This window comes from Mastigoproctus giganteus, chromosome 11 (assembly GCF_048544385.1).
Source record: "Mastigoproctus giganteus isolate SK-2022 chromosome 11, ASM4854438v1, whole genome shotgun sequence".
Lineage (NCBI taxonomy): Eukaryota > Metazoa > Arthropoda > Arachnida > Uropygi > Thelyphonidae > Mastigoproctus > Mastigoproctus giganteus.
In genome coordinates this window covers 9,327,542-9,459,244 of record NC_143585.1, presented here as the reverse complement: position 1 = coordinate 9,459,244, position 131,703 = coordinate 9,327,542, and the positions used below count along the sequence as shown (strand labels likewise).

General features: G+C 40.2%; 1 protein-coding gene across 2 annotated transcripts; it reads left to right on the top strand.

The window, feature by feature from the left end:
* The first annotated feature begins 38,538 nt into the window (after nt 1-38,538).
* Nucleotides 38,539-119,255, top strand: LOC150077693 (clavesin-2-like). 2 transcript variants are annotated; one of them, XM_090384642.1, is made up of 6 exons: nt 38,539-38,667; nt 55,901-56,146; nt 62,631-62,867; nt 71,994-72,190; nt 87,794-87,904; nt 116,828-119,255. In XM_090384642.1, exons 2-6 carry the CDS (start codon nt 56,008-56,010, stop codon nt 116,972-116,974), a joined length of 831 nt encoding a protein of 276 aa, XP_090240768.1. In that variant the 5' UTR covers nt 38,539-38,667; nt 55,901-56,007; the 3' UTR covers nt 116,975-119,255. The 2 variants fall into 2 exon arrangements, with proteins under 2 accessions (XP_090240768.1, XP_090240769.1); XM_090384643.1 differs by lacking the exon at nt 62,631-62,867 and having other exon boundaries at nt 38,541-38,667.
* Nucleotides 119,256-131,703: the final 12,448 nt, after the last annotated feature.

Here is a 131,703-nt window from a genome sequence, read left to right as displayed (position 1 = left end):
GGTAGATGCTTAAGAGTCTCGCTTCCTTATATCTCGAAGTCAGGGATGCATTCCAGGGAAGGCCCAAAATTGAACGAACACATCGATTGACGATTGAATTGATTCTCCTAAGGTTATGTTGACTGGTCGTACCCCATGAGATGATTCCATATGTGACGTGAGGCTGTATTAAGGAAAGGAATACTAGTCTGAGAAGGGAAGGAGGTACCCAGGCAGAGGCTCGGGCGAGTATTCCTGCTAGTGACGAAGTCTTCTTTCGTAAGGTGATCATTTGTTTATCCCAACTCAGCTTGTCATCTAGCCAGATTCCTAGAAACTTGGTATCATTCACCCTTTCCAGTTGTTTTCCTTTGTATGTTATTTCGAAATCAATATTTAATGGTTTATTTTTCGTCCTAAACACCATATATTTGGATTTTTCTGGGTTTAGTATCAGCTGATTCTTTTGAAGCCAACTATGCATTTCAGAGAGCAGGGCAGAGATCTTGCATTGAAGTTGGTTAGGGTCTTTATCAGTGATTAGAATAGAGATGTCATCGGCATACGCTACTAGGTGGGAAGATGGAAGATGAGAGAGAAATTCATTAATGTAAAGAACAAATAGGATAGGTCCGAGAAGTGAGCCTTGAGGTACTCCCCTGGAGAAATAAGAAATGTCTGAAAAGGACTGGTTTGTTTTGACGACAAATGGCCTATCAGTAAGGTAGTCTTCAATGAGAAGGTTAATTTTTCCTCTCAAGCCAAGATTGTTGAGCTTGTTGAGTAGGATATTGTGATTTATGCAGTCAAAAGCTTTTGATAGGTCTAGAAACAGTGCTATTGCATAGTGACCCTTTTCAAGACAGTCCGTGATCCTAGAGCAGAAGTCAACAATTGCCAGGTCAGTTGATCTTTTTGAACGATAAGCGTACTGTTGTTGATGGATAAGCTGATTGACTTCCAGGAAGCCCATGAGTCTGCCGTGAAGAATTTTTTCGAATAATTTTGCAAAAACTGAGAGAAGAGCTATTGGACGAAACTTGGTGATAGAGTTACAATTTTTTCCCTTAGGAACAGGAACAATGACTGCTTTTTTGAATTGAGACGGGAATTTACCAGATTGAAAGGAAAGATTGTAAATATACTTCAGTGGTGTTAGAATTGAGTTAAGGACCTTTTTCAGCAGAGCAGGAGATATTTCATCAAAGCCAGGGGCTCCCTTTTCTTTTAGTTGATGTCCTGCTTCTAAAATATCTTGATCTGAGAGCAGAGCGAGGAAAAAAGAGCTCCTCATTGAGTGCTTGACAGATTCACTCGTTGCATTATCTCTAGAGTCAATTTCGTCTTTAAAAAGGTTATTCACACTTGAGATGAAGTGATTACGGAAGGCTGCGGCTTTTTCCTGGTCATCCGAAATGAGTACCTCGTTCTCAACTACATCTCCAACGTAGCTCTGTGATTTCGTTTTCCTTCCAGGTAGTAGCTTGTCCAAGACTGTCCACTTTTCCTTGCTTGTGATGACGCCTTTAAGTTGGGAACTATAATAATTCCTTTTCTCCGACCTAATAGTGTCGGTGACTTTGTTTCTGTACGTTGTGTATTTGTTTTTATCCGCCTCCTTTCCTGTTTCTCTAGCAATTCTTGCAAGTTTGTCCCTTTTCTTTAGCATGTTACAAATTTTGTTTGACATAAATGGGCATAATTTCCGTCTTGGCCTAGTGGTCTTTTTAATCCCTGGGATCCTGATGTATGACGCGCATTTTTCGTAACTATTTAGGATATGCTCAAAGAAGAAGTTCGTCGCAATTTCAGGATCATCTGTGCTAATCACCCCATCCCACGAAGACTGCTGGAGATCATAACAGAGCTGATTGAGAGAGCCTGGAGTCACAGATCTGTAATTGTGCATGATCTCTTCCACAATTTCTTCATTTTCAATTACCATTAAGATGGGACGATGATCAGAAATGGTTGCATCCAGTACTGCGTAGGTTAGTGAGCATTCCCCAATTGCGAAGTCAAGAAGGGAATTGTGGGACTCTCCCATTCTAGTCGGGATAATTCCGTCAGTCAGAAGAGAAAAACCATTGGAAGAAATGACATCTAGGAGGTCTTGCACTTGAGAGGAAGAGCTTTGAAGTATGTTAATATTAAAGTCTCCCATCAGCAGAAGACTAAGGGATTTGCTTGTGAAGTGAGATAGAATATTGTCAAGAGTTACAAAGAAACTGTTGACTGAAGCTGAGGGAGGTCGATATAGACACCCAATCACCAGAGAAGCAATGCGGATAAAAGTGATTTCACAAGCTTGATCAGGCAGATTTGTGATAGGAAAGGCAGAGCATCGCAGATGATTGTGAACGTAAATAGCAACTCCACCCCCTTTAGAATCACATCTGCAGCTGTGAAAGAGAGCATAGTCTTGAAATCGGACTGAAACTTCAGGAGAGAACCAGGTCTCAGTAAAAACCATCAGGTCTGGATGGAGATTCCACGATGTCAGTTGAGCGAGGATTTCATCATTATGTTTTACAAGACTGCGTGCGTTCATATAGAATACAGTAATTGCATCTTTTGATGCTGTAGTAAGGCATAAGTTATTTGGTTTAATTGTTGGCAAGTGACATGGCAGAAAGGTATTTTCACAAGAGTTAGAGTCATTCAAATTCTGGTAGGATGAAGAGATTGATGAATCATTTATCGAAGTCCTTTCCAGTTGAGATTCCAGAATATCTGAAAAATGCTCGAATTGTCAATCCCGTTGACTAGTTTCGATAGCTGAGTCACTGGCTGATGACCCAGTACGAGCAAGAGGGGGGGGTCCATAGAAAGGCCGAATGATGGCTCCCTCAGGCCAGCAGTGATCCTTTAGTAATAGATCAAAATCCGTTTGTTGACACTGAATATAGAAAGAGCTGTACGAATCGTGTTTGGAATTCATTTTTATTACATTTACTTCTATCTGCAGTTGAGTTCGGATATGCTGCTGTACTTCTGTACCGCCCAGTTGGGGTTCGAGTCGCGAGACGAAAATACCCTTGGTTGAACTTTTAGTTCTAGGGACTGCTCTGATTGATGAGTTGGTAGCTGTTCCCACAACAGCAGGGATGTGTCGATGTCTTCCTGTCTGATTAGAGGCAGATTGATTCCGTTGTCCTTTGATGTGATCTGCCTGCTTCCTGGAGAAAATGACATCTTCTAGGAGTGGATTGACAGATCTATTGAGATATTTACACGCTTTCTGAGATTGACTAGTAACTGGAGCATATACTGGAGGATGTGGAGGTTGCCTTACAATAGATGCATAAGTGGCTTCTGCTATAGGAGTCGGTTGAAATGTGGGATTTTCTATAGATTTCGCCAAGTTTCTTGTAGGACTGACGGATCTACTGGAGTTTTGAATAAGATTTGTTAAATCCAAAATTTTTTGTAGTAAGCTATAATTTATTTCGCGAAGTTGGGCGTTTTCTGACCTCATTTTTTTAGTTTCGTCAAGAAGAGAGGCCATCAAGGATTTTTGAGTGTCCAGGATTTGAAAAATCATTTTCGTGGTCATCTCATTTGGCTTTTCAACTTGTGAGACTTCGTGGTTAAGAAGGTGAGAGAAGGAGCAACTTGTCTGCTCTGATACCACGTCATGAGGTATGTCCTCAGATGGCCCACTATGTTGAGTGCCATTTGACAATGAGGTGAAACTCTGAGATTCACCGTCGGAAAAACTTAAAAGATCCGTTGGGGTTGATCCTGAGTTATTTTCATTTTTCGTCTGTTTTTTCTTCGTCTGCCTGTAATTTATGCAACAGGGACCTTTCCACGAGTCGATAGCTGCCTGCGACATCTTTTTCCAGTTTACGGTTGACAAATCTATGCATTTTATACAGTACACAAGACCGCATTCCGCATTGCATTGGAGGAAGTCTTTGCATTTCTTTTTACACATATGGCAAATAATTTGCACTTGCGGAGCCATTGTAATTAACAGTGTGAAAACAATAAATTTCTTTTTTTATATTAAGATGAAAATTTAATGTGAAAGTTAAAATGAAAAATTAAATGCAAAATATACAATATGCAATATTCGAAACAATATTATTTCTATTTGAACTAATTTTACAGTAAACTAATTAGAGAATTAGTTGAAATACTTTAGAATTCTTTAAAATACATTCAAAGATTTAAGTGCGATTCCTGAGATAAGCTTAGAACAGTCCTAATTTGAACTACACGTAGTACTCAAGGTCACACCACTACAGATTAATCAGTAGTCTTTTGAAAGGCGGCAGTGCAATTTCTTATTTTTCTTCTTACGTAGTTTAGGTGCGGTTTGAAGGATAAGCGGGTATCCAAGATGACGCCCAAGTATTTGAGCTCTGTGCTGAGCCTTATTGTTCTAGTTCCAATTTTAATTTGGGGTGGTCTGTGGATGTTCAGTGTTCCCTTTAAGAGTATGGAGTTGGTCTTCGTCGGTGAGATTTGTAGTAAATGGTGTGTGGCCCAGTCTTGGAGAATTTGCACAGCGCGGTTTGCTAGTATTTCCAGTTGTGCCCTGGAATTAGCTTCTATTGTTAAGATGAGGTCGTCCGGGAAGGCTTGTGAGCGGACCCCTTCCAGATCCTTGTTTAGAAACTGGTCCATCAGGATGTTCCACATTGTTGGTCCAAGTACTGACCCCTGTGGGCACCCTCTATATATTTTTCTTTCTATTTCTTTGTAGGGAGCTTTTATCTTGATTGCTCTGTCGGTGAGATAGCTTTTAAGCACATTGAAGAGGTTGCCAGGAACCCCTGCCTCCCGGAGCCGACCCAGGACGCTCGGCCACCATAGGGTGTCGAACGCCCCGGCAAAATCAATTGAGATAGCTAGCACGTATTTTTTCTCAGATTCTTGTGCTTGGGCAATTAGGCTTTGGAGTGCATCTACTGTGGATCGACCTGGTTTGAATCCGTACTGGTTTGGTGAAGCTCTATTGGAGTAAAGTATTTTTTTTGTAGTTTACTGGCGGTTTCCAGGGTGTCCCCTATGTCCGCCGTTCGTTAAGCTTAATTGTGTGCCAGCAGAATCGTTTTTTTTGGTTCATCTAATTAAAATTTAAGTTTAAAGTTAAGTTTAAAGTTGAAGTTTAGATCAAATCGTTTGAATGTGTTTTAGTTAATTTAAGTTAATGTTTAGTGTTTAGTTTTAGGTTAGGGTTAAGTTAAGTTTGAGTAAAGTTTAAGTTCTGTTGTGTGTTTAAGTTGAGTGTTAGTTAATTTAGTGGGCAAGTTTGGGTTTGAGTTAAGTAATTATGAAGCTGGTTTTGACATTAGTGTAGGTTCGGTTTAGGTTTAAATTTAAGTTATAGATGAGTTTAAGTTTAGGTTGTAGTTTAGGTTTAACTTTAAGCTTAGATTTGAGTTACTGTTTAATTAAAGTTATAAGTTTAATTTATGGTTGATGTTTCCTAATTTAATTTAGTTTTAAGTTAAGCTGAAGTTAAGTCGGGTTTGAGGTAGAGTTAGGTTTAATTTAATTTTAGTTTAAGTTTAGGTTGAATGTAAGATTTAAGATTTGAGTGTGATTTATAATTATAGTAAGTATTTAGTGAGTGATAAGTACGCGAGCCTTTACGGAATTTAAGTTATCTATCGCGGTTACTATTTATAATTGTCATTAGTGTGTGTAATGTGTTGTGTATGTTGTTTGTGGCTGGCATCTGGCATTTAGCAGCAGGGGGCCGCGGAGAACTAGTCCCGACCCCCCGCTCCCGTACCGCGCCACGAGGAGGCAGCCAGATTCTCTTTTTTTTTTTTTTTTTTTTTTTTTTTTCCTCCTTTCTCCCTTCCTTTAACATGGTTATAAGCTTAGTATTACGTGGTAAGCCATCCCACACTTGCAGGGCCCAATCCTGACCTAGTGTGAGGGATATCTAGGTATGTCACTTAGTCATTACGTGTTTATGGACCGTCCAAATGTAGTAGATCCCACACTTGCAGGGCCCAATCCTGACCTAGTGAGGAAGATACTAGTGTTGACACATGATTTGGACTGTTCAATTGTGATGGATCCACTCTCGCAGGGCTCAATCCTGACCTAGTGCGGTGCCTCATGGTGAGTGAAAGTCTGTATTTACATGGTTTAATATCCATTTTGGCAAAGGCCCTGGCATTTTCGAGCCCATGCTGGTCTGGTGAGTTGATGGTAGTTTAGGGCACATATTGAAGACACATATTGATGACACTTAAGCGTGAGTATTGCCCAGAGTGGCATGTCCATTTGTGGTGGACCACCACGTGGTTCCAGTTTAATGACGCACATCACAGTGTGGATTGAGTCCCAGTTCGTCCAGTCCAACCAGTCAGTTCTGATTGTTCCCTTGTATCGCCTGTCTTCTTTTGAAAACGCGCTCCGCGAAAGTCGATACCTGTTTATAGTGTTCCTCAGTAGCAACCAACCGTGGAAAGTCACTTGTATCAAAGACGTTGGTTTCGAGTTGAAGGGGAAGCCTGTAATCCGTGTAGTAGGGACACTCCAGGATGATATGTTGGACCGTTTCCAGGCCCCCACACTTACAGCACGGGGTAGCTGATAATCCCAGTGCGTTTAGCCTCGAGTTCAGGCTGCCATGACCACTAAGGAGGAATGTTAGGTAGAGTCCCGGATTAAACCACGATCTTATTTGTTTGGTTATTTCCGCCGCTTGAGGCAGGAATAGATGTGTTGTCCGCCCCTTGCTGTCATTGGTCCAGCTCTCTTGCCAGTCTATGACGTATAGTTCCCGTAGTCTCTCGTTGTCTTTTTTAATTGTGAGGTTTCTATCTATTTGGTATCTTTCAAAAATAGATATGATGTTCCTACTTCGGCAATATTGGAGATAGGTATTTATGACCTCAAATTTAATTGGGAGCTTTCCGCTAATTATCTGTAGTGCTGATGTTGATATAGTGCGGCACGCTTTGGTGGATGCCAGAAGGAAGAATCTTTGGGCTTGAGTGATTATTTTGTTAACAGTATGTTTTTGTATACTGCCTGCCCATGCACCTGCAGCGTAAGTTATGATTGGAAGCAGAATGCAGTTGTAGTAAAGCAACAAGGTGCGTGGTTTGATATCCCACGAGGTTCTGGTAATTCGAATTAATTTTCCTGTTACTGTCTTAACTTTCTGGAGTATATATTTTGCATGGGGTATGTATTGCTTTTTACTGTCAATCATCACTCCAAGGTATTTAAGTGTAGGGACCATTTTTAGGGTTTGGCTTCCAATCTTTATGTTTGGTGGTCGTTTTATATCCAGTTTTCCTTTCAACAGGATCTGTTTGGTTTTGTCTGAGGAGATTTCTAGTTTATGTGTGGTAGTCCAGGCAGTCAGGTCTTCGAGGATTTCTTGAGCGGCGCTTTCCAAGGATAACCTTGAATTCCCTTGTAGTAGAATAATGAGGTCATCTGCAAATGCAATCTTTGCTGCCGTGTTGTGTTGGCGCGTAAGCCACCCATCAAGGACCACGTTCCAGCAGAGTGGGCCAAGAACAGATCCCTGTGGGCAGCCCCGCGTAACTGGCCTGGTGACATGGCATTCTCCAGAGAAGACCACTAGGCTGCGATCATTGAAATAGTCCGCTAGGAGTCGATAGATGGGGATTGACACTTCGGCCTCTCGGAACCTCTCAAGGACACTCTGCCACCAGATGGTGTCAAAGGCCCCTTTGAAGTCAACCGAGAGACCAAGGACATACTTTGATTCTGTGTTTGCAATGGCGTTTTGCAGTGCTACAATGGCATCCACGGCTGATCTGCCCTGGGTAAACCCAAATTGGGATTCAGAAGAAAGATGTTTCCTGTTGTAATAGGCTCTCAGTCTCTGGGCCAGGAGTTTTTCCAGGGTTTTCCCCAGCACTGGGAGAAGAGCTATTGGCCGGTAGGAGGTGGGTAGGTTTGATGATTTCTCCGGGTTTTTAACTAGAAGTTTTAAGTTGGCGTTCTTCCAGGGTTTCGGAAAGATGCCGTGGGTCAGGCAGGAGTTAAAGAGATTTATGAGTAAAGTTGGACACTGTGACCAAATTCTCTTGACTGTGGCCACTTCCATGAGATCCAAGCCTGGGCATTTGCCATTTTTCATTGTTGAAATTGCGTTTTCAATTTCATCCGCAGTGAAGATCTCCTCCTCTGAGGGCGCAAGATATGTTAGGTGAGCCATGCGCATTTTAGTTTGTGTTGAACTTTCGGGCCACATTATGTCTTGGCGGATCAGTTCATCCAAGATGGTATCTATGGATTCATTCCAGGTAAGGCTCTCAGTCTCGCCTGTGGTCATGATGGACTGAAACACCTCCCCAGGATGGACCTTCTCCGTAATCAGCTTATAGACTAGTCCCCACGGATCATTGGTAGTTGATTTTTTGACCAAACGGCCCCACGCGTTTTGTTTCTCATGATAAATGGTGTTGAAATACTGTCGACGAAGTTGTTTATATTCTTCATAGAGTGCATGGATGGCATCCGGGGGTCTACCCTGTCTTTTGGCTTTTTGGAGGACTTTCCTGGCTTTTTTCAGTGTTGCCCTCTGTTTAGTCAGGGTTGTTGTCCACCAGGGGACGTAGTTTGGTTTCCTTATGCATTTTTTTAAGCTACCGTCACTGATTTCCGTTATTTTTTCCGTGATGATTTGGAGGAGTTGGTCAGTGGGAAGGTTGGAAATGGATGTTAGATATTCTGGGGAGAATGTTTCCTTCAGAAGTCTGTCAAATCTGTCCCAGTGTCCCTTCTTCGTTTGATATCTTGCGAAATTATACATTTTCCGTCCTGGGTGATTGTTTGGTTCAGAAGTCAGGTGGAATGTTATGACCATATGGTCACTAGCTGACCAAGATGGACGCACCTTCCACTCTCTGACTTTATGTCTTAGTGGGGGGCCCACTATTCTATTGGAGTAAGTGCAATACCAATGGATGCATGCGTGGTCCTTTGCCTCCACTCCCTGGCGGGAGGGGGAGTTCATCCCTGGTGTCCTTCCCCCTCGCCACTCCTCTTTTTCACACTGGTGGGGCATGGGCCTGCTCCACTTACTTGGGGTCATCTTCCCTATGGACCCCGTATCTCTGTCTTTTCCCCCCAGTCTTCAGTCTCCCTCCCCTTCTGTAACTTACAACTAGTGTCTGAATCAACTCCAAATTGTTTAAGCCCTACATCCAAAAACTTAACAACATCAAATCGCCAAACTAGTACTCCCTTTGTTTTGGCTGACCCCTATCTATAGCGGTTTTTTTTTTTTTAGGTCCTTGCCCCTGAAATCTCAGGAAATTAGGTGGCAGGACCTGCCAGAGTAAATAACTAAGTAGTGTACCTGGTCTGCCTCCACGGGGCCGACTGGGGCAACGTTGGGTCCCATTAGGGCTCAGCGGCTAAATGACCAGATGAACAACGGTACACGACACTACACAAATACAAAATCCATATACTTTTAAATCTCTGGCATTGACAGTGTTCTGTTTCACACCGTCAATGTATAGCACGCGGAGATGGGGGGAACCCCTGGTGCCGTTTGACACTAAACGCACTCTACTACCAATGGATGCAATTATTTCCACAGGCTGCCCAACCTGCAGAATAAAAAATTAAAAAATAATAATAATAAATAAAATAAAATAAAAATAAATAAATTAATGAAAAAAAACACTAGTGTTAAAACATCTCTACACAACGATACACATCTTTTTTTTTTTTCAACACAACTCCAGTTTTAATTATACGCATGACATTAATTGTCAAAATATGAGTTGCAAAAGTCTTCCCTTAGCTTCAAAGGAGGAACATCAGAACACCAAAGTGCATCAAAGTACAAACAAAGATTAGATTAAAATTTGCAAAAAAGAAACTGGAAGGGCAAACCCAAACCCTGAAGACTTCTTACTTTTATCCATTAATACATTTCAAATCGACCGATTAAACTTCTAAAACCAGCCATATCCTTAATAGTCCCACAGGCGGTACACTATACACTGCTATATCCATTCAGATGGAAGAAGCTTACTTCCATGAACCATTATTATTATTATTATTATTATTATTATTATTATTATTATTATTTAACAGATTTTGTTAATCCAGAATTTATAAATAAATTTAAAATTCAATAAGTGCGTCGGCTCCAAATATCCCTGCTAAAAACAGACACAAAACCCATCAATTTATGATCTAAAGGGTCTAGGATTAAAGTGTTTTATCAAACTTTCTTCACTGAATTTCTCTAGTTCCTAAAGTTCACGCTTGAGGGCATAATTAAAATATTTAGAAAACTCTGACTATGCTTATAGACAAATAAATTAGGCCACAAAGTTTGCCCAACACAGGACAAAAGAAAATATGTCTTTAGCAGAAACATCTCCAAGTAGAGCCAGCACAACAGCCAGGCCTAGATGTTATCATTAATCACTATACAAATACAGAGTTAGAGCTGACAATAAATATTTTAAAATTGAGAAAAATTTATATAATTTTTATATAATTATAAAATAACACCGTATAATTCAACACATATTAACTGTATCTTACAAAGGTTTAAAATCATCAAATTCAGCGAGTAAATGCTGGTGAAAGGCAGTGACAATATATATATATATATATACTCGGCCACAAAAACCGGTAAACATTGCTTCATTTCAGGTCACCTTAGGTGAGTTTGTGTGTCAGGTACTAATACCCACAAAAGTGGGTATTAGTACCTGACACACAAACTTCTTAAACACCTTCAGAAAATCTCTGCAAAGCTTCAAAGTGGTTGGCATTCTCAACAATAACAAAAGCATTGTCTTCATTGACACTAGGGAAGGAAGTAAATAAATCAGCCCTTTTTTCGTGATAGGCTGGACAATAAAACAGCACGTGCAGCCAATCTTCTCTATCTCCACAGAAGCAGAAAGGACTGGCCACCAATCCAAAGTTGAAAAGTTTTTCATTTAGGGACCCATGACCAGTTATAATGAAGGAGGTAGTCATTGAAGGATAGAACCAGCCATACTCTTCTTGTCTTGTGCAAACATAGCATTTCCAATAAACTTCTTTGTAGTTTTTCCAGTCTCACTTTCCAGCCATCTGGTCTGCCAAATCTCATTGAACTTCGCTCAAATATTTAAAATTTCTTTCTTCAGGTCCATAACAGGATTACTCTCAATGTCCATAGTTTTCGTAGATACTCCTTTCTTGAAATGATAGAACATACTTTTGTATGCTATATATAAATCTAGTGGAATCATCCCCGAGATTACATGTAGCGCATTCGTCGAAGCAGTGCGACAGCAACGATGTGGGGCTAATAGCATTGCTCATTGCAAGGACAGCAGCTTGGCTCTAAATTTAACATGGGTAACCTTCATAAAGCACACTCCGGCCGCATAGGTCACAATAGGCAGAAATATAGCCTTAGCCAGGGTTTTTGGCTTTAAACCCCAATCAGATCTTATTAGTTTTATTACATTCGCCGTAAAACGTTTAATCTTATCTGCCAATTTTTTCACATGTGGTAAAAATGATAGCTTATCATCAATGGTTATTCCCAAGTATTTATTTTCTGCTACATACGGAATCTGAATGTTGTTATTTTAACAGTTGTAGATCGACGGTAGTCCAAGTGGTAGTTAAAAACCATCAATTTTGTTTTTTTCAGATATTTTTAGTTTATTTTCTCTTGACCAATACTTCCTTACCCTTTTGTTCCAATATTATTCTGGATCTTCCTGAAATGCAGATGGCCAGGGTCATTTGCGTATGCAAGCTTAAGACAATTTGTATTTTCCTTAATCATCCACTGGTCTAGAATAGCATTCCAGAGGACAGGCCCAAGCATAGAGTCCTGTGGGCATCGCCTGGAAATGAACCTGGAATAAACAGGGTGGTGAGAGACAATCTTGATCTGTCTTTCGCTGAAGTAGGATCTTAACACCTGGAATAGAAATCTGTTACATTTTGCAAGCCTAAGGGACCTGAGGCGCTCTCCCACCAGAGTGAGTCCAAGGCGCCCTCAAAGTCAACAAAGATAGCCATTTCGTATTTAGCAGTAGATGTCTTGCAATGATTGACAAGGCATTATTAGCGTCTTCAACAATAGAACCCTTTTTGAAACCGTATTGTTGAGGTGAAATCATATTATTTTCCATCAGGATATCCATTATCCTTGGAGCCAACAATCTTTCATATAACTTACCTAAATTACTGAGGAGTGAAATCGGTCGATAAGCCCGATTTAGGTTTCACAGGTTTATGAAGAATCTTGAGTAGAGCTATCTTCCAGAAACCTGGAAAGATGCCTGCCAACAAACATTTGTTAAATAAATTCAGAACTTCTGGGTACAAAAGGTGAAAATTTTTGGTGGCCGCATTCTCAACAAGATCTAATCCAGGGCATTTGTTTCTATTTATTTTGGATATAGCCTGGTCCAACTCCTTATTACTAACCAATTCCAGCTCCTCTGGTCCTAAATAGTCACGGTTGTCACAACGAATCTTAAATTGCATTGGAGAATCATGTTTAGGCAAATCTTCTGAGAAAAACTTACCAGCGATTACACGGACAGTCGAAAACCAATCATGAGTATCCATTGCATGGATATAAAAACGGCATAAACACTACTTAATATTCTTTTAGGTAAAAAAAATCGAAACCTTTATTCAATACCTATTAGGACCACTTTCGCCAATATAAGGAAATTGTAAGACCACACTTAGAATACTGTGTTCAAGTATGGAGACCTCATCTGAAAAAAGGCATCGAGTTTCTTGAGAAGGTTCAAAGACGAGCAACTATGTGGGCTACTGAACTTGGCAACCAAGCACCTTAGAGGTGACCTATTTGAGGTTTATAAGGCTCTGAGAAAGGTTAGAAAAATGAATGAAGGCAGAATTCTCCCGGTTCTAAACAATTCTCTTCGTGGCTGAGTTAGTCAGTCTCCAGTGTAGATAGCAAGATTTTTTCCCGCAGAAATTGAGATTTTTTCGTCCTGCAAACAGACAAATCGACCACAGACACAACACACATGGGTATATGTAAGAAATTACCAGGTGACACTAATATAATAGTTTGGTTTTGTTCTAAATAATTCCAGAACTAAGGGTCAGTCATAAATTGAAATTACAGGGGTCGAACTTGAAATTAGATTGTAGGAAGTTTTCTTTTAGCAAGCGAGTTGTTGAGAGCTGGCAAAAGTTGCCCTCGCAGATAGTTGAGGCTGTCAGTTTGAATAAATCCAGAAGAAAGCTAGATACTTACCTGTGTGAGGAGGGAAGCATATAAATTTAGGTTTTCATGTCTACTTGTTGTTTTTTTTTTTGCCAGCGCAGCTAAAGCCTGTGACTTCCTTATAATACATGGCCAATACTATTACTATTATAACCTTATTATCCGTACAGAATATTCTTCAATGAATCAGCAGCTTGCGCAAACTCCAAATATTGTAAAATACCCCACCTGCACTCTGTCAGGCACGCAAACTGCCCTGTATATATAAAATTTAAGGGAATATCCCAAGATAGAACCAATTATGGATAGACGGTCCACCCAATCACCAACACAGAAGAAGCTGAATTTCTTGCAGATTAATGCACAAAGTGCCACAGCGGTGGTTGAAACCCATGTTTAGTCTCTAGAGCAAAGTTTCTGGCACCCCCTTCCCCTCATACTTCTTCTTCAACCCATGCACGGTACTAAGTACTATCGGTTTTGATACTTTTCGTGTTTGGGGTTTTCATAAAAAAAAAAATTAAATTAAAAACAGAGGAAGAGAATAATGACATGATTATGTTCCAGGAGCCTTATGCCTAAAAGGGGTAAGGTCACAGGTTATCCAGCTTCATACAAAATCATTCAAGGTACTACAGATGCACCACGGGCCGCAATCCTAGTCAGTAACACTGAAATCTCTTTAGCTAAAGTAGCTCCACTTTGTACATCCCTTAGTGCCTGTGCTCAAGTTGTTACTGCCATGGGATCCTTACATCTGCTCTCACTCTATAGCAGATCTGGTGAAGACATCTCAATTGCGATCATCATAATACAAACAGCACTTGATCTTCTCCCAGGGGGTAAGCTACTCATAGCCATGGACGGGAATTGTCGCTCCCACTTGTGGCATAGCCAAACGCCTGATCGTACGGCCACCCGAAATGGGGAGGAACTTAAAAACTTCATCCTTGCCTCCATTTTATTTATTTTTATTTATTAACACACAACTGTATATACATTCTCAAGTTATCTTAATCAATTTACATACAATATTAATCAATTTATATACAATATTTATATACAGATTTATATACATGCTCTTATATATACTGTAGTCTTTCTGTACATTGATTGTGTGTGTCCTGATATGAAGGGTGGCTCCTAGACACAAGCCCATCTCCACCTTTTACTCCTGAGAAAGCTCAGAACGTCTGCAAGACAGGCCTGAAAAAAAAAAAAAAAAAGAGCATTATGTCATCCTTGCCTCCAGACTAAAAGTACTCAACCAGCCTGGAAATCTCCCCACATACAGTAGCACCCTCTGGGAAAGTACCATCGACATCATCCTGACAACGCCGACTATTTCTGGAAAGTTCAGCAAGTGGAAGGTTAATGAAGCATGGACCACTTCTGATCACAGAGCGATCACCTATTCTCTTGGCCGCTATGTGGATCGCGTTTCCCCAATACCAAGAGATGTAGTGCGATTCTGCACAAAGAAAGCTGACTGGCCACGTTTTCAAGCCGAACTTGTAAGAAGACTTCATGAAAACTCTTCACAACTGAATCACATCACCTCTAAGGACTGTGCAGTTTCCCTCTCCAAGATCATCAAAGAGGCCTGTGCTATGGCAATCCCCAAGAGAAGGCCCTTCAAAAATGCAGTCGCTTTGTTGAATGCTGAACTGCAAGACATGAGAAAGAGAGTCCACCAAGCTCGTAAAACTTTTCAGAGAGCCCGTGCTCACCTCCCACCCTCAGAGGTCGAAGCTGCAAAAGACACTTACCGATTATTTAGGAACAGTTAACTGTTCCTTAATAACCGCATAGGCTGTGCGGTTCAAAGCTTATGATGAGAACTGTTCCCTGATTACAAGTCATCGGTAGGATTTGGCTTTAACAAACCTCTTGAAGTCAGCATCACTATTTTGAACGTTTTGGAAAATCTCCGTGGGCAGAAACCTGCCAGCTTTCCTTAGCCCTCCACGTCTCAGAACGAAGAGATGGGATGGCTCTTAAGAATTGCGGGGAATTCTTCATTGACACAGTTGCCAGAAACCAGGCGTGTTTTTTTCTTCCGCTGTCATTTTTATCGTTGCGAGTAAGCGTAGGACGAAGATTTGCTCTCCACCCTTTATAAGGTTTAGTAGTGCCGTTATTTATGCAGTGTGTTAGCGACGGAAGTTTATGCTTGAACAGGATCCAATTAAGCTGCCGGTACTCTTCAGAACAGATAGTTTTCAGCGTGGTTTTCGTCGCCGACGTCGGATTTGAGCCCCATAAGTGATTACGGGATCAACAAACCGGTATATGTGTGTTGTTCTTATACTCGGTTATATGAAGCAGGTGTTGCTTGGAAAGCCATCTGGATCTGTAAACCTTGTTGTGAATAGACAACATGATCACATTTTTATTTATTTTTATTTATTTATTTTTATTTATTTTTATTTATTTTATTTTATTTTATTTTATTTATTTTTTTAAATTTTATTTATTTATTATTTTTTTTTTTTTTAGGTCCTAGCCACTGAAATCTCAGGAAATTAGGTGGCAGGACTTGCCAGAGTGAACTATATTCAAGTGGATACCTGGTCTGCCTCCACGGGGCGAAAGTGGGGCAACGTCGGGCCTCAGTAGAGGTCTGGCGGCTAAATGACCAGATGAACAACGGTAAATAAGGTATAAGGTATGTTAGTGTCTAACGGCTCCTGGGATTTCTCCCATCTCCGCGGGTGTACATTGTATCGGGGCCAGAGATTTGAAGTGTGTGGGGGTCATGTGCTGTATATTGTGTTGTGCCCTTTGTTCCTCCGGTCTATTAGCCGCCGAGCCCCTAGTGGGACCCGACGTTACCACACCATGCCACGGGGAGGCTGACCGGGTGTACCACTGTAGCTAGAGTACTCTGGCGGGTCCTGCCACCTACTTTCCTGGGATTTCAGTGGCTAGGACCAGATTTGAGAATGAGATGATCGCTGTTTCTTGAGCAACGGTTGTAATTTTAACAGAGCGTAGGGTTGTTCGCTGATAACTTGTTCTAGGGCCAAATAGGTCGGGCAATAATTTTGATGTTTTTAGATTTAGACCTGTGGGGAATGCGTGTGTGTGTATATATAAATATATGTATATACACACACACACACGCACACATATATATATATATATATATATATATATATATATATATATAAACTAAATAAAAATAAAAAAAAAAAACGTTGTGCAAGAGAAAAGTAAGGGAGGAAGGCAGAAGACTGGAGGGTAGGAAACAGAAGAAAGGGGCCAATAGGGAAGATGGCCCCTGATGACAGTGTGGCATGCCCAGTGCCTCACCAGAGAGAGGAGTGAAAAAAAATCATTCTGTAAGAGAAAAATAGGCGGGGGAGTAAAAGAACGGATGGCAGGAAACAGAAGAAAGAAGCCGAAAAAAAAAAAATAAATAAAAAAATAAAAAAATAAAATAAAAAATGAGAGAGAGATATACTCCGCAAGTTCAGGATGAACAACGGTACAAGGCATCACACATATACAAAGTCCATACACTTTTAAATCTCTGGCTTTTCCAGTAAACTGGTTCACATACAATGTAACCTACGCGGAGATGGGGGAAACCCCTGGTGCCGCTTGACCCTAAACACACTTTACACTTATTAGATTCTGTACACTGATGACGATAGAGTCGGATGCGGTATTTGGTTGTTTGTCTCGCATATCCGATAGAGGAGCTTCTGATCATCAACAGATAGCTAATAAATTCTATTTGCTGGTACAGGAATGAATGGATTGCAGCAGTAAAGATGGACCCAGGTAGAACTCCGTCTTTGTTGAATACCTACGTTAACTGTCCGTGTGAAAGATTTTTTATTCACGGCCAGGTGGAGAATCCTAGTCATTAGAGTCAGTCAACTATTGTACAAGGCTATGAGGTATGTTTGGGTTCTAGCGGTATCTGGGGTTTCTCCCATCTCCGCCTGTATTCGTTGTGGCATTGTGGCATAGTATTTAGGGTTAGGCGCCACCTGTGGTTTCCCACATCTGCGCCGTATGTACTTTGTGATGGAATGCAGTACTACTGCATAAGCCAGAAAAAAAGTGTAGTGTCTGGTTTATGCACTATTATTATTATTATTATTATTATTATTATTATTATTATTAGTTATATGGTGCAAGGAAGCCTGAGGCTTATGCTGCACCAGCCAAAAAAAAAAAAAATCTCACATTAGCCTGAGAGAGAGAGAGAGAGAGAGAGAGAGAGAGAGAGATAGAGAGAGAGAGAGAGAGAGAGAGAGAGAGAGAGAGAGAGAGAGAGAGAGAGAGAAGGGAATCACCACGAAGGAGAACAATGGTGATATCCAGCTCAGGGCCCTGGGTTTGCCAAGCCCATACTCACCTGGGGATTTTTGTGTTATGTTCTGTTGTTGTGTCTCTGGCTACTTGACTGTATGGTTCATAGTGTAACCCTACGTTGCCCGCCACCACCACTGGGAGGTGAGCCAGGCTGCCTTGATACTATGGCTGATCTTCGCCAGGGTCGCCTGAGCTTTCTGGATGGAGACAAAAAAAAAAAAAAAAAGGGAAGAGAGTGGTGAAGATAGTAGAAGTGGTGAATCAAAGTAGGCAAAAGGAGGAGGATGAGGAAAGAAGGCATCCTCTAGCGGAAAGAAGAGGTGGGAAAGGAGAAGTAGGAATCACCCCTGGTCTGGGAGCCCACCGAAGGCCAGGGAAAGGAAGACAGCTTGCAGAACAAAAACGTTCTGCAAAGTTGGGTAGGTACAGCGGGAAGTGTCTGAGTTTGATTTATATCAGTTCAGTGCCGTCATTCCAACGCGGAAGATGTCCAGTTAGGTGTTCATTCAGTTCTGCAAGTGGCCGGTGATGAGAGAAGAACACACGCACGAGGAGAGATCATAGCGGGTTCAGGAACGTCTTGTGTGGATGTCTATGTTGTGGGATCAGACGTGGAGAGATGATACCAACGCCTTTTGAAGACTGCTGAGGCATACCTGCTAAAAGCTAAAAACGCTTCTTTTGATTTTAACAGGTTGCTTTCCAGACTGAGTGTGTTTAAATTTATATCCAATAACAGTTGATATTGCGTAGGTCCAGATATATTTTACACGAGTACATTACGTGGTGCCAGTCCTCCAGTTCTCCACAAACACAATGGGCATTGTTTACAAGCCCAAAGTCCTGAAGTCGCTTTTTAAATGGCCATGTCCTGTCAGAAGAAAGGCAGCGTGTAAATTAGGAAAGAACCAGCCAAGTCTTTGTTTGTTGAGGTAGAAGACACGAGGTAGAAATAGCTTGGTAGTACTGCCTTTGGTGGAATCCCAACGTATTTGCCAGAGGGAAACAAGTTCCTGCCAAGTACGCCGGATTTATTGTTTCCGATCTGCATCGACAATAGTTTTTATACCCAAGAATTCGGTTTCTTTGTTCTTTCTGATGCCATTTGAAAGCGCTGTGAAGGCCACTTGGAGGTCAAGGGGGATACAACCTGTTAATACTTGTAATGCTGCTGTTAAGGTCGTTCTACAAGCCCGAGTCTTTTTTAATAATATCAAATGTTGTATCTGCAGAATAAAGTTCCTAGTGCTGATGATGGACAAACGATGAAACCATACGGCAGGGTCGTTTGTTACGAACGGTACAAAAACAGCTGAATAAAGAAAGTAGAGTGTAGGTCCCTTAAGACCCCAGTCTTTGCGGTTGAAGCGAGCAAACATATTGATATAATTTTTGGCCTTCTCTTTCATGGACTTTATATGTGGCATGAAAGTTCTGCGATCATCTAGAGTGACGCCTAAATATTTGAATGAACGTTGATTTTAGAGTGCATGTCCTGTCCTTTATAACGAATGGTTGTAGTCTGTTGATGTCAAGACGGCCTTTGAGAAGCAGGGTTGTGCTTTTATCTGTAGAGATTTCTAGCTTATTCTCTTCAGCCCAAATCGACAGGGCATTTAAGACTGTGTTGGCTCTGGTCTCAATAGCTGCACGAGTAGCACCCTCAACAACGATAACCAGGTCATCTGCATATGAGAGCTGTGTGGTGTGGGGGAAGTCCTGCAGGAGCCATTCATCCAGAATCATATTCCAAACAGCCTGTTTCGTTGTAAAGTGTAAACTGTATCTAGGGTCAAACGGCACCAGGGGTTTCCCCATCTCCTCGTAGTTTACTTTGTGTGGTGATACAGTTCACCGTAAAGGCCAGAGATTTAAAAGTGTATGGATCTTGAAATGTGTGGGGTCATCATGTACCGTTGTTCTTCTGGCCATTTAGCCGCCAGGCCCCTACTGAGGCCCGACGTTGCCCCACTTTCGCCCCGTGGATGCAGACCAGGTATCTAGTAATTTGCATTTACTCCGGCAGGTCCTGCCACATATTTTCCTGAGATTTCAATGGCAAGAACCTAAAAAAAAAAAATAATAATAATAATAATAATATAAAATAAATAAATAGAAAAAAAATATAAAAATAAATAAAAATAAAATAAAATAATTTTTGCACGTTATATGTTGATCACATACATATTTTCCGGTTTGAAGGGGTTGCGTTTGAGAATTTAGTGGCCGAGGAGAGGGCGAAATAATTTTAAAAAGCTAGAATTTTGGTGTGGGTCTTGCGCTGGCATACAGATAGAGAGGGGAGCAGACTGAAGTCTGAGGGGGCAATAGTTTGGAAAGACTGGGGTCAATAGAGTAGACAACCCCAGCATGTGCCAGTGGGGCATGCCTATGCCCCACCAGAGAGAAAGATGTGGGATGGCAGGGGGCAGGCAACAAGAAGGCTGCGCCTCCCCCTCTTCCAGGGGAGGGAGGAAAGTGTGCCCGGCAAGAGAGCCGGCACAGGTCGCCGTATGGCCTGGCGGCTGTATGTCTGCTTGAGTCAGGTCTTTGGTTGGGTCCTAGTTGTCCAATCCGGGTGTAGGTTCCTGTCTGTGGTTGTCACTTGGCAGCAGGACAGGTGCCTTAGTCAGATCCGTAGGTGTGGGTATTTAGTCCAGTTTATGGTTACTTATGTCTCTGTCTGGAATCATGGTCATTAGTTGTTGGATCCTGGGTCCATTTGTTGGATCCGAGTTTGTCGAGTCCGGGTGTAGGATCCTGTCCATAGTTGTCACTTAGCACCAGGACAGGTTCATTAGTCAGGTCTGTGGTTGCGGGTCTTTGGTCCAGTATGTGATAACTTCAGTTTATGCTGTTTCTTCCTGGGATGCAATCCCTTTGTGGATTGTCTTGATGGTGACTGTCCGTGCACCTTATATGGTTGTTTGCAAAGTCATATATTGTGGGCCTGAGAATTGCTATTGTGGCTGTGAGGGCGGAAGAGTATGCCTTCTGTCAAAGAGATCTTGTGCAAAGTTTGCTAGTGCTTTGTAGCTGTGCTCCTCCTCCAGTAAGCGTTCCTCTTGATTCTCTGATACATAATATAATTCTGTAATTAGTCGGCATCGAAGGTATTCATAAAGCTTGTAGTGGTACATTAAATGCTCCCACGTTTCCCCTAAGCCCCAATGACAGAGGGAACTGTTGCTCAGTCCAAAGGTGATCAGTTTGAATCTGATGGCGCCGTGGCCAGCAATCCTGGAGAGAGCCAGCTTGGGTATTTTGGGTATACGGCCGAGACAGTTGGGAGAAATTTTCGCGTTATATGCCCTTTTGTTGAGTTTTGCCACTGTGTTTGCCAGGTTTGCTGGAGATGTACAGTTAGTCTTCTTTTCTCTATTTTCGGTTCGCTGGCTACATTTAATGTGAAATTTAGGCAGGTATCCGGTATGCCTCTGGAAAGGCTGTAGAGGAGTCCACTGCGTATCATTTCCAGGTCCAAGGGGAGGGTACCCATGAGTACCTGAATCGCGTGTGTACTCACTGTGATGCAAGCTCGTGTGATAGTCAGCAAGATATACCTCTGTATGGTTTCTAGTTTTCTTTTATTAGTTGCAGTGGTTGCTTTCTTGTACCAGACCCCCGAGGCATAGAGGATGACTGGCAGGAACACAGTTTTGTGAAAAAGAGCAAGAGTTTTCTTCTTTATGCTCCAGTCCTTGCGGGTGATTCTTGCAAATAGTGACGAGTAATTTCTGATTTTATTTCTGAAATAGTTAAGGGGGGGGGGGATGAAGGATAGGTTTCTATCAAGGACAACCCCGAGAAATTTCATTTCTGTGGTCAGCTTGACGGTGTTTCCTTGTACTTTTATTTGTGGGGGGACTTGTTCGTTGTATCGGACAAGCCAGAGATTTAAAAAGTGTGTGGGATTTGTACTGTGTAGTGTGTTGTGCCTCTTGTTCTTCCGGCCTGTTAGCCGACGATCCCCAGATGGGACCCGACGTTACCATACCTCGCCAACGGGGAGGCCAGCCGGGTGTTACCAGTATTTTGTATAGTACTCTGGGCGGTCCTATCACCTACTTTTCTGAGATTTCAGTAGCTAGGACCTGATAAAAAAAAAAAAAAAAAAAAAACTAGTTCCCGGTTTCTTCAAAATGCGGTTGTTGATTTTAGCAGTGCGGAGGGTTATTCGCTAAAAAACTTGCGTGAATCTAAAGGCCTAATCGGTCGAGCAATAATTTTGGTGTATTTAAATTTGGGCCTGTGTAAGGAGAAAGTAGTGGGTGGGGAGGCAGAATACGGGGAGGTGGAAAGTAGAAGGAGGAGGCCGAAAGGGAAGATGGCCTCCATAGGGCAGCAGGGCATTTCCTGCCAAAGGGAAGAGTGGAGCGGCAGGAGACAGCATGGCCATCACTCCCTTGGGGAGGGGGGAAGAAAACAGGCTGAGACAAGGGTATCCAGCCTAGTTCGCATATGTACGAAGCTAACTCACTTGGTGCTCGTGCGATCACCGAATTTAAGCAGCATTAGGCCGGTTAGTAATTGGATCGGTAACCACATGGGAATACACCGCGTAGTTGAGTTTTATATGCAGCGCTCTGGGCTGCCAAACAGAAGTTAATCCGCATCAGAAACCCAGTTCTTCTTAAAAAGTATGTCTTTAAATGTATACTTCCATCTCACCGTATGCTTCACAGCTTCTTTCCTCTGCCCCACCGAGCAACTTGAAAGTTCTCAGTATTGAATTCTGGCTCTTGAAATGGCTGAACAGGATCTCGAATCACCCTTTTACTATTTCTAGAGCCATCCTGCTTTTCAATCTTAGTATTCCTTCCTGGAAACAGGCAATTAACAGAAAAAATATTTTCACATTAGCCAACTGCTCGTGTTAATTCGCGTTAATTCTGCTCGTGTTAAGATCGTGTTAATTCCAATTAATGCTTTCACATTACGGTACTAATCTGATCGGATTTGATGGATTCTTTCGACACGAAAATGTAATTATCCACCGCACAAAAATTGTATCTGAATTGTAAGGGTGTCATTCCCAAGATTCACAATCTACAGTGTCTGAACAATTCTGCAGATTTAAATCAAATTTGACAATGTCTGGGATATGTTTTTTTTTTAATAAACCAGATGATTATTATTTGTAACAGCCTGTTAGAGTAAAATACTATGGGTGAGAATATTCTTGACCGCATCATTACTCACGAACAGGATGACATCACAGAGCTTAAAATAGGAACAATTGGTAGGTACTGACGAAGGAGCCGTTACTTCGAAGATGAAGAAAGATGTTTCAGTAGTTAGAGGTAATGGCACGGGTCTTAATTTCAGAAGAGGGGAACTTTTAGATTCAGTGCGTTTCTTTTAGCGTTTAAAGCATGATATGGCATCTATTACAGCAGAAAAAGATGACACCAGCTAGTTACAGAGTGACGAAATGTATCGAAACCTACAACAGCTAAGTTGATCTGTGCTAGTACCATATATAAGGCTGAAGCCAAGGCTGTGTGTAGAAAGCATTGGCTACAGCAGCAAAGAATGGGAACAAGAACTTTTTCCTTTTTTGGTGAATACAACCAAAAAAGAAGCCAATCAGCTCGGACAATTCTGTGTTGGGTGTAGGAAAGTGTTAGATAACCGAGGTGACGTGGCTGATGAACAGAATGAGTACTTGACTTCGGTTTTTACTGACGAAAGACCCTTCGTGCTGAGAGGAGGCTGTAGGAGTGAGGCTGAGCTATATGAAATTAGTGATCTTGAAATGGCAAATGGTTGTTTACTATAAAATCTTTCGAGTATAAAGGCAAGTAAGGCTCCTGGAGTTCATGACATACATCCAATAATTTTGAGAAAGGCCTCCATAAAATGTACTGAACCATTGTGGATAACTATGAGGGCATCTTTCGACTCGGGAGAAAAATTATGAGGCCGTCTTCGGACTAGAGAAGTGCCACCATATCGCCAATACATAAGGGCGATTCTAAGAGGGGAAGTCGATAACTACACTGACTTGAGTGGTAAGGAACTCTAAGAAGCAATAATAAATGCAATCCAGAAACTTTAGATAGAAATGGCATTCTGCAGAAGACGCGACATGTTTTTTCAAGGGAAATCATGCTTAATTAACTAGTACTGTAAGCTATTTTGACACAGTTATGCATTAGTTGGATATATGAATAATTTCGACATAGTTTATTTGAATTTTAACAAAGTATTTCACTCATTCCTTCCTGAGAGGTAACTGTTTAAGCTGGTATATGTTGAGATTACTGAAAAGATTCTAAGATGGATTGAAGGATAGCTACAGGGAAGAAGGCCGATGGCTATGATTAGTGGATGTTCTTCCGATTGGTGTACCCTCAGAATTTAGATCTCCTTTAGATCGGTTGTTGGACAATTGTGTTTTCTGATTTTCAAAGAAGACATCAAAGAAGTGATAGAAGGAGTGATTTCAAAATTTGCAGGCGACTTAAAGATTCGTAACGTCGTTAATAATCAGTACCATGCAGCTGCCTTGCAAGATAAATTGCACAGGCTTTGAGAATAATCAGAAAATTTGGAGCTGTTTTAATGCAGCGAGGTATTACATTTGGGAAACAGCAACACTAAAATAAATTATATTCTTGGAGGGATTGAATTAAACAATTAAGCACAGTAGAGGAAGAAGGAGAGCTCGGAGTTATAATACAGGCAGATGTGAGGTTTTCTGAGCCGTGTAAACAGCAGCCCGGAAAGCCCGCTGTGTCCTATCGAGGATTTATCCAACATTATCCTGTAGAGATAGGGAGGTCATAATCCCGCTCTATGAGGCAATTGTTAGACCTCATTTGGAATATTGTGTTCAAGTATGGAGATCTCATCTGAAAAACGACATTGTGATTCTTGAAAGGGACCAAAGAGGAGTAATTCGCATGATAAGATCGGCAAAAGGGCAAAGTCTCCGACTATGTGGGCTACAGAGCTCGGCAACCATGCACCTCAAAGAGAACCCGATTGCGGTTTATAAAGCTCTCAGAGGATTTGTAAAATGAAGGAATGTGGAATTTTAACATTTACAAAGAATTTCAGAAATAGGGGACATATATTCAAATTACAGAGGAAGACGTTTAGACTATATTGTAGGAAGTTTTCTTTTAGCCAGCGAACCGTTCATTGCTGGAACAAATTGCTTGCCCAGGTGGTTGAGGCAGACAGTCGAAGAAATCGAAAGGTCCATCGGATAGTAACCGCTTGAGGAGACTCCAGCATAATTTTAATTTGGTTATCTATTTTTGTTTCTTATTTTGGTCGGTGCATCCAAAGCCTGTGGGTTCCTTGCACTATTTCGCTAATACTAATACATGTTTGGAAGAGCTGATGGACTTCTCAGTTTTCTAACGATCACAGTGAACAGTTGACACATATCGCAATGGAAGAATATTAAAATCTGTATGTAGACTAGCAGAAAAGTTTGCTCTACTGAAATATTAACTAATCTGTGCGATTATCACTCGACTGTTTAGCTTTATAGTTTAACAGCCATCAGCTATCTGAAAGCCATCAGCTATCTGCAATAATTGAAAGTGCTCCACCAACAGTCTGGTTTAGTGTTTCAAAAGGTGTTCCTTAAGGCTCGCCCTTAAAAGTCACTTTTATTTATTATTTACATTGATGATCTGACAACTGTATTAAACGTTGAAAAAGTTGCCTACTTTTTGACTGACAGTAAGGAACTCCAGCTGTGTATTCATTCGCTCTCACTCTCGTGCGTTGCACAGTTGGTAGAATCGCCATCATCCCAACACCGGGTAGAAAAGACTGGAGTTCGAGTCCTGTCGACGAAGTAAGGAATTTTTAAGGGCCTTTTTCACAAACTGGCTGAATTACCCGGTCTCAGACGAGGGTAGCGTGGTTTTTTATCCCGGAAATTGGGGTTTAGTCCGAAAAGAGAAAATTGAACACAGAATATTCCCAATTTACAGATATTGTACGAGGAGCAATATGGCTTTAGTCGCTGATGCTCGTAAAACCCTCTAACAATAACAACAACAGATTCGCTCTCACTCTGGCTCAATAAAAATAACTCCGATGATTTTTGGAGGTATACTGTATGGGGTAGAGTTGTGGGGCTCGGCCACAGACACAACAATCAAACCATTGACCGCCGCGGAATACTGGCTCTTGAAGTGGGCTACCTAGAAGTGTCATCTCCCACCACAACTTCACACAACACCGATGGCTAAAGCACTGAATTTAACCAGATTAGCAGCCTTAATGAACGAAAGAAAACTAATCCTCACCATAAAAATGATCGCTGGAAGAATCTCAGCGCCCAACATTTGGGACACCGTGTGCTGGAGAATCCCTGAACCAGCACTCCGCTCCACTCCCAAGCTTCTTGCTCTTCCGACGAGGTTACATTTTAAAGATCGGTTCCTCCCTTATCAGAAGCTCCATTTAGCTCAGTCCTTGGACGACGACATGTGCAAAATCGTCGATGACAAAAAGTACAGACGGAGCATCCTGGATCTGCACGTGTGTTCCACAACCATCAGCTGATGTGAGATCACTCCGGCTCGGAAAGAATTTCAGGGAAACTTGAACTCTAGAAAACTGTCACGTGTTATTTTAATTTATTTTATTATTTTAATCTGATGTATTATTGTTATTATATTTTATTTTTAACTAAATTCAATCTGCTATTTATTTATCCTGTTATGTATTTATTACATTTCCGGCGAGATGATATCTCTGCCGTTTGTTAACCCCTGGCTTAGTGCCGTGAAGGTTGGTTGGTTTTTATTTTTTAGGAGCATTAGCAACTAAGGCCATATTGCTCCGGGATATGCGGTGGTCATTCCCTGACCTTTCCGCATCCTCCGTATTTGGTGGTGACGGGCTCGAACCCCGGTCTAATCAAGAAGCGTGTGCTGCGCACTGCTGCTCCTTCAAACCTGGCTACGGAGGCGCCTGCCGTGAAGGGTTTTTAAAGGTAGGGTACCTGCGTGTACTTAGGAACCTTACAATAAAGATCATATTTCTTTATTTATTTATAACTTGTTTCTGAATCCATTGAAATGTCGCTTCCGCTCGAATCGTATCTTCAGTGTTCGATCTTCAGTGTTCACTAATGGAATGATATTGGAATTTATTGTAAATACTGACAGTTTCAAGAAGTTAAGCGTCTAATTCCGATATGCCCTTCGCCCTTTTGTCATATCGATTTCATTATACCTCAATTTTCCAAATTTCTCGGTTTATTTAAGAGTTCTTCATCAACTTTTAAGAGTGACAAAGTCAATTATTGTGTACAAGCAGTATACTCTCTGTAATCGATTAAACCAGGAGTACTGTTCTCACAGACATGAACGAATTCAAATCAATTTAATTAAATTCGTAAGCATTCCAAATCGGCTTCCCTTTCACTGTCGAACCACAAATCATTTGTTTCGTCTGTTTCAGTGTCGCCCCCATCCTTCCAAACAACTCCATGGGACTATCTCTCTATAATATCATACACTGTTATTGTTTCTCCATATCTTATCAAGCAAATATCTTTTACCCTATCCACCTCTTCATTTCTCCTTGTAAAACTAATTTTTCACTGCCTGTCCCTCGTTCTCAAACGTGTCAGTCCTCTGTTCCGTTTCCTTGCGTAATTAAATTATCACCATATTGATTACATATTTAATCCATATATGTACACTGAGTGGAAATAAATCATGGGATACGTACTTAGTAACGGGTAAGCCCACCTTCCGCCTGGATAAGGGAAGTCACACGGCGAGGCCTTGAGTCCACAAAGCGTCCCACTGGTATTTCCATCTATCCATCCACGCTTGCTGCACCACTGTCCATAATTCTGTCGCATTCCTGGATGGAGGATCCAAAGCTCGACCGAACTTTTCCACAGCATCCTGAAGATGCTCCATTGGGTTTAAGTCCACCGAACGGGAAGGCCATTCCTTGGCGGTAAAATCTGCGGAATGCTCTTCGAATCAAATTCCAATCACTACGGCTCTATGGGGAGGCGCATTGTCCTTCTGGAATAGTTCTCTGCCCTGTGGGTGCAGGATGACAATAAAGGGATGCAGATGCTCTGCAAGGCTGGACACGTAACCTTGACCATTCAGAGATGCGTCTAGACGTACCACAGGTCCCAACGTATGCAAGTTAAACATACCCCAGACCATGGGTATGTTTAATGGTGGATGGGATCTATCCAGTTATTTTAAAGGAGGCGGCAAAGCAACTAAGCAAACCCTTAGCCATAATTATGAGAGCATCCTTGGACTCAGGGGAGGTTCCCACGGACTGGAGATGTGCAAATGTGTCCCCAATTCACAAAGGTGGATCGAAGGGTGACACGAGTAATTACAGACCAGTTAGTTTAACTTCTGTTCAGGGTAAAATAATGGAGTCACTGGTTAAAGATGCATTGCAGGATCATCTAGACAAGACTGCAGCGATAACTCAAACACAGCATGGGTTTGTTAAGGGAAAGTCTTGTCTGACAAATTTGATTGGTTATTATGATGTGGTCACAAAGGAACTGGATGCAAAAAATAATTTTGATATCATATACTTGGATTTCAGGAAAGCTTTTGACACTGTTGCGCATGGAAGACTACTGTACAAATTGGAGCAGAATGGTATTAAGGGTAAGTTGCTACAATGGATAAAAGGATGGTTAAGTGGGAGAAGACAGAGGGTGGTAATCAATGGGTGCTGCTCTTCGTGGACTAATGTTATTAGTGGAGTCCCACAGGGTTCGGTGTTGGGTCCACTGTTGTTTTGTGTATTTATCAATGATATTGATGAAGGTATATCAGGCTTAATGTCGAAGTTTGCAGATGACACAAAGGTTGGCAGGGTTGTTAATGACAGTAATGGCAGTGTGCTACTGCAACAGGATCTAGATAATTTGGGCAGATGGGCTAAGAAGTGGCAACTGAAGTTCAACCTTGACAAATGCAAAGTACTGCATATGGGTAGAAATAACCCCAGAGAAACGTACCAACTGTGTGGTACTACACTTAAGGTGGTAGAAAATGAAAAAGACCTGGGAGTAATTGTGCAGTCAGATATGAAGTTTTCTGAGCAGTGCAGACAGGCTGCTAGGGCGGGTCATGGGGTTTTGTCAATGATATATAGGAATTTTGCTAGCAGGGAAAAGGAGGTGATTGTCCCTCTGTATAAGGCAATGGTCAGGCCACGCCTTGAGTACTGCGTACAGGTCTGGAGGCCTCATTTTAGGAAGGATGTAGATTTGCTTGAGCGTGTACAGAGAAGAGCAACACGATTGGTGAGGGGAATGAAGGGATTCTCTTACCAAGAGAGGCTTAAGTTCTGCAAATTGCAGTGGCTGGAGACTAGGCACCTGCGCGGTGATCTGATTGAGGTCTATAAGGCCTTGAATGGGTTGAGCACGCTGAATTCTGATGGGATCCTTCCACTTGTTCAGATTACCAACCTACGGGGACATAAGTTCAAATTAAGAAAGGACAGATGTAGAATAGATGTGCGGAAATTTACCTTTAGCCAGCGGGTGGTTAATTGCTGGAACAAACTTCCATCTGTCGTTGTAGAAGTTGATAGGTTAAATAAATTTAAGGAGGAACTGGACAGGCATTTGGAGGGAATGGTGTGATTTTTTTTTTTTTTTTTTTTTTTGGCTGATGCCGCATAAGCTCCTACACTTGCTTTCTTGCATCATGTGCCACTACTACTACTACTACTACTACTACTACTACTACATTACCGACCTTCCACCTGCCCGAGCAGTTCTTTGTTAACATGACAGGTGCATAGCTTTGCTTCGTGTGGTTTCCGCCGGATACACACCCTATCATCCGCTCAAAATAACTGGAAATGGGACTCATCGGATCATGAGACGGGACTCCAATCATCCAAGGTCCAGTGCTGAAGTTCTTTCGCCCAGTTGAGGCATAGAATCCTGTCTTGTGGTATTAGCTATGAGACAGCGAGTGGAGAGACTCTGTTAGAGATGAATCATTAATTAACCTAACTGCCCTCTTCTGAATGGAATCAAGAAGCCTGAGAGAGGTTTTCGGTGCACCGCCCCAGATGTGGGAACAATATTCCATGGCAGGGCGGATTTGGGATTTATGCAGAGTGAGCAGCTGTTTCGAAGAAAAGAAGCGCCGAGAGCGAAAGAGAAAACCCGGTTTTTTAGATGCAGAGGAAGTAATATTTCTAATGTGCTTGTGCCAAGAGAGATAAGAAGTCAGGGTAATCCCCAAAAGCGACATCATTTTGCCTGGAAATCGGAGTGTCACTAAAGCTAAGCATAGGAGCAGAAGAATCCTTTTTGCGAGATATAAGGCATGACTGAGTTTTAGAAGGGAGACATTGAATGGGGCGTGTTGGGAATGGTGGGAGTTGTTTTACCAAGATCATTATTATATGAGTTGGAAGAAAAATGGGATGCTAGCAGGTCAGCTTTATCCTTGGCTGAAGTGACAACAGAACCATTTGGTTTGGAAATACGTGGGAGCAGAGATGGGCAAAAGTTGCGGCCAATAGCTTTGGCAAGAGTCCAAAATGCTCGGCTACCATTAGGGCAAGAAGCAAGTTTTCTACTCTTAGCCTGTTCAAACTCTAGTTTGGACTGCTTAATAACTGCTTCACAATTGTTGCGAGCTTTGGTGTAGGAAGAAAATGAAACTGAAGAATTAGAAACAAGCCAATTACGATATGCAACATTCTTCGCTTGAACAGCCTTAGCACATTTATTGGAAAACCAAGGTTTAGATAAAGGACGAGATTTATAGTGGAGTGTGGGATAAAGAATTCCATTCCTGCAAGAATAATTTCACTGACATGATCTGAGCAAACGTTGACATCAGAAGTTTTGAAACAGTAATTCGACCAAGAAAAAGAAGAAAAGAAATCTCGCAGGTCATCCCATTTTGCATTCTTGTAATACCAAACAACACGAGGTTGGGAATAGCCATGAGATAAAGGCCCCATTAGAGAAGAGACAATCACCAATTGTGATCTGAAGTGCCTAAAGAACTTCTCACTTCGACCGTGTACTTAGAAGGGTTGTTTGTGAGAAAAAGATCAAGCGTGTTGGCTGTATGATTAGGATGGTCCAGTATTCTTCTAGATAAATGAACAAGCTGTGCAAGTGTACCGTTGTTCTTCTGGCCATTTAGCCTCTGGGACCCTGGTGAGTCTCAACGTTGCCCACACTAAGCCCCATGGATGCAGACCAGGTTCACCAGTAATTTGTTTGTTTTTCTCTGACAGACATTGCCACCTAATTTCCTGAGGTTTCAGTGGCTAGGACTTATTTGTAACAAATAAAAAAATTAATAAAAAAATATTGGGAAGATAACGCTAGAATTGGAAAAGCCTGGTGAACGCGGTTTAATTTAGTCAAATTTAAATTTGGACATGTGGGACGTGTGCTAGTGTACAGACAGAGTAGGGGAGAGAGACTGAAGGCTGAGGAGAAAAATCAGAAGTATGGAGACGGAAGAGAAGACGACCCCAATGATTTCCAGCGGGGCGTTCCCATGCCCCACCAGGAGAAAGTGGAGAGGTGGCAGGGTAGCCACTCCTCCGCTTCACTCACCAGGATAGGGAAAGAAAGTGGGTGAGGCTAGGTGCCCCACCCAGAACGCCAACTGGAGAGGTGGCAGCTTAGCTGCATTCAAAATCTTGGTTGGAGATTGTCCGTTTCGGTGATTTCCTTGTTTTATCGTGGAAAGAAGATGAGTCTGCAGTCTTGATTTCAGCCGGCAAAGTGGTTTCACAAGGTGTCCAAACTGGGCTGCCAATTAACAAGGTGGCAGTATAGTTGTTGTCTGATTGGAGAGTCAATTTCTGTGTTTGTCTTGTCTTATCGTGATAAGAGGAAGATGGGACATCAGTTTTGGCTTCAACCAGCACAGTCAGTTATATGCAGTTTTGGTCCTGATGGGAGAGTGTCCAGTTTAGTTTTTTTTTTACATCAGATCTTTGTAGAGGAAGCGAAGAGTCTGTTCAGTTTTGTGATCAGATTTTTTTTTTTTTTTTTTTTGATAACAGGATAGTGGTTGTTTCTTTTTCAGTTTTTCCAGTGTTGCTGTTCAGGCTGAGATTCAGTGCAGGGTTCGTAGTGATGAGGTTGTTCTGTTCATGCTAAGTGTTTACCAAGTTTCTTCGTTGTCGTTGGGTTCTGGGCCTTGTGAACAAGTCTTGGGCAAATGTTGTGAATGGTTTATAGTTCTGTTCGTCATCAAGTAGGAAGTGTTCCTGATTCCTGGGATTGTACTGGAGCTGAGTGATGAGAAGGGCTCAGAGATCTACGTACAGATGGCAGTCGAACATCAGGTGGCCCCAGGTTTCTTGGGAGCCACATGAACATAGGGAGTTGTTTTCGATGCTTAGCATGGTGAGGTTGCTGCAGATGGCACCATGTCCAGTTATAAGATAGGTAGTTTGTAGTCCTGGGGAAATACTCTGTCGATGCACCGTTTAAATGTTCGAGTTATTTCTCCTTTGATGGAGGTTGTCCACCTTTCCTGCCAAATTTGTTCTAAGTAGATCAGAAGTCTTCTTTTCTCGCTGGGTCTGTTGCTTAATGGATCTGTTGTATGGTCGATATAGGTAGCGGGTTTGTCCCTACTGAGTTGGTAGAGCATTCCAACACTAGTGACCTCCAGGTCAAGAGGTAGCACCCCATCCAGTACCTGCAGTGCGTGGGTGCTAACCGTGTTAGTATTAGTAACGGCCTCATGGTGCAAGAAAGCCTATGGCTTACGCTGCACCAGCCAAAAAAAAAAAAAAAAAAAAAAAATCCCAACAAAACAATGATAAAAACAAAAAATAAATAAATAAATAAAATAAATAACTAAATAATAATAATTAATAAATAAATAATAATAATTAATAAATAAATAAAAATAAAATAAAATATAAATAAAAAGGAAATTAAACCTATCATCCTATGCGCTTCCCTTATCCGAAAGTACTGTCCAGATGACCTTTGAATTTCCCCAAACTGTCGGCCTCTACCACCGATGAAGGCAACTTATTCCAGTAATTTATAACTCGCTGGCTAAAATAAAACTTCCTGCAGTCCAATCTAAACATTTCCCCAGGTAACTTGAATTTATGTCCCCAAGTTCTAGCATCATTTATATTCTTGAAAATTTTGTCCTCATTCATTTTACTGATGCCTCTCAGAGCCTTAAACACCTCAGTCAAATCTCCTCTAAGGTGTCTAGTTTCCAAACTCTGCGACCCACATATTTGAGATCTTTCTTCATAAGGACGCGATTTTGCCGATCTCACCAGGCGAGTTACCCTTCTTTGCACCCTGTCAAGAAGCTCGATGTCTTTCTTTAGGTGCGGTCTCCATACTTGAACACAGTATTCCAAGTGTGGTCTAACATAAGCCTTATATAACGGGATTATCACGTCCCTACCTCTACTTGCAAAAGTTCGATAGATCATCGATAGGACACCATGGGCCTTCCTTGGAACCTGTTTACAATGCTTAGAGAATTTCATGTCTGACCGTATCGTAACACCCAAGTTCCTTTCTTCCAGTACTGGGTTTAGTTGAACTCCACCAAGTGAATAAGTTTTTTTGGGATTACTGTTTCCCAGGTGTAATACCTTACACTTTGTAGGATTAAAGCATAGCTTCCATTTTTCTGACCATTCCTGAAGTCTATCTAGGTCTCTCTGAAGAAGCTCAGCTTGACAGTGATCATTAACTACTCTACCAATTTTAACATCATCTGCAAATTTAGACATCACGCCCTCTATCCCTTCATCAATGTCGTTTATGAAAATTAAAAACAACAGTGGTCCTAATACTGATCCTTGGGGAACCCCACTTCTTACATCAACCCAATCTGAGGAATAGCCATTTATCACAACCCTCTGCCTCCTGCCCTGAAGCCATCCTTCTATCCATCTAAGGATTTTCCCAGTGATTCCAACCTGTTCCAGCTTATAAAGCAACCGCTGATGTGGGACTGAGTCAAAAGCTTTGCTGAAATCTAAATAAACAATGTCGAAATTATTCCCTAAATCCAGCTCGTGAGTGACCCTTTCGAAATAGCGAACCAGATTTCTTAAACATGATTTTCCCTTTACAAAACCATGCTGAGTATCCTTGAGAATTTCAATTCGATCCAAATGATCCTGAATTCCACCCTTGATAATTGTCTCCATGATTTTCCCTACTACTGAAGTCAGACTGACAGGTTGATAATTTCCAACTTCACTTTCAGTGCCACCCTTATGTATGGGAGATACATTTGCACTTTTCCAATCCAAGGGAATCTCCCTAGAGTCTAGTGATGCTCGCATAATTAGCCTCAATGGTTCAATGCATTCGCATGCCGCCTCTCTTAAGATTAAAGGGTATATTCCATCAACTCCAGGAGCCTTACTGGTCTGTAGGGTCGAAAGTTTTTTCATTAAATAATCTTGCGAAATTTCAGTATCATTAATTACATATTTTTTAACTTCGCTCCCACAATTTCCCATTGCCACAAAGATCTATAGGCACTATGCCATTGACAATTACACAGGGGCACCTGTCCCCTGTGACTTTTTAAACCCACTCTTTCCTATACTTCGCCCAATTAGGGTGGATTTATTCTCCACTGTCAACCCACCCAAATTCATTCCCCCTCAAATCCTCTATTCTTCTATGCCCCCCTCTCTCTCTCCCTTTTTTTTTTTTTTTTTTTAATCTATTACTTTTTTACTTATTTTTATTCATTTATTTTTATTTTATATAATTTTTTTTTATTATTATATATATATATATTTTTTTTTTGGTCTCCGTCAGGAAGCTCAGGCAACCCTGGCGGAGGCCAGCCAGAGTATAATGGGCAGCCTGGCTCACTTGCCAGTGGTGGTGGCGGGCAACGTGTGGTTCAATTAGGGGCCTTGCGGCTAAGCAGCCAGAGACAGAACAACAGACCACAGCACAACTCTGTCACAAACCAGACACCACACTTTTTCTGGCTTTTACAGAGATTCTGTAAATTCTTCACAGAGTACTATGGTGCAGATGTGGGAAACTAGGCGCCATCCACAAAACACTATACCACAAAAGACTTTTCATTTGTAAATATCGATGCAAAATAACTGTTGAGTTCATCTGCAACGGCAGCTGGTGTATTTATTACTATCCCATTTCCCTTACGTAAAGGTCCGATCTGGTTTGTCCTGCCCTTCTTGGCATTTATATATGTGAAGAATTCTTTATCCCCCCTTCTTTGCTCTGTTTGCTAGTGATTTCTCATAAACTGCCTTTGCCTGTCGAACCTTTTCTGTGGCTCTATTACACATCACCTTTTAGCTGTTATAGGCTTCAGTACTTTTTATTGCTCTGTAACCTTTCCATGCCACCTTTTTCTGCTCAAGTAATGCGGCAACTTCACTATTCATCCAACTTGAAACCCTCCTCGTGGAGTATTTTTTTAATGGTATATACGCATTCAAGGCATCTGTGATTAATGTTTGACAAGCGTACCACAGTTCAAATGTATTCATTTTCTGCACGATATCTACCCAGTTAACAGAGGCCATGTAGTACCTTAAGGCATCGTAATTTCCTTTTCTGAAATTAAAACCCATTCCTTTGCCTTTTACTTCTGCTACCTCTCTCGTCATCATCCACCGTAGAACTCCATGATCACTTTCTGCTACTCGTTCCTCTACTGTCAGCCCTGTTATGTCATCTGATTCATGTGTGATGATGAGGTCTAGGATATTCTTTTCTCTAGTACTTTCCCTGACATGTTGATACAAATAACAGTCATCTAGTTGATTTAAAAATTTTGTTCCCTATGTCGAGTTTCCTTCCCATTTACTCCAATCAATTAGAGGCAAATTGCAATCACCCATAACAAGACATTGACGCTTACTTGCCCATTCCATTTGCATGTAGAGGCTTCACAATCACCTGGTCTGTAGATTACTGCTACTAGCATTATACCTTTGTTTCCAGCTATCTCACACCATATAGATTCTATACTAGCATATGAAACATCTGAATCCGGGAAAGCTATCGTCGCACTCAGGCTGCTTCTGATAAGAAGCATTACCCCATCACCCCTTCTATCTACCCTATCCTTCCTAAATACATTATGCAAGCCGTACTTGAACTCATCATCCCCAATTCCCGAGTGGCACCACGTCTCTGTAAGCCCTATTATGTCCGCGTTACTTGTTTTAACCAGCAGTTCGAATTCGCCCATTTTATTGACGACACTTCTAACGTTACTGTATAAACAATTAAGATCTACTCTTCTTGTATATTTAACAACCCTAACACAACCCTTGATATTAGCTACCCGCTCAAGTGAAACCTTTCTGCCCCCAGAACATCTTGATAATACGTCCAGTTTGGGTAACAGATAAGAACTCTTAAGGTACGTGGAAGAGTTACATTGACCAATATTATCAGATAAACGTGTCAGTGTTACCCACATCCCCCCTAACTAGCAGTTTCTCTGAACCTTTAAGGTATCCTCAATAATACTGGCAAAAACCTTTGCACCACCTTTGTTTAAGTGTATCCCGTCTCTACAAAACAAATTCCTTCTACCTACAAGTGTGGGCCATGCTGATAGAAATTTACCCCCTAAAGCCTTGCAGATTCCTTCAAGTCTTGAGTTAATCCACAAGGCTCTTAACATATAATCCGTCCTATCGTGTCTCGGCAGAATTGCAGACACATAGACATTATGGCCTAGCTCGCGACATTTACTCTGCATGGTCCTGTATTTTTCCAACAAATCGTCAGATCGTGTACGTTTAATATCATTTGTCCCCACATGAATAATAATATTTTCTTTACCCCCTTCAAAATCTGACAATCTGTTGGTGACATCATCAATAGTTGCTCCCGGCAGACATACCCTGGTTCTACTCCACCTGTCCTTATAACAAAAAATATTCCCCGTTTCCCTGACAATGGAGTCTCCTAATAAAACAATGTCCTTTTTAACCAGAGTAGTTTGCACTTGGTTTTTCTGTTTTGAGACTCGAATCGCGTGTGCATCACTTGGTAGATTGCTGGAGTTTTGAGTCCCTGACGAGCTCCCAGATGCATTATTTTCGAGGGCAAGCACTCGTTTTTTCAGGGACTCAAATTGTTCCATCAGTGCACCAAATTGTAATTTAAGATCGGTGCACTCCTTACATCGATCATAAAGAAAAGAATCCCCAGATGAGGTAGGATTAGTCACCAGGTCGACCCTGGAAAACATACCACAGGTTCCACAACGGATTAAATCATGACTCCCCGTAAATCGCCATCTGCTATTTCCGTGTGAGTCACGATACCCTGTGACGTTTTAAGGCAGATCTCGTAACTACCATTATATAATTAAATAAATATCAATGAAAGTAACTTTAAAAAATTCTATCTATAATATTATTAAAATCAAACAGTTACAGGAAAACCTATAACAAAATAATCCAACAATATCAAAATAAATCAAATATTTAAAAGCACTATCCAAAGGTAAACCACTTAACTGAGGAGCCCTGTCTAAGCGCCTCCGCTCACCTCGAATGCCAGCGTATTATGCCCAACGTGTTACACGCCCTGGGCATGTAAAGAAGAATTGGCCTGTGAATGAACTCCAATTTTCTCTTATCAACTACGGTGGTGGCCTTGTCAAGTCACGCCAAGAAGCGTAATTGATTGCGGGAATGAATATGGCTTTATAGAAGAGAGCCAGTGTGCGTTTTTTCAACCCCCAGTCTCGGAGGATCACCCTGGCCACCATTGCCATGTAGGTCCTGATCTTTCTTTGTACAGTATATAGTTCAAGTGTGAGAGGAAGGATAGGTTCTTATCTATTATTATTCGTAGGTGTTTTAGTTCAGTGACAAGTTTGACTGTAATGGCATGGATCTTGATCTGTTGTGGTCGTTGGCTCCAGAGAGCCTTTTAGCAAGATGCATTGAGATTTTGTGGGTGATATTGTGAGGTGGTGGAGTTGTAGTCCATAAGGGTGGTGAGGACGCGACTTCCACAGGTTTCAAGCTGAGCCCTAGAGTCAGCGGCCAATATTAGTGACAGATCATCTGCTTAGGCCTGAGTGCGGAACACCCCAAGGTCCATACCGAGGAGCTCATCCAGGACATAGGCCCAGAGCAGTGGGCCAAGAACTGAGCCCTGGGGAAACCTCGGTAGATTTTCCTCTTCACTTGGCAATAACATGCTTGGACTACTACACTTCTGTTTGTTAGGTAGTTTTTTTATGCAGTTACCCGCGATAGAGTGGCCCATCGTCGGGTACCCATTCTCATCCCTTTCACAAAGTCGGTTAACTCACGACGTTTATGCATACTGACATCGAATTGCCGTCAACGTGAATGCATTGTGCTATACCACCAAGCGATTGGTTCGTCCACTATCGAAGGGAGGACACGTCGCGTTACCAAGGGTATCGGGTATTCGGGTATCTCATGAATTCTGTCCTTTCAGTGTATAAGAAATTACATTTATACCTGTTTATTTATTTATAATTTCGTATATATTTTGATATAAAGTTTCTGTAATGTGTACTGCTCTATTATGCTCAGCTTTCTATCCGCAGTTTAAGGTCTGCATGCGATGTGTGAGAAATATGTAAATAAATAATTAAGATGCAGCTGTCGACACTATTGATTTATTACAATTTAAACCACTACAACTGACGTCAACAATTTACAAAACTTCAATGATTTTGAGTATGCTAAATTTTCTGTAAAAAAAATTAACAACGTCATAGATATAAAGATATGAGTAGGGGAAAAACCATGAAGTTTGATATATATAGATAGATAGATAGATAGATAGATATTTACCAGGAATATTACGAAATAATAACATTCAACCTTCATTAAGGCGGCCACTTCTCTGTAATGAGGATGGCGTGATTTTCCCAAGAGAAGGAAAACGAAATTCCAGAGAGTATTGAACAAAAAACATGTTTCTGTGAAGCTGCGAAACAGGTTTTATATTTGTAATTCAGATGGAGGAAAAGGGTATAACGGGCAACGATAATGGATTAAAAGATTTGTTTTGCTTTTCTCTGAACTATTTTCAGAGAATTTGACAGAGAAATCATGCGCCTGGAAGTACTACATTTCTGAAGTCAGTACAGGGATTTGAGCTGAGAAGACCTCAAACAAGTTACAAGGTAAGATCGAAATTTTGATATGAAATAGGAAAAATTCCTTTTTTTCGGAGCTCATACATGATATTCCTCTTTGAGTATAATCAATATTGGTTTTTGTTTATGTTATTATTTTATTAATATAACATCCAAAACAGGGCGAACCAGGCGATTAACATTCAATGCTTAGCAAACCAATAACCTTAACAATATCAAACAAAACCAATAACAAACAGTAACAAACCAATCTGTATAACAGTATTAAATCTAAAAGGAGCGTTTTAAACATTAAATATAAATTTTAATACTAAATTATGCGATAAAATATAAATGCAGTATATGTTCAATAAAATTCAAGAATTCTTGAATTTTATTGATTATATATACAGTGGTGGTGACGTTTCAAATGAGCGGAAAGATAAGCTAGGGAAACAAGACTAAATAACTTCATGGGGTGTGTCAGGGTAGTTAACTAAAGAATATTTAATCTTAATTGTGTCAGCAGCGCTGACAAATGGTCGAACTCGAACTTCTGGTTAGGACAACTAACGCTAACATAACAGGGATAACAGAATTGTGGTGCCACCAGGAAATTGGAAATGACTACTTCTATTATAGTATACAGGGTTATTCAAAACGATGTCCGGGGTTTCAAACAATTCCTTTTATATACCTCATAAATGTTCAATATGAGAGCCTTTAGTGAAATCGCCCAAAATCGCATATTCTGCTTATTCACTTTCCCTGACGAATGGAAGGTCGATTCATCAGAAAAAATCACTCTGTCCGAAAGTGGCGTTGCACAACGGTCACAGATTTACTTACATGAAACTCCAACACAGTAAAAGCTTTCTCATTACATTCCGAAGCCATTCGCAACAGAGCAGAACTGGCGTCACAGGCAAACGAACCACTGCACGGCGGTATGCGTCCAACGCCATCTGGTGGTTAGCCGTGCAGCATACCGAACATCGCGAGAGTGGGAACGAAACTTGAGATATTATGGACTCTTTCGAGATGGCTACAAATGATTGTGACACATGCGCTTTCCCAAAAAAAAAATTCTGAAACCCTGGACTTCATTTTGAATAACCCTGTATATAATATATTTAGGGAAGATAGGGAATATAAAAGGTTGTTATATTGTTGTAAGATTTGAGGCGCATCACCAAATTAGGACATATTGCGCCGTATATGATATATATATATATCTGTAAATCGAGTGTGTTTTTTGATCAATTTGCTGTTTGCTGGGTTAAAAAACAAAAAACAGCGTTTTGTCGCAAAGAAAAAATATAATATTTTTCCCTCGCCTACGAGCGAGTGATTCAACCGCGTTGTGAAAAAGGCCCATAACAATTCCAAGCCCATTGGTAAAATTCGAACCCATTTCTTTTCCACCCGGTGTGGGAAGTATGGAAAGCTAAAAGTGGTAGTGGATCATGCTTACCAAAAGCAGTCTGAGCACAAAAAGAGCTTTAGCTGAGTCAGAGCAGAATTTGTGTAATGTTAGTTGGGAGAAAAGGTACAATGACAGTGGGAGTTCTCCGACATTCCCCATACGCAGATAGAACTAGTGAGCAAGTGTGAATGTCTTATTTTGGGGGCTTCAATCTTACCCTAATTAATTGGAATAAGTGGGAGGGAAATTCGCCATGCGAAACAAAAGTTTTAATGAACTAGATGAATATTATTGCTATCAACATATTAAAGAAAATACTAGGGGTAAGAATATTCTTTTACTTATAATTACTGCAACATCACAAGGCTTACAACAGTTATTGGCAGTAAGTGATCACACAATCGTTATTTGGAAGATGAAAAAGACGTTGTAGTAGTTAAAGATAAAGGCGGGTATTAATTTCAAAACAGGTGACTATGACAGTTTAAGGAGCTATGTGGCATGTAGACATGTATTGTATCTTATGTAAGGCGGCTCCCAAACGCTAGTTCAACTCCACCGTGGTATCTGGATATTATAAAAACTTTGCAAAAACTTTATAAAAACAAAGGGTGCCGTTGAGGGTTTAAATGTGATCCAAAGATCATCATTTTAGTCTTAGACGAACTTATTGTCAATTTATTATCCACTGTCCATTGAAATCAATTTTGTAAGACATCATTGGCATTATTTTCGATAGCAGATCTAGATGAACCATGAATTAAGATAGTAAGATCGTCGGCATAAGCGATGATTTTAGTACTACTGAAACAACTGGAAATCCTGTAATACCATATTCCATATAAGAGGCTCTAAGATAGACCCCTGGGGAGACCCTCGTGAAACTTCTCTAGATGCCTCCTGAAATTTACATTTCACTAAAATGTGACGATTATTGAAATAGCTTGTGAACAGGTGGTATAGTTGCTGAGGGCATCCAGCTGATCGTAACCGTTCGAGAGCACTCTGACACCATAGAGAGTCAAAAGCGCCATCGAAATCAACAAAGGTAGCTAACGTGTACTTTGATGTTGAACTCTCAATGCTGCGAGCAAATTCAACAAGTGCATCCTCACAGGACTTCCCTACACAAAACCCGTATTGATTAGAGGACACCATATTTTTCGACTGAAGAAGATCAGTAACACACAGAGTCATTAGACGCTCTACCAACTTCCCAAGATTTGGCAAAAGTGCAATAGGCCTATAAAATCTAGGATTTAATGCTGGTTTATCTGGTTTTTTAATCAGTTTTAAAAGCGCAATTTTCCAGATATCAGGAAAGAGACCTTCTTGGAAACATTTGTTAAAAAGTAAAACCAGTACTTGTGGACGCAATTTTAAAAATCGCAAAATAAATGTATTTTCAACCAGGGCTATCCCTGGACATTTCTTAATATTAATCTTTTTAGCAACAGATGCTAACTCATCAATGGTAAATTCTTCTGTCTGAATATTGTGTATATATATTGTATATATTGGTGGTATAAAGCGAATTCGCATCTCGAATATTTGAATATACAACAGAATCAGTAGTTAGATCATCCACCGGGAATAGTCTGTCAAAAATAACATTAACTGTATTCATCCAATCAGTAGTCTCCAGGAAACCTTCCTTCACAGTGCCGTATACATCTAAAGAGTGAATCTTATTAGGAGCTATCTTATAAATAAGACCCCAAAGATTGTCATTACCAGCACTGTGAACAAACTCCTTCCATGTTTCCCGCTTAAGTGTGGCAATAGCCTTTACATAATGTTGTTTGAGTGAAATATATTGAGAGTAAAAATAAGCTACTTCATCAGAATGCCAATCCTTACGTCGATGCTGATATTTTCGACGGGCTTGATGTACCTTTTTCCTTAAAGAAGACAATTCTGAGGTCGACCAGCAACAGGTCTTTAAACTAATCTTTTTTTTGTTGGCCGATTTGTATGAGGCCTTAAGTAATGACTGGCATAATAAGGCAGCAATTCCAGCAGCTATAAAAGAGTGAAGAGACGAAAATTCATTTTCAGGGAAATCTGCAGAAATGGAGGAGTCAAATAATTCCCACTTTATGTGATTTTTGGAAAATCTGACTAAAGCTGGATGTAGTAAAAATTGATCTCCAGGTTTAGAAAAATCAGTAACAACAAAAAATAGAACCCGATGATCACTTGTTGTCCAATCAGTAATCACCACCCAATCACGAACAACTGCTTTAAAATGAAAATTAGTTAATGTCACATCAATATTTGATTCTCCAGGACAGCTGGAAAAGGTTGTTACCACTTGAGGTAGGTTTTTTACATTTAAGCTCTTATTAATAATAAATTCCTCCAATATAAGACCACGACAATCACTTCAATTACTGAACCAGAGTGGAGAGTTAGCATTTACGTCAGAAGTTATTAAGACATTCTGTGGACCCAAGAAATTTAAAGTTGTTTCTAGATAATTCGAGGATAAATTAAAATCTTCTGAGGGAGGACAATATAGAGAAATTAAATAAAAATTCAAATTCAAATATGTAACAAAAATACAAGTAACCGTTCTATTGCATAAACCATTGATATACCATAGTGATATCAAGCTGATTATTTAACACCACAATACATGTTTTAAGTTCCTCAGAGACCGGTTGAATTATACGGGCAGTGAGTCGAAATCCCGTTACCTTTGGAGTATATCAAGGTTGCACTTTAACAGTATAAGGGTCTTGAATTGCAATAATATCAATAACATTTTACTCAGCTGACACTCGAATTTCGTCTGATACTGCTCTAGAACGCTGACCGCTAATTTGCATAATCCTAATACCAGCAAGCAAAGACGCAGGATAATCAGCAAGAACAGCATTAGCTCCAATAACAGTTCCATCTCCGGGAATAAAACTTGTATTGGTATTATTATAACTATTATTCATTGGCGGTCTTTAATCGTGCCGTCTGTAATGCCCGTAATACTCGGGACATGTGCTGTCCCTTACCGAGTGCTGATGTTCCTTCCTACGTCTCTTACAGTTGATACAGCTAGGTGGCTCTTCCTTAAATGGACACTCATTAAATACATGCCCACTTCGAGCACAATGTCCACAAGACGGGGACTCATGCGAACAATATTGGGTAGTATGTCCATACCCAAGACACAGATAACATTTGGTGACTATCGTATAAGGACGGTGCTTATGAGAACTCCAAGTCAAAAACAACCTGTCCAGTGAGGACATATATTTATAAATTTTAGGTGAAAAGCTAACCACTCAATCAACTAGCGATGACGACCTGGCCTGAGTAGTAAAACGAAAAACTGTTTGTTGCTTCACTTCTTCCAATGTGAAACCGTAATCTATCAAGTTCTTGTTATAAAGATTATCCACAATTTCGTCCTTTGAAAGATCCCGTGGGATATCATAAATTATGACTGATGGATTACCTTTACGAGGAACACCAGTGATCACTCCAGCTTCGGAAAACGCCGCCGTAGAAGTCAAACAGTCGCAATCAGATTTCGTAGCTGTTTCCACAACCGCTCCTCGATTACGAACAAGTCGCAAAGATTTCACTTGTACATTCTTCAAATCATTTTTAAGAGTTGTAGTAACTACATTTTTCATATCAGAACTTGTTTTCAAGTCACTAGTATCTGAAGCTCTAATTATTAGAACATTATTAGATGATTTTATAACATCACTAGAAGAAACACCCTTCTCAATAGTACCCCTCACAGTATTATCATAGGTACGTACAGGCTCTTGTGTATGAAACCTATCAGTCAGAACTCATCTGTATCTACATCTGACTTTGGTATGTTCTTCCCTTCATCCTGTCCAATGTGTTTACCAGTGACCACAGATGAAGTTTGTAACACTGTTTGTAGCAATTGGGCTCTTTTATCAATTTCCTCATTAATCGCTTTTAATCTCTCATTTTCTATCAATAGTGCAGTTGTTACAGTCTCCAAATTACACCATTTGTCCATAATGATGTCCCCATTTTTTTTAGTCACCTTATTAGCCTCTCCGAAAAGAAAACTTGCGATATCTTTTCGCATTTTAGAAATGACCGCATGTACAGAGGATGCGTCTAGAATATTATCGCACTCATCAGTTATTGTACTCGCATAATTTTCACAATCATTAGTCATTGTACTTGAATCATTAGTCAAAATAGGGGTGGGAATAAACCCAATCCTCTCCACTTTAATTAACTCACCACCTGTGCTCTGCTCTCGTATTAACTGAGCCGCGGGCATTAACTGCTCGTGACCAATACTTTTAGAATATACAAACTCACCTAACCTTCGTATATCGCCACGAGATTGAGGAATTTTAGGTGGGAGTAGGGGTGAAGTATCCTCTCTGTGGGGGTTGTTCTTTCCAATTGTGGGGGGTTGTGGGTATTATTGTTTTTCTGGTTGCCCTAATTTTCTTTATATTTTAATTATTGTAATTTATCCCCTTTTTTATATGTATATCCCCGTAGTCCAATCCTCCCACTTAGCATCTGACTTGTTTGTTCTCAGAAGATTACCAGACCCAAAGGGGACCCCAATTATTTTAGGTATTTTTCTACCGGATTGGCTGAGTTTCGGAATGACAGACTCCAACACTGAATGTAAAATAAAACAATGTTTATTAACATATCATACAGAAATTAGCAATGGTATTTGGTCAAACTATATTTGGCTGGTGACTTGTTAATTCATTAACCTTTATATGTGTAAATATCTTGTTCAAACTCAATTGTTTCATCATCAGATATCCTATTCTAATACACATTATTATTCATTATGACATGGTGTCTCTTCATGTTCTTTACAGGGACTTCAATAGGTCGTGTCATACACTTTACATAGATTCTTCCCACTCTTCTCCTGAACAGTCTGTATAATAAACCAACAACTACCTGCCAATGAACTGGCTCACAAAAACCTTCAGAGTTTGTGTCTCAATTTGTAAGAAAATTGCATTTATTCAATCAGACACCCTTTCTGCAATCAGGTCAACAGGAAATATTAATCAATTCAATTTAACATTACCCTTCAGAACAGTTAATCCTCTATACCTTTATATATAACTTATTAATTAGCCCCTACTCAAATCAGAAATACTCTCCACAAATCAACTCATAATAAATCGAAATTTCAACCTTCAATTTCATACATATTATAAAAACCTTTCCCAACTTTAAACAATTCTCAGTTATCTATTATACCCTCTCCTTCCAGCAAGCATTTATATGAGGAGCTTCACTCCAAATTATAGGCTACGTCCGTCTTAAATACATTACACTTTTATTCATATATTCATTACTTAAATCTCCCTCTTTAACTATATATACACATATTTCTCCTAAAGTCCTCTCCTTAATAAACTAAGTACACCTATTTCGGTAAACTCTCTAGCACTTACGTGTTTGGCCTGGAACTTTCCTCTCTGCTCGGCTTCCTTTCATATCGGTCATTCAGGTACTGGAATGCGGGGGCGCTCATTTGGGGATCTCGGTGATTATGGTGTTTCCCTACCGGGTACTGCACGGCTGGAATCAATCAGTGTCGCATACTCTTTACCGGTCAGCATTTCTTCTTCCGTGGATAGAGGGGTTTTCGAGTAGGTCAATGGTTCGAACACTCATTCGACTGGCTTTGCCTATATAATTCTCAGGGTGTGATTCTTCCTTCTTCCTCACTACGGCTTCCATGTTTACAGGTGAACATTCCTACGGGCTGTCGGGATATGCAGAATTTCTATCACTGCTTCCATCTATCTCAGGTCTGCAGCTATCACCCAAATTAGACTACTGCTCTGCTTAGTATCGTTCTCCAACTCCTTCAATTCATTCTCCAGACCGCTCCGTGAACTTCTTCAGCCTCCTCCGAAAACTTCTTCCGAATGCCACGAAAACTTTTTTAGAATCCCCCGAAAACCTTTTTTGAATCTCCCACTCAAAATTCCCTCTATTTTCTTCCTGGCCAATAGGAGATCTGCACATCCTTTTTCCTGTGTTCTCATTTGTCTCCTCTCCTCTTCCGTGGGCGGGTCTTCTTTAGTCTTTGTGTCCCAACTTCCGTGGACCTCGAACATACGAGAACAATCCAGAAAGAGAAGCGGAAGTTCAGGTCAACTGAGAAGCGTCACAGCTCCTCCCGTGACCTCACGCGCGCACACCTGGTGACGTCGCCTACCTCTAATAGCGTTTCACCGTGAAATCTTTAAGAGAGCCAGCTTAAGCACTCTTGGCCCTTACTATGGTGCATCTGCTTCTGTCTTAATGGGGATTTGTCATGGTATATTACTTTCACTGACTCGTCAAAGAACTTCCATACAAACAAGCTACAACTAAACGGGGAGTGACTGGAAGGTATTTTTGAATTTCAGTGCTTCTTAACCCATGTTGTTTTTACCAGAAAACCACTATTCGTATTACAGTTAAATTCTCATAATATTTAACAAATTTTATTAATTAATGTAAGGACGGGTCCTTACACTCCCTCCCCGCTGGATCTGTCTAAAGGTCGTTTACCATTAGGATTTATATCTTCCATAATTCTTTAATAACAAAAACTCACAAAGAGATTAATATTAGTAGTATTAAATAAGCAACTTCCAAATATATTAGTAATAACAACTACAGTATTTCAATAATTCCAACTTCTAAATCCTGCGTTCTTGAACTGTTCCTTTGAGGTTCAAAGCAGCAATATTATTTGCACTTACAGTAACTTTCTTGATCTATCAGCAAAAAAAATAAGAAACCTCATTTACGTTTACAGCCAAAACTACGGATCCGCCGACAACGATCGTTACCACATGGCAGCCATATTGGCTCTGCCGATGTGGTAAACCACACTCTCTTAACCAAATAGCTATATCACAAAAGCTAAGCAATATTTCACCTTGAAACTATTAATAACACCTAAAGAAACTCATCGACAGTCAAATCACCCAAAATTACAATCCGTTTAATCGCAATAAACCGAAGATGTCTAGAGATAAAGTAATTTTTTGAACCATTGAGGTGAATTATGAAGGTATCAATGAAGTCGAGAGAGATTCCTTTGGATTGAAGAAGTGCTAATGAATCGCCAATAATAAATGCAGTTCTAATAGTGAAGCGTTTAACAACAGATCAGTTAGACCGACCTCAGAAAATAGAGAAATTCATAAAAGCAATTTTTAAGACTGCAATCCAGAGATATTTAGATAGAAATGACATTCTGTAGGACAGGCAACGTAGTTTTGTCAAGGGAAAACCATGTTTAACTAAGTGGTAAGCTATTTTGACACGGTTACTCAGGACCTGAATATAAAGAACAATCGAGTTTATTTGCATTGTACAAGGCATTTGACTTATTCCCTCATGAGAGAAGACTGTATAAGCTGGAACAAGTAGGGATTATTCGAAAGTTTCTACGAGCGATTGTAGGGTATCTGCAGGGCAAAAGACAAAGGGTCGTATTCTTGAGATTAGCTTTACAAGTGGGGTCCCGTAAAGATCGGTTCTTCGACCACGTTTATTTCTGATTTTCATAAACGAATCAACGAAGGGATTAAGTGTGTGATGTCGAAGTTTGCAGACAGCGTAAAGATTGGGAGAGTCGTTAATGATTAGTGCCAAGTAAATACTTCTTCATGATAACTTGAAAAGGCTTTAAGAACAGTTCGTAAACCTGACAGCTATGATATAATGCCTTAAAATGCAAGGTCTTAGATTTGTGAATAACAACTCCAAAATAACTTATTCACTTGGTAGGGTTGAATTTAAAACAGTAGAGGTAGAAAGGGATCTAGAGCAGTGTAACAAGCGATCAGGCATTAGTGGTGTCCTAACTTATCGCGCAATATCTTGTAGAGATATTGAAGTCATAACCCCACTGTATGAGGCAATTGCAAGTCTTTATTTGGATTTCTGCATTCAAGCACGGAGCTCTATCTGAAAAACCAACCCCTGCGCTTCTTGAAGGGGCACCTTAGAAGAAACCTGAGCGGGGTTTATAAGGCTTCGAGAGGGGGAGGGTGTTAATAAATTGAATGAAGGCGAAATTTTCGTTGTTTTAAGGAATTCTCGAACTAGGTGCCATAAATTCAAATTACTGGAAAAGATGTTTAGTATATGGTTTTCTTTTAGCCAGCGAATGGTTGCCCCCACAGGTAGTTGAGGCTAACAGTTTGAAGAAATTCATAGGTCAACTGGATAGTTACCAATGTAATGAGGGAAGAGATAATCTGTTTTGAATTTTCTTTTTTTATTTTGTCTGGTGCAGCAAAGCCTGTCGTTTCCTTGCACTGTAATGCTAATACTAATAATAATATCACCTTAAAATTATGGAATGTTACGTGTATACTGTACTTGCAATAAAAGTTTGGAACAGTCGATTCCCACGTCTCTCAAAACCACTAAATGCACTGTAAATTTGGCGGTCTTTCCAAATCCAGTCTTTTCACATAAAATGTTCAATTATGTTCCCAACAAAAAATGTTCCGATAGCTTTCCCCCTTTGCTTTAACAGCCTAGCTGACACTTGACCTCTTTAGAACCATACTTTTTAAAAAATGAAAGTTGAGACTACCTACACGATAAATAAAATCCATTACTAGGACACGAAAGGAATACTCGAGGTGGCGTTGGGTGGTTTCGTATGTTCGTTCTTGCCGCTATCGCCCTCGTTGTCTGCTGTTAAAAGTTCTTTTTTAAATTTAATTTTACATATTTAATCGTTGAAAATTTGTATTACTTCTTTTTGTGGCTCACCGAAGCTATGGCCTTGGGCAAGTTGATCCAATGTTTCTCTTTTCTCTTAACTATTTACATAAATTGAATACATTTTATTTTAAAGTTAATTGTGAAGGCGCCATCTGTAGTTCGTGCAATGTTCAAGCATAGGGTTATCTTATCTCTGGCGCAGTATTCTGCAGTGAAGAATGCACGTATGCTAAATTATGAGGTCCTGACGTCGCAATTGCAGACGTTTCAACTCTTCTGCTTTCCCTCACCCGCCTCATTATGTGGTGGACAATGCATCTGCTGACGAAAAAATCAACGCGCCGTATGCTCTTTCTCTTCTTTTTACATCTAAAATAAATGAAACCGCTTATTCTTTTTCTCAAGATTAGTTATTCGATAGTTCTACGGATTCTGAGAATGAAATTGAAAAGCTGTTCCTGCATAAATTACTATACAATAAATTACTCAATTTCATTAGACTCTGTTCTAATAGAAGTGTACTTCAGAAACTATCGTGTTAAAAGCGAGCATCAAATGAATCTCAACATATCGTCTGAATTCAAACCTGGATAAGCTATCGCACGATGGCTCCCGACATAACAAATCGATCAACGATATCGAAACTACCGTACGATCAATGCAAATCGACCTTAATAACTTCAAGTGTCAATTCACTCAACTTTATAATATGGCCCTTGGCCTTCTAAATGTTGCATACAAACTGACAAAATGTCAAGTAAGTTAATTGTAAGATCTTTCAAGTTAACCCGTTAATGATCAGCTGAAAGAGAACGCACACTGACAAAAGCAGCATGTCTCACTCTGCTGTTTAAGCTTCAATTTTACCAGGAACCGGCATTCCTCAATCCGTTTGTCAAGAATCTGGCACTCTTATCCAGTGACAAAATAACTTTCCTATTAATTATTTCTTTATTTATTTATCAGTCTAGTACAGGATTTTCACTGCAGGACAGCAGGTTTGCTAGAAGGGTGTATACATTCAGAATCACGGTCGAACGCATGCAGTGAACGTAGTTTTAACTTAGATATTGGAACTGCTCAATTTCTTTCCCAAGATATTGAAATATATGAGAATGTTTGCACTTCCGTCCACTGCTGACCGTCTGACCATTTAACAACCGTTTGTCTTGTGGATATTGTCAACAACCCAAACTTTTCTGCGAAAGAATAAGGGAGCGGTGTTCATCAAAAATGGCCTGCTGCAACTTTGCTTTTAATCGGAATTGATGGTCAGTCGCACCCAACCAACGATAATTAAATTGTACATGACTTGTACAAAACTTAACGGTCAATTCAGAAAATAATGTTATACTCTGACGTGTCTAATCATTGCGATTTTTTTAAAAACATTTCATTCGGAAACTCCACCCTTAACTATGGTTCTTCACTTTTAATGATCCCTCAAGCTTACCATTTCCCTTATTCAATGCTATTCAAGAGTATAGCGGTTCTTCCACAAATAACAATACGAATAAAGCTTTTTCGTGTTGTTATTTGTGGAGTTGACTGCACAGTGAAAACAGATTAGATTTACGTAAGATTTGAGCCTTCTTTAAAAAAAATTACAATTGTCTGCCATACCTGCAAATAAGAAATTCTGATTAAACCAACGTGCCATGTTTAATCAGTTTAAGGAAATTGGCAGTGTACACATTAAGAAATCTCCAGGTTGATCACCAATGTCTGAAGAGAATATGGAGCGCTTGAGACAGTCTTGGTTACGTAGTCCGAAGAAATCCATCGCTCGTCGTAGTCTGGAGCTTGGCATTCCAAAGACCACCATTCAGGATGTGCTTCATAAACGACTGAGACTGCATGCATACAAGATTAAACTCAAACACGAAATCAAACCTGAAGACGGTCCCAGACGTACTGAATTTGCTAGTGCCATGTTAAATGAGATTGAGTGGCTGCACACACTCACGGCGCATCCAAGGTCATTGTTGAGGGTGTCAAATAAAACTTAGTTACCACATTGTTTGCTGCTACGATCGCAGCAATCGATCAAATATTTCCGAAGATAATTAAATGGGAAATAACGGACACCTTTTTTGATGACCCTGTATAGAGAGTGATATAGCGAACAAGCACTAAGTGAACTGCACTATAGCCAGAGACAGCTGTAGTAGTTTATTTTTTTTGCGTCAGCCAAAAATAAATAAATAAAATAATAATAATTCAGATAAAATAAAAATATTTATTCTGTTTCCTTTCCCGTAATGTAATCATCCAATTATGCTCTAAGCTTAGACTCACTGCTTCCACTACGTTGGGAGGATATTTATTCCAATGTGTGACGACTCATAGGTGAACATCATGAAATCCAATCTTCTGTCGTCACTGAAACTTCATATATTCGTCCCTTCTTTCCCGTCTCACCCAGAGGGTGATCAACCCTTCCTCATTCATTCAGTTAACCTCTTCATTGCCTCATACTGCTCAATTAGATCTATCCTTATATCTGTGGTTGTCAAACTTTGCAGTTCACATTTAAGTCATTCTTTATATATGCATCGCTCTGCTGTTCTCACCAATCTGGTCACCCTTCCATGTCTTTTTTGGTTCGATCACCGAACCTCAATACAATATTTCAAATGTGGTCTCGCCTTCGCCTTGTAAAGCTGGAAGATGACGACCTTCTCCGTACTAGCAAAGGTCCTAGAAATCCTGAACACAACGCCGAGTGCCTTCATATCCTGTTTACACTGCATGGAAAATTTCATGTCGTGTCGAATCATAACACCTGAGATTTTTTTCCTTCTTGAAGCAAATTTAGCTTCTATCCTCTTAATTTATACGCGACTCCAGAATTTCTGTTCTCCAAATACATAACCTTACTTTTGAATGCATTAAAGCTGATATTTTTGGGAACAAATGTACAACCGATGAGAGTTGTTTTGAAGCAACACGGTCCGGCTCGAATTGTTAACCCCCCTTCCACCTTCAGATCATCAGCAAACGTTGAGGGCTGATCTTGGATACCAACATCAATATTATTTACGAAAATCAGAAACAGAATCTAGAATCTAGAAAAACTTGCCACTGGCCAGGCATGGGAATGCTCTTGAGGGCCTTGAGGCCACTCTTCGGGCCTTTAACCTTACACGGTTAGTGACGCAACCAACTAGAGCGTGTCAAGCGCTGGACCTAATCTTCCACAACTTAAAAGATATCAAACTCCTACCTGGCAACTTTCGATTCCAATCTGATCACTCGCCAATTGCATGTAAACTATCCTTACAGAGCATTTCCCTTGGGCTACCTGACGAGTACTCTGCTGAATTGCCTAGGATAGCTTTCTATACCAAATATCTGAAGCCAGAGATCATTCTCCAATGCTTGATTGGGTTTGACTGGGAGCGTCTCTATTCTGAGCCATTGGAGGATGCCATTATGCTCTTGTCGGAACAAATGAAGTAAATTGCACTACATGGTGCAGCCAGAATCACCAGGAGTGGAAACAGGTCGCATCGAGGTTTCAATAAGGAAACTAAGATGGCTTTCATCAAGAAGCAGAAGGCCTACCGGAAATGGCAGAAAACTCAACTTCCCTCAAACCATTCCATCTTTAAGAAAGAAAGAGCTTGCTTCTTGAAAAAGAAAAGGCTGGTCCTTAACCAAGCTGTTCTCAATAGGTTGAAGAGTGGTAGAAGGATCCTTTCGAATCATCATCATCTAGCCATTGACAAAAAGCTTGTCCAGGAATGGGCACAGTTCAGCTTACAGCAGGCAGATTTTCCTGACTCTGATTCCTTTCTCTCGCAGGAGGACTGGTTACCTAGGGCACACTTGTCTGAAATAGAAATAACTAGAGAGACCCTAATTGATGTCATCAATAAACTACCCAACAAAGCCACTGTAGGTCCGGATGGTTTCTCACTCTTTATTATCAAAATTTGCAGCCCATATATAGTCGACCTTCTCCTTTACCTTTTCAGACAAATCCTGCAATCTGGAATAGTTCCTTCAATTTGGAAAACTTACCATGTTAAGTCCATTCCAAAGATCAAGAAACCCAAATCTCCTAAAGACCTGAGACCAATATCCATCAGCTGTTCTTTACTCAAAATTTTCGAAAAAGTAATTCAGCCAACAATTGCCCAGCATTGCTTTGCACACAGGCCCGAGTACCTCCATACAGTTCTACAAAAGAGATCGACAACTACCAATCTTCTTGATACCCTCTTCAGAATTCAGCACACCCTTAACAACAAATCACAGATTGATATCATATTCCTCGACATAAAATCGGCTTATGACAGAATACACCTCCCAGCTCTTTTTACCATTCTGAAACACTACTTCGGCCTGGCGGAAACCTTACTTCAAATTTTGAAGTCTATTTTACTTCCTAGACATCTGTCTGTGACCCACAATGACTTTCAAGTAACTATTGACGTCTCAAGAGGCATTCCACAAGGAAGTGTACTGTCAGCTATCCTGTTTGCAGCAGTTTTGGAGCCTTTCCTTGCTCAGAATCCGAACTTTGTTTCTTATGCCGACGATCTGAAGTTCTACGTGAGCTCAGATCATAATCATCAGATTCATGATATCAACCAACAATCTTCTAGGCAGATATTGAGCTTGGAAAGTTATCTTGCCACAATAGGACTGCATCTGAGCCCTTCCAAATCAGCACAACTGACGATAACCAAGAAGAAAGCCAAAAATGATATATCCAAATCTTTGTGAATGGGGAACCGGTGCAAAAGGTGACCTCTCATACTGATCTTGGCCTCACCTGGGACGTTGGGCTCACATTTCAGCCTCATTTTGCCAGGATGAGGCAGAAGACGTACGCTGCTCTTTGGGCAGTGCGTCAAGAGCTCGTTGGTGTGCATCAGCCAGCGCTGCTTGTTCGGCACATCCTGAGGTGTATTACGCCGATTCCTCTCTATGCTTCAGAAATTTGGTCATCTGCCCCTGCCTCATACCTTCAGAAGTATCTCAGTTTAGAGTACTGGTTGCTTAGATGGATGAACAGGGTGGTAGGCCACTCCCTAACTATCTCCAGATCTATCCTACAAGCAAATCTAGGCACCACTCCCTGGAGACATATCATCATGACAAAAAATGTTCTCATGCTTGCTCGGCTTATAACGAGGCGAATTGATGCTCCATCAGTATCCACATTAATCTCTGGCCCGAACAGGGCAAGAGGGAAGCACCCCGACTCCTGTCTCCCTCTACGTCTTACGCTGTCAAGCATTGATTCCCTGAGGAACATGTTTCCAGCCAATTGTCTTCGGATCTTCAATAAATTTAGGATCCACCCTGATAGGTTCTGTGAAGACAAGCCCTACAGGAAGGAAATCCTCAAGAACTGTTACCAGATTATGAACCTATAATACTCACCTGCTCCTAGACAAATCTTTTTTTTTTTTTTTTTTTAACTTGTCTCTTTGTATATGACAAAGACTTTCTGTCTTCATGTAATCATGTATATTACTGTATATTTTGTACATTATTGTCTATTTAATCCTGTAAAAGTCTCGGGTCGAGCACGAATGTACCCTTGTTTATTGTACATTGTGTTCCTCGCACCTTAGTCTGTATTCACACCCTTCTGGCACAGAGCCGTCCCGGGGTTTCTTGGGAAATAAACTGATTTTAATAATAATAATAATAAATTCAGCACTTCTCCTTTGCTACATTTTATTATTGATTAAATGTGATTCATATGTTTCTTTACTGTAGTTGCTATTATAATCTTAAAATGTGTTTATTGGCCACACAGAGATGGCTATTCTATTAAGTACACTCGCAGTTTCATCAAATGGAATCTCCCTTCAATAACAACCAAGCGCATAACTCATCTAAACATCTCACGGATGGGATATTGCAATGACAACTGAACCGGGCTACTCCTATCAAAGAAAAACAAGAAGAAATAATTACAGTATAGTCAGAAGGATAATATACTTGTCTGATCTGACGAAGCCGGGTTCCTGTTTTTTCACACGCTAATGGGACGAACAGAAAATGTCAAAATCAAAACCAGCATGAATCATTGGAACCATCCTGGCAACATTCAAAAAATCAGAATTGTGGTAGCGCCGTAAATGTTTTCGTGGTGCGTATTGTATCCTTTGATACCAGTGCATCAAGATTTGGATGCCACGGATTACCTGGAAATTGTTTCTGACCAGGCAAATCCGCAATAGCTGCAAGTGTATTTATATGCGAATGAATTCGTCCAGTGGAACTATGAGCGACATCACAAGGCCGTAACTTGTACACACCAGGTTCCAGGAATATGAGACTGAAATCGGCCTATTAGAGTGACCTCCCCATGCAGTAGAACTCTCTGTGCAATTTGCCTAGGGGACAAGGTGGAATGACCCTTCCAAGTAGAAATCGCAAACATTCAATTTACAGTAGGATGCGATTGAGTCAACATGGACCAGAATCCCTGTAGTATGCTTCTGACACCATTTTGAGTCCGTGCTAAGAAGAATCCAGGCTGTTCTGAGGATTAAAATGGAATCTACTCGCTATTCGGTATGTGCACCTAATAAAATAGGCACTGAGTCTGTGTATAGGTCAGTTAGATGTTGGTGACACTGTATTTTATGAATTAAACAGTAATTCTAATTACAGGTACTCGCTTCCATAAGCAACAAGTTCAAATCCTGTATTAATTAATATAACTTATCAATTCAGAGCTTAATTTATGAGCTGACTAATTGAACAAACTCAAATTAAAATCTAAAAGCAATGCATTAGTATTCTCAATTGCGTTGCAAGTAGAATTTTTATTCTCTGTTTCATCAAAAAAGCTAGTAGTAGATAAGCTATCTCTATAAATTGCAAATGTCAAATTGTTATCATAACGACATAATCTTATGCAATGCTGTCATAAAATCTGATTTCAATTCCAATACCCAGTGAAGAAAAATTCCAACTATATACATTAATTATTCCCAAATTGCTTTGATTATATCAAGTCTTTTAATTATTGAAAACCACAAGTTACAGAAATAAATCTCCACTACAACCTCAATTAATACGATGCAGTGAATAAATTGTCTGATACATACTTTCAATGTAATATTTTAATTACTTGCAAATAATTTATTTTCGCAGGGCAATACGCTTTGGCATTCGAACTGAATACAGTTACATTACCGGTGACCTTTATCTTTGTCTTTCGGCTTCTCCAGAAGTCCCTCGAAGGAAAGTGCGTTAAGAAGATGGCTACAGATATTTCGTATAGGAGTCACGATGATCACGTTCTCATTGAAGCAGATTTTGAGAAAGCGGCAAAGGAACTGAATGAGAGCCCCGAGACAAGAGATATATACATTGAGCAACTCAAAGAAATGTTATTGGGTAAGTTTACATTCGTATAAAACAGTTACACATTTTACTATCTATAAAACAGTGCATGTGCAAAAACAATTCATATGCAGATAAATAAGCATCCTCTAAATAATCAATGCGAACTAGACATACAGATAAACATAATTTCTCCGGATTGAACACTGCTTGTCCAATACTACTTAAATAATTGACAAAGATTTAAATTCTACGTTGAATTCAGCACATAGAACCAGTAATGCAAGAATGAAACACCTATATAGATACGCAGTTTGCACACTTAAAAATTAAGATTTATATTAAATGGATAATAAAGGGGAAGGGAAAGTTGAAGAAGGCATAAACAGGGGACAGTAACACAATACCATAAATGTTGACGGCTGCAAAGTTTTCCAACCACTTACTCCAGAATAATAAGCAAATTGAACTATGCAAATTCAAAATATGCTAGTAGATCGGGAAGCCAGGAAAAAGAAAACCAATGCCATAATTACATCAACAAAAAAGAAGGTGAATATGGGAAACAAAATTTATATTAAGGGTGTTGTGTAATTGAATTTATAGTGAAATATCACTATAAAAGGGAAATAAGTCCTACCATAATAATCTAAAAATACTACGAAGGAAAAAAAAATCCGTATGGACGATACTCTCATCTTTGAACAGCTGTGCCTCAAGGGCTTGAGTGATGTCGTCCATAGTGGGCAGAATCTGTTTAACGGACAGTGGCAGCGGTTTCCTGCAAAACCGCACTTGAGGATTCTGTGAAGATGCAAGAGTCTGCAAAGTCAGATGAACGTGATTTCGGTACCGTGAGTCATGTGCTGGTCTGTCCTTTGTGATGTTCAACTGGCTACTTAGTTACCGGGAGGCACAACCACCAAGGAAGGCACCTCCCAGCATCTGTCCACAGCACAAAGTGCCGGGCCAGGTCAGTCGGAGAGACATCTGACGGAGCCTCCACTCCAGCAGAGCAAGGAGGGAGAGAGCTCAAGAAAAGAAATGAGGATGGAAGAGAGTTTGATGTAAAGGGAAAGGAAAGGAGGGAACATACAGGATGGTGGCCCCAACGCAAGCTTGGGTGTGAAACCACTTGTGAGTAGAAAACCCTATAGAACAGCTGATAGGTAAAAGTGAGGAACAGTAGGGTAGTTAGACAGCTTTAAAAAAAGGGGAGAATAGCCAATTTCAATCCAGAATCTTACCCCAGAAAGGGGCTAGCAAAAGCGAATCAAAAACCCAGTAATTCCACACTGAGAAAATTCAGCGTCAGCAGTCATATCCAGGGTACAGGCCTAGTAGGTGAGTTTATTGAAAAACACTGACAGCAGCAGCTAGCAGCGATCTTCTCCTCTTGAATAGAAATGAAATAATAACTTTCCTGTGGCCCTAAAAAATAGATTTTGTTTTTTGTCCTTATACCTTATCATCTGGACCTGTATAGTATCTTTCTTGTAGGACGGCACCTCCTGAACGTCAGTTCAACTCCGCCTTAGTACACTGTGTTGAATACAGAACTCTGTAAAAGGCCAGAACAGTGTCAAGTTATATTTGTGCAACACGTGTGTTGTTAATTGTTTCTGGCAACTTTGTTACCAGGAAGCAATCACCTGAAAAGCCTGCCCAGGGTTCGTCTACACTACGTGGAGGTGCGCCACAACCGTACATATACTGTGGCGGACCTCGACTAACTCATACTGAATGCCCAAAACGGGCATTCAGTATGAGATCATTCAAAGAGAGAGGAATAAAAAAATAATAATAATAAAAGTAACATCCCTCGTCCACTGCTGGAATTCAAGACTGTCATAATCGCGTACCTTGGAAGCCGAAACTCAGGCACCAGAAAAATCCCGCAAAGGATAATACAAGTCCGTGCAGACTTGTATTCTCTTTTCCAGTGCAGCCGGTAAAGTCCAATCAAGTAGTGCAGTCAGGTGCATCTTATGGTTAATCATTCCAGTTAAGGCCACATTGGAATCAGTTATTCTGGAAAAAAAGAAATATCTAGCAAGTATTCTATCTAGATACGTCTTGTCAGTTAAGTAGATCCATTTTATAATTTTAATAACAGTGATAGAAACGCAGAAAACTCAAGTAATAGTTTTAGTAGAATCCAAAAGCCTAAATCAAGTATCAACGTGTAGTTTTTCCATGGTTAGGATATATTTCCAAATCAGTGGGAATTTTGCATTTTAGGACATGAAAAATATGTTTTTAAACACTTACAAGAAGCTTGTGGGAAAGTTAACACGCATATAAAGTATTGGTCGAAAGTTTAAGAGATATCTCTAGATGGCGTATGTGTATTTTCCATAGATCCGAGAATTGAAAAAGAAGCAGGGAGTGGAGCACCCAACAATGTTTCCTTTTTTAAATACTTCTAGTGCAAATTTTTGGAATGCCTGAAAGGATTCTTCGTATTCCACGAGAATAGTGTCATTTCCTTCAGCAAAATGATTATGATAAGATTGCAATTGTTGATCGTTGGTCATTGTAGTTGGAGTAATGATAAATTACGCGAGCCCAACTTTCCTCAGAACCGCAAGAATACCGATGTCAATTGACAAGTCCGAATTTAAATAATTTTGAATTTGGGGATCCGTGAGCAGTGATTAAGAATGAAGAGAAAAGACCGGGCCGAAACCATTTATTAATATCCCTTCCACTGGCAAAGTAACATCTGGTTTTATGCTACATGTCCAGTGTGGCTTATATCCCATCTGGTTGGCCAAATGTTTATCAAATTTTCACATATCCCAAGTTTCTCTTCTTGACGTCTGAATCTAAATTACAGGTTATGCCAAGAATTTCTGTTGTGATTCTGTGTTTTATTCGATAGCAGAGACCTTTTTACACGAGGTGATGTCCGTTGGAAGTACGCCTGCCAAGACCTGCAGTGCAGCAGAGGACACTGTCATGTAGGCCCGAATCATGGAAAGGAGCGTGGATCTTGAAGTGTGATCAGTTTAGCTTTAAATTTGATGTTTATTGTCCTGTGAAACCACATACCAGAGGAGTACGTGGCCTCTGGGAGAAAATCAGCCCTGTAATAGAGGGAAACAGTTTTTCTATTTAATCCCAATTCGGTCTTCACACACGGAAGATACAGCTTTGCAGCCAGCAGAGTTTTTATTCTGAAATTGACATTGTCATTGGCCAGTTTGATTACAAAATTGCAGCCTCCTCATTGGCTCACGGTCATTTAAAACAGCCATTAAGATTTAAAAATGGATTGATTTGGTTGTATGCTTTCAATTGCATTCTTACCGCATTGTTTCTACTGCTGATTATTCTCTGTCATGGTAATTTGCAATAAAGTCTCAAGACTATTTCGATTCAAGTGATGAGAGTGAACTTGTATGCATTCGTGAAGAGGTAGATTTTTAATTTTGATTCGTTTTGAAGATTACAGGCCTCCGCTCCAGTAAGTTCCAGCGTTCTTCAGGCTTCCAGTATGACAGGAACGAATCGTTGTTCGCAGCTGCAACAATCCTATTTCAGCATCATCATCAGTATCCAGACTATCAGGTAATGAGTCATCGGAGTGGCATGAATGGATAAATTTAACCGGAACAAACAAGGCCAGGCTTGCTGGTGAAGGGTTAAATGCTTGCAACGTTCTACTGAGTTAGAATTTAAAAAAGGGGCGATTTAAAAATAAAATAAATTGCATTGGTAGATAATTTTGGTATGTGTTTAGTTGTAATTCAACCCGTTTACCGATGAAAGGAATTTGTAGTAGAACAAAAAATAAATAAATAAATAGAAATAATGGAATACGGGATAAATTATCGCGATGTGATAAAATTAACTACAATTTCCTTTAATCACAAGCTGACATAAATCTGTTGCGGCCCTTAACCAAACCATGCAGTTTCCTACCTCCCTTCCCCCAGCTAAACGTCAGTATCATTTTAAGTCGGTGAAATTTCAAAGGTCACTTCAGGTTACAGTTTTGAACTATACCACCAATCAGGAAGTTTAATTTTCGAAAAAGATCAAGTCGGCAACACGTCTTTTTATCGCTACTGAACTTTTTGGGTTGCACGCTTTGTTTGCGCATTTCGAATCAGAATTTCATTTGGTTTTGTGTGTGGGCTCGATGTCAGTTTAAAAATACGATTTTAATGTCGGAAAGGAGTTTCGTTCCAATCAGAGGTATCTATGCAGGGCACTCGAGGTTTAACCCTTAAAAGCGAAAAATTCAGATGCAGATTTATCGTCGAACGATGGAAGGGTTAAGGTTGACACCAATTTAACCGCAGGCATATCAGAATTTGAACTTTTGGTGGAACTTTTCTTTCAAATTTTGGAATTCGAAAAAACAAAATGTGCCACTCGATGCTTGGTAGTATTAAAGAAGATACTGTGTTATCACGTGAACAGTGGTATTTATGTGGTCCTGAATTTTTAGTAAAGTGAAGGATGACGTGTGAAGATTCAGTGTTTATCTCGTTTTGGTATTTTCCATGTGACAATTTCAGTTTTCATTCTGCTCTTAACATGTGAATAAGTTCATTTCCATTCAACAAATTGAAAAGGACAAATCTTGCAATGTAGGCGAATCATCGCAATGTGATGTTCATGTGGTTTGAAAGCAAGGAACATCGATTGTATTTTTGCAAATTTCCCTTCAGCTAACTGAAAAGGACAAAATGTGTGCGTTCAACTTTACAATGTGAGTAAACTTGAAAATAATTTTGTATGCTTCCTGCCAACAATAAATTATACTTTGGTAAAATTTAACAGTGTCTGCGGTTCCTTATTTTCCAGGATTAGTACTTTCCATAAAATTAACTTTAGAGATAGTTAAAATTAACTTGGAAATTCTCCTTTTAAGTAATTTGGAAAGCAATTCTTATTTGCAGGTTAAATGTATAGACTTGAAATTCTCATTTTAAGTGGTTAGTTTCGTGTTGGTGATTAAATATAAACTTAAAATATTTTTGGTGCTAAACAACAAAAACAAATTTAGACGGCGAACATACAACATTAAACTTTACAAGCATTCAAATTTCAGCAAATCAGTTTACACTTGATTATCATTGAGAATAATACCAGGTTAAACATTTTAGGTTCAATCTCGTTGGGCATTTTTCTCAGAAGTTTTCAAATACTGCCAACAGATGGTGCCACCAATGTGCACGTTAATTAATTTTTTGTAAATTCTACGTTTATTGAGAATAAAGTCAATTTCTTTTTTGTTGCGAAAGTTAAACATTCAATGGAGTCCTCTTCTGAAATGACTGTTCACAATTTCATCAAAAGTAGAGGCATTCACTGCCTTCCTCCACTTCAGCTCCGAAAGTAGATTCCGAACAGGCTAAGAGTAGAAAACTTGCTTGTTGTCTAAATGGTAGTCGAGAATTTTGGTCTATAGTATAATCTGGATCCGTAGTATAATCTCTGCATGCAGTCGGATCCATTCCTGATGATGATACGGAAGGCTCTGCAATAAAACTAACCATTATTATTCACTATTCCAGCAATCTACCTCTATTAGTCTATGTTCCTATACGTGCGCAGGTTAAATCGAGTTGCTATTTCCCAGCATACCACGGAGTTATGAAGGTTCAACTACGTGCTGTACCCCGGGCTTAGCTGAAAAGAACACGAGGCGCCTGAGTCTAAATTGGATGTTCGAGTACCCACATTCTTCTGTCTATGATTTCGGGCATTCAGCAGAACACGCACCAATAAGTCTTCTCTCGTGATTTTTTTGTGCAGATGATTTCTGATGGATGATTGGGTTGACAATCATGTTCCTGTTAGTGCTGAAAAGCATCCGATTATCTGTGTAGCGGTCAAGCGTCGACGAGAGAGAGGGAGAGAGAGAGAGAGAGGGGTCCTTCCTAGGCGTTGTTCATGGTTTACAGCCGTAATCGAACAATCTGGAATAGCTTGGAACTGATTCCAAAACTTTCTCGTGACACACCAAGCCATACCACACTTAGTGTTGTGACTGTACCGCATCCAGTCTTTCCAAGAACTCTCCAGGCTGTTGCCTCGAGCAACTCCGTCTGAGATGATATTTTTAGATACTGGCGTGTTCGGTTTTGCAGCTTATTTCAGAAAAAGATATAACTATACTAGTTGTCCAATGAGCCTGTGAGATGGTCAAGTATGCAATGATACTTGCAATTCAATCACACGCCTGAATTTGCATTTTTGTCCTGTTTTTGTTGAATAAAAGGAATTTAAATATGAATATCCTTCCGTGTACTTATGCTGTGATTGCAGTTACAATAGAAATCGATATCATAGATTGGTCGCTAGATAGTACAGTGATCATCTAATTGTGTAGACCTGCGTATCTATTTATTTTTATTTATTTATTTTTTGTTACAATAGAGATAGCTACACTTGTAATCTGTACACGCTTGATATGGTGTGAACTAAGATTTCCCTGTGTTCATTAACTGGAAAATACTAGTTGTCCAATAACTCAGGTTTTTTGCTGTTGATGTCAATCCTTCCATTTTTATATTTTCAGAGACAGAAGATATTTCGATAATAGATGCCAAGAGCTTCTTAAAGTTTCTTCGCTTTAGGAAATTCAATGTGAAACGTGCATTCGAATACATTAAAAATTATTACAAATATCGGAACGAAGAAACGCAGCTCTGCCCACTCCAGAATATTGCCGACGTTCCTCAGTACGTGTGGAATCATTTCACAGTTCTGCCATACCGTTGTCCTGGGGGCGAGTCCATCCTAACTGTAAACTGGGGTATGTACATATTTGCACTGTTCTTTTTTTTTTTTTTCTTCTTCTTTTTTTTTTTGGTAGTTGTTGGCGCATAGGCTTCTGTGGCCATAATGCACCTCCCAAGGTTTTTGCAGTACTTTGATCCAAGCCCGAGGCGGGAATCGAACCCGCGACCTTTGGGTTGCGAGGCAGGCACTTTACCCACCCGGCTAGCGCGGTCGGCATTTTGTAGTGTTGAGTCGTAGTGAATGCATTTAATCCTGCGAAACTCTCCGATAGCATCTGGGTCTATTTGCACTGTCAAAGCGGGGGTGAGGGGTGCATCAAAGGATTATTATGTTAAATCCAGGTTAAGTTAACAACTTCCATCCGAGTGTATAAAGAATGGACAGCTGCGGATTGAATAGATATTCTGTTGAAATATTTTCAGTTAATACCAATCATAATCTTATAAGTAAGGATTATTTACAATAAACTCTAAGAATGTCTCATTTAACCCCGATATTTGTTCAACCGTTCCTTAAAATTAAGCTCTAGTTCGGAACGATTTCTAAAATAGGTGGCAATTTTTGGTAAACGCACGTTAGCTAAAATAATTTCTGAGAACCAGTCTAGAAATATTCATCTTTAATTTAAATACATTTCCTGTAGTTTATTCTTCCTGCAAAAAAAATAAAAAAGAACAGTCTCAGTTATCGACAATTCAGTTGAGGACCTACTTTTGAATCTAAAATTAAACTTTGTAACCTACCGGTGCTTTCCTCATATACTAATGATCGCTATGTGAACATTAACAGATAATTAATGAACTTTTTAACAAAATATTCTAGGACGGCCGTAATTATAGTAAAATTATTATACTTCAGCAAACTTACTTTACGTTTGCAGTATTTCGTAATATTAATATCATTTTGATATGTCCCTCGCGCCTTTTGTAACCAAAAGGCGCGCGGGACATATCAAAATGATATTCGCCACGGATTTAATACAGTTATTTTGCTGTTTATTTATTTTACCAGGATCCATTCTTTTCTTTTCTTTTTTTTGTTTTATACGAGTTGGGGTTGGCAATAAATTTCCCGGACTGGTGCTGTTGCGATCATTTTCAACGAGTGAAAATAAACGGAAGTGAAGTGGTATGCTGTAGTTCAAACTTCCACCAACAGATGGTGTTACACGGATTGCCAGTAGGCTGACATATTGCAAGTAACAATGAGTTTCGTCAGTAGCATTAACTCTGTAACATCCCTGTAACAAAAGAATATCAAATTTATAAAATCTGCGACAGAAATGCATGAAATTAAAAAAAAAAAACACATTCTGTTAAAAACTGTTTATTATTATGAAACGTTAAGTCGTATGAGTGTGCTTGAGTGGTATATGGTTGTTAGGATTTTCGCGATGGACGTGAGGATCTTCGCAAAGACCCAAGAAGTGAGAGTCCGTCAACTTTTCAAAATGAGGATAGAATTTTAAATTATCGGGAATTTGCGGCAAGTTTCAGTACAACTCAGACACGAAGGGTCAGAATGTGCAATGGACTTCAAAATCATCACCAATGCCCAAAAGGCTACATTTACAGAAGTCTAGGATCAATACGATGTTGATCATGTTTTTCGACTAACATGGTATGATTTCCAAGGAATTTGTATCTGAAATCAAGGCAGGTGTTTCATAGACTATTGAACCGCATTTCCCGAGTGAGGCCACTGTTTCGAGAGAAAGGCACTTAGAATGGCCCCGTCCATTCCGCATTTGTTTTGAAGACATTTCTGACGAAATATGGCATTGTACAGATTAACCGTCCACCGTACACTCCGCGGACTTCCTCTTTACCAAGATAAACCTATCCTCAGAGGAAAGAGATTTTAGGATGTTGTAGATAAATAAAACCTAACCACCAAACTGAACGTCATCTCTTTGCACGCCTTCACTGACTCTTTTCATAAACTTTTAGAACGGTTTAAAAAGTTCATCCAGTCAGGTGGTAATTAATTTGTGTAAAAATAAAACCGTTATTGAGCCCTTTCGCTTTGTGCTTTTTTATTGTACCAGTCCGGGGCCTTTATTGCTACACCTCGTATTTTCTATTTTATTGTTTTTATTAATGAACGATAAAATCCATACTTACTTTTAAAATAAATAATTACTATTACTCATCAAAAATATTTATTCTACCGACAGTGAGAGGGCGTATCATATTATTAGCCCAGGGTTTTCATATTTTTTAGAGACCGTCCTTCACGGTCTCTAAAAAATATGAAAAAGTGAAACAGTTCAAAACATTCTTACATATCAAGCCTTGAGGCATGTTCTATTACTGTAGTAATTACTCAGATGTGAGTAACCAGTGTGGCACACTTCATTCTAGCAATGTCAACGTGTCTGTTCTAACACGACTTTCAGTTTCCTCCTCGATGGCTACCTTGTTTACAGAACGGCATTGGTTTGGTTTATGTCATTGGACACATCACAAATCTGTTTACTTTTATTGATTACGGACATTATTTAAATTTCTGATGGGTTCATGAGAATCCCATAGCAGCTGTTCACAGATACGCCAAAATTTTCCAACTCGACGAACGCCCAAATCGTATGGAAAGACGACTAAGAGGATCAGGGATACTGAAATCATGTAACTGGCTCATTTTGCAATGTAACTGTGATCCTCAATTTATCAGCCACGTGCCTGGCTGCAAATGAATCATGTTTCAAATGATCCTCATACTCGCGTCGAAGAAATGCCACACACGATTGTCAGTACTCATTATTAACATGCCTTTTCTCTTAATATTTAGTGTTGTGTGCGTAGGGACAACCAAGTTTTCTTTATCTTTTACCAGCAAGACTTTCAAGAATGGCATACCTGCATTTTCTGTGGAACAATTTGTGGGATTAGATTAGATGTTATTGGCGCATTAGCAACTAAGGCTATAATGCGCAATTTGTGGGAAGTACTGGGCTTACATTCCACTAGAAATTCGGCAGGAGGTGTAGTTTAGAGAGGAGGGTATGCCATCGTAATTTTTACGATGATGTGTGTAACTTTGTAAATACGGAGTACAATAACCGATGACCAGTCGGAACAGTAATGTATAGGGGCCGCCACAATTACTCCATCTCACACCTTTGAGTATTTGGTAGGATCACATGATGTCCATGATTTATTTTACTCTTATTACCACAAGATGAACTGAGAAATCTCATTTCGGAAGCTGCTAAAACAGGTAAGAGCAGTTCTGAAATGACAAGGCATACCAAAGAATTGCTTCTCCCGGGAATTCGGTATTTTGGTTAGAAGATAGCAAACTGACTGAAGAATACATGCAATTACAAATATACAGACGCCACATAGTCCTAGTAGCCTTGGCTCTTAACATACACTAGAATACATAGAGAGAGAAACAGAAATTCTTTATTGCAACTAGATGGATTCATGCAGACTCTACACCATGTTTATTTAGATTACACATGCGAAAGCGAGGGGCTCATATCAGTATTAAACAATTATGTACTGGACAGCACTTTGCCTTCAACTGAGAAGTGGGAACCATGACACAGAGTAAAAAAAACAAACAACACAGAGCGCATCGATGTGCATTGACACAAACGGTATGAATACCATTCCTATATACACACAGTGAACACTGAATTGTGACCACCCCGTTCGTAGTGGACTATGCTGCATGGCTCGCGGTAAAAAAAAACCGAAGAGCATTCTACACAAGATAATATTCAATATAAGTAAACATTTCTCAAAAAAAAATTATAAATTTCTGTATAAAATATCCTTACGCCTAGATAGAGAAAAGCTGATTTTAAATTCCATCAAGCGATCATTCATCTCTCCAAACCCATTGTGCTCCCAAATAAATAATTGCGTAAACGAGCATCACATTACAAACCCTTTATGGAGTTCTTGTTTACATGCATAGCGAGTCAAAACAACGATTTCAAATATGTTTTCTCTAAATGCTGAAATCATGAATCGTTCGAGCAGTGCTGACGTCCTACAACGTGCTCCTCCAATATCTGTAATATTTCAGTGCCACAGTAACCCTATGGCTTAAGTTTAATACCTTCCGAATCGGATTTTAGTCACCAATCCAGATCTTTTAGTGATTCCGGACAGAAGATACAAGGTAAAAAGATATTTATGATTTTAATATTAGCTATATCAAAAGCCAACAGCGCTCTACGTGCCTTTTGTGTCCCGTCCCTTAATCATTAGCTTCTCTCAAGGTCGTCCGTGCGAGCTTCCCCTCACTGCGTGGGCTGATTGTTTTGAAGCTGAAAGAACCCCCTCTCTTCGTCCTTGGGAGTCCCGACCTAACAGAGTGAATTCCTTGCTAGAATTATCAACCATTCACTAACTAACAGCCCTATTCGGCAACATGAAAAAAGTGGCAAAGTGCCTATCGGGCATAAACACCGCAGTGATCCCACAATGCAACCACCGCGACATACCCGAAAGTAAGGGTAACGCCGCCCAAGAAAACAAATCTTCCGATAGCCACGATTTTTCAAGGGCATCTCCCCGCAAGAGCGAAGTCTTGGAATGCACAATCAATCGTACGAAACACACGAGAATGAGTCGCAAACTCAAATCTGTCCGCAGCGAAACCAAATCAAAACGCAAGATTGCAATAACCCCCCAACTCCTGAAAGAAAACAACTTGGATTGTAGTAGTCAAACCAAAAATATTAAAGCAGCACCGACAGCCAACAGCAGAACGTCATCCACACCCAAACTACCCAGCTTAATGACGATACGGAAAGAAATAACACTGCTAAAAACTCATGTAGCAAAGAAAGAAAAAGAATTCGCGGGACAGATTTTGAAGGTGCAGGAGGATGATTGGAAAAGAAAAACAATAGCAATCGAGGAAGCATCTACAAAATTGTGTGAAGTCCTCGGGACAATCGCTCGCACCCTTCAGGAAATAAGTGCTGAACGGTGCTCTGCACTAATGACCGCTGCATAGTCACAAAACGGGATGCAGCCACGCAAACAACACCCCTTGAGTCTGCCGAACTGCTTACACAAAAAGAAAAGATGCACAATAAGAATCCCTTTAGGGTGGCTAAAGAAAATGAAAGCGCCCTTGAAACTCTTCTAATCAAATCAGATTACTGCAAGTTCCTTAAATCACTTGAGAATCGGGATCAGAAGAAGAAAAGCGACAAACGTCCACAGGAAGTAAACAAAGCCACCCGTGTAGTGAACCACACTAATAAGTTGACTCTGTTTCACGAAAGAAATGATCATATTGTACCACACGACAGACATGACCAAGCTACTGAACCGAGAATCGCTGACCAGAGATGTGTTTCGAGAAGCAAGAGCCCCGCCCCATTTTCTCCCCCACTAGAAGGCAACCAAAGAATTCCAACAACATTAGTCAACAAGCGATTATCAAAGACTCACCCTAGTAAACAGACGCTCGCAGAGAAATATGACATCTCTGTCGCTTTGCCCAGAACCAAGATATTTGTCTCCCGGTTTGGACCCTCAACAAGCCCCGATTCCATAAAGAGAATGTTTCTTGTGGAACACAATGTCCGCATCGAAGTAAAACAGCTTAAAACTAGGCAAACTGGCTACGCCTCATTTCTACTAAGATGTTCACCCTCTGCCTACGAAAAAGTTCTGGATCTCGACTTCTGGCCTCCAGGCATACTTATCAGACCCTTCTCTGACGAAAAAAGGCCATCCCCTCAGCAATCCCTGCTTACTCGTCCTCTACAATAGCAATCATCTATTCCAAAAAACCTCCATCCATGCCACACAATCAGGGTCTTCTCGCAAAATGTGCGCAGCATTGTTAACAAATTGGCCCCTCTGCAATCTCTCCTCCTGCTCGAAGAATATGATTTCATCTGTATCCAGGAAACTTGGCTTAACCATGGAAGACAACTCACCCACTTGGCCACTCCTCACCATTACAAAAATGTTTGCAACGGCAGGGACCACAAACGTGGAGGTGGCGTCTCCATCATTTACAAAGACATCCATCACCTTGTGTGTGCACAACTCAGCGACTCCCCTGCATTTGAAGCCATTTCTGCAATTTTTACAGTTAAAGAAATGAGAACTCAAGTTGTAGCGGTATATTTACCTCCTGACCATAATCCCGACACAAGGGATGAGCTAACTACCTGGATTATAACCCACCTCAAGCCTCACATGCTCACCTTTGTTTTAGGAGATTTCAACATGCCCTCCCCAAGACACGAAGCTGCTTTGAAGGACGTCGTACGCTCCTTCTCATCTCTAGGCCTTAGACTAACCCATACGCAACCTACAAGACGACATCAAAACCTAGACCTCTTCTTTCATAACCTTAACCATCTTACTCTCACAACGCCGATTTTTAAGTTTGCATCAGATCACCTCCCAATTTCCTTTGATAGTGAATGTCTATGTTCTCCCCGACAACTTGAACAACATGACCATAAAGAATCCCAACTCAAGATCTTCTCATTAAAATATATGCAACCTCAAATCATCCTACAAAGACTAAAAGCTACAGACTGGAAAAAAATTGCTGCTAGCCATCCTGATCAAACGCTTACCAATTTAGCAAACTTGTTAAAAGACATCGCCTGTGAAGGGGCCTCCAAATCTGTACGCCTGTCTCCCAGGACCAAGAACTGGTTTACCAGCGACGCAAAACTCGCCTTCATCATGAAACAGAAACTATACAGGAAATGGCAAAAAACACGGGATCTAGCCGACTACCAACTCTATAAAAAACATCGGGCACGCTTCCTACGCATTCGGAGGAAGGCGCAGAATGACTGGATTGCACACAGAATGAAACTTGGGAAAAGAATCTTCACCAACAAGAATCAACAGTCCCCCATGTCCACTGACACCTTCCTTGAATGGGCTAACTCGCTCGAAACTAAGCCCCTATCTGCCCCAAACCCCTTTATTCGGGTTAATCCACCAGCTAACCAGACATCACTGGATAAAATAGCCATCACAAAGGAACGCCTTACTGAGGTCATCAACAGTCTTCCCAACAAGTCTACCACTGGCCCGGATGGATTCCCTATTTTCATGGTTAAACTGTGCAGTGTATATATCATTGATCTCTTGCTTGATGCATTCAATTCCGTCCTCGTAACAGGAGTTTACCCTGCTATCTGGAACACATATTATGTTTCTCCAGTTCCAAAAAAGTCTAACCCAAAATTGCCTAATGATTACAGACCAATTTCTGTAGGATGCACTTTTCTCAAAATCTTGGAAAAAGCCATACTTCCTGCTCTCATCCATCACATGTTCGGCCACAAACCTCCATACCTCCATAGTGTACTACCTGGACGTTCCACGATCACCAACCTCTTGGATACACTGTTCAGAATTGAAAGTACCTTAAGCAACAAAGAGCAACTGGATATTGTGTTTCTCGACATTAAGGCGGCCTTTGACAATCTGTCCACCCATGCATTATGTACCATACTGTGCAACTATTTCAAAATCTCTGGCAACATCTTAGTTCTCCTTAGGAAACTCCTTCAGTCCAGGATTCTATGAATCAGAAATCAAAACCATAATCACCACATTCTCTGCTCCAGAGGGCTCCCCCAAGGGGGCGTTCTCTCTGCCGCCCTTTTCGCCGCATCTTTAGAACCCTTCCTATCAAACCGTACTAATTTTACCACCTACGCAGATGATATTAGGTTCTTCGTCATCACAAAATGCCCCCAGTCTCTCTAGTCTATTACTGTGAGCTCCAACCGACAGCTACATGAACTGGAAAACTACCTTCATGCGATTGGGCTCTCCATTAATAAAGAGAAAACTGCACAACTCTCTATCACCAAGAAGAAAAATACCAACGATGTGGACATCATTATTGCGAATTCTCCAGTTAAAAAAGTCACCCAACATAAAGATTTGGGTATCATCTGGGACAAAGACCTCACCTTCTTGCCTCACTTTAATGCCACTCGAACGAAAACATATTCGGCTTTATGGGCAGTAAAACAAGAGATCTCCAACTTCCATAACCCGGACCTTATCAGCAAATACATTCTTCGTTGTATTTTCCCAATTCCATTATATGCCTCGACTATATGGTCCTCAGCACCCTCATCATACCAAGCCAGGTTCCTCTCTCTGGAATTCTGGATCTTGAAATGGCTGAATAGGGTTGCCGGGCTAACACCTACAATCTCAAAATCTGTTCTGGTCACCAATCTTAATACGCTTCCTTGGAGGTATCACATCATCTCTAGGAACCTTCTTACCCTCTCTCAGCTTCTATCCGGAAAACTGAGGTCACCCGATATTTGGGATATCATCGCCAGACCGTCCGACAGGAGAAGATGCCAGTCCAACACCTCCCCATACAGATCAAAGCTGCGTAGCATGTCCTCCTTGGACAACATGTTTCCACACAACTCCTTCCAAATATTTAACAGATTAGCCATAGACGCTGAGAAACTTTGCAAGGACAGAACCTACAGATCTTCCATTCTTGCAGACATGTATGCCTTAGTCATGGTCTAGGTGGACTCTCTGTGATACCGCAATATCCACGCTTCGATGTATCCGGATGCACTTTTATTTGTTGTAACTTTATGTTTTTGTACTTGTTATAACTTTATGTTTTTGTATTTGTTGTAACTTTATGTTTTTGTATCTTCACCAGTGGCTGTTTAAGGCCGTATATTGTATCTGGCTCTGTATGCAATGCATATGTCTGTATTTTATGTTTTTTCTCTGTATATAACTCATGTCCTCTAGCTGCATAGCTGTAAAAGGACATTTCTTCGGAAATAAATTGATATTAATAATAATAATAATAATAATGTCAAAACATGAGTGTCCAGTCGAGTGTGTGTAATGTTCTCACACCTCTTTTTCCTGCGGCCCCCGCCACGTTACATTAGTCCCTACTGAACCCTACTGTTGAAAAGTCCGTTCCATAAATCCCAAATATTTTCTAGGCTTGTCTCTGTTTAAAGTAAATTTCTTAACGTAAAAGTCTTCCTTTAAAATATTTAAGATTAATTTGTAAACCATAGTATTAAAATCTTTAAAAATATATATTTTACCGAAGCGAATAAATGTGATGAAATAACAAATTAATATGTCAGTATACCCTTATTCCTTTTCCTTTATGTGCTTAGCCTGCATGTGTCGTGAAGACTTCAATTTGTACACGGTTTGTCGTACACTGCTTGCAATATCTGACTGGGATTTGGATCACGAATGCACTCAGATCAATGGAATGATTATACTGGATGACTGGCGAGATGTAACCTGCAAGAATTTCTGCAGACGAATTGGGATTCGGACAACCATGAAAATGCTCAACCTGATTGGGGTAAGTCGATATTTATTTCTGTAACAAGTCAGTTAACACTTTCATAATAATATAGAAAAGTGAGATCCGCAAGGATCTCACTAAACTAAGGGACAATAATATTATTGTAATATTTTTTGGTAGGAGCAAAATTGTATATTGTGAATAAACAAAATATTATATGAGTAAAAGTTCCATTATAAATAAAGATTGTAGTAATAAAGCCCATTTTATTATTAGTATTGTTATCTACATCAGCATGTTCGGGAGGCAACTAGAGGGAGTAATACTCTTGATTTGATTATCAGCAGTGATTCTTCATGCATTAAGAATCTGCAGATAAATGAACCACTAGGTGGCAGTGATCACAGTGTGCTGAAGTGTGATTTACTCAAAGAGGTAACTACCATTAGGAGTAAAGGGAAGGGTTTTTGCTTCCGTAAAGGCGACTACGATGGACTGAGACAGTATTTAAATTCTATACAGTGGGACCAACTGATAGTGTTACCAACAGCAAATTCAAAATGGGAAGCATTCAAAGAACTTATCTTGGAAGCTACTAGGCTTTACTTACCAACTAAGGAATATTGTTCAAGGTTTAGACCTAAATGGATGTCAGATGAACTAATGAGACATATGGCAGAGAAGAAAAATGCATGGGATACATATAAATTAATGGGTGACATGGAAGTCTATGATATATATAATCTGGTCTGTAACCAAGTCACAAAGGACATTAGGCAGGCAAAGGCAGATTTTGAGAAATCCTTGGCAAAGGATGCAAAGAAAAACAGAAAAAAGTTCTTTACCTATGTAAACTCTACAAGGAAAGGGATGAATCAGATTGGTCTACTTGATATCGATGGGTCAACAGTTGATGATCCTGCTCAAGTGACTAACAAACTAAACGAGTATTTTGATTCTACATTCACACATGAGGAGTTATTCAGGAAGGGGAATGCCAGAGGTGAAATAAACTCTGGCAGTGAGCTAGATGATTTTGTAATAACTGAGAGGAAAGTGGAGGAGAAATTGTTGAGGATAAACATAAAAAAGGCACCGGGGGTGGTTGGGATCTATCCAGTTATATTAAAGGAGGCAGCAAAGGAAATAAGGAAACCCTTAGCCATAATTATGAGAGCTTCCTTGGACTCAGGGGAGGTACCCATGGACTGGAGATGTGCAAATGTGACCCCAATTCACAAAGGAGGATCAAAGGCTGACGCAAGTAATTATAGACCTGTGAGTTTAACTTCTGTTCCCTGAAACTTAATGGAGGCACTGGTTAAAGAAGCACTGCAGGATCACCTACACAAGACTTCAGTTATAGTTCGGACACAGCATGGTTTTGTTAAGGGGAAGCCTTGCCTGACCAGTTTGATTGGATACTATGATGCAGTCACAAAAGAACTGGATGCAGGGAATAACTTTGATATTATATATTTGGATCTTAGAAAGGCTTTTGATACTGTTGCACATGGAAGACTGCTGCACAAATTGGAGCAGTGTGGCACTGGAGGAAAATTGCTGCTATGGATAAAGGTATCGTTGAGGGCGAGAAGACAGAGAGTGGTAATCAATGGACACTGCTCATCGTAGACTAATGTTATTAGTGGAGTCCCTCAGGGTTCAGTGTTGGGCCCATTATTATTTTTTGTATTTGTATTTATAAATGATATTGATGATGGTATATCAGGCTTAATGTCCAAGTTTGTAGACGTTACAATTGTTGGCAGGGTTGTTAAGAACATTATTGACAGTATGCTGCTGCAACAGGATCTGGAAAGGTTAAGCAGATGGGCTGAGAGGTGGCAAATTAAGTTTAACATTGACAAATGTAAAGTACTAAATATGGGAAACAGTAACCCCAGAGTAACGTATCAACTCTGTGGTACTACACTGACAGTGGTAGAGAATGAAAAGGACCTGGGGGTAATTGTGCAGGCAGATATGAAGTTTTCTGGGCAGTGCAGAAGGGTGGCAAGAGTAGCTCATGGTGTCTTGTCTTATCCCCTTGTATAAGGCAATGATCAGGCCATACCTTGAGTACTGTATACAGGTCTGGAGGCCTCATTTCAAGAAGTATGTAGAGCTGCTGGAACGAGTACAGAGAAGGGCAACAAGATTAGTGAATGGAACAAAGGGTTGCTCTTACGAAGAAAGGCTTCGTTCTCCTTATCAGTATGGAATTTGTCATTGCCGGTCTGCTGAGGATGCTTTGGTAGATTTTGTCTATAGCATCGCAAATTAATCCATTAAGTATACTCATGCTATCTTTGTTGATTTCGCGGGATCATTTGAAGATGTAAAAATTATTGCATGAGAGGATGACCGAAAAATTCCTATTCCGGGAATACTGGTTTGGCACTCGAATCGAAATCTAATATTGTCCTGCGGATCTTTTGATTGGATAGCAGAGAACAAAATTAAGATTTGTGCTACAAAATCTAATATGAATTTTGGGGCAAAGCTGAATTAAAAGATCGCCGTTACTGAAAATAAATAACATCCGACTTCCATCGGTCACACCTCGTGCTACGCACGAGGGTTCCACTGGAGGAAGAGCTAATAATCGCTTAGCCTGGGCACCCCGAACCCCAAGTACCAGAAGAGAAAAGAACGAAAAAGGGAGAGAGGAAATATCTCATTCTTCAGACACTTGTCAGGAAGAAGCGTGAAAGAAAACAATTAAAATAAAAGCTATGCAAAAACAATGAAATATTAAAATCGAAGAACTGAAACATCAAAATTAAGCTCATTTTAATGCTAAATTTTAAAAAAAAATATAGCATTAAAATTACAAAGATACATTTCCTAAGAACAAGAATAGTACAAAGATGATAGCCTAATTGGAAGAAAATGTACATACAGTACAATGAAAGATAATTTTGCACACATAATACAGTATAAGAGACCATATACAACAACAGAACATGAGGAACATTCATTGATATGGCTCTGTGTGATTCACATAGCGATATATCAAAAACTGATTAATAATAAATAAGAGCTAATTAGTCAGTAAGTTGAATCAACAAAAGATATAAATAGAAGAAGAGTAATTTAATATTATAGTTGTAATAAAATTATTGAAAGGAAGAAGAGTGTATTAAGTATGATATAATGATTTAGGTTTACAAAAACTCGAAAAATTTTTAAAAGAATAGATATTTTGAGCTTTATATAGATGAAAGACATTTCCTGAATAGGGGACAAATCATTATACAGATAACGCAAGGAAAGTATATACAGCCAGTCTTTAATGTGACCGCAGAAACAGAGGTCGATAGTGGAGCATCTTGTATCGACTTCTGTGATGTGACCTTTCTGGTAATTCTTATACATACAATCCATATAATTCAGAGAACCGATGTGTCTGCTTAAAAGAAACGTAGAAAAGAGGATAGGACTAAACCATTTTAGGAACATTTTAGAAATGATTATGACATCTGGAAGAAAACGTTCAGTTGTGGAAGCTTTAGAGGATGAAGATCATCTAGATTGTCATCTGTGAATAAGATACTGGTAGCAACGAAGTTTCTCAAGTTTGGAGAAGGAATATCAATTTCGAGTTTTTGCTGATATCACCCTTCTAACCAAAGTAAACGCTGGAACCTTTGTAAAATCACTTCCATACTCCTCGTAGACAAGTCAGAAATCTTACGCTGCTTCGCGTTGACTCTGCCACCACGGACTTTATGAAGTTCAGTCCACTAAAGAGAATCAGCAAATGGCTCTCTCATTGACTATATTTACAACTCTCAATCACTGATGAACTCCATCCAGAAGTATGCCTGTTCTCATGAACTGCAACATGACTAGCTCTTATTTAATTAATGTAGTTTTTTTTTTTCCTTTAACTGATTTATTTATTATTTTGTTTTACCTGTAACTTAACTTAATGCATACTTCGTTTGTACATCTGAAAGCAATGTTTGAACCGACGTCAATGGTTTATCTTACCGTTGGATTTCTGATTATTAAGAACTGTGCTCATTGTTCTGCTCTTAGATATCTGTTAATGGCTACCTGTTGTGTATCTTGTTATTAATAAAAAATAATAAATGAAATGAAAATACACCTTACTGATATTATATGACCATATTTTCGAGCATCTTGTATCGACTTCTTTGATGTGACCTTTCTGTCCTTCATACCAGTACGAATATTCTCCTTGTCTCCTCATTCATCGTTATTCTACGGTCCACTACCACACCAAACTTTGTCCCGCTTCATCGCCAGCTGCACGAGTTACACCTCGTTCTCTACGTGTGCTATTAATTTTGTCGATCAGTGTATAAATATACGTAGTGCTGTATTAATGTGCGTTTCGTTACTAGTAAATAATAATAAATAAAAAAAAATAATACTAGTAAAAAATAATAAATGAAATGAAAATACACCTTACTGATATTATATGACCATATTTTCGAGCATCTTGTATCGACTTCTTTGATGTGACCTTTCTGTCCTTCATACCAGTACTTCTTCCGCCATCTACCCAACACCTCAAAAGTCGTCTCACAGAATCTCTCCAATCAATCCAAATATTCCAAGTTAACTACCAGCCAACGAGAGACCGAAACCTACTGGACATAGTCTATTCCTCGGCAACATGCCAAGTCGAAGAAACCACAGCCGACATGTTTCAATCAGACCACCAACCAATCATATTTACAGCTCTTCTACCCAAAAAATATTTCAATACCCCCAAAACCAAATCTGTGAAAAAGGTCACCGCCCCAAAATTTCTGAATCCAGCACTCTGCATTGAAGCCGCATCCACAGTCCCATGGAACATCTTAGATGGATGTGAACTGAGCCTCGCAATCGATTTAATGACTAAATGGATCAATACCATAGCCCTTCACACCGCTACCAAGACAGTCACCATTACTCCGCGCTCCAGAGCATGGTGGACTCCCCAGCTCAACCAAAGTTTCCACTACAAACAATTACTACACGCCAAGTGGAAAGCTTCCGGCGATGTCCAAGACCGCATTTCATTCTCCAAAGCCAGGGCCGAATTCAACAGAAACAAATCAGCTTCAATTAAAAAGCACCTCGAAAGAACCCTAAAAAGGGGAAAACCATTCTACAAAACAAAGGCTAGTTCTTCCAGCAACATCGACCCAATTGACTGGCTCAACTACGTCGCCAGATTTTCTAATCAACCTCCAGCTCTACCTAATCGGCCACTCCTCAACCGCTCTCATCTCACTGATAGTCTCGCTACGATCCGAATTTCCAAGCAACAACTGATGCAGGCCATTAATACTCTCCCTCTCACAACAACCACTGGTGACGATGGCATCCCCCAGTTCATAATCAAATGTTTAAGTGTCTTCATCATCGACTCACTCCTCAACCTATAGAACAGATGCCTCGAAGTTCATTTCTTTCCACCCCAGTGGAACAGGTACTCTGTCTGGCCCCTTCCTAAGCACCAACAATCGACGCTCCCAAGCCAACATAGGCCCATTGCTTGCGCCTCTGTATTGCTAAAAATTCTGGAGAAAGCATTGCTACCGTCTGTCACCCATCAAATTCTCCGTGACAGTCTTCAGCAAATACACTATGGGATATCAGGAAGGTCAACTATAACTAACCTTGTAACAACCACTCTGCACATCTTAGATGCCTTCGAACAAAGACAGGAATTGTCAGTTATATATCTTGACATCCATCCCGCTTTTGATGCCATCTATATACCTAATCTCCTACGTCTCTTAGAAAACTACTTCAATTTTCGCGGCGATGTTCTCTGGTTCCTAGAATCTCTCCTATCGAAGAGGACCCTTGTTCTAAAGATCGGAACAAAGACCTTCACGCGCCACATAACTGCCGGTGTACCTCAAGGGGGGGTCCTGTCTGGCATTCTCTTCTCAGCAATCATGGTGCCATTTGTGACCAATAAGTGCAATTGGATCACATATGCTGACGATGTCAAGCTCCTTACTAAAATATCGCCATCCAACTCGGCAGCCGAAATCACTCAGCAAATCACTAGCAAACTGCAGGACATGGCTGACTACCTCAATACTTTCAACCTCCAAATCAACCCCCTAAAATCAGCACAAATAACTTACTCTCTAAAGGGCAGCCCAACAACGTTGGAGCCTGTGCTTAACGGCTCCTCAGTTCCAAGTGTTCAAACACACAAAGATCTGGGGGTCGTCTTCGACTCCAAACTATCTTTCAACGATCACATAAACCTCATACAGTCGAGGCTGAACTCACTACGCTGGGTCGCCAAACAACAGCTGCTCCACACCACCGACCCACAACTGGTAAAAAGATACATCGTATCAATCCTTTACCCGACAATACTGTATGCTTCAGAGATATGGGCCTCGGCCGCCGAATCCAACATCAAAAGAATATTCTCTGCCGAATTCTGGCTTCTAAAATGGGCCAACAGCAAACTCCACCTTCCCCCAGCTCTCAGATCAACGCAGTTAGCAGAAGCTCTTCAACTACGCAGGCTCTGGTCCTACATCGCAGAAAGAAGGCTGCTGTTCACCATCAAGATGGCCACCGGTAAAATTACAGAGCCGAACTTCTGGGATCACTGCTCTTGGCGCATTCCTCCCCCTTATCTCCGGTCTTCAACACAGCTGCTAGCAAACCGTAACCGGCTAGTACTAACCGACAGATTCCTGCCAAAGCAAATGCTGCCCTCACTGCAAGCCATCGACGGGGACCTCCAAGATGTGGTCAATAATAAAAAATACAGGAAGGGTATCCTCGTCGAACTGAAAATGTAAAACTGTGCTTTGTTATCTGATTTATCTTTTTTTCTCATGTGTATCTCTTTTGTAAATATGTTTTGTTAACCCCTGGCACCACCACGCCGTGACGGGACTAATTGTATGTCTATCATTGCTGCAATTAAAGATTCTATTCTATTCTATTCTATTTTAGAATGTTTCCAATTCAATTTTCTTTCTTAATTTTATTGAAAATGTTGGCTAGTCGTAAAACTAATTTGTAGTTCGGTCCGTGTACGCCCTGTCAATTATTATTGTACGAGACATATGTAAATATATCTAAATGCGATAGTAAATATTTATTTACAGCTCATTTTATTGGAATTGTAAGATATAAAATCTTACAAGTAAAATATTTTATAGAAAAGTGAGATTTAGTAAAAGTAAAGCTTCTGATATAGAAACGTGGGGCAGCGAAATCTGACAAGTCATGAATATTACTAAGATAATGGGGTCACTCGCAAGGGATTAAATTCAGACAAGGTTACAATGTATGGGGGTAAGCATGGGAGACTAGTAGCAGAAGGGGCGTGCTTCAGCTCCCAGCACACGGGAAATAACACCAAAACAACGGGAACGGTAGCGGGGGCTATTGGCGAATACGTGTGAATAATTATGGCTCCGAAAGAATACGGCAAAGGACCGGGTTTGTCGGGACATTCCTTTGATCGGTGACATCTGGAGACGAGACCGGTAGTAAATACGGGACAAATGCTGGAATTAGAGTTAAGACTGGCGTCTGGCTGTCGGTGATAGCAAGTTTTGGCATCTTAGGAAGTAAAGGTGTTAAGTGAAACAGAAAGATGGCGGCGAACTTCAAAGCAACAGACGGGCTGGGAAAGGAATAGTGATATTAAAATGGGAGGTTGAATCTAGCTGGGATGGGCATAGCATGGGAAACCCACACTAGCGAATAGTCCGGATGTAAATTTAAATATTGAAGTACGAGTGGTTAAATTTCTGAGCGAAGGTGGGCCAACGCAAAAGGGTGGTACAGAAATTCGGAAAACAAAAAGAGAGCGCACGCAGCCAAGAAGGACACACAGTTGAGATTGTGTTATTCTTTTGTAAAAATGGGTTAGTAAAGACAGGGAAATTTGAAATATTTGTCGGTGTCGGTAAATATGAGTTAGTCAAAGACAGAGTTGAGTTTTTTTTTGTTGGTGTTTTTAAGATGAGTTAAGAGAAGGCACACAGTTCAGGTTTTGTCTGTATTTGTGGAAATGGGTCAGTAAAAACACAGAGTTGAGCTTTTGACGGTGTTAGGGAAAGGATGAGTTAAAAGTCACTGAGTTGAGTTTCTGTTAGTGTTTTGTGAAAATGGGTTAAAAAGAACACAAAGTTCAGTTTATGTGGGTGTTTATGGAAATGAGTTATAAACACTGAGTTGCGCTTTTTTTGGTGTTTTGTGAAGATGAGTTAGGAAAGACAGAGTTCAGTTTTTGAGTGTTAGTGGGAAAATGAGTTAATAAATCGTGTAGGGTTAGATAAGTCCTGTCCTGTCCTGTCAGCCAGTTGGGAAAGATCTGACAAAGTTAAGATGGAGTAGTGAAGGGTTAGATAAGTTTAAGTACAGTCAGTAAGTTAAGAAAAGTTAGTGGAGTTTCATAATAGAAGAGAACAGTCGAGTAGTCCGTGTCATCAGAAGGCAAGGGTAGTGGCCAGTATGCAAATAAGAGTAGTCCATAATTGGAAGGCAAGGGTAGTGGCCAGTATGCAAATAAGAGTAGTCCATAATTGGAAGGCAAGGGTAGTGGCCCATATACAGATGAATGAAGTGTATGGAAGAATAAGTCTAACCCGTAATAGGAAGGAAAGGATAGTGGCCCGTTTGCAGATGAATGAAGTGTATGGAGAAATAAACCTGTTCGTAAATAGGAAGGTAGTGAAAGTGGCCAGCGTGAAAATAAGTAGTGTAAGGAGAAAAATAACCCTAGTCCATCATCTGAAGACAGTGATAAAGGCCAAGGAAAGAAATAACCCTAGTTCATCATCTGAAGGCAGTGATAAAGGCAAGGCGCAGATAAGTAAGCTGAAAAGATAAAGTTGTAATCCCTAGTCCGCCAGAATAGCTGAACCGAAGGTTAAGTAGCAGTATCGAAGACAAGTCCATAAATTCCTAAGAGACACAGTGATGCCCTATCCAGACGTAGACTACAGCCCATTGAGAAACTAGAAGTCCTGTGATGAATGCCCTTGGCAAACGATGATGCCATTCCCAGACAAGGAGCTGAAGGCCCCAAAACGGAGAAGTCCGATTCGTAAATTTAGTAAGTGACTAGTTATATAGTATTCTCCCTCACAAATAAAGGACTGTAGGAACTCTAATATCAGATTAGTATTATGTTTAGAAAGATGTTAAGGGAAGGATATACAAAGATATAAATATATACATAAATATAGAGATAAATCAGACGATAGTATTTTTGATTAATGTGTAATTAGACATATGTAGAAAGGCACAGATGAGAAATTGGATATTTGTTATTAGTTATTGTTTAACATATAGGTATAATATATTTTGGAAGGGAAGGGTAGAGAAATACAGAGAAAGAAAAAGAAATTCTGAATGTAGCCAACCCTTTGGGACAAGCATTAGTCCAGAAATTGAGGTCAAATGTACTATCTGTCTTGATTAGGGAAAATTTGTGATATCATATTCCCGAAGACAAAAAGGGCATTAATTAAATCAGAAGTTAAGAGTGAAATTCCTAAATCAATTTATAAGGTAAGAATTTGATTTACATAGGAGAAAGAGTGTTAACTAACCCTCTCAAGCAATTATTGTTCATGAGTGAAGAAAGAAGAAACTATAGCAAGTTTGTGTAAGGATATTGATTAAGTAGTAGTAGTGGCACGAGATGCAAGAAAGCAAATGTATGAGCTTATGCAGCATCAGACAAAAAAAAAAAAAAAAAATCACACTATTCCCTCCAAATGCCTGTCCAGTTCCTCCTTAAATTTATTCAGCCTATCAACTTCCAGAAAGACAGATGGAAGTTTGTTCCAGCAATTAACCACCCGCTGGCTAAAGGCAAATTTCCGTACATCTATTCTACATCTGTCTTTTCTTAATTTTAATTTATGCCCCCTTAGGTTCGTAATCTGAACAAGTGGAAGGATCCCATTAGAATTTAGCGTGCTCAACCCATTCAAGGCCTTACACACTTCAATCAGATCACCGCGCAGGTGCCTAGTTTCCAGCCACTGCAATTTGCAGAACTTAAGCCTCTCTTGATAAGAGGATCCCTTCATTCCCTTCACCAATCTTGTTGCCCTTCTCTGTACACGCTCAAGTAAATCTACATCCTTCCTAAAATGAGGCCTCCAGACCTGTACGCAGTACTCAAGGCGTGGCCTGCCATTGCCTTATACAGAGGGATAATCAGCTCCTTTTCCCTGCTAGCAAAATTCCTATATATCATTGATAAAACCCCATGACCGGCCCTGGCAGCCTGTCTCCATTGCTCAGAAAACTTCATGTCTGACTGCACAATTACTCCCAGGTCTTTTTCATTTTCTACCACGTTAAGTGTAGTACCACACAGTTGGTACGTTTCTCTGGGCTTACTTCTACCCATATGCAGTACTTTGCATTTGTCAAGGTTAAACTTCAGTTGCCACTTCTTAGCCCATCTGCCCAAATTATCTAGATCCTGTTGCAGTAGCACACTGCCATTACTGTCATTAACAACCCTGCCAACCCTTGTGTATAAAGAAATAACCCTTATAGTGTAAAACCAATGTATTCAATCCGATATATATCTGATGCTTCATAGGGAAATTTGAATAATATTAATATGTTTAACAGATATTTATTTAAAGTATACCCAGTAAAATAAAATAAAATAAAATATTTCCAGAAGCTTTCGGAACTCGTGTCCCTTTCTCAACTGACAGAATTTTTTTAAATACATTACAAGCAAACTGTGGCACGTTACTCATTCGTCATTGTTGTAGCACGGACGTGTGCTGCCTTGCGCCAGTGATCATCCATGGATGATCACTGGCGCAAGGCAGCACACGTCCGTGCTACAACAATGACGAATGAGTAACGTGCCACAGTTTGCTTGTAATGTATTTAAAAAAATTCTGTCAGTTGAGAAAGGGACACGAGTTCCGAAAGCTTCTGGAAATATTTTATTTTATTTTATTTTACTGGGTATACTTTAAATAAATATCTGTTAAACTATGGACCCCAGTACTCCAGGCCCATTTGTCACTAATATTAATATGTGCTTGAGCTTGATCATTTTTTCATGTTTTATATATATATATATATATGTAAATAAACCATGTCATGTTATAAATTAATGTGTGCTTGTGTCATTCTTGAACACTCAGCCTTTCCGAAGGGAATTATACGTAATTGAGAAGTTCCCTTGAATCTGGAATTCTCCTGTGAATCCAACGTCAGATGTGTAAGTGGGGGTATAAGAAAAAAAAGGTCTATATAAATAAAAGGGAACAAAAAATAAAGAATATTTAATAACATTATTATCAATAATAACCAAGAAACAGAAAATAAAGGTCAACATAATTACTCATTAAACAAAAATAAGTATTAAAAACGTATTATTTCTCCCCCCCCACAGAATTAATGTATGTTCCAAAAATAAGTGCCATTGTTTCCCCTTAGGGGCGTGATGGTCCTTGAGGGCATGTAAAATGGGTTGAATCATGCCGTTAGAAATTAAACACACTGTACACAGTGCTGTTTCTGCTTGTTTAATGCTTTCTTATATGCCTGCATATAAACTGAGTGGCCACTTTATTAGCTACACATACCCTTCTCATAAAATAGAACACTTCGTAAAATTATTCAGTTTTCTATACCATGAAATAGAAAGCAGAAGGGCAGACTGAACGGATACTGTATATGTGCAGCTCATTCATATCAGTGCATTTTTCATCCACTGCCACGCCACGATCAAAATATGAATATCTCAGAAACTGCAACACTGTTGAGATTTGTACTTACGATTGTGTCTTCGGTGTATTGAGATTGGCGCGATAACCAAATAGTGTCCAATCAGCAATAATCCTGTGGCCACAAACAATTGAGATAACAAGAAGGTTAGCAGAAAGGACCTCTGTACCTTGTTACGAATGGCATGCTGAAAACCGAATCGGGTTCCACTTCTGTTTGCATCCTATCAGAAAAAAACGGTGACAGTGTGCTCATGAACACCGGCAATAGACGATTGGTAAATGCTGTCTGGTTCATGGTTCCTACTTGAATCTCCGTTACTGCTGCTTCACACTGCCCATTCATCCTGTCATATGTAAAAGTGAAGGCGGCTGGTGGAGGTAAAACACTTTTCACCATCTATTTATCCAGTGGACTGGGGAATGCTTTAATAGTTCACATTGGGCCTCTTTATATTAGTGTAGCAACAACTGAATGCCACAGGTTATCTGGAAAATAGGTATTTCCGACAAGAAGCGCATTTATTCTTGGCTACATTAAATCCATCTGTGGATGGACTTTTCCAGTACGATAAAGCCCTCGTGGGCACACTTGGTAAAATTGCCGTCCTCCCCACGCCGAGTGGAAAAGACGTCAGTTCATAGTCCCGTCGATGAGGTGAGGTGAGGAATTTTATGCGCCTTTTTCACAACGTATCTTATTTAGTCGGTCTCAGGCAAGGGAAAGTAGCTTTTTCTCCCGAAAACTCGGATTTTAACGACTACAGAACACCAGTAATTTACAGACACCGTATTGCTCCGTATATAGATAGGGAGCAATATGGGCTTAGTCGCTGACGCTCCTAATACCCTACTACAAAATCAACACGATAATGCGCTATGTCCCAGAAAAAGGGCCCTCGTGGGTAGCAAAGTTGGTAGAATCGTCGTCCTCCCCCGCACAGGGTAGAAAAGACCTGAGTTCCAGTCCCATATCTGTTCCCTTATAACTATAGACCTCTATTCCTTACACCCCTACGTTCACATCTGACTTTGCTTCACAGGAGAATTCCAGATTCAAGGGAACTTCTCTATTATGTATAATTCCCTTCGGAAAGGCTGAGTGTTCAGGAATAACAAACTCACAAATTAATAAACAACAAAGTTTATTTACATATATATACACAACATAATATACCATTGAATAAAAAAAACATGTAATATGCATACAAGGTTAAGTCAAGGATACTTTGCATAAATTATTCTTATATTAACAATCAGTATGCTATTTTGATCATTATACTCTGTGTTCTCGCCATTCTGTTACAATACACTGAAGACCAATCTTAACTTTCCTAAAGTCTCTATTTGTTATTAGTCTTTCAGATGAACCAACAATTTTTCATTAATACAAACACTATATTCAATTATCTATCCTTAAAACATAATCAAAACTTCTCATAGGATTCAATTATCTGTCCTTAAAACATTCAAAGTTTTTTATATAGTTCAATTATCCTTCTAACATATTATAATCATCTGAACAACAATTTAAACTATTACTTATCTTTCGTTTCTCTTGTATTTTACAATAACCCTTTTGAATTAATTAATCTCTGTTAGTATATATATAATTTACTTAAGAGATAATTTATCTATCAATTTACTTCTAATGCTATCCCTTTTTCATTAATTAATCACTATACTGTTTCACTAACAGTCCTTGTTAACTTACAGTACTTACTATTATCATTTTTTTCTTTCCTTTGCTTCCCGGGGCGGTTTCAAACTTCCATCTTTGGCTCACTGAGGATCTCCTTCATCTGCTTTCACCTGAATTTGCTACAGATAATTTTTTTTTTTTTTTGGAACTCTTTGCTGCACTGGGACTGGCGTTCTTTCTCCACCTTATTCTGGCTACTTCTATCTTTTCCATTCGTTGCTTGTTCCTTCTCCTCGAGCTACTAATTCCGCATTTTCGCTCCTTCTCTCGAGCTACTGATTCTGCGGGTTTCGCTCCCTTTCTCTCCACCTTATTAAAACCTATCACAAGGAAAACTCATAGGGCATCTCACACTAACTCCTTCTCTACTCCACTTTATTAAAACTGATCACAAGGAAAAACTCATAGGGTGTTACCCTCGTTTTTCTGCTCCACCTATTAAGAACTCTTTCAAGAAGAAAACTTCCCAGGGCGCTACCCTGCTCTTTTCCCACCATGTCCAAACACTCAGCTGTTAACTGACACATATTTCCTACCACAACAGAACCCTCAACTGTCCGTGTTACTAACTTATTTTACTTATCTCGACGAAAATCTCGCCTGCTGTGTCCGCTGACTATTTCATTTTTCCTAGCACCAACAAAACTCAACTTAGAATCCCACTAACTCATTTTCCTAAACACGCACATAACTCAACTCGGGGATCTGTGTCTGTCTTCTCACATTTTCTAACACAAAAAAAAACTTCAACTGTGTCTCCCCTAACTCATTTCCATAAACACCCACATAACTCAACTTGGGGTTCTCTGTCTACTCACATTTTCTAACACGACAAAAAACCCAACTGTCTGTCCTAACTCATTTTCCCAAACGCCGACGAGAATCTAAACTTTGTCTCCCCCTAACTCATTTCCATACACACCCACATAGCTCAACTCAGGGATCTGACTCTAACTCATCTTCGCAAAACACTCCCAAATTCTCAACTCTGTGTTCCCTCTCTCCCTGTTCACTCACTTTTTGTTCATCTCCTTTTCTGTACCGCCTACATATGTCAAATCCGCCCTAGTTTTCTGTTTAACCAATCTTACTCATTTTATCAACTTTCTCTCTCTTCTTATTTGCCCGTTTTATTTTCTCAAGCTGATTCCTTGTTGCTCGATCTAACTTCTTATTTTTAAGAAATTTGTAAACTTTCTCAGGCTGTCTGTACCTTTGAAGTCAGCCGCTTATAGTTATACTGTAGCAGACTAATTTCCCACGATCTATAAAACTTGCCATCACTGCCAGCCAGACAGACTTAAATCTAATTCCCAGCATTTGTTCCGTTTTTTACCATCTTATTATCCTCTTCAGGTGTCACCGATTAAAGAAATGTCCCGAAACCACATGGTCCACCGCGCTATTGTTTACCAGAGTTGACCCTTCTACTAATAGCAGTTGCTACTAGTTTCTATTGTTCTGGTTTGCCTGTGTGAGCTGAGAGTCGAAGTGTCCCTAGCTTGCTAATAGCTTTTCACTTACTGCTCCCCTTGTATAGATGTTGTCTAATTTAATCCCTTGGGTAATCTTAGTAATATTCTTGACGTATGGTTTTTCGCTCCCCCATATTGCCATATTATAAGTTTTACTTTAAATAAATCTCCCTCCTCCACAAAATATTATATTTGTAAGATTTTACACCTTACAATCTCATGCGTGGGTAGCATGGGTTTTCTCCCGGAAACTCTGGTATTTTGCCCAACAAACAGAAAATCTACCTCGGAACTAAAGGAAATGTAGACACAATACACATGGAGCAATAAGGCCTTAGCTGCTGAGGCTCTTAAAATCCTAGAGAATTGTACACAGCTAGTTCCAGGAATATGAGAGTGAATTCAGCTTACTGTGGTGACCTTCCCAGTCACAATATTAGTCCAATCCAGTTGATCATGCCGGATGTATTTAATCAATTCGATCACCTCTCAGATGACGTGGAAAGGGTGCTTTGGAGAAGAGATCCACAATTTTTAACTCCTGTGAGAAGCAAATGAGTCAACGTGGTCTAGCTTCCCTGATGCATGCTTCGACAACTCAAGGCCTTACCATGACCAATCATCGAGGCTATTCTGACGTGTAAAGGGAGCCTTAATTGCTATTAGGTCAATGCACCTAATAAAGTGACCATTAATAAAGTGTAATTAAATTGCAATGTTACAATATCAATATTTTTTCTTCTTTCAGAATATGATACCTTACCGAGTGAAGCAGTTGCACGTTCTCTGTACTTCGTCTATTTTAAAAGCCATTTATTCTGTCTTGCGGCATCTGGTCAATGAGAAACTAACGAAACGAGTAAGTTATTCTTTTGAGAATTATGGAAAGTTGCTCTTTTAATTATTAACATTTTATTTGATTTAAATGCAAGTATACACTCAGTGTCAGAACAATTTCTTTTTCCTCAAAGTGCAGATTTTTGTTTATCTGAGAGTTTAGTAGAGAAAATAGAGAAATCATCAAAGTTTTATACCAAGCGATCAGTATGACGAAAATCAGTGGTGATGTGTAGAATTTATCGCCCTTCCATTAGCAGGGACAGGATCCATTATACATCTTACCAGTGAATGAAAGTGGTTTCAGCTGTTCCGCTCAAAACAATCCCTTTTCATTGGCAGATACATTGATTTTTCGAGCCTGTGCCAATAAAAAGTCAGGGTCAGTAATACTTTTTTCCTATTGTCAAAAATTAAGCGAAACATATTGAGGTGTGCAGGACACCCTGCTCCAGAAGGTGCTTAGTTTTCGGTTAGCAATTTTCCCTTCTAAATCTGCTACAAAAATGACTATAATATGAAGAATATGGAAAGTAAAGATATGCAATTCTGAGTTTCCGAAGAGAGAATTAAATAATAAGAAGAAGAATTTTAAAACAATTAAATATTAGTGAATTATCATGAATTAAGAATATCCAAATTAATCATAATTTGGATATTCTTAACAGCAATCATAATGTTAAATCTTGTATTGATGAGGGTATATACCTATGGAATTAACTATTGTCAACGGTAAGGGAAAGCGATTTTGTTTTGGTAAATACATGCAAAGTAGTCTTACTTTTAGTGTTCCTTTCAGTAGGAACACCTAATGATGATATCAGTTACAAATTTTAAATGGGAGGAATTCAGGGAAGTAAACGTAGAGGCCATTAAGAGATATGTTCACAGTTTACACTTAAATGCCCATCTCTTCCCGCAGCATCCTGTCCACATATCATCGCAAGTGGGTGCTTAGCGCCCAGGCTTTTGAGTGTTTTCTTTTTTCTTTTTTTTTTTTTTTATATAGACCTAGGAACGCTTATACGCACATAAATAATGTTTGATTATCTTTACTTGAATATTAGGAAAGCATGTGAATACTAATACTTATTAACCACAAAAAATGGCAATAATATATAATTTCCAAACATTTGGCAATACAACACAGGGAGCTTTTTCTTTCTCTCTCTTTTTTATTTCGAATTTTTGGTTAATGTAGAATATGTTCCGTCAGCTTCCCTTGAAAACGCCCCTCTCTTTCCATGCAATACGACTGATGTCGTTTGATTGGGAATCAATGCTAAATCCAATGTTCATTACTTTTCAAGGGTTGATACAGCTCTAAAATGGTGTTTGCAGGCCCCACTAGATATGCCACTAGACCCAACAAATTGGTAACTCTCTAGAAGGGTTCCGAAACAGCTATTGCATAGAGACCATAAATTTGCTGCCTCAAATTTGCCAGAGAGTGAATGGAGGCAGTCGGGGTAGTGTGTATGCGGGGACCATTGTCGTGATCACTTTGTATAAAGATGATAAGTGTTTTATTGCTGTCTGTACGATATAACTAAAATTTCATTCATCATCATCATTGCAGGATGAAGGCCTCTCCAGCAACTTTCCAGTTCCTTCTGTTTTGTGCAATGGCCATCCATTTGCTACCCACAAACTCGTGAATTTCATCTGTCCATCTCAGTTGTTGTCTTCCAAGTTTTTTTTTTTTAAATTCCTCTTGACTACCATTCTGCTATTTTCTTAGTCCATTTGTCATCATGTCTTACAGCTATGAGTCCTGCCCAAGACCATTTCAGTTCTTTAGTTTTCATAAGAATGTCATTTACTTGAGTTTGCTGCCTGATCCATGTGTTTCTCTTCTTATCTAACAGTCTGATTCCCAATATAATTCGTTCCATTCTTTGCTGTGTAGTTCTTAGCTTCTCTTCCATTCTTTTGGTGAGTGCCCAAGTTTCACTTCCATAAGTCATGGTGGGGAGTATATATTGGTTCATTATTTTACGTTTCAGACAAACTGGGATATTGCTCTTCAGTATGTGACTATATTTCCTGAATGCTATCCATCCAAAATGTGTTCTTCTCTTGACTTCCAGCCATTTATCATTATTACAGCTAATAACTTATCCCAGATAAGTATATGACTCCACCTTTTCAATTACTGCTCCTTCAATCATTATTTCCCTTTCCGTGGCATACTTGTTCATCATTACTTTTGTTTTAGCCATATTTATCTTTAGTCCAAAATCCTTACTAACTCTGCATAACTGATTAATATTTTCCTCTTATTCTTTGGGATCGTGGCTTATGACCACAATGTCATCTGCAAATCGTAAATGGTTTAGGTACTCTCCATTCACATTGACTCTTTTCTGCGACCATACTAATCTTCTGAAAGCTTCCTGAAGTGCAGCAGTAAACAACTTAGAAGATATTGTGTCTCCTTGTCGAACTCCTTTCCTAATTTTAAATTTACTACTGTCTTTGTCTAGTCTAATAAAGGAGGTTGCGTTCTCATATATTTTCTTCAAAATTATAATGTATTGGATGTTTATGCTTTGTCATTCCAATGCCAGAAACATTGCTTTATGCAGTATGGAGTCAGATGCCTTTTCATAATCTACAAATGCCAAGCATAATGGTGTTTTGTATTCATTTGGTTTCTCCATTAGCTGAGATCCGCAGTTGAGAATAGTCCTAAAGCCAGCTTGCTCTTTTGGTTGATTCTCGTCAAGTATTCTTTGTAATATGTTAGTAATGACCCTTTTGAACAATTTGTAGATGTGGAACAACAGGCTAATTAATCTGTAATTTCCAATTTATGATTTATCTCCTTTTATTATGCAGAAAATTGATTGCATTATTCCACTCCTTAGGAGTCGCGCCTTTCCTAATATTAGTATTTTGTGAAGTCTTGCTAGGTTCTGTGTCATATCTCTTAATGTCACAAAAATATGAGAGGATAGGTCCCTGTCCCTCTAACCTCATGGATTTGAACAAGATTAAATAGCATATTTTATTTTATTATTATCCAAAAGTCGGTAGCGTTTACATCAAACTACACACTATTATAACCTCCGATTAGATAATAAAAATATTAACCAATTCTTTAAAAAATCAAAAATTTGATTAATCTTATCCTTTTCTTTAAACTAACTAAAAAAAACAAAACTTATTTTTAGCCACCCGAATAATTAAATTCATCTGCTGTGCTTTGTGTCTTATGTCTGTTAATTGCGTGTGTTTTATGGTCGATTTGTCTGTTTTGCTGGACGTAAAACCCAAGTTTCCGGAGGAAAACCTTGCCATTTATGCCTTAGACCGACTAACTCAGCCACGGAGTTAGTGGCTGAGTTAGCCGGTCTCAGGCGTAGAAAGCAAAAACGACAGTGTTCCTAATACTGATTCTTGGGGAATCCCACTTCTTACATAAACTCATCCTGGAGAATAACTATTTAACACAACACTCTGCTCCTTGCATTAAAGCCATCCAGATATCCAACTAAGGAGTGATTCCAACCTGTTCCTGCTTATAAGGCAACTGCTCATGTGGATCTGAGGCAAATGCTTTGCTGAAATCCAAATAAACAATGTCGAAATGATCACCCTAAGTCCTGGTCTTGAGTGACCCTGTAAAAATTGCTAACCAGATTAGTTAAACATGATTTTCCCTTTACAAACCCATGCTGACCATCCTTCAGAATTCCATTTTTATCTAAACGATCCTTAATTCGACCGCTGATAATTGTGTCCATGATTTTCCCTACTACTCAAGTTAGACTGACTGGTCGGTAATTTCCCAATTTACTCTTAGACCGTCCTTTTCTATGGAGATACATCTCGGCATCTCTTACATCTCTTTTCCAATCCAACGGAATCACTCGCCCGTCCAGAGATGCTCTCATAATTAGCCTCAATGGGACAATGTACTCACTTGCTGACTCCCGTAAGATTATAGGGTATATGACATCAACCCCAGAAGCCTTACATGCTGTAGGCTAGAAATTTTTTTCATTAAATAAACTTGTGAAATTCAACATAATTAATTACATTTTTATCGACTTCACTCCTATAATTTCTTATTGACGTAAAGGGGTTTTCTTCTGCAAATATCAATGAAAAGAAACTGTTGATTTCATTTACAACTTCAGCTGGGGTATATAATACTATTCCACGTCAATTACACAAGGGTCCATCTGGTTTCTCCTTCTCTTCTTTGCATTTATATATGTGATTAATTCCTTATACCCCCCCCCCGCTTTGCTCTCTTTCCCAGAGATTTCTCATAATCTGCCTTTGCCAGCCTAACCCTTTCAGTGGCATTATTACAGATCAATTTTTATCTGCTATAGGCTTCAGTACTTTTTCTTGCTCTGTAACATTTCCATGCTGTCTTTTTCTGCTAACGTAATCTGGAAACTTCATTATTCATCCAAATTGCAATCCTCCTCGTGGAGTATTTTCTAATGGTATGTAATCATTCAAGGCTTCTGTGATGGCGCCTCCGTAGCCAGGTGGGAAGGAGCAGCAGTGCGTAGCACACGCTTCTTGATTAAACCGGGGGTCGAGCCAGTCACCACCAAATATGGAGGATGCGGAAAGGTCAGGGAATGACCACAGCATATCCCGGAGCAATGCGGCCTTAGTTGCTAATGCTCCTAAAAAGAAAAAAAAAAAAAAAAAACAAATAACTATCTAGCTTCTGTGATTAATATTTTAAAGGTATACCATAATTCAATGGTATTCGCGCTCTGGAAGATATCTACCTATTTCACATAAGCCATGTAGCACCTTAAGAATTTTCTTTCCTGAAATGATAACCCATTCCTTTTCCTTTAATCTCTCTCTCTCTCTCTCTCTCTCTCTCTCTCTCTCTCTCTCTCTCTCTCTCTCTCTCTCTCTCTCCACCACAGTAGAACTCCGTGATCACTTAATGCCACACTGTCAGTAGAAAACGAACGAGATGGGATAATAGGGCTGACTATTGTCAGCCCTATTATGGCAACTCGTAGTAGTAGCAGTGGCATGTGATGCAAGAAAGCAAGTGTATGAGATTATGCAGCATCACCCAAAAAAAAAAAACAAAACACACCATGCCCTCCAAATGGCTGTCCAGTTCCTCCTTAAATGTATTCAACCTATCAACTTCCACAACGACAGATGCAAGTTTGTTCCAGCAATAAACCACCCGCTGGCTAAAGGCAAATTTCCGCACATCTATTCTACATCTGTCTTTTCTTAATTTGAATTAATGCCCCCTTAGTTTCGTAATCTGAACAAGTGGAAGGATCCCATCACAATTCAGCATGCTCAACCCATCCCAGGCCTTATACAACTCAATCAGATCACCGCGCAGGTGCCTAGTCTCCAGCCATTGAAATTTGCAGAACTTTAGCCGCTCTTGGTAAGAGAATCCCTTCATTCCCCTCACCAATCTTGTTGCCCTTCTCTGCACACCCTCAAGTAAATCTACATCCTTCCTAAAATGAGGCCTCCAGACCTGTACGCAGTACTCAAGGCGTGGCCTGACCATTGCCTTATACAGAGGGACAATCACCTCCTTCTCCCTGATAGCAAAATTCCTATATATCACTGACAATACAACATGAGCTACTCTTGCAGCCCGTCTGCACTGCTCAGAGAACTTCATATCTGCCTGCACAACCACCCCCAGGTCCTTTCATTCTCTACCACTGTCAGTGTAGTACCACAGAGTTGATACGTTGCTCTGGGGTTGCTGTTTCCCATATGTAGTACTTTACATTTGTCAATGTTAAACTTCATTTGCCACCTCTCAGCCCATCTGCTCAACCTTTCCAGATCCTGTTGCAGCAGCATAGTGTCAGTAGTGTCCTTGACAACCCTGCCAACCTTTGTATCGTCTGCAAACTTGGATATTAAGCTTGATATACCATCATCAATATCATTTATAAATACAGAAAACAACAAAGGACCCAATACTGAACCCTACGAGACTCCACTAATAACATTAGTCACCGATGAGCAGTGTCCATTGATTACCACTCTCTGTCTTCTCCCCCCCCCAAACCACCCCTTTATCCATAGCAGCAATATGCCTCCATTGCCACACTGCTCCAATTTGCGCAGCAGTCTTCCATGTGCAACAGTATCAAAAGCCTTTCTAAGATCCAAGTATATAATATCAAAGTTATTCCCTGATCCAGTTCTTTTGTGACTGCATCATAGTATCCAAACAAATTGGTCAGGCAAGACTTCCCCTTAACAAAACCATGCTGTGTCCGAGCTACAACTGAAGTCTTGTCTAGATGATTCTGCAGTCCTTCTTTAACCAGTGCCTCCATTAATTTTTCTGGAACAGAAGTTAAACTCACAGGTCTATAATTACTTGTGCCAGCCTTTGATCCTCCCTTGTGAATTGGGGTCACATTTGCACATCTCCAGTCCATGGGTACCTCCCCTGAGTTCAAGGAAGCTCTCATAATTATGGCTAAGGGTTTTCTTACTTCCTTTGTAGCCTATTTTAATATAACTGGAAAGATCCCATCCACCCCAGGTGCATTTCTTGTGTTTATCTTCAACAATTTCTCCTCCACTTTACTCTCAGTTATGACAAGATTCTCTAGCTTACTGCTAGAGTTGAATACACCTCTGGCATTCCCCTCGCTGAATAACTCCTCATGTGTGAATGTCGATGCAAAATATTCCTTTAGTTTGTTAGCTACCTGAGCAGGGTCATCAACAGTGGACCCATCGATATCAAGTGGACCAATCTGATTCATCCCCTTCCTTCTAGAGTTTACATAAGTAAAAAACTCTTTGCTGGTTTTCTTCGCATCCCTTGCCAAGGATCTCTCGTAATCTGCCTTCGTCTGCCTAACCTCCTTTGTAACCTGGTTACAGATCAACTTGTATCTATCATAGGCTTCTGTGTCACGTGTTTATTTGTATGTATCCCATTCATTTTTCTTCTCTGCCATATGCCTCATTAGTTCATCTGACATCCATTTAGGCCTAAACCTTGAATAATATTTCTTAGTTGGTATGTAAAGCCTAGTAGCTTCCAAGATAAGTTCTTTGAATGCTTCCCATTTTGAATTTGCTGCCGGTAACATCATCAGTTGATCCCGCTGTATAGAATTTAAATACTGTCTCAGTCCATCGTAGTCGCCTTTACGAAAGCAATACCCCTTCCCTTTACCCCTAATTGTAGTTACCTCTTTGATTAACTCCCACTTCAGAACACTGTGATCACTGCCACCTAGTGGTTCATTTATCTACAGATTCTTAATGCATGAAGAATCACTACTGATAATCAAATCAAGAGTATTACTCCCTCTAGTTGCCTCCCGAACATGCTGATGTAGAAAACAATCATCCAATAAATCCACAAAAGCCTTGCTAGTGTGTAAGTGACCAACCCCCAAATTCCAGTCAATATCTGGGAAATTAAAATCCCCCATTATAAGACTCTCTGATTTACTGGCCCACTCTATTTCTCTGTACAGTTTCTTATTATACTCATCAGAGTCATTAGGCCTATAGCACACTCCTACTCTCAATTTTCATCTCCCAATGCTTATGTCACACCAAACCGACTCGACACTGCACTGTCCAGCTATGTCGACTGGCTTCACTTCCTTGGATTTTATGTGTTTCCTAACTAATAGCATAACCCCTCCTCCTTTCCAATCCTGTCTATCCTTTCTGTACACATTGTACTCCTCAAATTCAATTTTACCCTGCTTATATCTGTGTGACACCATGTCTCTGAAATCCCAAAAATAACTGCCTTTGATGTTTTGAGCAATACCTCAAATTCATCAAATTTATTTACTAAACTCCTAGCACTGGTGTACACCCAAGTATAAATGCACCTGCTCTTCCTCTTAGCCACCCTAACACAACCCATGTGTTCACTTGTACCCCCATGATGTACCCTCTGAAATATCCTGCATCTTATTTTCCAGGCTGCTGCTCATTCCAAAGGATGCAGTGCAAGAATCACTTTCACCTCTGCCAGTGGGTACTGTTAATCTATTAGTCCTTGTATCCCCCCAAGCTATCAGTTTTCCGACCCACCTAACACTGCCTCGATAGCATCAGCAAACCTTCTTGCACCTTTTCTATTTAAGTGTATCCCATCCCTGTAGAAGCAGTCTCTCCTGTTAACAAGTACAGACCAGGCTGAAAAAATTCTACCCCTTGAGCCCTGCACAATCTTTCCATGGCCGAATTGATCGACAAGGCTCTCATCATATAATCCCTCCTATCGTGTCTGGCAGAATTGCAGACACTTTCAAATTCAACCCTAGTTCACGGCTTTTTTTCATCAGTGACCTGTACTTGTTAAGTAATTCCGCCGGTCTCCTACTCTTAATATCATTAGTGCCAACGTGTACAACTATATCACCTTTTGTGCCCTTAAAAGATGATATCCGCTCTACAACGTCATCAACCTTTGCCCCTGGCAGACATACCCTGGTCCTGTTCCACCTATCCTTTTTACAAAGCATGTTTCCCGTTTCCCTGACAATAGAGTCACCAACAACTGCTAGTTTCTTTGGGATCAGCGCATTCTGCCTTGTTGGCTGCCGCTGTGTTGCGTGAAGACCAAGTGCAAGCTCTGTCAATGGTGTGGGCAGCTGAGAGCTTGATGGGCCCCTCACTTGTAATCCTTCGAGGGCATCCACCCTGTCCTTCAAGCTCTCATATAGGCCCATAACAACGCTGAGTTTTCGACTGATTTCCTTACACTCCTTGCATCGCGCACATACAAAGACATCCCCCATGGCAGTATCATGTCCCATACCTGACTGTCCGCAAACATCAAGCAAATAGAGCATCTTAAAAGGCTGTGATTCAGAGGGGCACTGTCGCCCTCAGTTCCCCCCGATCCACAGCATTCCCATTAGCATGAGCCTTTTGCTTTGCTGCTCTGGTTTGAGTCATGATTTCGATTTACTTTCAATAAAATTTCAATTTCAGTACAAAATTAAATCCTAAACTTGTATCCCAACACAGTTATAACTCGATATTTATGTTTCAGTAACCAGTGTTATCTACGAAATCCCTTTATATAACTTCCGTATCAAGTTATGTATTAATTATTTATTTTTACTAATTATTTATGTTACGTCACCTAAGTGGTTATATGTATGGTTAAAAGTACAATTTAATTGCCAGTGAAGTTCGACAAGATTAATAGATTTTACTGATTAATTTTTCCGTAATAATGGCGGCTATTTACGAACGGTAAACACGTGGATTTGATACCCTTTCCGATAGTAAGTAATACCTACAAAATCTCTATCTAAGTTACTTTAAACTTAAGTACCGTAAATAGGAAAGCTACTCTAGAAAATAAGTTAATATGCCAATTTAAAATAATAAAGCAGAAAATAATTAGAAAAAAGTTCTCTGTTCCAAGAGCGGCAGAAAGGCACGTCCGCACCGGCAACACTCGTCCTCAAATTGTCAAGGTTAAACTCCAGTTGCCACTTCTTAGACCATCTGCCCAAATTATCTAGTCCTGTTGCAGTAGCACACTGCCATTACTGTCATTAACAACCCTGCCAACCTTTGTACCATCTGCAAACTTCGATATTAAGCTTGATATATATCTTCATCAATATCATTGATAAATATACAAAACAACAGTGGACCCAGCACCGAACCCTCTGGGACTCCACTAATAACATTAGTCCACGAAGAGCAGCACCCATCGATTACCACCCTCTGTCTTTTCCCACTTAACCATCCTTTTATCCATTGTAGCAACTTACCCTTAATACCATTCTGTTCCAATTTGTACAATAGTCTTTCATGCGCAACAGTGTCAAAAGCTTTCCTGAAATCCAAATAGATGATATCAAAATTATTTTTTGCATCCAGTTCCTTTGTAATCACATCATAATATCCTATCAAATTTGTCAGACAGGACTTTCCCTTAACAAACCCATGCTGTGTCTGAATTATTGCTGCAGTCTTGTCTAGATGATCCTGCAATGCCTCTTTAACCTGTGACTCCATTATTTTACTCGGAACAGAAGTTAAACTAACTGGTCTGTAATTACTCGGTCACCCTTCGATCCCCCTTTGTGAATTGGGGATACATTTGCACATATCCAGTCCGTGGGGACCTCCCCTGAATCCAAGGATGCTCTCATAATTATGGCTAAGGGTTTGCTGAGTTGCTTTGCCGCCTCCTTCAATATAACTGGATAGATCCCATCCACCCCAGGTGCTTTTGTTATGTTGAACTTCAACAATTTCTCCTCCAGTTTGCTTTCAGTTATTACAAAATCATTAACTATCCTGCTACATTCTGCAATTTTCAAACCTTAATAATTCCTCACGTGTGAATGTAGATGCAAAATACTCATTCAGTTTGTTTGCTACCTGAGCAGGATCACCAACAGTTGAACCATCGATGTCAAATGGACCAATCATATTCATCCCCTTCCTTTTAGAGTTTATATAAGTAAAGGAATCCTTGCTGTTTTTCTTAGCATCTTTTGCCAAGGATTTCTCGTAATCTGCCTTCGCCTAGTTTGTGTCCTGATTGCAGACTAGCTGATATCTGCCATAGGCTTCTGAGTCGCTAGATAATTTGCATGCATGCCATGAATTTTTCTTCTCTGTTACGAGTCTCATTAGTTCATTTGATAACCATTTAGGCTTAAACCTTGAACAATATTTCTTAATAGGTATGAAACTTTTAGTAGCATCCACGATTAATTCCTTGAATGCTTCCCACTTAGAATTTTCTCTTGGTAGTATCGTCAGTTAATCCCACTGTACAGAATTTAAAAACTGTCGGAGACCACTGTACTCACCTTTACGAAGCAAAAACCCTTTCCTTTACCCCTGATGGTAATTAAATCTATAAGTAAATCCCACATTAGTACACTGTGATCACTGCCACCTAGTAGTTCCTTTATCTGCAAATTCTTAATACACGAATGATCACTGCTGATAACAAGATCAAGAGTATTACTTTCTCTGGTTGCCTCTCGAACATGCTGCTGCAGAAAACAATCATCCAATAAATCTACAAAAGTCTGACTGGTGTGTCAGTGACCAACCCACAAGTTCCAGTCAATATCTGGGAAGTTAAAATCACCCATTATAAGACATTCTGATTTACTAGCCCACTCTATTTCTCTGTAAAAAAAAAGTAAAGTGCAGCTATTGTCAACCCACTGCAGGATGGAAGCCTCCTCAACAATTCATGGTGAGGGAAATGGACCATAATCTGCCACGCTGGTCCAGTGCGGGTTGGCAGATCGACCGTATTCAGCAGTCAGGGTCTCGAACCCCGGTCTACTCAAAGAGCGTGTGCTACTGCACTCCCGCTCCTGCCCACTCGGCTACGGAGGCCTTATATTTCTCTGTACATTTGTTAATTGTACTCATTCGATTCATTAGGCCTATAACACACTCCTACTCTTATTTTTGCTGTCGCAGTGCTTATGTGACACAAAACTGACTCAATAGTGCACTGTTCATCTATATCAACTGGATGCACTTCTTTTGATTTTATGTTTTTCTTAATTAACAGCATAACACCTCCTCCCTTTCTATCCTATCTATCCATTCTGTACACATTGTACTCTCTAAATTCTAGTTCAGCATTCCTTATATCTGTGTGACACCACGCCTCTGCTATCCCAACAATATCCGCCTTTGATGTCTTGACCAACACTTCAAATTCATCAAATTTATTTACTATACTTCTAGCATTGGTATACATGCAAGCATACATGGTCCTACTCCCATTCCTAGTTACCCTAACACATCCCATATACCCACCTATTTCAGGATGACAGGCATCCGTCCCTGAAACCCCCAACACCCCACGCTCCAGGTCGCTACTTATTGTAATAGAAGTTGTGCAAGAATCACCTTCACCTCTGCCTACGGCTACTGTTAAACTATTATTCCTTGTATCCCCCCAAGCTATCAGTTTTCCGACCCACCTAACACTGCCTCGATAACATTAGCAAATATTGTTGCACCCTTTCTATTTAAGTGTATCCCATCCATATAGAAGCAGTCTCTCCTGTTAACAAGTACTGATCAGGCTGAAAAAAATTCTACCCCTTGAGCCTTGCACATTCTTTCCAGGGCCGAATTGATCGACAAGGCTCTCATCATATACTCCCTCCTATCGTGTCTGGGCAGAATTGCAGACACTTTCAAATTCAACCCTAATTCACGGCTTTTTTTTCATCAATGACCTGTACTTGTTAAGTAATTCTGCCGGTTTCCTACTCTTAATATCATTAGTGCCAACGTGTACAACTATATGACCTTTTGTGCCCTTCAAGATGATATCCGCTTTACAACATCATCAACCTTTGCCCCTGGCAGACATACCCTGCTCCTGTTGCACCTATCCTTTTTACAAAGCATGTTTCCCCTTTCCTGACAATACAGTCACCAACAACTACTAGTTCCTGTGGGACCAGCGCATTCTGCCTTGGCGGTTGCCGCTGTGTTGCGTGATGACCAAGTGCAAGCTCTGGCGTTGATGTGGGCAGCTATGAGCCTGATGGGCGCCTCAATTTAGATCTTTCGAGGGCATCCACCCTGTCCTTTAAACTCTCATATAGGCCCATAACAACGCTGAGTTGTCGCCTGATTTCCTTACACTCCTTACATCGCGCACACACAAAGACATCTCCCATGGCTATATCATGTTCCGTTCCAGAGAGTTCGGCAAACATTTCAAAATTTGCACATTTTTTTAGGCTGTGATAGTAGTAGGAGTGGCATGTGATGCAAGAAAGCAAGTATATGAGCTTATGCAGCATCAGCCAAAAAAAAAAAAAAAAAAAAAAAATCACACCATTCCCTCCAAATGCCTGTCCAGTTCCTCCTTAAATTTATTCAACCTATCAACTTCCACAACGACAGATGGTAGTTTGTTCCACCCGCTGGCTAAAGGCAAATTTCCGCACATCTATTCTACATCTGCCTTTTCTTAATTTGAATTTACGCCCCCTTAGGTTCGTAATCTGAACAAGTAGAAGGATCCCATCAGAATTCAGCGTGCTGAACCCATTCAAGGCCTTATACACCTCAATCAGATCACCGCGCAGGTGCCTAGTATCGCTTATACCTTAAGTTCTGAAAATTGCCACTGCAATTTGCAGAACTTAAGCCTCTCTTGGTAAGAGGATCCCTTCATTCCCCTCACCAATCTTGTTGCGCTTCTCTGTACACGCACAAGTAAATCTACATCCTTCCTAAAATGAGGTCTCCAGACCTGTATGCAGTACTCAAGGCGTGGCCTGACCATTGCCTTATACAGAGGGATAATCACCTCCTTTTCCCTGCTAGCAAAATTCCTATATATCATTGACAAAACCCCATCACATGCCCTGGCAGCCTGTCTGCATTGCTCAGAAAACGTCATATCTGCCTACACAATTACTCCCAGGTCTCTTTCATTTTCTACCTCCTTAAGTGTAGTACCACACAGTTGGGACATTTCTTTGGGGTTACTTCTACCCATATGCAGTACTTTGCATTTGTCAAGGTTAAACTTCAGTTGCCACTTCTTAGCCCATCTGCCCAAATTATCCAGATCCTGTTGCAGTAGCACACTGCCGTTACTGTCATTAACAACCCTGCCAACCTTTGTATCATCTGGAAACTTCGACATTAAGCCTGATATACCTTCATCAATATCATTGATAAATATACAAAACAACAGTGGACCTAACACCGAACCCTGTGGGACCCCACTAATAACATTAGTCCAAGAAGAGCAGCACCCATTGATTACCATCCTCTGTCTTCTCCCACCTAACCATCCTTTTATCCATTGTAGCAACTTACCCTTAATACCATTCTGCTCCAATTTGTACAATAGTCTTCCATGCGCAACAGTGTCAAAAGCTTTCTTGAAATCCAAATATATGATATCAAAATTATTTTTTGCATCCAGTTCCTTTGTAACCACATCATAATATCCAATCAAATTTGTCAGACAAGACTTTCTCTTAACAAACCCATGCTGTGTCTGAATTGCTGCAGTCTTGTCTAGATGATCCTGCAATGCATCTTTAACCAGTGACTCCATTATTTTACCAGGAACAGAAGTTAAACTAACTGGTCTGTAACTACTCGTGTCACCCTTCGATCCCCCTTTGTGAATAGGCGATACATTTGCACATCTCCAGTCCGTGGGAACCTCCCCTGAGTCCAAGGATGCTCTCATAATTATGACTAAGGGTTTGGTTAGTTGCTTTGCCGCCTCCTTTAATATAACTGGATAGATCCCATCCACCCCAGGTGCTTTTCTTACGTTTAACTTCAACAATTTCTCTTCCACTTTTCTCTCAGTTATTACAAAATCATTAAGTATCCTTAATGCGTTGGAGAATCGCCTCCCCCCTCAGTTCTCCCCCGAGTTACAGCACTCCTGCCACTTTGTGCCCGTTGCTTTGCTGCTCTACTTTGGGACATGATACTTTAAATTAATAAAATCAATAAATTAAATTAATTAAATGTCAATACTACGCTATCTAATAGACACAGTGAAGTGTATTACTCTATAGATTATACGTTAGAGCTACCTAACTACCTCAATTAAAATTTTGAATTCCCTACCACTATACAGGGTGTTTCAGTTAAACGTTTCAGAACTTCTAAGAGGGGTAGGGTACATCCTGACAACTCGAAATCATATAGCAATGTGGGGTCGGAAATGCTTTCCTGAAGCGGTGTTGTACACAGAAGCACCATAAAGAAAAGAGACCGTAAGTGAGAAATCGTTTTAATAATACATGAAAAGAAGCAAAAGGTACATGGATTAAAGTAAGTGTTCGAAGTTTCTTCCACGGGCTACAATGCACGCCTCACATCTCCGACGCATGGACATCCGAACATTCTGGAATACTCCAGGCGAATTTCGAATTTCTTCGGCAGCTACTGCGATTCTTGCAACCAGCTCCTCAGCATTGTCAATAGGGGTGTCATAAACTACGATTTCATATGACCCCAGAAATAAAAATCAAGACATGATAGGTCGGGTGACCGAGCAGGCCAACGCACGGGACCACCACGTCCGATCCACTGTTGACCAAATGTGACATCCAGGTAGTTACGAACATCTCCGCTATAATGGGCAGGGGCTCCATCGTGTTGGAACCACATTGTCTGTTGCGTCGATGCAGAAATCTGTTCATCTCTCAAAAGTTGTGGCAATATTTGCTGCAGAAAGATCAAGTAGATAGGTCCGGTTAGACGACACGGTAACAGGTAAGGTCCGATGAGGTGATCTCGCAGGCCAACGCACGGGACGTGGTGGTCCCGTGCGTTGGCCTGCTCGGTCACCCGACCTATCATGTCTTGATTTTTATTTCTGGGGTCATATGAAATCGCTAGTTTATGACACCCCTGTTGACAATGCTGAGGAGCTGGTTGCAAGAATCGCAGTAGCTGCCGAAGAAATTCGAAATTCGCCTGGAGTATTCCAGAATGTTCGGATGTCCATGCGTCGGAGATGTGAGGCGTGCATTGTAGCCCGTGGAAGAAACTTCGAACACTTACTTTAATCCATGTACCTTTTGCTTCTTTTCATGTATTATTAAAACGATTTCTCACTTACGGTCTCTTTTCTTTATGGTGCTTCTGTGTACAACACCGCTTCAGGAAAGCATTTCCGACCCCACATTGCTATATGATTTCGAGTTGTCAGGATGTACCCTACCCCTCTTAGAAGTTCTGAAACGTTTAACTGAAACACCCTGTATAACAAAAACAATGGCTGCAAGATTCGAACGAAATAATGGTTTTACGTATATTAAGTATTACGTATATCTACAAAAACTGTTTATCTAAATTAAAATAAAAATAACCAGCATAACTATAACTATAAGACTACGTATTAAGTACAATATAAAATAAAATAACAATTATGTAAATAAAAAGGCAAACACTTATCGTTTTTTTGGAGCCTGCAAGTCACAGCTGTAATTTTTAAAGAGAGTCAGCGCCCTCCATCGTATTTCCTTCCCATCTGCTCCAAAAAATTATAGGCAAATTAAAGGTTGAGAAGGTGAGAGCCAATATTTTTGATAATAGATTTTAATTTCTGTAGATTGTAATTTTCATGAAACTCTTGTCAAGGGGAGTTGTTCCAGAAAACAGAACTTAAAGGAATGAATGAAAAAGAAGAAACGTTGGATCTGTAAGATTAAATTCGACACTAGAAGGATGCTGACCTGTTGCAAGACGTGTCTGGACTAGGTTGGAAGAGAGAGAAGGAAATGTCAATTCAAAAGAATAGAGTCCATGGATCTTTCCACATCGGGTGTAATAGATATGAGTTTGAGTCCAATCGATGACGGGATGAATTTTTATGGGCCTTTTTTACAACGTGGCTGAGTTCGTCAGTCTCAGATGAGGATAGCATGGTTTTTCTCCCTGAAACTTGAGTTTTTCGTCCAGTAAACAGAAAATCGAGAACACTACATACATATTTACAGACAGTATATACAAAGAAATATGGCTTTAGTTGCTAATGCTCCTAAAAAATCACAACAACAACAACAGCACTCAACGGAACGGCTATGACAGAGAGAGAGAGAGAGAGAGAGAGAGAGAGAGAGAGATCATTAATTAACCTAACTGCCCCCTTTAAAAAGAATCTAGAAGCCTGAGAGAGGTTATGGGCAACGTCCCAGACCTATGAACAATATTCCATGTTAGGGAGGATTTGAAATTTGTACAGAGTGACTAGCTCTTCAGAAGAAATGTAACGCCGAAAGTAAAAGAGAAAAACCAAGATTTTTTGATGCAGAGGAAGCAATATTTGTGAAATCCTTATGCCAAGAGAGGTTATAAGTCAGAGTAATTCCTAATAGACATATGATCGTGTCTAGTAATCTGAATATTGCCGAAGAAAAAGGTTAGGAGTAAAATATTCCTTTTTGTAAGATATAAGACTGAACTGAGTTTCAAACGGATTAAAATTGACTAAATTATCATTGCCCAACTGGAGAATTACCGGGAGATCAGCATTTAAGGAATTGATATTGGAAATTCGAGAAATTGAAAATTTTTTTATGCAAGGTAAGGTGCTCAGACTGGAAAGTGAAATGGAATATGCTTCCATCAGCAAAATTATGGATAGGATTTCTCATCAACGGGAGAAGGCCATTATCATATAAGAGGAAACGAGTGGGAGAAGGAACTGTGCCTTGGGGAATACCTGCATTAAATGAGAAGTTAGAAGACAGAGAATCGTCTACCATCACCCGCAGTGAGTGGTCAGTAAACCAAGTGGATTCCCAGTTACAAACTCAGTTGGCAAACCATAAGATGGAAGCTTGTTTAGAAGACTTTAATGCCAAACACGATAAGAAGCCTTTGAAATGCCAAGAGCAACTGCTTGGGTTTTATGAAACGTTTATATTGCAAATCTGTCCACAGATTTGTAACATAACCTTGCATATCACGAATGTATCTACCCTGTCCGAATGCATACTGGCTATCACTGATCAGACGAAAGGCTATTATGTGTAGTTTTTATACTAAATTTCAATTTCGAAAGTAATCGACAACATTATAAACGAAAGCGTTTTCAGAAAATTCAATTTTTGACAAAAAAAAAAAAAAAACTAGATGTTTAAAGTCATAGTCAACTTTAAAATGATTGCTGAAAAAAAAAAAATATGACAATTTTTGGAGTGTTTTAGAAGGCCTTCTCATTTGCTCTGTACCTTTGCTTTACCTTCTTAAGGAAGATAATATTGTCTGGAAACTCACTTCTGCTGTGGTTACTGTTGTTTCTCTTTCTAGAAGTGTTCCATGATTTTTCACTGGTGTGGCTTTCAGACTAACATCTGGTCTTCCAAAGTGCTATCTCACCATCGCCTTTCTTATCTAAAGGTCCGATAAATAATTAAAAAGATATCCATGCCTTCGTCACTGCTTCCTTGTAATCTTTATATATCATTCCCCCTGCATTTCAATCTTCATATTTTGATTTATGGCGTGACCGCTGAAGATTTTTCATCCTAAAACACCATTACTTGCACTTCCATAATAAAAAATTGCCAAAAATTGGCTGAACATTTAAAAATGTAAATAAAATTTATCACAAAGGCTTCTTCAGACTTTCGACCTATATCCATCAGTTGTTCTCTTTTAAAGCTTTTTGAAAAACTTACGATCCTTCCTGCTTTAACCCAACAGTGTTTTGCGCCAGGCCACCTCACCTACATACCGTAGTACCGAGACGATCCACTACTACTAATCTGTTGGTGACTCTCTTCAGAATGCAGCACGCATTAAATTAAAAAGCCCAAATTGACATCATATTCCTTGATATAAAGGCAGCTTTCGATAAAGTGTCGTTACCTGCACTTGAAAACATATTGAAAGTTTATTTCCGCATTGAGGGCAAACATTTTACAGATCATCAAGACCATTTTGAAGCCAAGGCACCTCATTGTACAACACCAAGAATTCCGCGCAGAATACACCCTCACTTGGGGCATAGTGGACATAGTGGACATAGTGTTTTTTTGTTATGCGGTTCCCGTGGTTTCCCACAAATCCGCGTTAAATACTCTGTTAACGTAGCAAAGCCAGTCAGTGTGGGTTATGTGTGAGTAGTGTGTTGTTTGTGTTGTTTGACTGGCCTCTTCGTTACTGGGAGGCGCGATCACCAGGAAGGAGCCTCCCAGCATCCGTCCACTGGCACGAGGAGCGGGACCAGGGAGTAAAAGACATCTGACGGGCCGTCCACACTCTTGCAGGAGCGAGAGTGGGGAAGGCCAAGGAAAGAGCAGAGAAGAGACAGGAAAGTGGAAGACAGACAAGATATCGAGGATGACAGAGCGTAGGCATCCTTCCAGGCGAAACGGAGCAGGAAGAGTGCTAGATGCAGTTGTGGGAGTCCTGGAGAAAGACTGTGGGTAGGAAGAAGAGAATAGGTAAAGTTCAAATTAAAGAGTCCAGGATCGTCACAAAGGAGAATCACCGAGCGGCGTCGACAGGGCTGTCCGCCATTTGCAGTTTCATGTCTGGAAGTTTCCGGTGCTGGGTATCAGTTGCTGTCTAGAGGAGGTTATCCAGGAGTAGTGTTCGGGAGTTGCAGGTGATGCCAGCGACGACGAAAGACCTCGTTGGCATAACTGGTCAGTGCACGGAAGGCATCATTAGATTCCAATAACTTGGTTTCTGGCCGAAGTGATGTAGTGTGGAGGTCTAGGAGTAGTTGGTTTCTTAGATCTAAGTATACGTTGCATGAGTGCATCACGTGATCCCAGTCTTCAGGTTCTCCGCAGGTACAGAGGGCATCCTCGACTAGGCCGAACTCTAGAAGGCGTCTCTTGAAGGACCCGTGGCCAGTTAATAGGAAGGAAGCATAGACGTTAGGGAAGAACCAAGTGGAACGTTGCTTGTTGATGTAGGTTACCACAGGAAGGAAAAGTTTAGTAGTTGCACCAGTTGTGGAGTTATTCCAGCGGGTTTGCCATAAGTTTATGAATTGTAGCCACACACGTTTATGTTCCTGTTTGATGTCGGTATCGGTACGGGTTTGAATAGTGAGGAATTCAGCTTCCTTATTCTTCTTGATGGCATGAGAAAGTCCGATAAAAGCGACGTGGAGGTCCAAAGGGAGGCGGCCTGTTAGTAGCTGTAGGGCGGCAGTTGATGTCGTTCTACATGCGCGGGTCATTTGTAGTAGCTGAAGTCGTTGAATTTGCTGAATTTTACGTTGAGCATGCACTAAAGTCATTCGGTGGTACCATACTGCAGCTCCATATGTAACAATTGGTATAAATACTGCTGAATATAAAAGGCGTTGAGTTGGTCCTTTAAGACCCCAGTCCTTGCGGGTAAAGTGTGCTAACATAGTGATGTAATTTTTTATCTTTTCTTTGATAGCTTGGATATGGGGGATGAAAGTTCTCCTGCGTCCAATATTACTCCTAGGTACTTCACCGATCGGTAGTTTTTCAGTGGGCGGCCATTAAAACGTATGGTAGGAGGTCTGGAGAAGTCCAGTTTACCTTTTAATAGGAGGGTTTTGCTCTTCTCAGTGGGGACTGAGAGTTTATTTTCCGTGGCCCATACGGACAGAGCAGCGAGAACAACCGTAGCCTGGGTTTCTATGGTGGCGCGGGTGGGGCCCTCAATGATAATAACCATGTCGTCGGCATAAGAAAGCTGAGTAGTGTGTGGGTAGTCCCTCAGGAGCCAGTCGTCGAGTATCATATTCCAGACAGCTGGCCCCAGGATGGAGCCCTGGGGACAGCCTCGGGTTAGATGTCGGGTGATGCAGTGATATTTTGTTTTGATGCTGACCTTGCGGTTAGAGAAGTAGCTTTTGAGGCAGTGGTAGAAATTCCAAGTGCAGTTAGAGACTCTGGCCCTCTGAAGAACGCCCGGCCACCACACTGTGTCAAAAGCTCCTTTGAAGTCAATGAAGATTGCCAGTACATAAGTTGCATCCGACTGTTCTGCAACTTTGAGGGTTTTGGATAGAGCATCAATTGTGGAGCACCCTTGTTTGAATCCAAATTGAAGCGAGGATGCCAAACCACTGGCTTCATATCGGGGTTGGAAGCAGGAGAGCAGCAGTCTCTCAAAAACCTTGCCGAGAATGGGAAGCAGCGCAATCGGGCGATATGCCTTGGAGGTACCTGTGGGATCCTTAGGTAAGAGTCTCAGATTAGCATGCTTCCAACGTGATGGAAAGTTACCCTCATTCAGACAGGTGTTGAAGAGCTGAAGAAGTATCATTGGAGCTATGGCCCAGAGACGTTGCACAGTCTCGCCTTCAATAAAATCCAAACCAGGAGCTTTACCTTTTTTGATTTTTTTAATTGCTGCATCGCCTTCTTCCTCTGTGAATGGTTCCTCCATAATATCTGGCTGGAAGCTGGAATTTTGTACTGCTATCTTCCTGTGGATGTCAGTATCAGAGTTGGTGTTGTCCTGATATATTAGTTCATCCAGAATCCGGTTGATTGTATCTTCCCAGTGTGTAGTCTCAGACGAGTCATCAGAGCGGACAGAGTGTATGACATCCGTGGATCCCAGCTTATTCCTCACGAGTTTGTGGACTAAACCCCACGGATTCCGGTTCCCCTCAGTCTCGACAAGGGAACGCCAGGAGCTTTGCTTGGCATGGTAAATTTTGTTAGTATATTCACGGCGGACTGCTTTGAATCGGTCTCTATACTGTTCTGCAATGTGAGCAGGTTCAGTCCTTGTCTTGCGTTGGTATTCTTTCCGAGCGCGCTTCAGAGAATTGCGCAGGTTAGTGAGTTCCTGCGACCACCATGGAACAGATCTTGGTTTCCTGGAACATTTTTTCATGGAAGCCTCTGAAGCTTTGAGGAGCAGACTCTGCACAAAGTCTGTTTTCTGCGCACTGTTCATTGAATGGTAGAAGTTGCTAGCTGGGTCATGAAGAGCATCTTGAATTACATTGTCAAACTGGTCCCAGTTCGCTGTTTTAGTAGAGAATCTTACAATATCCTGGATAGGCACTTGACGAGGGAGGGCAGAATCGGTGACACTGTAAGTGATGAGGCGATGGTCGCTAGTAGTGGCTGTGTCATGCACCTTCCAATGGAGGAGTCTATTGCGAAGAGAAGAAGTAGTTAGTGTGATGTCCAGGTTAGACTCTCCAGTTCCCGAAGAGTAGGTGGTTGGTTGTCCTGGTCTGTTGATGATTTCAAGGCTGCGTGAGGCAATGAATTCATCTAACATATCTCCTCTTGCATTGGTAGAGGTGTTGAACCATTGTGTTGACCGGGCATTCGAATCTGCGGCTATGATGATATCAGTGTTCTCCAGGAGGTCAAGAGCTTGTTCTAGTCGAGCTATGTGCGGGAGGATATCTGTACCAAATTGGAAGTATGCTGTTAGGACCGCAATACAGCCGAAGCTGCCTTCTATTGTAGCCCCCGCTAGGTGGGGAGTGCAGAGTGATTCTATCTGTGTTACTACTAAGTCTGGATTGCGGACGATGATAGCAGCGAGGCACAATTGGTTTGTCGTCTGGATTTTCGTGAAAGCCAGGGGGTAACCAGAGACCCTTCCACGGACGCAGTATGGTTCCTGAAGGAGAAGAATGTCTAGATTCAACTCGTCCATTAGGGGATGAAGCTGTGTTGCCACTGAGATGGATTTTTGGCCATTGATTTGAGCTATACGAAGTCTGGGAGAGGGGGGGTTGAGCATCCTATTTTCCATAGTTAGTCTTATTGCGTACTATATCTGCTGCTCTTCTATATGCAAGGCACGCTCCATCCCGCACAGAGTGATCGTAGGGTTTGTTAATTGCTTTGCAATTTGAGCATTTAGGAGGTGAGGCTTTGTTGGGACAGTCCTTGTAGAGATGCCCTGCCTCAGCACAATGCCCACATATTGGTTGTTTTTTAAGACACTTAGCAGAGGTGTGCCCATAACCAAGACATTTGTAGCATTTCAGGACTGGTACAAAATCTCTGAATCTGTGGGATGACCAGCCCAGAAAAATTCTATCCTGGCTGTGTAGGAATCTCCTTATCCTGGGGGACACTTCTATAACCCAATTAAGTCGACCGCGAGTCCGTGCATTGGTGGAAAATTGAATTTTCATCTCCTTAATGGCTTCTTCTTTGCTCATGGATTCAAAGAGATTTCTATTATATACTTCCTCCAGTAGGTCAACTTTCTGGATTGAGCCATCTACATCAAACACAATTAAACTTGGTCCCCTGAGTTTAGGGGTTTCAAAGGTAAGAGTTAGATCTTCAGCTGTGCCGCAAGACTTGATCTGTTCTAGATCTGACTTAGTGGCTGCTTCCAATATTATCCCTTTGTCGCGAATTTTGCGAATGTTTTTGATTTGGAGATTGTCTAATTTTGGTTTTATCTTCTTTAGGACGGTGTCCTTCACTCCATCGCTATCTGGGATGTCGCACCCTTCTCTAGCTTTTATAATCAGCATATGCTTGTTCTGTGTGGTGGGGATCTGAGGTAGTTTGAGCATGGCAGCATAAGACAACTGATGCCGAGTATCTTCATCAGAAGCTTGGTTGGAAGGTAGCCCGGTATTCAGAGCTGATATAGTTGGATTTTGAGTTACTTTAGACAGAGTTTTATTAGTTTGTTGGAGTTGGGCATTGGTGGCCTTCAGCTGTTCATTTTCTATAATGACCTCATATAACTTCTTCTCTAAAGAGCCCCAGCAGCGCGAAATTTGTAATGATACGGCCCTGGTGACGTTGCTGTTTTTGCTACTGAGACAGTATTCCATTTTGCGCCTCAGTTTGTGTATAATTTTCAGGTTGGCAAAATCTTTGCTGAATAAATTCGGCATTTCATTCCATTCCTCTTCATCCTCCCATTGTTTAGGGGGGAGTGAACCAGATGCGTCTGGTCTTTTGAGAACCTTTTTCTTGAGGGTAGGAAGTCTCTTCGTGGATGCTGCGGGATCACAATCGCTGTTCACCCCATTACAATCAGCATCGTCGCCGCCGGGAGAGTTGCCCGCGGCAGGTATGCCGTGTTCATTTGCCGCGGAAGCCTGTTGTTTCGCGGTCCGAATTTTGTTTTTAGTCATCGCGATCGAGGAGGGAACCCCCTCCGAGTTTTCTTCCCCCGAGGACTGGTGCGCTTGCCTGCAGGAGTTGTAGGAAGAACAATAACTTTTAAGTCAATTGGGTTAACTACAGGTGGTCGCGGGCGGGCAACCACTGCCGAAGGCAATATAGCGCGACCAAAAAGCTACCTTCACACCAGTGACCTTCAGCCGGTCAAGACAATGGCAGTAGTTTGCTTCGGCTTTAACAAAATTGTTCAAACACAAATTAAAATTAAAAGTTACTTATCTGCTATAAGTCCAGTGCCTCCATGACCCGTATGATTGGAAAGCATTTGGCGTCCACTATAAGATGATATCTATCATATTGGGTAATAATCTAGATTTTTTACTAAATTTAAGTTACTTTAGAGAGCACAATTTACCATCAACTTGTACTACCGGCCACCTGGCGGTCTATCCCTCACTTGGGGCATGTATTTATATGTATGTATGTATTTATTTGTCTTGGGCGGCACCTGGAACGTTAGTTCATCTCCGCCTCGTTAACTTATACAAATATACAAAGATTAAATACTGTACAAAAGAAAACCTCAACAGATTGAGGTAAACACAGATAATTTCAAAGTAAACAATGAAAGTAATCTTATGCATATTAACATAAAAAAAAAAAAAAAAACAAGTTCAAAGAAAATAATTAAGGATAACAGTACCCATTCAACCGACAAAACTTTGCACAAGCCCAGAAGTCTTAAACAAACCTTAAAAACAGTTGAGGTTAAATCCAGTAAGTCCTGCAGTCATTAGTAGCATAGTCACAGTTAATCACCAATAACAAAGTCACAGTCAGTTAACAGCCATCCGAACAAAGGAGCACAGGAATTTTCACAGGAATCAAATTGAGTTTCAGTTGTAGGACACTTGTAGAGTTTCAAAAAAAAAAAAAAAAAAAAAAAACACAACACACACACACAGAGCACAAGTCCAGAGCGGTAGATCTTGTTGAGAAAATGGACGTCATTGCAGTGAAGGTGAAGAGTCTTGAGCTGAATTTGAAACATTCGCATGTGTAGTCATTGCAGAAAGAATTGCGAGCCTTTTATTGAAGGTTGCCTTAGCAAAATCCTGAAGAGCGCGGTAACTCGTGGCATTTGATACAAAATTAGGTTCCAATCCTGATGAAAAGTTGGGAATTGCATTCTGCAGAATTACTCGAAATTCATTGTATGAGGGACAAGAGTACAACACGTGCTGCCAATCTTCCACACCGCCACAATGGCAGAGTTCCGTAGGAGACAAGCGAAATTTAAGCAATTTCTTATTTAATGATCCGTGTCCTGATATCAAATAGGAGGTAAACAAGTCAAGGCTAAACCAGACTGTAGATTTTTTATCCGTAAGAGAGTCAACTTCAGGAAAAAACTTATGCGTTACACTGCCCAGTGTTGTGTCATCCCACCTACCCTGCCACAAGTTTATCAACTCTTGCCAAATTCTTTGTCGTTCGGCTTTAACATCGACTTGAGTGTTAATAGAAATACCAAGGATCTCAGTGGGAATCTGACGTTTCAGGCGATAACATAAGCCTCTAAAAATTACGTAGAGATCGAGTGGTAACGTCCCGGCTAAAACCTGTAAAGCAGGTGTTGAAACTGTTCGACAAATCTTCAAAATACAAAGTAACATTGTACGCTGGATTGTCATCAATTTTGATTGAAATTGTACAGTCCGCACCCTATGGAACCAAGCGCCAGCAGCATAGGTAACCATAGGGAGAAACACAGAGTTATAGTAGATTCTTAAACATCTTCTAGAAAGACCCCACTCAGTTCTAGAAACTCTGACAAGAGCGCCGGTGAAATTTCTGATCTTAATTCGCAGATTGGATAAATGAGGGAGAAAGTTTAACTTGCTGTCAATAGTTATTCCCAAAAGTTTAATTTCCGTTATTAGAGGTATTTGTATATCGTTTATTTTAACTCTTGGTGGTCGACGAACATCCAGTTTAGAGCCAAGGATCATAATTTTTGTCTTGGTAGAACTAATTTTTAACTTATTTTCAACTGTCCATTGTTGAAGATCAGATAGAACTTTCTCAGCGGATATTTCAATATAAGACCTTGAATTTCCACCAACAAGGACTGTCAAATCATCCGCATATGCCATGATCTTCACGTTGTCAAAAGTTCGGGTAATCCAACCTTGCAGGACAAAGTTCCAGAAAAGTGGTCCCAAAATGGAGCCTTGAGGACACCCTCGATAGACCTGACGCAAAATTTGTCTGTACTTAGATCTGGCGGTGATAAATCTGTTAGAGAAATAGCTCTTAATTAGAAGATAAAGTTGCTGGGAACATTCGGCATGACGTAAACGTTCGAGGGCACTGTCCCACCAAAGGGAATCAAAAGCACCCTCGAAGTCAATAAAGATAGCAAGAGTATACTTGAAACTGAAGTGTTCAATAGAAGAAATGAAGTCTACAAGGGCGTCCTCGCAGGACCTTCCAGGAGTGAATCCGTATTGATTAGGCGCAATTAATCCCCGTTCCAATAACAAGTTGTTTAATCGCAGGGCAATTAAACGTTCTAATAGCTTATCAAGGTTGGCCAATAAAGCTATAGGCCGATAAGACCTCGGTTCCTGAGGGGGCTTGTCAGGTTTCCTAATCAGCTTGATAAGGGCTGTCTTCCACAGATCTGGGAAAGTCCCAGCATCTAAACATTTGTTGAAAAGTTGTAGAAGTATACTGGGCTTAATCTTGGCGAGCCGTACTATAAAGGTACTCTCCAGCATGTCCATCCCTGGGCATTTCTTAACTTTCACTTGTTTGACAGCTGTGTCCAACTCGATGGCACTAAAAGCCTCAGTCTTAATTGAAGAAACGTACAGAGAGTTGGCAGAACGAATATTAGTGTGAAAATCAGAGTCGGAGCTCACATTGTCCTGAAGAAAAAGATTATCTAGAATAATATTTACAGAATCCGTCCAGTTAGTGGTCTCCAGACCATTGTATATGATCGATCCATACACTTCTTGTGTAAATAATTTATTTCTTACAATTTTATAAAGTAGCCCCCACGGGTCCGCATTACCAGAGTTGTGCACAAATTCTGTCCAAGTTTGCTTCTTCCTGGTAGCAATTGCCTTCACATAACGTTTCTTGAGATCAACGTAATTATTATAAAAGATGCGAACATCAGCCTGAGATAAATGACGATTGCGCTGATAGGTGCGTCGAGCGTGGTGGACCTGTTTCCGAAGCAAAGATAATTCTGACGACCACCAGGAACAAGTTCTGGAATTGACGCGTTTTTTCCTTGATGATTTATATGATGCATTAATCAAAATTTTTTGAATCTGTGTCGCAGCTTCAGACACAGACATGGCGTCAAAATGAGAGTTAGTCAGTTTGGAGAAATCAGCATTTACAGAATGTTCAAATATGTCCCAATTAATGTTATTAATTGAGAAGCGAACGTACTCAGGCACACAGATACTCGAACCTGAGGGAGGAGAAGGTATGGAGACCGAGAAAGAAATTGCTCGATGGTCACTTGTTGTCCAGTTAGGTTGTACAGTCCAATCGTTGATAGCTAGATTACAGAAGGAATTTGAGAAGGTGATATCAATATTTGATTCTCCGGAGAAGCTGGAGAACGTAGTGAACTGTTGAGGTCTGTTAAAAATCTTCATATTATTATTAATAATAAATTCTTCCAGTAATTGCCCTCGAGCATCAGAGCGTGCACTAAACCAAAACTTAGACTTGGCGTTTACATCCGCTGAAATAAGGACATTATGAGGACCCAGAAAATTCAATGTGGATTCTAAATAATTTAATGAGTTATTTAAGTCTTCAGATGGAGGGCAGTATATTGAGGCACTTGGGGCATACCTCAGAGAGGAGTTTTATCAGCTTTGCTGTTTGCTGCCGCCCTGGAGCCTTTTCTGACGCGGAATCAGAATTTTGTTTCCTACGCCGATGATATAAAATATTTTGTTGTCTCTAACGAAGGATCTCTGGTGTCCGACGTAAATTTCCCTGCCAACGCTAAGCTGTATGAACTGAAGACATACCTTAGCAAAATCGGTTTGTGGCTAAACTCAGACAAGTCAGCACAACTGACTTGTAATAAGAAGATATAAAATGAAATCAAATTATCTATTAATGGAGCACAGATTAAGAAAGTGAACTCATACACCGACTTAGGAGTGACGTGGGACGAGGGCCTTACCTTCCAAAGGCACTTTCAGAACACGAGAACAAAAACTCTTGCTGCCGTGTGGGCTGTAAGACAAGAAATAACTGGGATTCGAAACCAGCAGCTAGTGACCCAATATATCCAAAGATGTATCGTTCCTGTATCCTCATATGTATCAACAATTTGGTCCTCTGCTCCAAATACTTATATCAGGAAATTTCTCAGCCTGGAATACTGGTTAAATAGGATTGCCGGGAAGACCTTCACAATTTCGAAATCCATACTGTACGCAAACTTGAACACAGCTCCGTGGATTCATATGATCACAATACGTAACATATGCACTCTGGCACAACTTCAAAAGTTCCGCCTTGGAGTCCGCTTCCACAACCCTCATAGTCTCCAAAGTGCTCTCAATAACACGGACGGATTAAGGCGGATGTTTCCTGGCAATACTCTGGAGCTGTTTAGAGACCTCAAAATAGACCCGGACAGGTACTGCCATGAGAAACTTACAGGAAGCTCATTGCAACGGATCTGTATACGAAACTACAAATATGATGAAGAACGTAATTCAAGAAAGACTTAAGTGCCCTAGAACTCATAAAATTCTTAAATAAACGATATATTATATTTCCAAAAGACTCTTTCATAGGACTGGGGGTATTCCTTAAGAATGACAATGAGGACCAATTCATAGTGTAAATGACGATGTCATTTTTCTATGTATATATATTGTTTTGTAATTTTTCTATGAATGCATGATTTCTGTACGAATGTAATTTTTCCGCTATGTTTATATATCTTATGTATTTGCTGATATTTTATCCTATGTTACACTCTAATAAGTTTAGTTGGATGTATGTATGCGCCACCCTACTAGATAATTTCTGTACGGAGTGTTTGTTGAATAAACTGATGATAATAATAATAATAATAATAATAATAATAATAAAAATGATGTAATAACGCGTGTCACATTAATTTTATAAATACCTGGTATAAATCATTTAGGGAAAAATAATTAAGTTTACTTCAGTTGTTAGCTACCATTGTTAATATATTAGGTACTATATCTAATAGCGATTGATGTTACTAATTTTTTTATCGTTAATAGCTTACTAACTAGTGCAAATAGTAAACGATTACTTTTTCTTAAGAGTATTCCACTCGATTTGTTCATGAAGTTTTCATTGTTTTCTAGGTGTTTTTTCACGACTCCTTGAAGTCCATTCATGAACACCTAGACCCGAAAATTCTTCCCTCAGAATTTGGTGGACATCTGGGACCTCGAAAGGAACTCTCAGTGTATAACAAGCTGGTAGAGTGGGGATATCCAAAGTACATCTAGAACTTCCAATATGAGTATTGGACAATCACTGAAAATTGTTTGTCTCTGCGAAAAGACTTTTCGTCCTGAAAAAAAAAACAAAAAAAACTCTTCATATCCATTTAAGTAGGTGATGTTAAGTTGCGTAGGGCATTACTAGTGATGACTGAGTCATTCAAAGAAAGAATTGAAAGAGTTGTTGCTGTCGTTGTAAGCTTTTAGGAGCTTTAGCGACTGAGGCCATATTGATCCATATATACTGCCTAAATTGGGTGTGTTCTGAGGTCGATTTTCTGTTTTCTGGACGAAAAACCCGAGTTGCCCTCGCTTGAGATGGACTAACACAGTCACGTCATCGACAAGACTCGAATTCAGGTGTTTTCCATCCGGTATTGGTAGCACCAACTATGCTAACCACGAGGGTTGAGAGAGAGAGAGAGAAAAAAGTTTGACTAGAGGTAAATAAAACTGGTGGTCAACTGTCATACTAGGACCACAAGAGAATCAACTCATCTGCCCGTGTGTATCATTTCCATAAATTGCATGTTCTCTCTTTGATTTTCCTGACTAAAAACCTAGCTTTCCGGGGAAAGACCGGAACTTTGCTGTCCACGCCGCAGACTATCAAACTCAGCAACGTAGTGAAAACAGTCAAAGAAATTCTTTTCCTCATTGGCAATGATTTGAACCATGGCTTTTTTAACCAATGCATATAGGATGGTGATTAAAATCAATGTGCTGCTGGTGCAGACTTCGAATTTAGGATTAGGAAAGGTTACCTCTCTTAGGCACAACGGCATGAACCTAGAGACCCGTCAGCAACTCGAGTATCTAGTGACCTGAAACGTGACGCAGTCCCGATTGGGGGATCCCAAAACAGAATAGTCAAGCGCATTCCACTCGGATTCAACATTTTATTTTTTTAGGAGAGCTCATTATTAGTGAAATGGTACAATTTGTTTTTTATAATAAAGATAGGTGAACTAGAACCAGGAGGTAGCAGTTGATGGACGGAAAATAACATGCGATGATATTACCAAGAGATTGTCTAATTTCAAGGGGGTAAAGATAGCAATATTATTTATTGCCTGGTTTTAAGGGGCTAATTCTAGGCGTACAGAAACTGACAACCTAATAGGTCAGTATAGGAAAATGCCGGGAAAAAAAAATACATGGTTAGAGTAAGGTGTGTGCGTTTCTTAAATATCAAAGCTACGAAGTGTGTAAATCGAGTGTATTCTGTACTCGATTTGCTGTTTGAGGACGAAAATTAGGAAAGCAAATGAGGGAGATAGAGAGTGACAGAAAGCAGATAATAAAATATGCATAATAATACATAAATAATTACAAAATCGACAAATAAGGATGTTGCCACACAACTTAAAAAAAAAAATCTGCCTCTCTCTTCAGGCGTCAACGGTCAGGACTGTTGACGCCTGAAGCAAAATAGTGTCTTCATTTCTGATGTAAAACACAAGCCAAAAGGTAGAAACATAAACATAAATAAAAATAAGAATAAATTATTTTGTTACTAAAATAAATGAACAGTAAAATAAAAATTTTGCAAACAAAATAAAAATTACAAGAATATAAAGTGGATTTTAGTAAAATGGCTTGGTAACTTTTACAGTTGACTCTGCGAAGACGGGAAATTATAATTGGAAGTGATAACAGAAATTTCTGGAGACATAGAGCTAATTAATCTATTAGAAGTTAAAGCAGATATTCTAAAACAGTAAATAGTGAGTAGCCGTAAAAGAGAGCAAGAGACTTGAGATAACACTTAGGCAAAATTACAAGCAACATCTCGCAGAAAAATTAAATAAAAAATAGTGGCACCTGCAAATAAACTTTCAACATGAAGCTAGAAATTTATAAGAGTAAAAAACGCGTTTAATGAAGATAAAAATGGAAAAAAAATAACTGACATTGTGGAGATACGTGAGCGCAAAACAATTCAAAAATAAAACTGAAAAAAACGCCCCCTAATGAAGTCTAAATATAAAGTTAAACAACAGCGGCACCTAGTGATACAATTTTCAATATTATAAAAAGGGGATAATGTTTTTATCTCTTGTTCTTTTATTTTCCTAATCTCCTCAATCTCTTAATTCTATATCTTCTTTATCTGATTTGATCTAATTTAACGAAAAGCAAATCGCTCTTCCGTGAAACTTGAAGGATGCAATGCAACATCAGATCACCTGCGCGGTGATCTGATTGAGGTCTATAAGGCCTTGAATGGGTTGAGCACGCTGAATTCTGATGGGATCCTCCCACTTGTTCAGAATACGAACCTACGGGGACATAAGTTCAAATTAAGAAAGGACAGATGTAGAATAGATGTGCGGAAATTTGCCTTTAGCCAGCGGGTGGTTAATTGCTGGAACAAACTTCCATCTGTCGTTGTGGAAGTTGATAGGTTAAATAAATTTAAGGAGGAACTGGACAGGCAATTGGAGGGTATGGCGTGATTTTTTTTTTTTTTTTTTTGGCTGATGCTGCATAAGCTCCTGCTTTCTTGCATCAAGTGCCACTACTACTACTACTACTACTACTACTACATCATCTTTAAAATAACTGATGGTGTTTTTCCAAAATTGTTCGCTACTGTTCCAGAAAATCCACCAACATCAACCGATTGGTTTCTTTCTATTCATCTATCATTATATAATTGAGTATTACAGCTCTGATTCATACTAGCATATTATATAATATAGTGTCGCTCAATCTGTAAATTATTGTTTCTTATACGCTGTACTTAATTACCTGTTTGTTATATGATAGAATAAAATATCTTTTACAGAAGCCTGTAATACATTTCCTTGTACCGTACTCTACTATTCTGATTATTGCTCCTGAGTTGTGTATAGTTGTATCTGTTACATAAATCTGGATATATACTCAACAGTGGGGTTCTTTTCGCATAATTTTAAATTTAGATATCACTAATTTTTACTGAACACTTCGATTCTACATTCAGCTGAGGCATTAATCTGAGCAATGTTTAACCAATCAGGTTGGCCTCAACCATACGGTTCTGCAGACCCCAATGAGTAGATTGCAATTACTAATGACCTTACAGAAATTGTCCATTTTAAAAGGCGTTATTGGAATACCAAAGATTGGTATTGTTCTAGTAGTAGGCTAATAGTAAAAAATGGACACTTCGTTGGAAATGTCCTGAAGAGATTCAATGCAGGGTGTATTTATTATAAAATTCTGTAACAAATATCTAAATATCTTAAAATTGTTATATAACTAATGTTCACAGTTGCATTTTACGTTCACCTTAGAAAATAGCCATCTTAAAGATAAAAAAGGAAACACAACACAAACTTCGTTCCTATAGACCAATTTCACTGATAGCCAATCTGGGCATGGTTTGAGAAAAGTTATTATCGTTGAGACTTAATATTTATACAAAAAGACTAAACACAAAAGGTAGTAGTACCCATGGTAATTAGTAACGTGTGTAGATTGAAGGTTGAGAATATAAAACAAGATATTTGTCGACATTAGATTTGAATTTCCAAAGAGCTTAATTATCATGAAAGACATACATAGGGAGGTTGTTCAAGAAAACAGAAGTTGAAGCGATAAATGAGGAAGAAGAAACTAGATCCTGTGAGTTTGAAGTTGGACATTAAATGGACGTTAACTGGTTGTGGCACGTATTCGGACTGGTTTGGAAGAGAAAGGGGGTATTATAGAAACCAATTCAGAAGAACAGTGCCCATGCAAGTATCAATAAGAAAGGCACGCAGCAGAAACAAAACGTCTTTAGAGAGAGAGAGAGAGAGACATTGTAAAGGGTGGGTCATTAATTAACTTGACTGTTCTATTTTGAACCAAATCTAGAAGCCTGAGAGAGAGGGTGGGGGATTGTTTAGAATAAAAGTAAGATGCGAGCGAAATAGGTAACGCAGATTTATAGATACAGAAGAAGCAATACTGGTAATTTGCATATTCCAAAAGAGAATATCATTCAGAGCATTCCCTAATAGAAATATGTGGTCTTGTGTCGAAATCTTACTGCTATCTTGTCTAGAAATCTTAGTGCATCGAGTGCCATGAAGATAAGCATAATAGCAGAAGAATCCATTTTGCGAGATAGAATGACAGGACTAGGTTTTAGCAGGATTTAAATGGAGTACCTTATCTTTCTCACACTGAATAATTACCTGGGAAACACCATTTAAGGAATTGCTGGTGGATATTCAAGAAGGCGAAGCTGTTTGTGCAGAGTTTCCCAAAAATGAGGACGAAATACAATTTTTATTATCAGCATCACTACGGAGAGGATTTCAGTTAATGGAAGAAGGTCATTAATATGCAGGAGTAAAACTGGTAGAAACCACTGAACCTTGAACACCTGCATTAGTGAATTTAAAACGGAAGACAGACAGCCATCCATCATCACCCAAAGTGATTGGTCAGAGACAAAACTGGATACGCAATTAGAAAAAAAAAACAATCGGAAATCCATTAAGATGGAAGCTTATTTAGAAGACGTTTATGCCAAATGCAGGGATTTCGTGTGTTATTCTAGCGGACCCCAGGGTTTCCCGATTAGCCGCTATTGTACACCTTGTGAAGCAGCTTGAGCCAAAGCCGACCATTTGTACGTAGCGTGTTGGCTGTGTGCGTGTAAAGGAGATCTGTGCGTGAGCGACCGTGGTAAACATGTGCTCGAAGGTGCTCCTGAAATTTAGCAGTTTTAAATGATTTTGTAAAGCTATTCAATGGTGATCTTTGGTCTACCAAGGACTAAATCAGAAAGGATCTATAGATCAGGACACGCTGCATCAGGTGGTCAGATTCAGGTAATTTTTATAATTTTTTATCGTTGTTTCCACCTCTGACAAAGAAAGTCACTCTCCCCAACTCCAGTTGTGGACAAAGTCAGCGCAACCCCCTCCCCCCATCTTTAATTGTCTCCTGCTCCCTGCTTAATGTTGGCCGCCCCAAGGCACACTTTCGAAGTGACATTAGAGTTTACTCATTTTAACGTAAAAAGGCGGAAGGTATTTTAACCTTTCACCGACCTTTTTAAGCCCACCTTGCAAAGGTGAGCTTAACAAGGTTGGGGGTTGGCGGTGTCTTTCTTTACACCTTATTTTAAATTTTGCATTTTGCTCATAACCTGTGAAAGTGCCTATAGTTTGAATCAACTTCTACTCTATCTCCACATCCTTACCCCACAGTCCGCAATCTGGCTCATGTACCATCAGAAGATTAGGTTCGTATGTGTATAATTCCTGTTTGTTAGATTCCTGAGGAATGTTGCATTATGCAAAATTCCCCTTTCAGGCTAGGCTTGTGAGTTCAGATTGACTAATTACAACTCCATTATAGACGGAATACAATTCTTTATTACACATATATATACATGATATAAAAGTTAAGGAAAATTATTCTGCACGTTATATGGTTAAACTAAACACAACATACATAATGCATTAAACAAAATGTTCAGTTATATTTTTTTTATTATTACATGCATAACAATTTCCCATCCTGGTCAGAACAAGGATACTTAAAACCACGCTCCATGCATTTGAAATGTTTGTATCTTTCTAAATATTATAACAATTTCATAATTTACTCTTTATTCCTTAATCGACCTTCTAATGCATTTCTTATACCTGCAGTAATCATAAAACATTATTTATCTTAGTAAAAACAATATATCCAGAACACCTTAGTCGCTAGTACTTACACCTAATTTTCTCTTTAATTTAACACATCTATTCTTGCTACCAACCATCTGTTCATTTCTTATTTTTTAACTTAACTACACTCCATCTATTTCTCTATCCATTACTTTATTCTGAAATAATGCTCAATTCATATACAGGGTGATTCACTACCAGTGCGACAAACTTGCAGGAGGGGTAGGGGGCACAAAGAGGAATCGGAATCACATAGCATTGCAGGGTCCGAAATGTCTTCGTCATGCGGTAGAGGACGTTGAACGGGAGGTCGCGTGAACAGCGATCCCACTGGAAGTCAGCATTTGCGAACCGGTTCCCGAGGCAGTAGGATGGACGAGTATTCAAACGTTGAACTGGCCGACATGCACCTCGCGTATGGAGCTGCGGACTGTAACGGGCGCGCCGCTCTGCGCTTGTACCAGGAACATTTCCCGCACAAGCGTGCTCCTCATCATACGATTTTCACACGTGTTCACAGAAGGTTACGTGAGACTGGTTGTTTCATGAGAGGTACCATGAATCGAGAGCGAACGCCGAGGACGTCAGACAATGAGGAGAATGTCCTACGTCTTGGAGAAGGCAATCCGCGTACGAGTACTCGAGCGATAGGCCAATGATTGGGTATTTCCCAATCAACTGTATGGATGATACTGTCAAAAAACCAAATGAGTTCATACCATCTTCAAAGAGACCCCTAGTGGACACTTTGCCCGTACGGTCGAGTAAATTAGTGCTCCGTTATTTGAGTTAAATTGAGTTAATTATTTTGCGTTTCTCGGATTAAATTCTGGTGTACTACAATCCATAAGAGAAGGTGAGTCTTTTGGTGTCTTTTTCATGGTGAACTTCTAAGGCGTTGAACAGAAATGGAGATTTTAAAATTTTCGCATCATGTCGTTTTTCTCTACGACGTGCACTATGGCGACGCCCTATAGGTTCGGCCGTTGCTCTTCAGATTCTAATTAAGTATAAATTAGAGGTGCTTCAGAGGAAATAACTATAACCATTTTAAATCTTCTAATAGAACTGCAATGCCTTTTTAAATTATGTATCCTCTGAGTTTATCATTTTGTACTCGTCCAGTTTTTTTTTTTTTTTTCCCGGGAGCTGCTAACTGCTTAGAATATACAACCACGTGAACGCGGCCATTCCTTCTTCCCTAGTTGAAGAACAAAGGGGTTAGTCTGCGGTGCTTCTGTCACGTGACTCAGTTCCCATTGGCTGGCAGTTCGGAGGTTGAAGTAGCGTTGGATAAATTATTTTAGTAATCAAACTGAACTCAATCTAATGATGATATCACAATATGGAATTAATAGTTGATTTTTATTAATATTGTATTATTGGCATCTATTAATAATGATTTATGATCTTTAATCGGGTGCTAATTAGTGCTAGTTTATACTGACGTCATACTCCACTGAACTCGTATTACAGTGACGTGTCTTCTAACAGAATACTGAATTAACTATGGTAGATTATGACGCCCCCTTCTGAAAGTAATTGGAACTAATAAATACCAGAAGTAAATCTTTAGCCTAAAATAAATTATCTGGAAACCGATACTAAAATTGGTAGACTGCGCTACCTTATCGGATTTTCATCCAAACCAGCACAAACACAACGTATGAGTTCTCGAGAAGAGTCCAGCTCCTCAGCTCCAGAGGATGTTCCTCAGGATGCGGGAGATGAGGCTGAGGCTTCGGGCCCCCTCCTCCCTAGGGCGCCAGTAACAACTGCTTCCAGGAAGAAGAAAAAGAAAACTAAAAAGAAATCCAAGTACCGGGAGCCTCGCTCTCCCCCTCTGCTTCCCCTTGATGATAACAGTAAGTCTCCTTGTGCCGAGCCCCCAGATTCCGACCCAGACCCGCTGATGTCATCAAAATTAGAATTTAGCATGTCGACACCAGTTGCCAATTCAACTACTAAAAATCCAGCTTCAGATTCTTCTCATCCACAAGCCTCACCACCACTTCTGAAACTGGCCACTAAGGCTTCTTCTGCATCTCCAGCAGCCTTCCAACTTGCTGCAGTTCAACCGATATTGCCAACCCCAAAAGCAGCTTCCGCATTACTCTTAGCAAGCGATGCTACCCCAGTTCCTGTAGTAACTAGCAATACAGCCTCTACTGCCCAACAAAGCTATTCAGCTGCAGCCACTCCTGCTACTCTAACTGCGGCTGCTCTGACACAATCGGCCCTCGATCAAACTATAGCGGCTGGAATTCAAACCTCCAGCAAGCTGGCAATTCCATCTACATTAGTCCCAACTCTGACTGTCAACACTGATAATACTTCATCTCTATCCCTGCATCAGGTAGTAGCAATGCTACACAAAAAACTGGTTGCGTTCCTAAACCAAGACTCCAATAGGATTACAAAGTCAGCTAGCAATACGGTACAAGAGCTTTGGAATAATTTGGAGACTATCTCCACAGCTCTCCTTATAGACAATGAGAAACTAAAAGCAGTTAATGCTGAACTCAAGTCCAAAATCCAGCTATTAGAAAAAGTGGTTGATACAGTCTCCAAGTTCTCACCAAATCTCTCAGAGAGTTCTGAACAAGACACGAGTCCTCCTTTGGAAATTCCGCTGGCACGCGCCTATGCTGCTGCAGTGAAAACACAGCCCTCCGGAACCAGACCAGAACCAACCTCCAACCTACGGATAAATAGATCAGAAACGCAGAGCCCACAACATGTCCTACTACTGAGAGCCACTGAAGATTCTGAGTTAAAAACAAGTAGCGCGGTAAAGGACCTTGTTCAAAACACCCTGAAGAATGAATTTAAATCAATCAAAATCAAGTCACTGCGCCCTGTAAGGAACAGAGGAGTTATTATTGAAACTGCCTCAAAACAGGACCTGGAAAACATCTGTACAGCGAGTTCATTTCAAACTGCTGGGGTTACAGCTGGGCCTCCAAAGATGAGTAACCCATCAGTGATCATCTATACTATCCCCAATTCAATGACCAACGACGAGTTGGCAGAAGACATGTACCACAAAAACCTGGTGGACTATGGAGTCACCTTGGATGAAATAAAGAAAGGAGTAACATTCAGATTCTCCACAAGTGCGAAAGGCAGCTCTACTGCCCATAGAGTCATAACACTAGACCCCTATCTTTACAAAAAAGTTATATCGCTCAACAGAATTTTTCTGGGCTGTAGTTCCCACAAGTTCAGGCCATTCACTGTGGTAACCAAGTGCTTCCTTTGCCTGGGCTATGGGCACACTTCTGTCCACTGCACCCACACTTCTCCAACGTGCGGACACTGTGCCCGAAGCGGACACGTTCATGCTGAATGTCCGTACCGAGACGAACTTCCAAGCTGCATCAACTGCAAACGGAGAAGGAAAGACCATCAACATTCAGTTAGAGAGGTAAATTGCCCAGAGTATCAACGAGCCCTAGAAACTGCACGGCAAAGGACCACTAATGGATAAGAACCTAATTTCTCAACAACAGCTTACCAGACCTACCCCGGCAGCATCCTCAGCAGCCAGTAATAGTCAGAACTCCAGCCAAATTAAATTACGCATCATGCAGATAAACGCTCACCATTCCCGCACAGTTGCGGATGAAATAAGACAGGCAGCCGAGACTCACCAAATCGACATAATTGCAATACAGGAGCCATACACCATCAAAGTCCCAGCAGAAAACACACACAAGATAGTGGGCTATTCAATGCAGACAAGACTCATACAGCCAGCTAGCACTGACCCTAAGACCTGCATAGTTGTACTCAATAAGCAAATTGATGTCCTTATAATTCACGGGCTCTGCACAAAGTTTGCTACTTGCATCCAGGTTAGGTTCTTTTCAATCACACTATATATCATCTCCCTCTACTGTCCGCCTTCCAGGGATATAGATGACTTCCTAAGATATATTGAGTTTGCCATTGACCTTCTTAACTCTAACAGTATACTAATAACAGCAGACGTTAATGCCAAATCCCCATTGTGGTTCTCAACTTCCTTGGATGCACGTGGGCGACTTCTAGAGGAATTAATTCTGAACAGAAATTTAACCATCCATAACCTACCCAACAATCTTCCGACATATTGTAGCACCACTGGACAATCTAATATTGATGTCACACTAACCACCAATGACTTACGGACATGCGTCTGGGATTGGGTCACAATACCGGACTGGACGATAAGTGACCATCGGGTCATCTATTTTCACATTGGGACCAGGCGCCTGCCGACATCTACTAAGCAAAGAGTGACAGAATTAGTAAGGTTTTCCCTAAGAACAGTCGACTGGGATGCCTTCGACTTCTCCATCAATAGAGACTTTCCAACACATGACCCTCTCCAATATGAAGAAGCAACACCAGAAGAATACAGTGAAGTAATACAAACAGCAATTACCAGAGCTTCGTATAGAGCAACAAGGAAGAAAGTCCCATGCAACAGACCTTGTGCATGGTGGAACACGGAACTTATGACACTAAGGAGGGAAGTCCACCGCGCACGAAAGCAGTATCAGAACCGACGAAACTGGCCAGCAGCAGACGTCGAAAGGCTACACAGGGAGTACTTGAATAAAAAGAATACATACACCAAGGCAATAGCAACTAGAAAGCGAGAAACCTGGGCTACATTCGTCCTAGAATCTGGAAATTCAAACCCCTGGGGGTTACTGTATAAAATCACACGGGGAAAAACTTTCACAACAGATATCTCTGGCACTGTCCAGGCTGATCAAAATGAAACCACTAACTGGACTGACTCTGTCAGTGCCATCATAAATAAGCTCTTCCCAGACGACAACCCTCAGAATGACTTGCCGGAACACAAAAGTATCCGGAAGAAGAATGCCGAATATATAACACAGAACCAAGCTGAACCCTTCACCGGTCTGGAATTGAATCAGGTCCTCAAAAAAGTAAATACGAAAAAGTGCCCGGGACTGGATTTAATTGAATATGCCTTCATCATTAGATTTCACAAATTAAAGCCAGAACATCTTCTATTATTGTACAATAAATGCCTCCAAAAATCAAAGTTCCCCCAGCCCTGGAAGGTTGCACTTCTCCGCCTAATACCAAAACCAAATAAACCAATAACAAACCCTCGTTCATACAGACCAATTGCCCTGCTGGCAAACCTGGGCAAGACCTTGGAAAGACTAATGGCCATCCGAATCACGAATCTCTTTCTCTCCAAAGGTATGATTTCACCAGCCCAATATGGATTCACCCAGGGCAGATCATGTGAAGATGCCCTCTCTGATTTGATCCTGCATCTGGAAACTTCGCAATCCAAATATGAACTCGCTCTGTTTATTGACTTCGAGGGGGCCTTCGATAATGTATGGTGGGAAAGTGCACTGGAACGTCTTCGCACAGCAGAATGTCCAAACAATCTTTACTGGCTGTTCAGAAGCTACTTCTCACAACGTACAATAGTAGTTAAGTCAAAATATCACCAAGTCCTTAAACCCATCCACCGTGGGTGTCCCCAGGGCTCTGTCCTGGGGCCCTTGGTGTGGAATATGGTGCTCCAGAGCTGGCTCAGTAACAGTTTTGAAAAAACGAAAATCATAGCGTTTGCCGACGACCTCACCATCGTGGTCGCTGGTCATTCCAGAGCAGCCCTCGAATCCACAGCACAGCGAGTACTCAACCATCTCTCTACCTGGACAACAATCAACAAATTGCAAATCAACCCTGCCAAAACTAAGATGATGGTGTTTAAAAACCGACTCGACTTACGAAGGCCTCCCCAGGTCAAAATCAACGGAACCCAGCTAACCTTCGTAGAACAGACAAAAGTCCTGGGAGTAGTAATAGACAACCGTCTGTCTTTCTTCCCCCATCTACAGCATCTGAGTTCCAAGACCAAAAAGTTCTCCGCCGCAATTATACGGATCTCAAGAAGTGAGTGGGGACTATCAAAACGAACCCTTCTTCTTTATTATAAAGCTGTCTTTCTCCCAATAGTAACCTATGCTGCCGGGGTCTGGTTTCACAGAGTTCCCATCATTAAGATGAAAGAAAAGCTAAACTCTATACAAAGAGCTATGTTACTGGCGACCCATCGAATCTGCCGTACAGTCTCTACAGCAGCTCTCCAAGTTATAGCAGGCACCCTCCCTCTCGATCTTTACACAATCTACAAGGGGCTCTGCTATCGAATTAAAAAAGGTATTCCGGCAACGATCCTGGATATAGAACTCTCACTAACTACAGATATAAAGCAGGAGAAATCTCGATGTCTCAATAAACTCTTCAATGTATGGCAGACCAGATGGGATTCTTCTACTGTAGGGGTTGTAACTCGCAGTTTTCTTCCGGAGGTAACCTTCGCAACCACTAAAAATAACGCCCGATGGTTCTCCCTCAGCCTCGAATCATCCTTTCTCATTACCGGACACGGTTCTCTAAATGAGAAACTGCATACACTGGGACTCATCGACACTCCCTACTGCTTTTGCGGACAAAGTGAAAGTTGGAAACACTTGCTTCTGGAGTGCGTACATTACAACGATATCAGAAACCGTCTCCAGAATAAGATCCAGGACTTCCCACCAGCAGATCTGCATCAACTGATATGTACCCAAAACAACCTCGAAGCCTTCCAGACCTTTGCAGCTGAGGTATTTGCCTGGAGGAGGACACTGATCGTCAATCACCGACGTGGAAATGCCGATCATTAACAATTTCACTGCCAACTGAAAGTCACCCCTTCTACTGACTATTTTTTTTTTTTTTTTTTTTTCTAACCTCCGTTCTGCATTGTTTCCGGGTCCTGCCCTGGAACTAGGAGCAGCTTTGGCTCACCTTTTCTTCTTTCCCACTCTGTGCAGGATAGATAACCATTCTCCCATTTTTTTTTTTTTTTTTCATTTCATTCTCTCTCTGCTGGCATCCGATTTACATCTTTCTCTTCACTGTGGTGTGGGATTAAAATTATATATTTATTCTTTAATTATTTTTATTTTTATTTATTTTTATTTTATTATTATTTTTATTTATTCTTTTTTATTTTTCCTCAAACCTGCATTCTGCACTGTTTCCGGGTCCTGCCCTGGAACTAGGAGCAGCCTTGTCTCACCTTTTCTTCTTTCTCCCTCTGTGCAGGATAGATAACCACTCTCACATTTTTTTTTTTTTTTTTTTTTTCTCTTACTCTCTCTCTGCTGGCACCCCGACTTACATCTTCCTCTTCACTGTGGGATTAAAATTATTTAATTATTCTGTAATTATTATTATTATTAGTATTTTTTTTTTTTTTTCATTTACTTAGCTTCATTTTTTTTTTTTTTTTTTTTTTTTTTTTTTACTCGTGCTCTGTTCTGACAACTGGGATGTGGACTATCATTGGTGCCAGACAGCTCTCCCTTTTTTTTTTTTTTTTTTTCATCACAGGGAATTTATTTTATTTTTCTTATTTTATTTAATTATTTATTTTCTTATTTTTTTTTTTTTATTTTTTTTTTTTATTTATTTATTTATTTATTATTATTTTTTTATTTTATTTATTATTTTTTTATTTTTTATTATTATTATTATTTATTTATTTATTTATTTTTTTTTTTTTTTGCACCACGGGAAATACATTGTTTCTGTTTTTAGTTTAATTTTTATTTTATTTATTTATTTATTATTTTTTTTTCCCTCTCTGGAGTGGGCCCCCAGAGAAATCTGGCCCACCTTTTGGCAACATCAGGTGGTTCAGAGTCTCGTATCGAGACAGTACGTGCTCCATTGGGACTGGCCCACCTTCCCGTGGTGTGGACGAGTACCCAGAATCATCTGTCCAGGTGACTGATGCTTCTGGGTAGCCAAGCGGTCAGAACATAACAACAGAACACACACATAATACACACAAACCGACGTCACACACATCTGGCCCATTTGTAGTGATACTGTTCTTCACAGAGATACGAGGCGGAGTTGAACTCACGTTCTAGGAGCCGCCCTTTACAAAAACACATGTCCACATGTCCACATACCATCTTCAATGCATCCAATCATTAGAGCCTGCGGATTATCCACTCCGGAGGAATTTTGCTTCTTGGTTTCTTCAACAGAAATGGTTCACAAATGCTGACTTCCAGCGGGATCGCTGTTCACGCGACGTCCCGTTCACCATCCTCTACCACATGACGAAGGCATTTCGGACCCTGCAATGCTATGTGATTCCGGTTCGTCTTTGTGCCCTCTACACCTCCTGCAAGTTTGTCGCACTCGTAGTGAATCACCCTGTATATATATCAGGATAGTTTTATCATTTGACCTTTCTCATTGAAATTTCTATTATCACTCTACAGTCTTTCCTATAACCTATCGTGTGCTTAATACAACTTAGCACTTAATTCTATACTCTAGTTAGCTGTCTTTATAAGGGACTTCCAATTCCAATTCGAATATAGGTCTCTTCCTTATCGCATTCTGTGGCTGCTACCTTCTGCTTCCTAGGGTTACTTTCTGCATTGAACTGCATCCAGACTTGAACGGCACAGATTAAAGATACAGCTCACCAAGGCTCCTACTATCAACTCACCAAGACTCCTACTATCAGCTTTCCAAGGCTGCTTCTTTCGTTCCTTATTTTCTTCCTCACTTTCTCACTTTAATGTCTTTGCTCTAGCTTCTCCATTTCGACTCCATTACTTTCTGCCAACTTCCAACAATAACTCATTTTAACTAACTCCCTTCCACTTTCTGCACTCCCCCTCACACCCTTACATTTTTGTGAGTCTTCGCCACGTTTTCTCAACTGCGTGTCTCGGTGTTGGGTCCGCTGTTGTTTTGTATATTTATCAATGATATTGATGAAGGTATATCAGGTTTAATATCGACGTTTGCAGATGATACAAAGGTTAGCAAGGTTGTTAATGACAGTAATGGCATTAACAACCTTGCCAACCTTGAAAAATGCAAAGTACTTCATATGGGTAGAAGTAATCCCAGAGAAAGGTACCAACTGTGTGGTACTACACTTAAGGGGGTAGAAAATGAGAAAGACCTGGGAGTAATTGTGCAGTCAGATATGAAGTTTTCTGAGCA

Bases quoted from the DNA above. Each gene is read 5' to 3' on its own strand.
- LOC150077693 (XM_090384642.1), top strand. From the start codon at position 56,008: ATGGCTACAGATATTTCGTATAGGAGTCACGATGATCACGTTCTCATT. The intron at 56,147-62,630 runs GTAAGTTTACAT...TTATATTTTCAG, and splicing joins ACTCAAAGAAATGTTATTGG to AGACAGAAGATATTTCGATA. The intron at 72,191-87,793 runs GTAAGTCGATAT...TTCTTCTTTCAG, and splicing joins AAATGCTCAACCTGATTGGG to AATATGATACCTTACCGAGT.